Source organism: Gigantopelta aegis, chromosome 15 (genome assembly GCF_016097555.1).
Source record: "Gigantopelta aegis isolate Gae_Host chromosome 15, Gae_host_genome, whole genome shotgun sequence".
In the NCBI taxonomy this organism is placed as follows: domain Eukaryota; kingdom Metazoa; phylum Mollusca; class Gastropoda; order Neomphalida; family Peltospiridae; genus Gigantopelta; species Gigantopelta aegis.
The window spans coordinates 17,319,392-17,463,570 of NC_054713.1; the positions used below are offsets into that span (position 1 = coordinate 17,319,392).

The following is a 144,179-nucleotide window of genomic DNA, read 5'->3' on the forward strand; positions in this document are numbered from 1 at the left end:
GTCTACAGGCTGGTAGGTACTGGGTTCGGATCCCATTCGAGGCATGGGATTTTTAATCCAGATGCCGACTCCAAACTCTGAGTGAGTGCTCCGCAAGGCTCAATGGGTAGGTGTAAACCACTGGCACCGACCAGTGATCCATAACTGGTTCAAATAAGGCCATGGTTTGTGCTATCCTGCCTGTGGGAAGCGCAAATAAAAGATCCCTTGCTGCCTATCGTAAAAAAGTAGCAACAGCGGGTTTCCTCTAAAAATAGTGTCAGAATGGCCATATGTTTAACGTCCAATAGCCGATGATAAGATAAAAACATCAATGTGCTCTAGTGGCGTTGTTAAATAAAACAAACTTTACTTTACTTGTTTTACCCACAGACATATAGGTAATTTGGCACATACAAAAGCCTTTGATATACTAGTTGTGAGACACTGGTTAAACCATTTAAAGACACGTGGATATTTTGAAACTGTACGTGCGTGCAAAACGCTCGATTGTAATCCGTTCGTTTAAAATTGACTACAATGTAGGATCGATCCTCTCGGTGGAGCTATTGGTTTTTCCTATTCCAACTAGCGATTCATAAATGGTATATGATAGGAAATAGAATGAACTATGCTGTATAAATATGTAGATACTTTGTAGGTGTGCGTGCGTGTATTGTGCGTGGGGTGCTACGTAGGTACGTACGTACGTATGGATGGATCTATGGGTGGTTAAAGCTTTTGTTTAACGCCACCACTAGAAGACATTGATTGATGTATTAATCATCGGTTATTGGATGCCAAACATTTAGTCATTTTTACATAGAGTTTTAGAGTGAAAAACCCGCTACATTTTTTTTTCCATTAGTAGCAAGAGATGTTTTGTATGCACCATCCCACAGACAGGATAGCACATACCACGGTTTTTGATATACCACTCCTGGCGTACTGGCTGGAACGATAACTAGTCCAATGGGTCCGCCGACGGGGATTGATCCTAGACCGACGGCGCATCAGGATAATTATTAACCATTGGGCTACGTCCTGCCTCGGATGGATTGAAGCATGCGTGCACGCGCGCGTGCGTGCGTGCTCGCGTGTGTGTGTGTGTGTGTGTGAAGTAAATGAGAGTGCACTATTATTTTACACAAAACAATATGAGATATTGTTTGTAGGCTAATATTATATTTTCAGTGAAGTATTGGAGGATTTTCAACTAGTACAAAGTCCATTCTTTGTAGTACACAAAACAATATGAGATATTGTTTGTAGGCTAATATTATATTTTCAGTGAAGTATTGGAGGATTTTCAACTAGTACAAAATCCATTCTTTGTAGTATTTATAAGAGACAGTGTTGAGTTCACTAATTAATTAGCGAAGGTACTAGTAGATAACTGAATTCATTACTTTAAGGTGGTTACCTGGCTTGTTAGATACAGTAAGCAGAATATATTGTTAGTTATATAACTCTGGATGAGTTGAGTGTTTGTTTAAGGCTATTATTAATACTGAATTAACTAAGGCAAATATAAACATATGGCGAAGTATGTATTCGGCAAGTTGTTAGCCAAAGCCTACTACTGCATGTATACTAAAAGTAATTGTCATGTCACGGTTTGTGAGATAAATTGTCTTTGTTGACAAAATGCAATGGTAAAGTATAACTCAATTTTATAGAGGAAACAAATTGGAACAATAACTCTGGAAGGTTCTGAACCTAACTATTATGGACTGCGTTCACAGAGTTCGTTAATCAATTGGTTTTCAAAATAATCCACTCCGAGGTTCACACACTTCTACCAACGATGCCGGAGTGCTTGGATCCCACTGGTGTAGAAGGCTTCCTCCTGGTAGTGTAAAACGTCCGCCAAAGCAGACATGGTGTTATCATCATTTGCACAACGCTTGCCAAACAATTCTCTCTTTCACGTTTGGGAAGGGGTGGGGATGTGCTGGTGCTAAACAGTTCTCTCTTTCACGTTTGGGAAGGGGTGGGGATGTGCTGGTGCCAAACAGTTCTCTCTTTCACGTTTAGGAAGGGGCGGGGATGTGCTGGTGTCAAACAGTTCTCTCACGTTTGGGAAGGGGCGGGGATGTGCTGGTGTCAAACAGTTCTCTCACGTTTGGGAAGGGGCGGGGATGTGCTGGTGCCAAACAGTTCTCTCTTTCACGTTTGGGAAGGGTGGGGATGTGCTGGTGCCAAACAGTTCTCTCTTTCACGTTTGGGAAGGGGTGGGGATGTGCTGGTGCCAAACAGTTCTCTCTTTCACGTTTGGGAAGGGGTGGGGATGTGCTGGTGCCAAACCTATTGTCCGAACCAAATTGTTAACAACTACAAAAAATTACTCTCCTACCTTTAATTGCTGTTAAATTTCCTCCAAAGTTTGTCCAGACACAAATCGCAAAAAAACCCACTACAAATATACAGATTCCACACAAGAAACTGCAACGATGTCGCCGATATCGTCTTTGCTGATATTGCATAGGGAAAAATACATGCAATTTTCTGCCGTCTGCCATGTTGCTTGTTTATGGAATGCTCTTTAAAAGGGGTGAAAGCCTCCAAAGTATGTGACACAGTTAATATGAAATCAATTATCTCTAGTGGTATCATTAAAAAAAAATAATAATAATTTTATAGCATAACATGTTATGACGTTGTTAGATTAAGTCCTATCCTTTCACCCCTCTTGAAGAATATTCCACAAAAAGTCAAAATGTTAGCTGGCACAAAATTACATGCTTTTTGCCCTATGCGCTCTCAGCGAAGTCGATATAGGTGACATAGTTATCATCTGGTATGTGGAATCTGTGTCATTGTAATGGTTTTTTCAAGATTTCTGTCTGGACAAACTTTGGAGGAAATATAACGGCAATTAAAGGTAGGAGAGTAATTTTTGGTAGTTGTTAACAATTTGGTTCGGACAATAGTGAATATTGAGGATGTTTAATGGGTTCAAAGCCAACGTCATGCACTGCAGCCATGACGACAACAGACGTGGGCATTGGTGCCCTGGAACCCAGGAACCCAGCCTTTGTTATACTCATCAACGTTCTGCCTAGAGTATTGGCTATGTGACGTATGGCGAGTCGTCAATCATTCGTGTATTTTGTCAACATTTCCCTCAGTGCTGGCAGTTGAAAATCTCACTGGTCTTGGATCATCTTTGAAGCTTTCTCTTTCCCACTTGGACTCGGCTGTCCACCTCTTAGCAGTAGCAAAAGAAGCCAGTGTTGTCCTTTTTCATTAATAGGGAAAACCTATTCACTTTGATGCCGCCAGAAATATGCAACCAGGTTGTGTATTTGGCTCAAATTCAGCCTACAGGCATGGGAAGTATTGTATTTAATGCATGCAAACTGTTACATAAGTACTATACATCATGCATAATTAGGTTAAGACATTTTCAGCCAAGTGGTACAGCGTTCGCCTGATGCGCGATCGATCTAGGATTGATCCCCGTCGGTGGGTCCATTTGCTATTTCTCGTTCCAGACAGTGCTCCACAAATGGTGTAACAAAGGTTGTGGTATGTACTATCCTGTCTATGGGATGGTGCATATAAAAGATCCCTTGCTGTTAATCGGAAAGAGTAGCCCATGAAGTGGCGACAGCGGGGTTTCTCTCTCAATATCTGTGTGGTCCTTAACCATATGTCCGACGCCATATAACCGTAAATAAAATGTGTTGAGTGTGTCGTTAAATGAAACATTTCCTCTTTTTACATCCACACCTCATATAAACATTGGTTGCGTGCGTGTATATGCCCATTTATGACAGCAAGACTAGCATTGTAAACTACTTAATCCAGGACATGCAACTTTACATGTAGATTGTGTGGGGTTATTTTTGGAAACGGGGGGGTGGAGAGGATTAGCTTACCCTTAACACACTGTCTTGGCAGCTGCTTTCAAAAGTATTGTTTTAGGTGATATTAAACATATAACGTGGTCACTTCTTTGTTTTTGCAACCTTTTTGGAATCTTGGATTCATGCAGTGATAAAATTCCTCTGTACTAGAAAATGAATGCCAAAAATGAAATGCTTGCCATATATAAAAAAAACCTTTATATTCGAAGTATAATTATTATTATTTTTTTTTTTTTTTTAATCATTTATTATCCCCAGCCAAGTTTGACCATGTCAAGGTTGGGGAGCCTTGATTTCATGGCCTTACAATAGAGTTGCTATATAAGTGAAAATGCATAATATTATAGTAATTTAACATATAAATATATTTCTAGTGTTCCCATATGGTTGGGGATTGGCAAAGAAAGCCAAGATGCTATGATTCATATCTTGGAAAGAGTTGAGAAAAGTAGAAGGAAAGAAAGAAAATACAATAGAATAGAAAGAAATTAATGAATGAATAGATAGATAAATAAATAAATAAATAAATAAATAAATAAATAAATAATGCGGGGGGGGGGGGGGGGGACTTAAAATATATGCTACGAAAAGAGACTTATATTTCGAAACGAAAAAACCTGCAATTACAAACGAAAAGACCTGTAATTCGAAACAAGCTATTTATAAGAAGTTTCAGTTAAAAAGATTAAGCCACTGTGTCCATTGGTTATTGAAAATTTCATGTTCACAATTTTTGTATGAAATAAACCTTTCGATTTCAAATTTGTTTCGCAATATATTTTTAACTCCATTTATATTTAATACTTTTTTCTGTATTTTCATACTATAAATATAATATTTAATATTGATAATTAACCAATTTACAAAGTTGCTGTGTTCATTATTAACCATACCAAACATAACAATATCTCGGTTAAAACAAATATCAATTCCAGTTTCAGTCTGTATCCAATGTTTTGTAGCTCCCCAAATGTGGTTAACCTTATTGCAGTCAAAAAATAGATGTGGTATCATTTCTGGAGAATTTTGACAGAAGTCACAAGCATTTGAATCAACATAATGTATCATGTGTAAAAATGTATTTGTAGTTAAGATTCTATGCAGTATTCTGTATTGAAACCATGATAAGGTTGAATCTTTTACACATCGAAAAGGAATAGCATAATACTTTCCCATTGCCTGGTATCGTACATAAATCCTTCGTTCGCATATTTTAATTGTGCTTTGGGGGTTATAGTTTGTGAAGTTATCAAATCATAAATATCTTTACAACCTTTTTTGTCTTTTAATAAACATTTTAGTTTAAACGGAAAAACCGGATTTTTTATAATTGTGAACGTGTCATCCCTTATTGTTCCAAGCTTGTTTATAAATGATTTAATAGCACTTGTAAGTGAAGCATATTCTAGGAAGTTTGTATTTATATGATATTTTGTTGCAAACTGTTCGTATGTATAAAAATCACCTTGTTCATTTAATAAATCATTTATAAATATAATACCGTTATCTATATAAATTTTGTATATAAATGGTTTGTTACCTATACATATTTTGCTATTATACCAAATATTAATGCTTAAAATATCCTCAACATTTTGTGGTTTTTGATATTTGTGTATCTCTCCAAAACGTATTTCGGACGTGTTCAATATTTCGCATTAGGAAATAATCGCCTTGTATAATCAAGTATTTTAAAGATATGTTTGTAACCGATTTAAACAAAGTTATCCACTTTGAGTTATTTAAAAACATTCTTCGAATCCACGTGCATTTTAAGGCTGTTATAAAATTTGATATGTTTATCATTTTAATACCACCTGTTTTGTAATTTTGTATTATTAGATTCAGTTTCAGTTTTTCAGTATTGCTCTGCCAGATAAATTAAAAAAATAATGTATTTACATTTTTTATCAATTTGTCATTTGGATTTGGTAGCGCTATTAACAGATGGGTTAGCTTTGGCATTATTAAAGTTTTCAGTACTGTTATTCTTCCTAAAACTGTTAATCTTCTAACAGACCATAAATTCATTAATTTTTGCATTTCTATTATTTTAGAATCATAGTTCAGTGCAATTATTTGTTCCATGTTAACTGCGAAGTTGATACCGAGCAAATTAAATTGTGTTGAGCCCCATTCTAACTTCCACCGCGTACGATGGAACACATCCTTAGAAAAACGTTTTCTTTCCGATCCATATAGCTTTTGATTTAGAAAAAATTAATTTTTAGGCCTGATATATATGCATAATAATCTAAAACCTTCAATGTATTGTACAGAGACTCGGGAGAACCATCAAGAATGAAACTTGTGTCATCTGCATATTGCGAAATTAAATATTCTTCGCCATCAATACTGATTCCCTTAATATTGCTAGAGTTTCTTATTATAATTGCAAGTACTTCAGCACACAGAATAAATATATAAGGAGACAGCAAGGATTATTTTATTTGCGCTTCCCACAGGCAGGATTGCACAAACCATGGCCTTTGTTGAACCAGTTATGGATCACTGTTCGGTGCAAGTGGTTTACACCTACCTGTTGAGTCTTGCGGAGCACCCACTCAGGGTTTGGAGTCAGTATCTGGATTAAAAATCCCATGCCTCAACTGGGATCCGATCCCAGTACGTACCAGCCTGTATACCGATGGACTAACCACGACGCCACCGAGGCCGGTATCCTTGCAAGAGTTTAGCAAAATATTCACTTTTAAAATGTTTATAGGTTCTAAGTTTGCGATTTTTCTCTGTCCTCTAAACTCTCGAGAACATTTCTGCAGTCACTGCGTAGTGCCAATGGACAAGACAATGACTAGCAACAACGTTTGTGTCATTCTAACCTCAATCTGACACATCGTTCTAAAAAGTTCATTTTATTGGAGGCGTGGCATCACCGTGACAGAGATCAAATACAAACAAAACAATGACAAGAAACATAACGTCAAACAGGAAGACGCGACCAAGACTGCTAGTAATGCAACTTGTGATCAAAAAGCATGAATAGCTCTATTGTATCCATTCTATATGTAATTATTTGGTGCACAGAAACTTTTTTCCACGAGTATATATATCCTGTAGTTCTCACCAAAGAAGTGGTCGATCAATATGATCAATATGATCAAATGTTTGGGTTTGTTTTCTTCCGAAATCAACAAAAACGGTGACCGTAGACAGTAGGCTATTTCTCGTTCCAGCCAGTGCACCACGACTAGTATATCAAAGACCGTGGTATATGCTATTGTGTCTGTCGGAAAGTTCATATAAAAGATCCCTTGCTGCATTAGACACATTGTACCGGGTTACCTATCTATGATTGAGTCCAAATGGCCATGTGTTTGGCACCCAACAACCGATAATTAATAAATCAATGTGCTCTAATGGTGTCGTTAAACAAAACAAACTTCTTAGTTTTTCCTTATTTCGTCTACGTTAGTGCATGTAGATACGTGATATATTGCAAAAAAAAACACATTCTGTTCTTCAGCAATAAGTCCAATTCCATCTTCCCAAGTAGTTAACCTTGCATAGAATATACGGTACTGCACTACCGTTTGTAAACACTTGAGGATATAGTAATGCCTCTATACGAAAGTAGGTCCCGTCGGTCCTCCATATTCGACGTTATTATTGGTTGAATTATGCCTCTTTTTTCAAGAAACCAGAATCATTCCTGATTGGAAACACATATTAACTTGTTTTTAGAAGAAAACCACATAAAATATAATTCCGCAAACCTTCAACTAATTCGTCACATCTTGCGTCAACTTTAAATCGTCAACTTAGCATACGAAATCATGTGATTAAAAGAATGTGCGGTGTTATCACTTGTGCCATCGTTTGAACTAGTGATTTTGTTATTGTTTAGGAGACTTTCGAAGTCTTCTCTCCCCATGTTTCAAGAACTATAGACGTATCACTCGAGATAGAACGGCCATTCAGAATAACTTCCTTTGGTATACTAGAAGTACGTTCACAACTTATTCCCGTTTGTCCCATTAGTTAAACAAATAGAACTAGATTGTTCAACCTTAGGAATTTCACGCTGTGACCAAATTATTTTCATAACCCCCCCCCCCCCCAACATAAAAACACAACAAAAAAACAAAACAAAAAACAAAACAAAACAAAACAACAACAACAAAAACAAAACAAAAACGACAAACCCAACCCCCCCCCCCCCCAAAAAAAAAAAAAAAAAAAAAAAAAAACAAAGAAGAAAAACAAAAATAAAACACCTGGTAATTATTGGTTTTGTAAGAGAACTGATCTGATCCGTTTTAATTCACATCACACATTTCATTCCATAGATTTTCGTTCAACCAAGGTTTTTGAAAACAAACAACCCCAAAACGTTTATTACAGTTATCGATACGAACACTAACCAAGATAATCGGTAGCTTGTTAATCATTTCTGTTTTAACTATGTTACAGAAGTCATTGTAACAACTACTGCCAGTTTGTTCTGTTAAGCAACTCGATTGTAACTCACCAATGAGCGAGGACAGTGAAAGCTGTATATTGTCATCGGTGGTGAAACTTTCTGGGATATCTTGCAAAGAAAACTTCTGATATTGACAACTGATATTTGTGTTAACCGTATCTGATAATACTATTCCTACGCTATGCTATGTATTCTGCATCCATGGTAAAAGAGAATGGTCCGGAACTGATATCGGATCAACACCATTCGAAGAGCAGACGCGTGCAATGACATTGCTAGCCCGATACAAACAGAAGCTGCAAATGGTGTATACTACCAAATCAAATCCCACAGACAACAATAGTAACAACATAAACACCACATATATGAATACTACCATCTCTCACCATTAAAGTGAATCAGAAAAAAAATTGGGGGTGAAGCTGCTCATTTCAGAGATAACGGGTAGCGCCTATGACTACCATCGTTCTGCACAGCATTTGAGTTCGTTATTTTTGTTTGCAGGTACACCATACATGTTTCAAGTACAAGGCTACTTAACACAGTGGTAATAGATGAAATAAAATTGCATACATTTTAGCCCAGATTTTTATTTTATTTTTTAGAACCAACACACTCAAATTCTATCACCAATTACAGTACTTGTGGTGTTAACTTCTCTGTCAAATTGCTGCCAACTCATTTGACCGCATCGTGCGAGCGTGATGTGTTTTCAGGTCGCAAATAACAAACACAAGAAACACATATTGCTGACGTAATTTTATCTTTGAAAGAACATTTCATATACTGTTATGTTATATGCTGCATACAGGTTTGATTTAATAAAAGGAAAAACAAAACTCCCCTGGAATATTTCTTAGCGTTATGGTGGATTTTCTATTTTGACCTAACCTCGAGTAATCAGGAACACAAAGCATGTTAAAAAGTTACGTGTTCTAGCCAGACATTCAGTGATGTTGAATGTCGAGCTTAGTTACAAGCAATCGTCTGGGTTAACGTACTTATATCCAGTTAAGGAAATAACCAGAGGTAGTAGTAGTAGTAGTAGTAGTAGTAGTAGTAGTTGTTGTAGTTGTTGTTGTTGTTGTTGTTGGGGGGGGGGTGGATGGGGGGTATGTTGATGAAATAGAAACACGGTGTTGTATTGTTTATATTCCTGGACAGACATTCCAAACAGTTGGCTTGATTGCCCAGGAGATCGTGTATGAACCGTAATTTGATATAAGCAGGCCAACATAACATTCATCATCATGATTATCATCATCATCTACGATAAAGTTTTATGTGCTAAATTAACCGTTCCTATTACTTTATTTATAATGTGCATATTATATTCTTGTTTATGATCTTTGCCGTCTATTGGTGATTTATCATTACGCAATTCCAAGTAATAACCACCCACATAAAAACACACACACACACACACAGACAGAGAGAGAGAGAGAGAGAGAGAGAGAGAGAGAGAGAGAGAGAGAGAGAGAGAGAGAGAGAGAGAGAGAGAGAGAGAGAGAGAGAGAGAGAGAGAGAGAGAGAGAGAGAGAGAGAGAGAGACACACACACACACATACAACCACACACATAGAGAGACACACACACACACACACACATACACACACACTGGAGAGAGAGAGAGAGCGAACCACACACGCACAACAACAATAACACTGTTATACTTCGTTTAATGTATACTATATGTTTTACCTTTAGTTGGAACTGAATAAATCGGTTTTTATTCCTTTGTTTGCAGGCTTTTGTTTGTAAACGTTTATTGGTGTGATGTCAGATATACAACAGTTTATAAAATTAATATTCCATTTTACGAATGTACAAATATCTGAAAGTGAAATAACAAAAATTATCAAAGATGATAGTGTTAACCGTCCAGAAATAATCATAATATATATGATAGGTTTTTAGGTTTTTAATTCAAATGCAATATGTTTTCAGAGTACCCAAAATGCACCTGGACGGGCGGAAACACTAACCGACATACTGCCGTATTTAAAGGATTCTGTTACATGTTTTCTGAAAATAAACTGTCATGGCCGAACGCCAAGGATGAGTGTTATAAAAATGGCGGCCGACTTGCAGACATCTTGAACCAACAAACAACAGATTTTATTAATCAGTACAGAGAACACACGGGAATAGCCGGACATGACGCATGGATTGGAATGTCTTGGGACGGATCACAATTTGTATGGAACTCAGGTTTGCTTTATAATTTGTGTTTTGCATAAATTATTATTTCATATATATGGCAATAAAAAAAATTGCTAATAAAGAATCATTAATGATATGAATAAAAGTGGTGATAAATTAAAGATTAGAGATGACTGAAGACACTATATGGAAACTTGGATATATAGAGATAAACAGATAATTTCTAAACTTTATTTGTCAATATTTATTACCCATATGGGCTCAAATATACGGGGTAATATTTGTTCGATCTGTGCACAGTGTGCAGATTGCTTGTACAGTCACTGATTGGCTGGCTTTGTAAAGACAAGATTTGATTGGCAATTACATACTGCCGGGACTACTTTTTGTTCATTCATGCTTTCATTCATCTGTCAAACTATTACTACAAACAATACATCTCTTTTGTTACGTTACGAACATTCACGGGGGGGGGGGGGGGGGGGGGGGGGCGATGAATATACTGTTATGGCTGGTAAATTTGTTACAGCAACGGGAACGTAAATATAATTTTAAAATCGTTAAAGATTGACAATGGGTAATAAAGAGAATAACCAACTCACTGCGAGGAATTACGGATTATCTGTCCCTCGCCAGAGGCTCGGGTTTACAACATTAATTCACTCGGGACAGATAATCCGTAATTCACCAAAGCTCGTTAGTTATTCTCTAAATCCCGTCCCAGTCAGTGCATAACGACTGGTACAGCAAAGATCTTGACATGTGCTATCCTGTCTGTGGGATGGTTCATATAAAAGATCCCAAGCTACTAATGGAATAATGTATCGGGTTTCCTCTCTGAAACTATGATGTAAAAATTACCAAATGTTTTACATCCAATAACCGATGATTAATACATTAATTAATTTGGTGTCGTTAAACAAAACCAAGTAACTTTATATATAGCTTTATATACGCGTTGTTGCATGTCTCTCTCTCTCTCTCTCTCTCTCTCTCTCTCTCTCTCTCTCTCTCTCTCTCTCTCTCTCTCTCTCTCTCTCTCTCTCTCTCTCTCTCTCTCTGGCTCTACCTCTCGCCTTTGAAGATTGCATTGTCAAATGTCATTTATTCTTAAACCACGAACTACAGACAAAAGCAATAGTGTTCAGCATTCAATTATTTAAAGCCTACGGGTTTTATTTTTCTAATATTACATTTAATTCCTATTCAGTATTACATTTCTTTATATACCCATGAAAATAAACACAAACCCCAACAAATTTCATACATACTCCTTCGTCTAAAATATGAGTAACTTAATTATTTCAGTTTCAAACACGCCTCTGCTTGTTTTATATGCAGTTTCTTTCTGCTGTCAAAACAAGGGTATTCCCATATCAAAAGATTAGGATCTGGGGCTGTGTGAAGGACATTAGACATTGTTTCATTAAATCAAACCCGTACCCGTTTTGTCTGTATGACAAGTTAAATGTATTTCAGGTTTGTTGAACATCTTCTTAAAACATAACGAGCGATCGCGAGTGTTCGTTTTCCTGAACTCGCCTCTGGAATTTGATATTCTATTTTCCGTGAAGTTAAAGTTTGTTTTGTTTAACGATACTACTAGATTACATTGATTTATTAATCATCGGCTATTGAATGTCAAACATTTGGTCATTTTGACATATAGTCTTAGAGAGGAAACCCGCTACATTTTTCTAATAGTAGCAATGGATCTTTTATATGCACCATCCCAGAGACAGAATAGCACATACCACGTCTTTTGATATACCAGTCCTGGTGCACTGGCTGTAACGATACATAGACCAATAGGCCCACCGACGGGTATCGATCCCAGACCGACTACGCATCAGGCGAGCGCTTTTCCACTGGGCTACGTCCCGCCCCTCCATACCAGTGAAATGCCAGTCGTGAAGCACTGATAACGTAAAGATAATAGGGCTGAGATAATAAGGCTGAGATAATAGGGCTGAGATAATAAGGCTGAGATAATAGGGCTGAGATAATAAGTCTGAAATAATAGGGCTGAGATAATAAGGCTGAGATAATAAGGCTGAGATAATAGGGCTGAGATAATAGAGCTGAGATAATAGGGCTGAGATAATAAGGCTGAGATAATAGGGCTGAGATAATAGAGCTGAGATAATAGGGCTGAGATAATAAGGCTGAGATAATAGGGCTGAGATAATAAGGCTGAGATAATAGGGCTGAGATAATAGAGCTGAGGTAATAGGGCTGAGATAATAAGGCTGAGATAATAGGGCTGAGATAATAGGGCTGAAATAATAGGGCTGAGATAATAGAGCTGAGATAATAGGGCTGAGATAATAGGGCTGAGATAATAGGGCTGAAATAATAGGGCTGAGATAATAGAGCTGAGATAATAAGTCTGAGATAATAGGGCTGAGATAATAGTGCTGAGATAATAAGGCTGAGATAATAGGGCTGAGGACACTTGAGCCAGAAGCTAACTCTGTATATCTAATCGGCCTCGGCGGTGTCGTGGTTAAGCCATCGGACATAAGGCTGGTAGGTACTGGGTTCGCAGCCCGATACCGGCTCACATTCAGAGCGAGTTGTAACGATTCAATGTGTAGGTGTAAGACTATTACACCATCTTTTCTCTCACTAACCACTAACAATCCTAGACAGACAGCCCAGATAGCTGAGGTGTGTGCCAAGGACAGCGTGCTTTAACCTTAAATGAATATAAGCACGAAAATAAGTTGAAATGAAATGAAATGTATATCTAGTTACTAACACATCCATGCAAAACGATAAATTTTAACTTATTCTTAGTACTAATGGAAACTTATATTTTAACTTGGTACATACTCAACTCCAAAGATTTCTTCATACCTATATTTATTTTAGGCTCAGGTACCGTGGCAGTACCTAGTCAAAAACAAGTAAGGGGTAGGAAAGAAAGAAATAATTCCACTCCTTTGTATTTTATTTATTTATTTATTTATAATTTATTTATTTATTTATTTATTTATTTATTTTGTAGGGGCGGGACGTAGCCCAGTGGTAAAGCGTTCGCTTGATGCGCTGTCGGTTTAGGATCGATCCTCGTCGGTGGGCCCATTGGGCTATTTCTCGTTCCAGCCAGTGCACCACGACTGGTATATCAAAGGCCGTGGTATGTGATATCCTGTCTGAGGGATAAAAGATCATTTGCTACTAATGGAAACAAATGTAGCGGGTTTCCTCTCTAAGACTATATGTCGCAATTACTGAACGTTTGACATCTAATAGCCGATGATTAATAAACCAATGTGCTCTAGTGGTGTTGTTAAACAAAACAAACTTCCTCTTTTTTATTTTGTTTTATTTTATTTTATCACAGGCGCGTACATGAACTACAAAGACTGGGCATACAGAGAACCGTCTTCTGCTGGCATCTACGTGGTCGTGTCTGCCTATCATGGCAAATGGAGAAATGTGGCATCAATTCTAAATCGTGGATTGAAGGAACGGTATATTTGCAAAGCTAGTATTGGTAAGCAAAGAAAAAGATTATGTTGAAAGAAGGAAGGAAATGGTTTATTTAACCACGCACTCAACACATTTTATTTACGGTTATATGGCGTCGGACACATAGTTAAGGACCATACAGATATTAAGGGAGGAAACCCGCTGTCGCCACCTCATGAGATACTATTTTTAATTAGCAACAAGGGATCTTTTATAAGCATCATCCCATAGACAGGATAGCACATACCACCGCCTTTGATGTACCAATTGTGGTGAAATGGCTGGAGCGAGAAACTGCCCCATAGTGTTGGATCAAAACCTCAAATTTAAGCAAACATGATACAGATATTCGGGCAAAATGTGTTAACCTGTGACCTTTTTACCGTGTATTTCCATCATTCTACCCTCACAATTAGTTGTAATTCATGTAAAAATGCATAGATATTAATTTGCAACTCTAAATAGCCGTTTAGTAGTAATGATAATATGAATAAATGTTGTTATCCACATTCGGGCATTTCCGTTTACGGTACTTCGGGCAAAAGCCAGCCTGCCACACAACAAAAATGTTTCCGGCTCATAGACATACACTTCATATAGAATTCAATAACATTTGACAAGTCAGGCACAGAAGCAAGTAGACATTGACAAGATTTGGAGGGGCTGATTGAGATTGAGAGCGCAAAGCAACGTTCCTAGGGGGTTCGGGGTATGCGCCCCCGTAAAAGTTTGAAAACTAGATATCCTGAAGTGCAATTTCTTGCATTCTACAAAAAAATCAATTATTTTATATTCCTCTATACCGAAAGGCATGACATAGCCTGATGTTTGGTCAATCTAGGATCGATCCCCGTCAGTGGGCCAATTGGGCTATTTCTCGTTCCAGCCAGCGCTTCACAAAACTTGTGAAACAAAACTAAGAAAATTTACGCTGTGTTAAGTGGTGGAGATCCGATGGCAAAATCTACCTTATTCTACGGCCAAGTGAGTACATCAAAATCTACCTTATTCTACGGCCAAGTGAGTACATCAAAATCTACCTTATTCTACAGAAAAGCGAGTACATCAAAATCTACCTTATTCTACAGAAAAGCGAGTCATCAAAATCTACCTGACTACAGCAAAGCGACTACAACACAATCTACGTGACTCTGCAACCAGGTACAGCCAAGTACAACTGAACCAAGTATAATAGAACGAGCACAGTTTAGCGAAAAAGAACTTTTTCTAATCAATATTTGACAGAAGTAGAACTTACAGAGCTGTTGGACCAACAGAAATGCATCAATATTCCTGTCAACGAAAACACAAAATCCGGACGACTAAGTGGTTATTTGGCAAAAGAAATGTGAATGTCATGCTTAACACGGAATTCTACACAACGGAACTTCCCTAAATACTCCAAACATGATACCCAAGTCAACAACATTTCTAAACCTAAACACAAATCGGATAAACAAAGAGAAAGGGACAATATTAGAAAATCTCAGTACGAATTTCGAAAATGTTGTGCTAGGCAACTACCATTTTCTAACTTAAGTGCTAAGGCTTTCACTAGCGTTGTCAGCTTAAATAACCCACTAAAACAAGAACTCGATGCTCTTAAGGCCAAACAAAAGTGCAGTAGGGAAATAAATCAAGCCAGAAATAATTTTATCAAAACAACCAACGATTTGACAGAAGCACAACTAACCATCCAGAACCAATCTCAGAAAATCAGTTCACTAAAAACACAGCTAGAACAAACCTGTACAAATACAAAAGAACTCCAAGAGTCTAAAAAAGATGTAGCGTTGTTACAAAGTATAATAAATAAATTGAAAGAAGACTTAAAAGATTCTCGTAACAGTAATGCAAATAATGAAGAGTTTAACAAAATTGTGTGTCATAAAATGCAAACAGACATTGATGCTTTACATCAACAATCAACCAGTTATTACGATAAGCTTGTTCAACAAAACACTGAGTTAGAAAATCTTAGACGGGAAAATTATGAACTAGTTCAAAGACTAAATACATTGAGTAATACAACTTATCAACAACAGTATTCAAGACGAGAAAAATATCACCGCCGGTAAATAACGACTCATTTGATTATTAAATGTTTTTCGGAATAAATAATATAAACAGTAAACGTATTAATTTTCAATAAATTCATAATTTTGAGATACCTAAACTGATATTAGAAAGTAAGCTTGACATTCGCATAGCCAAAACCATGTATACGTTTATACAGACGACAGCACCATCAGCATCAGTGCCTGGATTCGAACTCGAGATAAACAGCCTGTCAACTACAACTGCTTCAGACGACGTCAATGTTAACCAACTGACTCAACGAGATTACGATACAAGCGAAAGACTTGTCTAATAGATAAAACAGTTTATTTGTGATACCAGATTTCGGACGCGGGAGAATTATTTCAAGCACTGTATACAAACTACCTTAACACGTTTATTCGCTAGACACGAGGACGTGTCATTTCTTCGGATGGTGGATAACTGTCACAGTGCTAAACTTCAACTTTATAACAATACGGATTATATCTTTATTTTTACAAGTGCATTACTTACAATTAGTTAATTGATAATCTGACGTCTGACATGGTATCCACTTAGTGACATGCCAATCAAACCAATTAGTGTCAAGCACTAATTAAATATGTAACGAGCAATATAATACAATGCAATTTAATTGTTGCCACGGGTATTGCAGGCGTCTGAACGAGTACACCTTGCCAACTTTATATTACATAGATACGTGTTTAGTATGCATCTTATAAATAAGGATAATTTACCCATGAAAGACAGACTCGGGGAGAACAGATACTGTTCACACGCCTTGAAGTTTCCGAGAGACAGTTTTGTAACATAAGCAATTTAAACTCTATCGGGAGACCTGTGTGCCATTCACCCAAGAGCTCTGACTTGTGTATTATCTGTATCACCATGTTGTTAACTTATTAATCACGTTTCATGTTTGGAAAGTACAATACAAGAAACTACATCACCAACTTGAGACTTCTCTTCCTTCATTTACTTTCTGGTAAAACAAAACTAAGAAAATTTACGCTGTGTTACTACCAATGGAAAAATGTAGCGGGTTTCAGACTGTATGTTAGAATTACCAAATGTTTGACATCCAATACCCGATGATTAATAAATCAATGTGCTCTTGTGGTGTCGTTAAACAAAACAAACTTTTAATTTTAATAATATTACAATTTTAATGTCTTATTATATGATTTCTAGCATTTACGTCGTCGACAACTGTAATGACAGGAACGACTGGGACATCACTGACACACCCCAGTACAAGTCACGTGACGAATACCATCGGAAACAGCCGATCTGTCGAGACCTCCCACACGACACAACTTACGACATTAGTCGACCATTCGACAGGTAATAAATGTAACCGACCCTAGTTTTTACACTCTCCGGTGTATTTTTCACTATTAGAAGAAGAAGAAATTTGTTTTGTTTAACGACACCACTAGAACACATTGATTTGTTAATCATCGGCTATTGGAAGGAAGGAAATGTTTTATTTAACGACGCACTCAACACATTTTATTTACGGTTATATGGCGTCAGACATATGGTTAAGGACCACACATATATTTAGAGAGGAAACCCGCTGTCGCCACTTCATGGGCTACTCTTTTCGATTAGCAGCAAGGGATTTTTTTATATGCACCATCTCACAAACAGGGTAGTACATACTACGGCCTCTGATATACCAGTCGTGGTGCACTGGCTGGAACGAGATATAGCCCAATGAGTCCACCGATGGGGATCGGCTGTTGTATGCCAAATATTTGGTAATTCTAACTCGCATTCATCAGAGGAAACCCGCTACATTTTTTTCTAATGCAGCAAGGGATCTTTTATACGCACTTTCACACAGACAGGAAAGAACCATACCACAGCATTTGTCCATCTGTGGTGCACTGATTGAAACGAGAAAAAAAAGCCAATCAGCTGAATGGATCCACCGAGGTGGTTCGATCCAGCGACACAAACACCTCAAGCGAGCACTCAACTGACTGCGCTAACTCCCGCCCCACACGTAATGGACGTGACACACTCTAGTTGTTACACACTCCGGTGTATTTTTCTCTATTAGAATCGTTTTTGATAATTAAAATGAGATATTACTTAGATGTTATTGTTTACATTGTCCATTTTGGAACATCCGATTTGTTTCCGATCATCCAGTTTTCCTAATACCACGAATGCATTTTTCGTGTTTTCCCCATTGGGCTATTTCTCGCTCCAGCCAGTGCACCACGACTGGTATATCAAAGGCCGTGGTATGTGGTATCCTGTCTATGGGATGGTGCATATAAAAGATCCCTTGCTGTTAATCGAAAAGAGTAGCCCATGAGGTGCCGACAGCGGGTTTCCTCTCTCTATATCTGTGTGGTCCTTAACCATATGCCCGACGCCATATATCCGTAATTAAAATGTGTTGAGTGCGTCGTAAAATGAAACATTTTGCTTCCTTCCTTTTCGTACCTCTGAGAAGTAACTGTTGTGGACACGATCTGTTTCAACGTCACAGACTCTTCTTACACTCTATTGTAACTTTATCTAAGAGTGTTACAGGTTTGTAGGTTAACTAAACTTAGTGTCATTTCTGACTGGTTGAAACTATCTAAGAGTGTTACGGGTTTGTAGGTTAACTAAACTTAGTGTCAACTCTGACTGGTTGAAACTATCTAAGAGTGTTACGGGTTTGTAGATTAACTAAACTTAGTGTCAACTCTGACTGGTTGAAACTATCTAAGAGTGTTACGGGTTTGTAGGTTAACTAAACTTAGTGTCAACTCTGACTGGTTGAAACTATCTAAGAGTGTTACGGGTTTGTAGGTTAACTAAACTTAGTGTCACCTCTGACTGGTTGAAACTGTCTAAGAGTGTTACGGGTTTGTAGGTTAACTAAACTTAGTGTCAACTCTGACTGGTTGAAACTATCTAAGAGTGTTACAGGTTTGTAGGTTAACTAAACTTAGTGTCAACTCTGACTGGTGTTACGGGTTTGTAGGTTAACTAAACTTAGTGTCAACTCTGACTGGTTGAAACTATCTAAGAGTGTTACAGGTTTGTAGGTTAACTAAACTTAGTGTCAACTCTGACTGGTTGAAACTATCTAAGAGTGTTACAGGTTTGTAGATTAACTAAACTTAGTGTCAACTCTGACTGGTTGAAACTATCTAAGAGTGTTAAAGGTTTGTAGATTAACTAAACTTAGTGTCAACTCTGACTGGTTGAAACTATCTAAGAGTGTTAAAGGTTTGTAGATTAACTAAACTTAGTGTCAACTCTGACTGGATGAAACTATCTAAGAGTGTTACGGGTTTGTAGGTTAACTAAACTTAGTGTCAACTCTGACTGGATGAAACTATCTAAGAGTGTTACGGGTTTAAACTTAGTAGACTGGTTTATCTAAGAGTGTTACGGGTTTGTAGATTAACTAAACTTAGTGTCAACTCTGACTGGTTGAAACTATCTAAGAGTGTTAAAGGTTTGTAGATTAACTAAACTTAGTGTCAACTCTGACTGGATGAAACTATCTAAGAGTGTTACGGGTTTGTAGGTTAACTAAACTTAGTGTCAACTCTGACTGGTTGAGACTATCTAAGAGTGTTAAAGGTTTGTAGATTAACTAAACTTAGTGTCAACTCTGACTGGATGAAACTATCTAAGAGTGTTACGGGTTTGTAGATTAACTAAACTTAGTGTCAACTCTGACTGGTTGAGACTATCTAAGAGTGTTACGGGTTTGTAGATTAACTAAACTTAGTGTCAACTCTGACTGGTTAAAACTATCTAAGAGTGTTACGGGTTTGTAGATTAACTAAACTTAGTGTCGACTCTGACTGGTTGAGACTAGGGTCTGCACCTATAACACCTGCAACACATTAGGGAATGCTTCTCGGTAGTAGCCGATGATTAATTAATCAATGTGCTCTAGTGGTGTCGTTAAACAAAACACAAACTTCTTCTTCTCAGTAGCAGAGCGCTCACCTAGGGTCTCAGGATCGATCGGCCTCGGTGAATTTGTGTTTTCCCCGTCCCAACCAGTGCCCCACATCAAGGGAAGTGGTATGTACTGTCTTGTGTATAGAAAAGTGTTTATAAAAGATACACTGTTGCTTTATCAGCAGGGTCAGTTTATATGACGGCAGCTGGTTCCCCCCCCCCCCCCCCCCCCCCCCCCCCCCCCTACTCGTAAATGCATGGAGGTTGTTTTTTTGTCATACTTAATATGAATAAAGATAAAGATCTGGCTTGTGCACCCCCTCCCCCACCACCACCACCCCCCCTCCCCCTACTCACACACATATACACTAGATACTGTTCGCCCCTCTACTAGAGATTATGCCCCTCTCCAATTCGAAAGGTCATTCCTACTGGCCAACCATTGACTAAATATCTAAATAACTACCGGGTATACTCCAAATAGCCGTCGAAACCTCTTCTTGTTCAGGCAAATTTTCTTCTTCTTTTTTTGAATCCGTTTTCCGATGTAGCACCACCCCTATAATCGTAACACGCTCGTCTACCCCCCCCCCCCCCCCCCCCCCCACCCCCCCACACACACACACTGCCAAAATTTGTGGGCACGCGCCTTTAGAGTAATAGGCACATATTATAAACTACGGCCCTTAATGTACCTGTTCTGTTGCACTGGTTGGGACGGTTAAAAAAAACTAAAATTTGTTTAACGACACCACTAGAAAACATTGATTTATTAATCATCGGCTATTGGATGTCAAACATTTGAGAATGTCTTAGTTTTTGAGGAAACCCGCTGCATGTTTCAATTAGCAGCAAGGGATCTCTTATATGCACTTTCCCACAGACAGAACAGCACATACCACAACATTTGATACATCAGTCCTGATGCACTAGTTGAAACGGGGAAAACTCTACCAGAGAATGGACCACTGAGGTGATTCGATTTTACGACACAAGCATCTCAGACGAGCGCTCTACCGACTAAGCTACACCCTGTCCTTGGTTGGGACAGAACAAATTCCCGAGACCACCGAGAGCGATCGATCCTCCGACTCACGGCATCTCAGACGAGCGCTCTACCGACTGAGCTACATCCTGTCCTTGGTTGGGACAGAACAAATCCCCGAGACCACCGAGAGCGATCGATCCTCCGACTCACGGCACCTCACCTTCACTAAGCCAGGTCCCGCAGCCATCTATATATGTTAGATAACAAGGAAGGAAATGTTTTATTTAACGACGCACACTACACAGTTTATTTACGGTTATATGACGTCAGACATGAGATAAGGACCACACAAATATTGAGAGAGGAAACCCGCTGTCACCACTTCATGGGCTACTCTTTTCGATTAGCAGCAAGGGATATTTTATATGCACCATCCCACAGACAGGATAGTACATACCACGGCCTTTGTTACACCAGATGTGGAGCACTGGCTGGAACGAGAAATAATCCAATGGGCCCACCGACGGGAATCGATCCTAGATCGATCGCACATCTTACGTCCCGCCCCTGATAGATACGAAACAGTCTTATATTATATTGAGTCATCGTTAATTAACTAACATGTTGAGATTCATAAGACGTGGACCAAGGATAGTTGGGTTGTTTTTGGTGTGTGGGTGTGGGTGTTCTTTTAATATTAGGCTCAAACTATCAACTGTCACGACGAAGTTGGCCAACTCGACAGTTGCGTTGTAAGTTATCCAACTCCCGACTTAGACGGGTGTGCTCATATTAACAACTAATGGGTTATACGACGAGAATCGAGTTGTAAGAACGCTCAGACTAGCAACTGGATAGTCGTAGAAATCATGAGAGCAGAAAGTTGGTTAATTTCGTCGTGACAGCTGGTAGTTTGTGCCTCGGCCTCGCTTAACTCTTTTCAAATAAAAAATCTGTATTCGTCTTTTTGCACTTTAATTTACAGCACCATTATAAATAATAGTACATAGATATTTGTTGATTATTTCTTCTTTCTTTGTTTAAAGGTTTCCCAACAACGGATAACTTGACTCCAGAGAAACAAACAACTCCATGTAAGTTACGATATATTGTGTGTATGTGTGTGTAGGGGGCGGGGTTAACGGAATATAACTGGTCACAGTCTGCACTTATTTGTGATACCGAAACAACAGGAACGAAGGAAGGAAATGTTGTATTTGACGACACACTCAACACATTTTATTTACAGTTATATGGCGTCGAACATATGGTTAAGAACCACACATATATTGAAAGAGGAGACCCGCTGTCGCTACTTCATGGGCTACTCTTTTCGATTAGCAGCAAGGGATCTTTTTTATATGCACCATTCCACAGACAGGATAGTACATACCACGGCCTTTGTGATACCAGTTGTGGAGCACTGACTGGAACGAAAAATAGCCTAATGGGACCACCGACGGAAATCGATCCTAGATCGATCACCCATCAGGCGAGCGCTGTACCACTGAGCTACGTCCCGCCCCACTGAACAACAGTTTTATGGCCCGCCGTCTTCTTTCATCACAGCCCATTGTCTTTTTCTCCAGTATGGAAGGAAATGTTTTATTTAACGACGCACTCAACATATTTTATTTACGGTTACATGGCGTTGGACATATGGTTAAAGACCACACAGTTATTGAGAAAGAAAACCCGCTGTCGCCACTTCATGGGCTACTCTTTTCGATTAGCAGCAAGGGATCTTTTATATGCACCATCCCACAGACAGGATAACACATACCATGGCCATTGACATGCCAGTCGTGGTGCACTGGCTGGAGCGAGAAATGGCCCAATGGGCCCACCGACAGGGATCGATCCCAGGCCGACCGTGCATCAAGCGAACGCTTTACCACTGGGCTAAGTCCCCCCCCCCCCCCTCCAGTATGGTATGCACTTTATTGCAATTGACGTAGGCCAGTGGTAGAACGATCACCTGATGCGCGGTCTGTCTAGGATCGATCGCCGTCTGTCTAGGATCGATCGCCGTCTGTCTAGGATCGATCCCCGTCGGTCTAGGATCGATCCCCGTCGGTCTAGGATCGATCGCCGTCTGTCTAGGATCGATCGCCGTCGGTCTAGGATCGATCCCTGTCGGTCTAGGATCGATCGCCGTCGGTCTAGGATCGATCGCCGTCGGTGGGCCCATTGAGCTATTTCTCGTTTCGGTTTGTGTTCCATAACTGGTGCAACAAAAGCTGTGGTATTCCTTTGCATGTAAAATATCCATTGCTGCCAATCGAAAGGAGTAGCCAATGGAGTGGCAGCTGCGGGTTTCCTCTTTAATTATCTCCATGATCTTTGCAACCATATGTTCGACGTCATATAACTGTAATCAGGGATGTGATAAACATTTTTAAAATACAAGCTGAACTGATCTCCAAAGAGCTAAAAACTCTTACACAATATATACTCTTCAAAAGAAGAAACGCAAAACCACATTGTCGTAACATTTGGAGAATTGATTTAATTATTGAATGGTGAGTCCGATAATTACCAAATGTTGCAGGATTATTCACAATTCACTCTAGTCCATTGTGAGTAAGTGATAGGACACACCACCAAGGTCAAGGTCATCTGGAGTCAATACCGGGTGTGGCCTCCGCGTGTGTTGACAACTGCCTGGCACCGCCTGCCCATTGAAGCAACCAGAGTACGGATGACGTCCCGGGGGATGGTGGCCCACTCGGCCTGCAAGGCTGCTGCCAGCTCGGGCAGGGTCTGGGGCTGTGGTTGTCGCTGTCGGAGGCGTCGGTCCAACTCGTCCCATAGATGCTCAATTGGGTTCAAATCCGGTGATATCGATGGCCAAGGAAGGACATTAATGTTGTTGTTCTGTAGGAAAGCCGTTGTGAGACGTGCTGTGTGAGGCCTGGCGTTGTCATGTTGGAACACTGCGTTGGCGTTGGCCATAACTGGAACGATGTGTGGCCGGAGGATCTGGTCAATGTAGCCCTGTGCATTCAGGTTGCCCTGCACGTGGACCAGGTCAGTTCTGCCAGTGTGTGAGATGGCTGCCCACACCACGACACTACCCCCGCCGAATCTGTCCACTTCCTGCACGCAGTTTGCCGCATAACGTTCACCACGACGCCTATACACGCGACATCTTCCATCATGACGTCGGAGCAGAAATCGGGACTCGTCACTGAACCACACCTGTCTCCATCGCAGTTGAGGCCATTGTCGATGAATCTGGCACCACTGCAGTCGGAGTCGACGGTGTTGTGGTGTTAAGATGACACCTCGAACTGGACGTCTGGCACGAATTCCTACCTCACGTAGGCGGTTCCGTACGGTCTGGTCGGATATCCTGCGCAAACCTGGTATTGCTGCGGCTGTGGAGGTGGCAGTAGTCAATCGTTCCCGAAGGTGGCGTACCCGGATGTAGCGGTCCTGCCCGGGGGTAGTGACCCGTGGTCGACCGGATCTAGGGAGGTCACGTGTTGATCCATGTTGCTGGTAACGGTCCCACAGTCTGGAGATGGTGCTTGGGGACACATGGAATGCCCTGGCAACGGCCGTTCTGGATTCGCCTGCGTCTAGTCGGCCGATGGCATTGTTTCTCTGCGGTTCACTGAGACGTGGCATGTCCTGGATTGTCAACTGTCGGCCAGATACAGAGGCCAGGCAAGCGAACACCCTGCACTTTTATACTGTCGGTGTTCATGTTGCACGTGCAGACAACGCACGTGCAGTGGTGACATGGTTTGCACGTGGCTGCGTTTTTGCGAATATTCACATTTTGGAACTTTATTGTACAGTAGCTGCGTTTTATCGAATGTAACCGTGGGAATGTGTTTTGGGACATGCAATGACCTTATATTCACAAAGCATGAACCGGTTGGAAACATAAAATCGGAGTTATAACCCATTTGTACCCTTTTGCGTTTCTTTTTTTGAAGAGTATATAAATAAAAGTAATTTTTATCCATTTCAAATCAAATCTACTCTACTTGTGAAAATCATTTTAAAATAAAAGAAAGCTGAAATCAGATAAAAAGCTGGGGAAAAGACATACATCCCTGTGTACTAGTAATTAAAATGTGGTGAGTGCGTCATTAAATAAAACATTTGTGGGGTTTTTCTATATAATAAATAATGCTTAAACGCGTACATTATATATATATATATATATATATATATATATATATATATATATATATATATATATATCTTTATAAATTACTATCAAATCGCGTAGATTAAATTAACAGTTACATTCTAAAGCTAGGCTCAGGCCACAAACTGTTACGACGGAGTTGGCCAATCTCACGACTTCTATGACTGTCCTGTTGCTAATCTGAACTCTCTTACATCTCGTCGTATACAACTCTACGACCGATTGGTTGTTAATCTGAGCGCACCCGCCATAAGTGTTGTGTGTGTGTGTGTGGGGGGGGGGGGGGGGGATTACAACGCAACTGTTGAGTTCGTCAACTCCGTCGTAACAGTTGATAGTCTAACATATTAAAAATATGTTTTATTTAAAAACGAAAACATATCACATCAACCTGTCGTGTAGGAGACTATAATATCGTCGTTGTTTTATTGACTTTCAGTTTTACCATTCACAGAGGGCGACTTGGAACCAAAGAAACATAAACCAACGTGTAAGTTGGACAGAATTGACTGAAGTCAGTTTGCGTCAAAAAGGACGTATGTAGTACGTAGGCTGGTAATAGGTATGTAGGACGTAGGCTGGTAATATATATGCAGTACGTAGGCTGGTAATAGGTATGTAGGACGTAGGCTGGTAATATATATGCAGTATGTAGGCTGGTGATAGGAATGTAGTACGTAGGCTGCTAATAGGTATGTAGTACGTAGGTTGGTAATGGGTGTGCAGTACGTAGACGGGTAATAGATATGTATTACGCAGATTAAAGGTAGTTCTGCGCGTGCAATTGTTTTACCATCGCTTCTTCAGCTGTTACCGTCACTTCTGTATATTAAGTGTTTATTTCTTTGTAAAGAAACGTTTTTCTATTTACAATGACTAGGGGTTTTTTGTTTTGATTTTTTGTGTATGTGTTTTTGTTGTTGTTGTTGTTTGTTTCGGGGGGTGCGGGTGGGGGCGTTAAAAGTTAGCAATGTTTTTCATGTTTAAATTTTGATTTGTTTAACGACACCACTATTGGATGTCAAACATTTGGTAATTTGGACATTATAGTCGAGAAAACCCGCTACATGTGTCCCATTAGTAGCAGGGGATGTTTTATATGCACCACCTCACAGACAGGATAGTACATACCACGGCCTTTAATATACCAGTCGTGGTGTATTAGCTGGGACGAGAAATAGCCCAATGGGCCTACCAACGGGGATCGATCCTAAACCGACCGCGCATCAAGCGAACTCTTTACCATTGGTCTACGTCCCGCCCCTATAAAATAAATCGCTTGGTGCGCGGTCGGTCTGGGCTGTTTCTCGCCATGGTATGTGCTATCCTGTCTATGGGATGGTGCATATAAAAGATCCCATGCTACTAATCGAAAAGAGTAGCCCATGAAGTGGTGACAGCGGGTTTCCTCTCTTAATATCTATGTGGTCCTTTACCATATGTTCGACGCCATATAACCGTAAATAAAATGTGTTGAGTGCTTTAACATGCGTTTATCGGTAAATATGTTCATTACAAATTAACTGAACACGAGACTTCATGAAATTACAAACATTTAGCATTTTTTTCCAAAACATTGTCTAAAATATATTCATGTTTGCATAGCATTATAAATGGGGCGGGTCGTAGCCCCGTGGAAAAGCGCGGTCTGTCTAGGATCGATCCCCGTCGGTGGGCCCATTGGGCTATTTCTCGCTCCAGCCAGTGCACCACGACTGGTATATCAAAGACAGTGGTATGTGCTATCCTGTCCGTGGGATGGTGTATAGTAAAGCTGCCTTGCTACCAACTGAAAAATAAGAATATCTGTCAAAAGTATCAAATGTTTGACATCTAATAGCCGATGATTAATACATCAAGGTGCTCTAGTGGTGTCGTTAAACAAAACAAACTTTAACATCAATGAAATACAGTATTCGGTGTTATTTATACATGTATATAGATTTATGTTTGTTTTTCCTTACTAGCACACGTTCCAGTGATTGTTGGTATTGGTGTCGTTGTCGTGGTTGTTGTTGTGGCATACATCATCACAGCAGTCGTACTTATCAAAAGAAGGTAAATATGAACGTTGGCAGGACCTTTCATTTTAGTACTTGCACGTGCCACGCATAAGCGTACGAGATAGGGGGGCAGCTATTTTTTAGTTCTGGAAACAAACCTCAATTTCGTGGGGAAAAACTGAGCTGGCCTGAACACTTTGCACCATGTATTTTGATTATTCTAACCACAATATTAGTAATGCTAATATGAATAAAAGTTGTAATCCACATTCGGGCATTTTTTTTTAATTCTGGCACAAATCAGGCCCCCCCCCCCCCCCCCCCCCCCACTAAAGAAATGGGAGCCCATACACCTATGTTTTCACGTGTGTTTAATAATTCCAACTTATCCGTGTCTAGTAATATAGATTATTTATTTTATTATTTGTGTGTTTAGTACAATAGCTATTCATTCTCCTACTTTTCCGTGCATTTAGTACTATAGCTATTTATTATTTAGCTTGTTCTTGTATATAGTATTATATATAGATTATTGCATGATAACGAGTGGTATAAAACAATTTCCAAACGAACGTCTTTTTTTCATACTATGAAATTTATTTCTGAGCCTATTATTTTTTAAATTGCAAAAAAATTTAAAAATAATAATAACAGTTTGTTTTTTTTTTGTGGGGGTTTTCAAAAACACTTTTCTTCTTACGTCAAATCAAACTGAAATTATTTTTAAAATCATTTTTGTAAGAGGATGGGACGGCTATAAATGTGTATTTATGTGTATATGTATATATATACATTGTAGTGTATTTATGAGTGCAACACACTGTGAAATGATCGGTAATTCTAATAAACATATTCGTAACTATTACAGGAGAAACTCAACCCGCAATGGCGTCGTCCTAGAAAGATCTCCAGTTGAGAACAGTGTTTACTACACGGCTGCCGGAGATGATGTCGCCGTTAACAGACCTCGCCAACCGGATCCGGTAACCAACGATCAACAGGCACCTGGAGGCAGTCAGACCTGTGTGAACGGCGCACAACAAATAAAAATCGTCAACCCGTTTCGTTCTGGTGTGAACTCGCACAACCAGCTTGATGCAAAGTCTCGAGGACATGACTGCGGTTCGAAACTCCACAGTTCTGGTCGTGAAGACGACCCATATGAAATCCCTGTGGTGAAATCTCCCAATATTAACAGTGCTGGTTTGGAAACCTATGATCACCTTCAAGATACTTCTGGTAAAAGCAGTGATCTCTGGACTGGCGAGGAAACTTATAACCACCTTCAAGATACTTCTGGTAAAAGCAGTGTTCCCTGGACTGGAGAGGAAACTTATAACCACCTTCAAGATGCTTCTGGTAAAAGCAGTGTTCCCTGGACTGGCGAGGGAAATTACAACCACCTCCAAGATGCTTCTGGTAAAAGCAGTGTTCCCTGGACTGAAGAGGGAAATTACAACCACCTTCAAGATGCTTCTGGTAAAAGCAGTGTTCCCTGGACTGGCGAGGGAAATTACAACCACCTCCAAGATGCTTCTGGTAAAAGCAGTGTTCCCTGGACTGAAGAGGGAAATTACAACCACTTTCAAGATACTTCTGGTAAAAGCAATGTTCCCTGGACTGGCGAGGGAACTTATAACCAGCTCAAAGATGCTGTGGATAGAGCCAGTGGTTCACGATGTGTCGAGGAAACATATAATCACCTTCAGGATGCTACAGATAACAACAGTGGTTTGCAGACTGATATAGGAACCTATAGTAACCTCCAAGATGTTACCACTAATATCAGCTTCAGCGACACTCCAAAGAACACCGGGGCAGAAGAAACGGAAGATGACGTATACGTCAATACAGCTCCAACTTAAACATAGTGTTCCAAGTTTGCTTCTATTGTTTCCTAGTGATATGAATGGATTTAAATACATGTACATTTATTTAAATATTAAACACATTTTATTTTTAATGTCAGTCTGGTTACTGGTTGTCCTAATGTTAGGAAAACCAGAAACACGCAGACAACTGAAACAAAAAATATATTTTAATCCGTAATTTTTGTCGTCAGAAGGATTTTAGGAGTAAAAAAAAAATCTTACAATGGCAGCAAACTCAGGAGTCTCTTTTTAAAATGAACCATTCAGTTCCTTAAAAGGCCAATATCGGCATTTCTTCACTATTTAAGATATCCCGTGATCAGTCATTCTTCTGTGCCATCATGTGCAATTTAGACGATGTACAACAGCGATTTTCGTCATAAAGACCGACTTACTTAGCCGTACTTTAAAACACTTTTTTTTTCGTTATATTATATTATATATGTACAGAGAGAGAGAGAGAGAGAGAGAGAGAGAGAGAGAGAGAGAGAGAGAGAGAGAGATAGATTGAGATTGAGATTGAGATTCAAATTGCTTCAAAAGTTGACAATATAGGTTTATGACAAATTGTTTACATTGTAAAACTAATAATGTGAATGAATTAATGTAAGAATGTTTAAAGCCGCACACCCTAGTTCCATCCAGCGAAAATAAATTATCATTTGGTTAATCTACAAACCTGTAACACACTTAGATCACGTTTTTATCAAATGGAGTGAAAAAGCAGGTTTTATATCGATAAATACCATGGAAATCCCCATGCCCCAATTGTTTGAAATAATTTTGAAAGTTAGTATTCTGATGTCACCGGTAAATGTCGCTCGAAGCACAACACTGCCTACGTCACGACAAATTTCACAGAGTGCGCACAGACTTGGGGTGCGTTCTTTTCACCTCTCCTGGACATGTTCCAACTGTTCTGTCCTGGTTGTATCCCCTCTCCAGATATCGTAAGACTTAGCAAAATTATTGGTTTTAAGGGTTTGTAACGTTTTGTATTGAGACACTTACTTGTCTGAACTTTATTGTTACTGAAAATGTTCCCGAATTGTGAAGAAAAATCTCACAAATGAACAACAAATCGGATGTTGATTGCGCGAACCGTGCACGAGAAAACAAACCGAACCAAAATGATAACGGTCACGTGGTATACCAACGTCTGTGACATTGAAATGGAAATATCCCTTCTAAAAATAGATTAGACCTTGTCTGCTCAACGGTTTTTTCTCAAACGTGCGTCCGTTTTTAAGAAATACGAAAAATGCATTTTGTGGTATTACAAAAACCAGGATTACCAGGATTACCAAAAAACACTTCAGGTGAATGGAAATGTATATTCTAAATAATAAACGGTAAGTAAAGTGCAATTTTAGCACTAAGATCAACTTAAGTGCATAGGGTAGCTATGCGCATACGGTAATCTTAGGGCTAAGATCACTTCGTGGAACAGGGCCCTGGTGCTTATAAAACTTTTGGTCTAGACTCGAAGAAAATCCAAGTAGTTGAATGGATCCACCGAGGTGGTTTGATCCTGTGACGCAAGTACTCAACCGACTGAGTTAAATCTAACCCCACGACTTAAAGATTCAACAAAAATTACTTATTTTAAAAACATTTATTACATAAATTAACTATATATATATATATATATATAAAAGAAAAATGGCTAGAAGAATGTTTGTAAAAACTTGACAAGTATGAATCCGATTTAGAATTACATGTATATACTTCTTTAAAACATTGACATGATTATCCGACCGCTTGTTATAGAAAAACCTGTTTTATCATTTTTATTTTATCCATTTTCCAGATTAAACGTACGACACATTTTGCATGTTCTCATTTTTAATTAAAATATTGCTCGTCAATACTGTATGCATGATATCGCTATTTATGCCATGTCCTCCGATGCTTGATAATACAATACATGTGATACCAAAGGTCACATCATGACATTACAACTGACCAGCAGGGCGGCTGCCCAGGACTCGGTAACACACGTCAGACGTACACCATACATAATGTGTGGTGTACGTGTGACCAAGTGTTACGAGTGCTTTGTGTTACCGGGCCCTGGGCCCTTAATGTGATCTTAGCATTAGGATCGCCTAGTGGAACTGAGCCCAGGCTATCTAATGCCAAATTTGGATCCAATGGCTAGTGCATGTAAAAAGCATGTCTATTTCATTAATGAGGTGGGTGCAATAGTTATTGTGAAGCACATTTAGTTATGTCACATCGGAAGTTTGGTCCATACCTGCGTTTCCAAATAAAATGATTACATCAGTGTAAACTGTGTTCTTGTCCGTCAACTTCAAGGTTCGTGAAAACCATTGTAAGAGACAATATTTCAAAGTGTTGGGCAACCAGAAGTCTGTTCAAATCATTATAAAAAAAATAAAAATAAAAACACACCACCACCTATTTCAGCCTAAAGATCTGACGTTATTGGTGTCATATTGTGATACATTGAAATAAGTTCTAATACATCTCAAATGTTGCAAAAGGTACATTGATGCAGACGTCTTAACGATTTGGGCCATTAAGTTATGAAGCATTATCCGTCCCAAGGCCACACCACTGACCTTGAGAGAGTTGTGACCTGTGAAGGACGTGTCGAAACCATAAGGGTAAAAGGGCACGTTAATAAGAGTTCAGGATTCTGTTATGAAGCAGGCTGAAAATTATTAGCTCTACTTTGAGGGATGATGGATCATTGTTAAAAACATCAATGGATCCTGTGAGTGTATATTAATGTACTGGACAGTTCTCAAGTATTACATGTATTTACTTGTTTACACATGGCGAGAAATTTTTTTTTTATGATTTACACAAAATTCATCTAAATCAGATATCCACCAGCATACGTTTCTGCAAACATTCTCCTAACGGTCATTTTACACTAAAATAGCAAACTCAACCTTCCTTCTGTTATGAGGTGGCAAACCCAACCTTTCCAACAATAGCCAGAAAAGCTAATAACCTTGACATATCATATGGACTAGCAAACCCACCCACCCTACCCTCAATACATGGCAGAAAACTCGATACTCTTGAAAAGGAAAATTTGTTTAACTAGCAGTAGGAAAGTTGATGAAGCAATTTAGTAAGACTAGATGCAGGGTAATCCAACCAGCAATGTTGCTGGTGACCACCAATAAAACGTACACGTACATATATGGACACATTTGCACTTTCATAAAAGATAAAACAAGACTCATCCTGATGTATGATCACACACATCTATATCGTTTCAGGCCCCATAAGAGTTGTTCCTAAATTTCTGGTAGTACTTCCAAATGGCAGTGTCCAGCTTTCTGGTAATATTTCCAAATGCCGGTGTCCAGGTTTCTGTAGTATTTCCAAATGGCAGTGTCCAGGTTCTTGTTAGTATTTCCTAATGGCAGTGTTCAGGTTTCTGGAAGTCATTTCCTAATGGCAGTGTTCAGGTTTCTGGAAGTCATTTCCAAATGCCGGTGTCCAGGTTTCTGTAGTATTTCCAAATGGCAGTGTCGAGGTTCTTGAGTAGTATTTCCAAATGGCAGCGTTCAGCTTTCTGGTAGTAGTTCCAAATGGCAATGCCCAGGTTTCTGGTAATATTTCTAACTGGCAGTGCCCAGGTTTCTGATAGTATTTCTAACTGACAGTGCCTAGGTTTCTGGTAGTATTTCTGACCGACAGTGTCCAGCTTTCTGGTAGTATTTCTAACTGCCAGTGTCCAGGTTTCTGGTAGTATTTATAACTGGCAGTGCCCAGGTTTCTGGTAGTACTTCCAAATGGCATTACATGTAGTCACCAGTAATGGCAGCTGTTTATAGGAAGAGTTACATGTACGTCAAACGGACGAAAATAAATACACGTACACAGCTAGACTAGCATTGATTAATATGCTGGCCCCCAAAACACACCCGATCACAACTGGAGTCCACGAAAACCCTGCAAAATACAAGAAAACAAATCAGTTATGAGACATCATATAAAAACTGTTTTTCTAACTGAACGTTTTTAATATATTTGCATCACAGTCAGTTGACATCATGATAACAACTTAACACAAACCCTCCACTCAACCCATGCTGTGGTATTATAGCCCATATTTTTTTCTTAGCAGGATTTTTTTTTTTGGGGGGGGACTGCCATGTTAAAAAATAATAGCACGCTATATGGGACTACACATGTAGGTTATGTTTCTGTCCTGTCTGTCTATCCCTGCCAAGTCTTGTTGACAACATAACTGTATATTTAGGTGTTGATAAAGTCTAGTATAATTACTGCCAGCGCTGCGACAAACAAGTACCCAGATCCTGTGTTTTGATTTATTTGATTTAAAGTCATGGGGATATGAGACAATATGTCCAAAGTTATGGTTTTTACAGTAACAGGTTTTTAAATAATACACAAAGATTCAAAATGAATCATTTTTGTTGCTGTATGTAATCTTGTAGTATTACACTTATTATCCAGCAATCACTGTATACATTAGCAAGATATGATGACTAGATAAATCTCTATATTTTCGGTTACTGACCAAAAATATAGTTCAGGTGACATAAGCCCGACTCGACTAGACTCGATTATATCAGAGAAGATTTTCAATAAACATACTCTTTAAATCATTTGTTGAAGTGCAGTAAATACAAATAACTTCTATATTTGCGATAACAATACAAAACTTGTATATATATTTATTTATGAATTACAGGCCTTTCCCCAGGATTTTTTTAAGGCGCTTACATATTTAGCATCATTATAACACAAAAACCAAGCCAAACGAAGTGGGGTAGTGAGTTGAAAAGTTAAGTGTTTGCCTTCAATCCATCAAATCATGTTGGGGTTGTTTTTGTGTGTGTGTGTGTGGGGGGGGGGGGGGGGGGGGGACTTTTTTCTAAAAACCCCATCAATTCCCCACCCCCAACAACTTCATAATTTGCGTCATGTTGTTGTTGTTGATTTCAGCGTCGTGTTAAATGCTTGTTGTGATTTCTGCTTGTAAAATATCTAAGCTAAGAATGCTGACTTCACAGTATATTCCATTTATATAAAAAAAACTACAAAAAAAACGTTAATAAAATAAAATTTTACTTTTTTTTTTAAATCCAGCTAACTTATTAAATGTCATCTCACAGTTTAACAAATATATATCTAGCATTATCTAACAAATGATACCCAGAAACTAATTCAGTGTACGTTTAACTGCAATTTGTATAAATTGTACATTTCCCGCGATCGCGATCTCAGTGCGTGCTGTCGACCATAGGTACAAAATTAACAAAGACAAAGGAAATAACGAAACTGCAGTTAGGTATTCATTGATGCAAACAACTATTGTTTTCTACACATTTACATCAAGATTTACTCCTGTGTAATCGTATTGTTCATGTCCGCAACGGTATCTCTTGACACGTGGGTGTCAGCTGACTCTGAAGCGTGACGTATAATACGCCGAGAGCTTTCCTCAATTCAGCCAACGAACGTTCTTCCTAACGTTCGCGAACTACTTGATTGGTGTCCATCGTGTCCATTTGGTTTAATAACGTGAAGCGCACAAAACAGTGTAGCGAACGTTTTGTTTCCGCTCGGTCTGGCTGAACTCAGACCTTGGGATAGCCGACATGTCTTCGGCCCTGAACTGGCATGTGTATTCAAATTGACATGCATTGTCGGTTTGTTTTTATTACTCAAAGACTTTACAAAATTAAAATAGCAAGTTACATATCTTCCAGACATTGAATCGCCGTCACGTTGCTGTCATACATGTCGAATGCATGCCGTTAAAATTAATAACCTTGATTATTAAAATTAGCAAACATCATAAGGCATACGCTGTATTCTGGATAACACTGTTTCTTGTTACCGGTCGCGAGATTGCTATTATGCTAATTGAATATTTGGTATTATTATGTTTGAGGTGTCGAATAGATTATGTAACCGTTTGTTCAAATCAGAAGATAGAAAATTTTAGCCACTTGCAAATTTTATTAGCCATTTTTTTGGTCGATCCGTGACCGTTCATTTTAGCAAATAACGGGGCAACGGGCAACTCATTTTACGTGCCCCTAAACTCTGAGTTTAGAAACGTTTTTTAATGTGACAGAATGTAGCTAGCGTCTTACAAATAATGACGTCATGCATCTTGTATGATGTCATACGGCAAAAGCCTTGCTATGTTGACAATACTCGATTTGCATACACAAAACTGGAATAAATAACGATTTTCCGAATATTCCCGTAGGATTGCAGGATAAAAGAAATAACTGGTTACTGTCTTAAGATATCGGCTTTATCCTGCTCAGGTCGAATGGTGAATGTACATGTAGCTCGGCAGAGCCTCGCTGCATTCGCCATTCTAACCTTCGCAGGATAAAGCCGATATCTTAAGACAATAACCAGTTATTCCCTATTTATATCTTAACCAAAAAACTACATTAAAACTAAAAAGAAGAAACAGCAAGGTAGCGGACTACTGTCATTTTCATACAGAGTGGACATAACCAGATCGGTTTGTCAGTGTGAAAACCAATGCAACACAATCAGAATCTCAGTTTATGACAAAAGGTCTACTGCACACAAAACGACAATGCTCATGTCAGACCTACTAATAAGACAAATACAGGTCTAAACCGGCCTCGATGGTGTCATGGTTAAGCCATTGTACACATGCAAGGCTGATACTGTCATAAGAACTAGGCTCGGAGCCCGGTAACGACTCAGTGGGTAGGTGTAAGACTACTATAGTAAATCCTCTTCTCACTAATCACTTATAACCTACTGTCCTGGACAGACAGCAGAGGTGGATGCCCAGGACAGCGTGCTTGAATCTTAATACGATAGAAGAAAAAAAATAAGTTGAAATGAATGACCTTAGGATCCAAGGCATGTACACAAAAAACCAGAACCACATTTGATTTACCAATAACAAAGCAAACAGCTATACGTAATGTGTAATTTAATGGTATACAAACAAAAAGAGTTAAAGGTTGGTTTTTTGACAACACCACTAGAGCACACCGATTTATTAATTATCGGCTATAGGATGTCGTAATTTTGATATAGTCTTAGCAGTGTTTCTGCCAGAAAGAAATTTTTGGGTATGGCGCTATGGAATTGAATGCAACTACAGTCAACAGTGGGTATGGGAGAGGGGAGCCTTCCCTAGAAAGAAAATGGGTTAAGGTTTGGGTTGGGCCATTCCGTGGTATTTGGTTCATGCATTTGGACATTTTAAAATGATCTGTTAAACTAAGTTTTTAGTATAGCTTAAAGTTAACACTCTTAAGCACATACAAATATACTTTTATTGCCAATTTACTTATGTTTTATGGGTTTTAATGACAGTTTTATTTTAAAACGTGACATTTGTTTCTTGGTAATATTTCATTAGTTATGTCATATTTAAAAATTAGGTATCAGGACATCATATTATCTAAAATACACTACATATGAAAATGCTACTTTCCCTTCTTTCATATCATAATTAGTATATTAAATTATTTTTTAAAATATATAATGTCACATCCTGGCTGATTTGACATATAAAAGTTAGTTTTATTTAAAACTATTTTTCAGAAATAAAAATCTTTTAAATCTCCTTCTTCTCAATGTTCCAAGTATAAATAAAAGGTATAATGATTACTGGTTGTATTAAATTATTAAAATAACCACCTCAAACTTTGAGCCAGGACGTGACATTGGGCCAGGACGTGACATTCAAGATGGCATATATTAAACTGAGTAAAGATTAAAAATGTATTATATCTCTCTATATAGAGAAATTGGCAAAACTGACTAGATAATGCACATGTACCTAAAAGAAATTGCTTTTATTTTCAATATTTTTGCTCTCACCATCAAGAATAGGAAACGGAAAAATTGGACGTTCGTGGGAATATGTTCAAATATTTAACACAGATTTATGTAGATACAAAAATACTATTATCAATTAATTCTATGCTTCGACCAAACAATGAATTATTGATAATCCACCAATTTAAAGAATATTGTATTTATACCAAATGTTCCATTTTGTGAATTCAAACTGGTGTACAAATAAAATAAATATTGTGTCAAAGAATTGTTCAAATACAATGTGCTGCTAAAATCTTAAGTTTATTCCTTGGCAGATACAGGTATCCAAACATGAATTGGCATATATAAACCAACATTTCTCCAGTGAAGCAGACCTTGCTTTTTAAGGTGCGTGGGTGCGATCTCTCTCGTAAAGCGCACATAATTTCAGTTTGACGAGAATAAAAAAATAGCGCACGTTACACTGAACAAACGACGCACATAAAATAGATGAGTATATTTATTTCCACTGTTTTCATAGCTTATTTAGCTGAGAGGAAAGCCATTTTATTAAAAAATAATAATAATAAAAACATGGCAGTGGCTTCCATGCAGTCGTTAAACTAGTATTTCTCTTTGTTGAACAAATCGGGAAATACTGGTTTAATAGACAATTTTGTAAACGTATCAGTCAAAATCCAAACGGTGCTATACTGCCTATTTTATTTATTTTAGAGAGTGATTTTTCACTCGCCTTAGCATATTGAGGTGTGTGATTTCCCACTCACCTATAATTTTCAAAAACCAAGGACTGGTGAAGGATGTAATTGATAAAGATATATGTGGAAGATAAAACTTGGGTTGGGGGGAATTCAAATCAATTGTGTTGTTGAGATTTTTGCTATTGTCATTTATCAACAGTCTATATTAATATACACATGTACATTGTTGATAGTTTGGCCTATCAGATAATGATGAACAGAAAGAAGAAACTGTCCAAAGACTATAATTTCTGTACTGACTTGGGTTTCTTATTTTGAATTCCAATTAAATCGATGATCATAAAAATACCAACAAAAAGCAAAATATAATAATATATTAATTGTAAAATATATGGTAAATTGCAAACAAGAATTTTACAGAATTTAATGTCTGGCCTGCTTATTCAGTGTCATTGATAGTGCATCTGTAGATATCTATCTCAATGCATGTAAAAAAAAAATTTAAAACATTAAAAAGAAATTAAACTTCAAAAAATGTAATTAAAATTTTAAAATAATAAAGTTGAAAAACAAATTTTGACATGCACCGAGGTGAACATTCATAGATAGAACTATAAATGAAGCTTTACTGATGCAGACATGTAATTTATGAGAAATGTAGCTACATTTGTACAATCAATACTGAGCTAAATGCAAACATTTATGCCACACTTGCATCTTTTTAATTTGTACATGTATTGTAATGTAAAGGTAAGACAAAAATCACCAGACTTAGCAACATCAGGATAAACAATGTTGCTGACAGTATGGTCACTGGTTATAAAAGTATATTATATGAATATTGCAGGGGTTTCCCTAGAGCGATAAGCCGACACGGCCCGTGCTCCCTTAGCCAGCCAAGTAAGCGCCTTCATGTCTGGTAAGCGCCTTAACTGCAGGACCGTGTCGACTTAATTTGTAACATGTATACAAAACAATGGAGCTGTGATCCGTAACTTCATTTTCTATCTTCTGATGTGAACAAACGGTTACATAATCTATTCGACACCTCAAACATAATAATACCACATATTCAATTAGCATAATAGCGATCTCGCGACCGGTAACGAGAAACTGTGTTAACCAGAATACAGCGTATGCCTTATGATGTTTGCTAATTTTAATAATCAAGGTTATTAATTTTAACGCATGCATTCGACATGTATGACAGCAATGTGACAGCGATTCAATGTCTGGAAGATATGTAACTTGCTATTTTAATTTTGTAAAGTCTTTGAACCGAAGTAATAAAAACAAACCGACAATGCATGTCAATTTGAATACACATGCCAGTTCAGGGCCGAACGACATGTCGGCTATCCCAAGGGCTGAGTTCAGCCAGACCGAGCGGAAACAAAACGTTCGCTACACTGTTTTGTGCGCTTCACGTTAAACCAAATGGACACGACGGACACCAATCAAGTAGTTCGCGAACGTTAGGAATAACGTTCGTTGGCTGAACTGAGGAAAGCTCTCGGCGTAATATACGTCACGCTTCAGAGTCAACTGACACCCACGTGTCAAGAGATATCGTTGCGGACATGAACAATACGATTACACAGAAGTAAATCTTGATGTAAATGTGTAGAAAAACAATAGTTGTTTGCATCAATGAATACCTAACTGCAGTTTCGTTATTTCCTTTGTCTTTGTTAATTTTGTACCTATGGTCGAGAGCACGCACTGAGATCGCGATCGCAGGAAATGTGCGTGCAGTATTTATACAAATTGCAGTTAAACGTACACTGAATTAGTTTACAATAATCATATTTGTTAGATAATGCTAGATATATATTTGTTAAACTGTGAGATGACATTTAATAAGTTAGCTGGATTTTTTTTTAAAAGTAAAATTTAATTTTATTAACATTTTGGGGGTTTTTTGGTAGTTTTTTTTTATAAATGGAATATACTGTGAAGTCAGCATTCTTAGCTTAGGTATTTTACAAGCAGAAATCACAACAAGCATTTAACACGACGCTGAAATCAACAACAACAACATGAGGCAAATTATGAAGTTGTTGGGGGTGGGGAATTGATGGTTTTTTTTAGAAAAAAGTCCCCCCCTCCTCCCACACAAAAACCCCAACATGATTTGATGGATTGAAGACAAACACTTAACTGTTTTCAACTCACTACCCCACTTCTTTTGGCTTGATTTTTGTGTTATAATGATGCTAAATATGTAAGCGCCTTAAAAAAATCCTGGGGAAAGGCCTGTATTGTATGAGAACATTTATTTTGCACAATGACAGTTCAATTAATTAGGATTTTATTAACTTATTTTGATGATAAAAACACTTAAAACAAGTAAATATCATTGATTTCATAAATTAACAGTGTTTCATTAGTGGTATTTGATATATATGCCATTTATTAGTTGTATAAGTGAACTGGACAAAAAGTCACGTCCTAGCTCGTCACGTCTTGGCTAGTACTGAAATTTTTAAAAGTAAATGTTACATCATAAAGAATATTTTTTTTGTAAATTGATATACGGCATTTAGAAATAGAATGGATATTGTTTTAAACATGTATTTCAATAAGCAAACATTCTATCAGGAGAGCAGAGTTTTGGAATTTACTGCAGTGTTAAAAAAGTGATGTCCATTTTCGTCACGTCCTGGCACATTTTACTTTTCACTTTATAAGTCTTCTTTTTTTTTTTACAAAAACAAAATTAGGCCTGACATGCTTATACTACTATATGTAACGAGTCTATAAATGATAAAACTGCATTTCCATTTAAAAAGGATTTTTAGTGAAGGACATCATAAGAGTCAGAATGTCATGTCCTGGCTTAAATCATTACCATGCCAATGGAATGGCCCGGTTATGAAAATCATACAGTAATGATAAGAGTAATTAATTTTGTCAAACGCTTAACTTAAAAGAAAAAAAATCTGCCAAAACATTTGGGTATGGTGCCATACCTGTTTTACCCTCTGGCAGAAACCCTGCTTATAGAGGATGTTTCCATTAGTAGCAAGGGATCTTATACACATTACAAAGACATGATAGCACATACCGTGGCCTTTGATATACCAGTCGTGGTACACTGGCTAGAACAAGAAATGGCCCAATGTTTAAGGGCCATAATTCTTTCAAACATGAATACATTCAGTTTTTGACAGTTATGGCCCTTAAAAGATTTCCTGTTAAAAGTCAAACTTGATCTGACCATAACTATTTGAAAAGTGTGTAAATCCCCTTGAGTATCAAACTCGATCTGTAACTCTACATAATAAACCTACACCCAAACTTTTAGCTCATTATCTTGAGGCATTGAGAAAAATAAATAAATCCAGAAAACAAAATATGTGGGACGTATTTACGGACAGACAGACAGCAGGACAGAGACAACATCAATTGTCCCATCCAGTTGGACTGGCAGGGGACTATAAAGCTGTAACAGGAAGAAATGTTATACACTCCTTAATAACTAGCCCCAAGTTCAGCTAATCGACTGATTCCCGACGTGGCCATTTGGTTTATCAGGAAGCACATAAACCAGTCTAGCGGACGTTGTTGTGTTTTTCTCAGTCTGGCTGAACATACCCCAGGTCAGGAATCAGACTGTATTACCATTAAAGGCCGTGGTATGTGCTATCCTGTCTGTGGGATGGTGCATATAAAAGATCCCTTGTTACTAATGGAAAAATGTAGCAGGTTTCCTCTCTAAGACTAAACATCAAAATTACCAAATGTTTGACATCCAATAACCGATGATGATTAAATCAATGTGCTCTAGTGGTGTCGTTTTAAACAAAACAAACAAAGTACCTTTCTTATCAGTTTGATCTTAACAGTACACAGCTATTACCTTTCTTACAAGTTTGATCTGAACAGTACACAGCTATTACCTTTCTTACGAGTTTGATCTAAACAGTACACAGCTATTACCTTTCTTATGAGTGCTCTGAACAGTATACAGCTATTACCTTTCTTACGAGTTTGATCTGAACAGTACACAGCTATTACCTTTCTTATGAGTTTGATTTGAACAGTATACGGCTATTACCTTTCTTACGAGTTTGATTGTACACGGCTATTGCCTTTCTTACGAGTTCGATTTGAACAGTACATGGCTATTGCCTTTCTTACGAGTTCGATCTGAACAGTACACGGCTATTGCCTTTCTTACGAGTTCGATCTGAACAGTACACAGCTATTGCCTTTCTTACGAGTTCGATCTGAACAGTACACAGCTATTACCTTTCTTCTGAGTTCGATCTGAACAGTACACAGCTATTACCTTTCTTATGAGTTTGATCTGAACAGTACACAGCTATTACCGTTCTTATGAGTGTGATTTGACCAGTACACAGCTATTACCTTTCTTATGAGTTTGATCTGAACAGTACACAGCTATTACCGTTCTTATGAGTGTGATTTGACCAGTACACAGCTATTACCTTTCTTATGAGTTTGATCTGAACAATACACACTATTACTTTTCTTATGAGTTTGATCTGAACAGTACACAGCCATTACCTTTCTTATGAGTTCGATCTGAACAGTACACAGCTATTACCTTTCTTACAAGTTTGATCCAAACAGTACACAGCTATTACCGTTCTTACGAGTTTGATCTGAACAGTACGAGTTTGATCTGAACAGTACACAGCTATTACCTTTCTTACGAGTTTGATCTGAACAGTACACAGCTATTACCTTTCTTATGAGTTTGATCTGAACAGTAGTTATTACCTTTCTTACGAGTTTGATCTGAACAGTACACAGCTATAACCTTTCTTACACTTTCAAGTTTGACCTGAACAGTACACAGTTATTACCTTTCTTATGAGTTTGATCTGAACAGTACACAGCCATTACCTTTCTTATGAGTTCGATCTGAACAGTACACAGCTATTACCTTTCTTACAAGTTTGATCCAAACAGTACACAGCTATTACCGTTCTTACGAGTTTGATCTGAACAGTACGAGTTTGATCTGAACAGTACACAGCTATTACCTTTCTTACGAGTTTGATCTGAACAGTACACAGCTATTACCTTTCTTATGAGTTTGATCTGAACAGTAGTTATTACCTTTTTTACGAGTTTGATCTGAACAGTACACAGCTATAACCTTTCTTACACTTTCAAGTTTGACCTGAACAGTACACAGCTATTACCTTTCTTACGAGTTTGATCTGAACAGTACGAGTTTGATCTGAACAGTACACAGCTATTACCTTTCTTACGAGTTTGATCGGAACAGTACACAGCTATTACCTTTCTTACGAGTTTGACCTGAACACTACACAGCTATTACCTTTCTTACGAGTTTGACCTGAACACTACACAGCTATTACCTTTCTTACGAGTTTGACCTGAACACTACACAGCTATTACCTTTCTTACGAGTTTGACCTGAACAGTACACAGCTGTTACCTTTCTTACGAGTTTGACCTAAACAGTACACAGCTGTTACCTTTCTTACGAGTTTGATCTGAACACTACACAGCTGTTACCTTTCTTACGAGTTTGACCTGAACAGTACATGACTATTACCTTTTTTACGAGTTTGACCTGAACAGTACACAGTTATTACCTTTCTTATAAATTTGATCCACACAGTTAGTACTGACACTGGTGAAACTGTCATCATCGAACAACATTCTCTCACGTCCGACTGGATAACCACTAGCTCTGAACTTCCTGTTTCTGGGAGAAGTCCTGCTTTCCTGGACACGACAAAATGGATTGTCTGCATACATGTTGGAATTAAACACTTTTTGATGACCAGCACTATTTGTACTGAAGTTCAAATTCTCTGGGAACTGTGATCTGCTACTTGTTCTACAGGCACTGTCGAAGAGTCTGGGTGCCTGTAATATTCCATTTGGCGATCTACAATGCTGACTGCCTGGCTTGTGATAAGGATTCTGTGTAAACATCTGACCATCCATAGTCGACTTTTGAGAGAACAGGCTGCCAGTAAAAAGAGAGTTTGTGCTTTCCCCAAAACTGGTCTTGTGGGTAAAGTTTGTCTTTTGTCCAAAACTGGTCTTGTTAGGAACGTTTGCGTTCTGTCCAAAACTGGTATTGTGGGGAACGTTTGTGTTTTGTCCAAAACTGGTCTTGTTAGGAATGTTTGCGTTCTGTCCACAACTGGTCTTGTGAGTAAAGTTTATGCTGTCAAACAGTGATGGCTTCAACGCTGGGACTGTGTGCTTGTCTTCCTCACTGAAGAGATGAAGGCTGTCATTTGTGCGTGAAGACAGCTGGAAAAGATTACCTTGTGAATCACTGTTCCTAGTTTTCGACAGCTGGAAGAGATTTTCCTGGGAATCACTGTTCCTAGGTTTCGACAGCTGGAAGAGATTTTCCTGGGAATCACTGTTCCAAGGCTTCGTCATCTGCTGTTGTCCAGCATGTCCTATAGAGTTGGTTTCACCTGCAATGGGATGAGTGTAAGAGTGTAAATTCAGACCTCTGAATATTTACTAAAACAATCATTTTGTTGTTGTGTCATTTATGCTAGTCTAATTCTTCTCAATCTAATTTTTGTTCACACAATAAATTTAAGACATCACGAAGGGTTATAAAACACCGAAATAGCTGCTTAATTTTGTATTTCTGCATAACCCATACATACTTTAGACAAATTTTCATTTCTCCGACACTTTTCCAACCAAAACAAAACAGAAAACCCCCCCCAAAAAAAAATAACCAATGAAATGGTGGGAAAGTTCTAGCAAAGAAAGACATGTTTATTTAACGACGCACTCAACACATTTTATTGACGGTTATATGGCACCAGACATATGGTGAAAGGACCACACAGCTAGTGAGAGAGGAAACACGCTGTCGCCACTTCATGGGCTACTCTTTTTCGATTAGCAGCAAGGGATCTTTTATATGCACCATCCCAAAGACAGAGTAGTACATACCACGGCCTTTGTCGTGGTGCACTGGCTGGAACGAGAAAGAGCCCAATGGGCCCACCGACGGGGATCAATCCCAGACCAACCGCCCATCAAGCGAGCGCTTTACCACTGGGATACGACCCGTCCTAGTTCTAGCAAAAGCAATGGTGTTAAATACTTACTAAAGACAGATGGCCTAATGATGTTCAGTCTAGAAGGTGTGAGGATTGGTCTTGGCTTGCCGCCAGTAGGTAGCCTGGACATGGACGCCATGCTGCTGAGAGAACCAGTACATGAGAAGATACCTGAAATAACAATGAATTAATAAAATTAATGAAAAAAATTTAAATAATAATAATAATAATAATAATAATAAAATAAAATAAAATTAATGAAATGAATGAAGAAGCAGAAGAAAAAAAAGAGCACAGGCAACACGTGTGGAACGGAAATAGGTTGTATTTCCTGTGACACATAGTGCTGTTGTAGCCAATCAGAATACAGGCAAAAGTTCATGCTCACTAAATGAATATAATGGCAGTTGGCTAAACGATCGACACAAAGAATGTGAGTCACATATTTTATATTTATACAGCTATTTTTAAATTGTTAAGAAAGAAAACAAAATAAAATCAAAACTATAGTTTGTGACAGGCCATTGTGACATTATTTTCGACTTTTTACACAACAAATAAGAAATATTTCATTTTTCTTTTATTGCCGTTTCCAAATTAAAATGCTTTATTGTTAGAAATGCGAGGCAGTTATTCTTCATATGTGGGACTGGGGATTAAAGTTTTTTTGCACAGTGGAAGCCCTGTTGCTTGTGTGCACGACAGAACTGTGGCAAGCCACAGCAACAGTTGTCATGATGTCATTGCTGTGGCGTGTTGCCTGTGTTTGCAACAGCCTTTAGAATCTAGACCTGGGGCCTAATTCACAACGGTCTCTTAGGCTCTGCAAGACAACAAAGCATCCTCTTTGCAAGTCTTTCAGCAATGCACTGTGAGATCGCAAAGTTGCGACAGTTTAGTGAATTAGGCCCCAGGGCCTATGCTTATAAAAGGAGAGACTCAATGTCAAATGGCATCACACACATGCAATTTGTATGGCGTTGTCATGATGTTACAAGTCTCAGACTCTATTAGAGTCTCGAGTCTAGACTTTAAAAGTTTTATAAGCACCAGGCCAGGTGTTGAAATAATCACATTAGACACCAAACGGCTGTAGCTTAAAATATACCGAGGTGTTGCTAAAAAAACATTCCTTTCCTTTACAGAATCAAGACTGAGAAGCCGTGTTTACAGTTTAGAGCTACTGAACGACTTCGACTTCTGCTCCGTTAGAAAGGAAAACGAACCAGAATCACTTCTTTTCAACTGGACACCCAGTGGGTCAACTGACATGGTGCTGAACTCGAGGTCAAGGTCATCTGCGACGATCTGACGACTGGTACTGTATGACTGCTCATTAGTAGTGGCACTGTCGGGTGACACATGTGTTACGTTTGAATCTGGGTCTGGTGGTGTCTCACTTTGGCCAAGAGATACTCTGAAAACAACAAACAAACACAAAATAACCATAAAATCTGGTAAAAGTAACATAAAGAAATGCTGATAGCACTAGTTCTGAAATATAGATGTATGGAGAGTAAATTCAGAATGGGATGTCTGTGTATGAAAGAGTTTCTGTGCAAAACAAGCATTTGAAGCAATATATGTCATCTACCGGCACAAACAAAATTTCTGATCTGCCAAGTTCAAGGGCCATAACTCAGTGAAACATGGGTAAATCACCAGGAAAGTTAAACTTAATCTGTAAATGATACAAAAATCTTCAGGCATTGCACACACACAAAAAAAGTATGGATAAAAAATGTTTTGTATCTCCCATGTTCAAAAGCCGTAAATAATAGGTAAATCACTATAAAAGTCTTAACCTGATCTGTAACAGTACAGGATACAGCTATACACAAACTTTCAGCTGGACACACTATAAAAGTCTTAACCTGATCTGTAACAGTACAGGATACAGCTATACACAAACTTTCAGCTGGACACATCAAGGCATTATTAAAAAATATATATTTGGAAAACTATGTGGACAACAGACAAACAGAAGGACGGAGATAAAACCTACGGTTGGACCAGAAGGGGACTAAAATGGGGTGTAATGTTATATTATGTTTCTAGATTATGGTAGCCCCACTCCCATGGCTAGTGATATTCAATGTTGGGCTAGTAAAAAACATTTGTCAAATGTTGCCGTTAAGTCTATTTTGTAAATATGAATATCCTTCCCCCGCTCCAAACCCCCAATGTTAGTGTTTTTAAGCTCTATCTCCCTCTTTAGGTGACATATCTGATTACTACTATTATTTAGTAAAATTGTATTAACTTAAAGTAAAGTAGGGCTAGTGAATTTTTAATCATGGCTAGTAAATTTTTAAAATCACTGATCCCATAGCTAGTGGATTTTATAACAATTCTAAAGAAACCCTGCATTACAGGAATAGTGCACATTTCTGGAGTGAAAAATTAAATACCACAATGACACTATTAGCAGAAAGAGATGTCACTGATAAAACTACCATAATAGGGTGAGGTCTGGATATATATAGGGGCGACTATTGCAGTCTGTTTTACTATTGCAATGGCATTGCTAGTTAAAATACTATTGTGATAGTATTGCAATAGTGATAGTACTATTAGCACAATAGATTTGTGAATTCTTAAATTATTTGATAACAGTAATATGAATAGATATGTGTGTATGTATGTGTGTATGTATTTATCTGTTTGTCTGGGTGAGTGTGCACGCATATTATTATGTATGTATTTTTTTGTTTGTATGTTATGTATGTGTTTGTACTTAGTTACATTGTATTTGTAATAATGTCACTAGGTAGGGAAATCATATTTAATACATTTATAACATAAGGCCAAAACAAAGAAGAAGTTTGTTTCAGGTAACATGGCCCAAAAAAGTAGGGTAGGTAGGTAGGATTTTTTTTTTTTTTTTTTTTTTATTAGTTCAAGAAAGGTTACCCTACATTAAATGTGTTTGCCAGAGAAAAACTCAGTCTCAAGATGAAAGACATGAAGGCAAGCTGTCTGAAAAATCTTAGTTTACTCTTTGCAGCCAGAGAGAAATAAAAACAATCTCACTGTCAATGTCAGTTTTAAGTTTCACATGCCATTTTCAAAAGACAGGAAAACAAAAAAAGTTCAAACTATTCCTTTCACCTATAAAAGTCAGTAGATGACTGCACAGAAACTTCACAGCTTTGTCCAGTTTTGTCAGAGGATGACTGCACAAATTTGTCCAAGTTGGTCAATACATGTTTGCACAAAAAGTTCACAGATTTGTCCAACTTGTATTGGAAATAACAAAACAATACTAATTGTGTGTGAAATTTACAAATCAATCGGCTTAGAAATGAATAACTTGTAGTAAATTTCATAGTAATAAAAAAGGCGTTCCTAGCCCGAGTACTCTGACTGTAAGAGAGCTAGATGGACATTTGGACATAAATAATGAGAGCGTGTTTATGTTCAAATGTCCGTCTAGCTCTCTTACAGTCAGAGTACTCGGGCTAAGGCGTTCTCTGTGGGACGGACTTATAGTTTTAATGTTTATTAGCCTATTGAATGGACCCATGCTAAAATCACCCAAATTAATTTATTCCCAATTAACTGAAACACTGAAATAAATGTGAACTGTTTAATGTTTGTGGTCATTCTTGAATATTCCGTTTATTTAATTATTACCCATGCTCAGCAGTTGATAGGCCTATCTACATCACTGGTGTAGGAAGCGGGTACTTTGTAGCAGCATAGATGGTTTATATATTAATTTTATACGTGTGTGTGCCCACCCAACCCACTTTTTGGTATCTTCCTACAGGCTACACCCGTGTATATTAACAAATTCTGGGTACTAGGCATAAACAGTAGCCAACAACGAAAATTGTACCACGTCTTCTTCAAATGACCTTCACTTTTGCATGCGAAAAAAACCCCGCGAAGACTTGTAGTCTGTGCATGTGGTATCGAGAAATCCTTGATTGTTTTGTTGAGATCGCATGTTGTTGTTTTGGGAAAATAAACCTACAATGTATGAGATGACTGGAGTTACGATAATACGATATATTTTCCTCTATAGGCCTACAGTATTTAGCAGTTTGTAATAAAAGCCGTTTAATCGTCACACACGTTACCGTACTGTCATGCAATCTCGTGTCTCACCAATTACCGTGGTACCTAATAAGAGCACGTGTTAATGATTCCAATTTCAAACAAATTAGTTATGCTCATATCCATTCAACGTCCAGGCATGTCCAGTCTGGGTCCAGTCTCTAACGCCAGTGAATGGGTCCAGGGCACGGCGTAAGAAGGTGCCGAAAAGTGGGGTGGGGGTGTATAAAAACCATCGCTGCTGCCCCCCCCCCCACGCACACACACTAACGTGTAAGAGTTATTCTACTTGAGTACTTCTGTCGTCTGCTTTGTCGATCTGCGACCACAACTTCTCTGTGCGTTTCCCCCCACCCCACCCCACCCCAGCAGACAAAAAAAAAAGTTCAGGGTCGGTGGCAAAGTTTAGGGTCGGTCGGGTGACCGGAAACAAACAATTTTTTTTGTTGGGCCTGAAGCCCACGTTGTTCTTGCTTTCACTATGCACACTATTGAAAATTGAGTAAACAATTGCAATAGTTATCGCTAGTTGAATTAACTGCTGATTCACTGCTATCGAGGCACCGACTATTGCAACATATTGATATTTCAATGTATTTTTACACCACTAGATATATGCACCGTGATCAACTGTAGCTACTACTCAAAACCATTCTGCCAATTTTGTGATACCAATCAAATCTCAAAATGACACCACATGACACTCATGACACAACCTGTCCATAAAGACTTTTAGTTCACCTTCTTCACCAACTGAAGTGTTCACGTTCATGTTTTATTAGTAACAAGCCTTCAGGGGAAGGAAATGGTTTATTTAAAAACGCACTCAACACATGTTACTATTGGTTACATGGTGTCAGACATATGGTTAAGGACCACACAGATATCAAGGAAGGAAACCCGCTGTCGCCACTTCATGAGCTATTCTTTTCAATTAGCAGCAAGGGATCTTTTATATGCACCATCCTATAGACAGGACAGCACATACCACGGCCTTTGATGCACCAGCCAGGGTGCACTGGCTGGAGCGAGAAATGGCTCAATGGGCCCACTGACGGGGATCGATCCGAAACCAATCACGCATCAAACAAGCATTTTACCACTGGGCTATGTCTCGCCAAAAAAAAGCCTTCAGAGAGTACGGCTAAAGCAATACATGTTCCCTACTGGGCCCAACAAATTTTCTTATCTCCTAAGTTCAAGGGCCATAACTCTCTAAAAAAAAAAAAAAAAAAAAAAAAAATTTCAAGGTATTGTCAAAAAAAAACATCTAGAAAACTATAAGTGAGACAGACGGACGGTTAGACAACTAATAACTAGGGTTTAGTATTCACCTTCTAATACACTTCTGATCTTTCTTCGTGTCTCTTGTGCACAAAATGCCGACCAAAGATGTCATAAAATTAGCTGCGATAATCATCGACAAAACAGTTGCTCCGACCCAACTTGGAGACGACACACTGCCCAGAATACACAGCAGCCAGGTTAGACAATCCTCGAGATCAAGAGCAGACAACCTTAAGTGAAAATGTGAAAAGGGCGTCATTTGGACATAATGCAAAAGATGGAAGGGCTTAACTCAATAATAAAAACTTGCAATATCAAACCCCAAACATGTGATTTTCTGATCCCCATTCCAAATCATCGCCTCAAATTGTGAAATATTTCTACTTATACTTGTGTAAATTTTAGTTGGTACTAGTCTGGCTGGCTAGTGAAATATTTTCCATTTAGACCACACCCCTGTTAAATGATGCTAGTCCTCCAGGCAAGTAGATGTATGCCATTGTGGGGGGGTTTTTCTTCTGTTTTTTAAACTTTACTTCATGATTTCTAAGACCGACAGATCCGTAATCCATATGTAATAAAAAAAGAACAAGGCCTACAGTGTGTCTTCTCAGGATAGTGGTTTATATCTGTCAGTTACATGGTTCAAACCAAATATAAGGAGGGGGTGTGGGTGGTCTAATAAAATTTTTTACTTTACTAGGCTACAAGTCCCCAAGGTAATTGAACTGAAATATTCCCTAATTTCTACCTTGCTTATCTGGATTCACCATTACTTCAAGCTATTTAGTTCCGTCCCTTTAATACCATAGGCCTCTAAAAATTGCGGGAACAGTCGTTTCATTCACGCATTGCTCGCGAAAATCTAATTTTTCATTCCCTTTTTTTTCACCCGGGCACAATTTCGAGCACCATTTACATAGATATAACAGGTTACGCAAAAACAAAATGAGTTATATGGATTTATTTCTGCGTAACCGATAAATGAGTCACACAGATTTTCAATTCTCATAGACCTGCATCGAAATAACACTTTTTTTTTTATGTCATTCAATTATTTTTATTTTTTTACCTTTTCCTTCCACCTATCACTTTTGAGAGGAGGCAGAGAAGAAACCCTGCGATAACAAGCATCAACTGGTATCCTGCAATCAGCTGGACAAGCTGACTGATGACGACATGTGAGCCCAGAAAGTACGACCAGCCGTCCGCAAAGAGAGGAATCGACCGCACACTGCGAGATATTGTTGAGAAGTGATCACTGGCCAGCAGTCCACTAGAGATCCAGCGCACACTGTGAGATATTGTCGAGAAGTGATCACAGGACAGCAGTCCGCTAGAGATGAGCCAAGCGACAAACGCGACCACTCGACCCGCTGCGGCCCAATAGGTCCTGTTGTCAACATTCACTTCTTCAGACTGAAATAACAAACATTTCTAGTTTTAAACTCCCACGTTAAAGAGATTGTTTACAGTTTGCTGCCACTAACCTTTTTTTTCTTAATTTATTTAACTAGAGCTTTTTCTAGCCTGAAATTAAACACATGTACACATGTATCAAACCATTTTTGTTATTTTAGAATATCAAGGCAAGGTCTATGTTTGTAAAGTATTTCTGGTTGTCCAAATGTTTGTATAAGCCCAAACTAGATTTTATCCCCCAATAATTCTGTACATATTAAAAAATATATATATTAGGGAATAAAAAGTTTGTTTTATTATAACGACACCACTAGAGCAAATTGATTTATTAATCATCGGCTATTCATTTGATGTCAAACATTGGTAATTTTCACATATACATGTAGTCTCAGAGACGAAACCTGTAACATTTTTCTATTAGAAAGGATCTTTTATACGTACTATTCAACAGACAGGATAGCACATACCACGTACAACCTTTGATATACCAGTTGTGATGCACTGGAACAAAGTTTGTAATGTTTAACGAAACCACATGAGTTGATTAATCAATCATCAACTATTGGATGTCAAACTTTTGGTAATTCTAACTCGTAGTCATCAAAAGAAACCAGCTGTATTTTTCCTAACGCAGAAAGGGATCTTTTATATGAACTTTCCCACAGACAGGAAAGAACATACTGTGGCTTTTGACCAGTTGTGATACACTGGTTGGAACGAGATCAACTGAGGTGGTTCAATCCTGCTACGCAAGCACCTCAAGCAAGCACCCAGCAGACTGTGCTAAATGCTACCCCTGGTTGGAACGAGAAATAGCCATATGGGCATTGTGATGAAAATCTATAGGTGCAGACATAAACCAAGTTTCTCTGATTTAGCACTTGTAATTTGTAAGAAACTGATCTAAAAGCTAAATTATAACATAAAAAAATTGAAGCCATTGCCACTGCCAGAAAAATAACACTTATGTTTTGCATTTTTATTTCATATAACCGGCCTCTGTGGCGTCGTGGCAGGCCATCGGTCTACAGGCTGGTAGGTACTGGGTTCGGATCCCAGTCGAGGCATGGAATTTTTAATCCAGATACCGACTCCAAACTCTGAGTGAGTGCTCCGCAAGGCTCAATGGGTAGGTGTAAACCACTTGCACCAACCAGTGATCCATAACTGGTTCAACAAAGGCCATGGTCTGTGCTATCCTGCCTGTGGGAAGAGCAAATAAAAGATCCCTTGCTGCCTGTCGTAAAAGAGTAGCCTATGTGGCGACAGCGGGTTTCCTCTAAAAAAATCTGTGTGGTCCTTAACCATATGTCTGACGCCATATAACCGTAAATAAAGTGTGTTGAGTGCGTCGTTAAATAAAACACTTCTTTCTTCTTCTTTTTTTTTCATAAAGCATGTTTGACAAATCATCTAACACCCGGTCCCAGCTAGTTAATTTTTAGTCTGTGCTAGTGGGAATAACCAGCAGTTTTACTATAATACACAGAGCACTAGCCAAAGTTTTTATGAGGGCTAGTAACATTTTTAAATACTGTGCAAAGGCGAGACAAAAAACAACAACCTGGATATTCATTAGCTGTTATGTTATTTATGCTACTTATTATTAAATTCAGATTATAGTAAAACATTCTAACAATAAATCTGTGTAAACAGAACCACGGTACGAATTTAAACACAGCTAAGACGATTTGATGATCTTACATGACGTGACAATGAGTTATGAAACTGTTGAGTCACACTTGATAAACAGAACCACGGTATGAATTTAAACAGCTGACACCATGCATGATCATCTTACATGTGACAGTGAGTCACACTTGATAAACAGAACCACGGTATGACTTTAAACACAGCTGACACCATGCATGATGATCTTACATGTGACAATGAGTCACACTTGATAAACAGATCCACGGTATGACTTTCACACAGCTGCCATGATCATCTTACCTGTGACAGTGAGTCACACTTGATAAACAGAACCACGGTATGACTTTAAACACAGCTGACACCATGCATGATCATCTTACATGTGACAATGAGTCACACTTGATAAACAGAACCACGGTATGACTTTCAACACAGCTGACACTATGCATGATCATCTTACATGTGACAATGAGTCACACTTGATAAACAGAACCACGGTATGAATTTAAACACAGCTGACACCATGCATGATCATCTTACATGTGACAATGAGTCACACTTGATAAACAGAACCACGGTATGAATTTAAACACAGCTGACACCATGCATGATCATCTTACCTGTGACAGTGAGTCACACTTGATAAACAGAACCACGGTATGAATTTAAACACAGCTGACACCATGCATGATGATCTTACATGTGACAATGAGTCACACTTGATAAACAGAACCACGGTATGAATTTAAACACAGCTGACACCATGCATGATCATCTTACATGTGACAATGAGTCACACTTGATAAACAGAACCACGGTATGACTTTAAACACAGCTGACACCATGCATGATGATCTTACCTGTGACAGTGAGTTATTAAAGTCGGCCGAGTCTGACGTATCAAACTTGGTTCCCTGCAGCCCCACCCGTAAGATATCGTCTTGTTTGTGGAGCTCGCGGTTGACGCCCAGCCTGCAGTGGGAGCACAGCTGATACTCTTTCTCCAGATATCTTTCGTACACTTCGATCTCAGACTCAAACGTGTCCTGAAAACAGCATGCACTAACATATCAACTTTAATGTAGCAACACAGTGTTAGTCAGTGTTTCTGCCAGATAGAAATTTTTGGGTATGGCTCCATGGAATCGAAGGAAATGTTTTTATTTAACGACATGCTCAACACATTTTATTTACAGTTATATGGCGTCATACATATGATTAAGGACCACACAAATATTGAGAGGAAACCCGCTGCCGCCACTTCATGTGCTACTCTTTTCGATTAACAGCAAGGGATCTTTTATATGCACCATCCCACAGACAGGGTAGTACATACCATGGCCTTTGTTACACCAGTTGTGGAGCATTGGCTGGAACGAAAAACAGCCCACCAACAGGGATCGATCCTAGACCGACCGCTCATCAAGCAAATGCTTTACCACTGGGCTACGTCCCGTCCCGCCCCGCTGGAATCGAATGCAACCACAGTCAACAAGGGGCATGGGGGGGGCTTCCCCCAGAAAGAAAATGGGCTACGTTTAGGGTTTGGGTGAAGAAAATCATACAGTAATTAATTTTGTCAAAAGGTTAACTTAAAAAATGGTGTCGCACCCAATTTACCCTCTAGCAGAAACCCTGTCGTACATGTATGTAGGTGTATAGTATAGAGGATAATAAACGAGTTACCAGTTATTATCAAATTTATGCCCTGAGTGAAATAATTTTCAATCGTTACGAGCTTTAGCAAGTGACAAATGAAAATTATTTCACAAAGGACATAAAATTGATAACTGGTGCCGAGTTTGTTATTCTATTTATTATCTGAGCTATTTTTTCTCTAAAAGCCTTTATTTTCGACACACATAGCAAGTACGCACTGTTCTGAGTTTTGCTACAACTTTGTAATTTAATCATGTCCAAAGATAATTTTCAAAAACAAAAGTTCTCTTTATTCTGGTACAAAATCTATAATGAATTGCATTAAAATGACATATTGTTATAAATTTAACACCAAAAACAGACAGCCGTAAATGCAAACGCTTTAAACTACATGTACATGATGTCACTTTGTGTGTTTGCCAAATCATGATGACGTCATATTTAGTACTGACAAGGTCATTAGTTTGTAAGCGTCAAATCATCCAATAGTATTGTTCGTTAGACCAATGATGATATTTATTTTCCCCCGTTATGAGTGCCTGCTGGGGTAATAAAACTTTTTAGCTATTTTTTTTTTTTGTTAGGGGTGGGGTGGTTACAAGTTTACATAAATATAAATGTAATGACTACCTTGAAACTGTCAAATATGTTAATGAACCTTCAAAGTGTTTCTCACCTCGCTAATTGGAGTAAACATTGCTAGCTGTTTGATCTTAAGTATCTGGTTCTGTTCACACTGCCGACAGATGGACGTCTGGCACGCGAGGTAGGCATCAGGCTTGCACTTCACGGGATAATTCAAATCTTCCACATGCTGGGCTGGAATGGGTTTATTGTAGTCACCATCCTGTAAAAGATACACAACATTTTAATAGTAACATTATGAAATCATGAGTTACACAATCTGTAAAACATGCAAATTATGAAGACTGCAAGAAAAAGGAAGGAAGGAAATTTAAAAAAAAAAAAAAAAAAAAAGGTTTTATTTAACAATACACTCAACACATTTTATTTACGGTTATATGGCGTCGGACAATGGAATCTTTTATATGCTCCATCCCATAGACAGGATAGTACATACCATGACCTTTGATATACCAGTTGTGGAGCACTGGTTGGAATGAGAAATAACCCAATAGGTTCACCAACGAGGATTGATCTCAGACCGACCATGCATCAAGCAAACGCTTTACCACTGGGCTACGTCCTGACCCTTCACTAGGAAAGGAGAGCAATCACTCCCACTACCCTCTTCTACACGACCTCTGAAATTGTTTAGGAGAGTGATAAATTTTAAACCACCTTGCGATAACTTTTTAAAATGAATTTCATTTGAAACTTCATGTGACTGCTCGCCTGGCATCATTTAAGGAAAGTGACTTTCAGCTTGCCTCGACTTTTGCTCATGACGAAGACGTATACATATGGGCTTTTGTGAACCTAGCATTAGACAGAAACACGAGGAGAGGAATAATTTTTAAAAAAACACATTTAAAAGACGATATTTGCCAAATATGTTTTTTTTAAAATCATAGTGACATTTGTACAGTTTTATCTTGAATCATGAATGCCAAACGATAAACATGAAATCATTAAACTTTTTTTTATCACATCAGTGAAAACCCCCTACAAATTGTATATATTTTACATAATGGAATAAATAATTTTAAAAAAAAGGAATAAGTTATGAATTGTAATTCCCATATTATATGTATAAAAAAGTACGAGTATTCAGTACTGTGTCCTGAAAATTAATAAAAGATTGCACCATTGAAGCATTTGATAGCCTGAGCTAGCACATGTTTAGACAGTAATAACGTCATCACTGATTGGATGAAATTTGACTTCTACTGGCTCTTGAGATAACAGTACATGTAGCTGTTCTGCTTACTCCCACTTGTAAAAAAAAAAAGAAAAGGGGGAAAACTTTTTGTTAATTTCAAAATCCTTTATAATTATTGGATACACTACATTGAACAGTCAACAATAAATACATTTATAGATTATTTCAGTATATTTTATGCTATTTTAAGCAGTTTGTATTGCACAAAAACCTCTTGCTTCGGACTAGGACACTCGACCCGACAGAGCTCCGTACATAGGTGTTGACAGGTGTGGATTGTAACCAGTCGCAAATTCTGGGTCCTTTGTTTTAATTGGAGTGTAATAACCTTGATGGCTCTCTAAACCAAGAATGGTGCTATCGTTAACGTCTGTTTCATCTCTTGACCCGGCTCAGCGACTTTGACAAATGTGTAGCCTAGTGGCAGTCGATTAACACTACTGTAGGTCAGACTTAGTGACTGGTGATATACTTAGGCAGACTTTAAAATCACAAACGTCATAAACACCAGCCATATTAACCACTATTTATTTATTATTTTAAATCATGCACGAGATACCGATGTCTGGGCAGGCCGGTCCACTTGACGATAGGAATATGTTCCAATAATAGAAATGGACAGGTGCTTCGGACCGACTAGAATGACAAAAGTGGGACCGGCAAACGCACGTTTAAAAAAAAAAATTTCGGTCTCAGAGATCGAGAATCGGTCCCATGCAGAACGGGAAAAAAGGGCTTTTCCCCACCCCTGCCACAGAGTACTGCACATCAAATCATATTCCAGTCACATGGTCTGCGACTTTCTAACAAATGTATTGAAACAAACAAAAATTAAATAGTCGGCTATGATCATTGATTATTGTTACTATATTGTGTACATATATAGATATACAAACAACAGATGTACATTCATTACCCTCTGGTTGAAATGCAAATATTTAAATAAGTTTTATTTGATTTTTTTTTTAAAGATAAAAAAGAAAAATAATAGATGTAAACAGAGCTGCCAAACCCTAGCCACAAGTGAGAGTAGCATTCATGACAAGATGAGCGTAGCAAATGAAATTTGAGTGTAGCATGGCCAAATCTCATACAAACAAAAGCAAAAGAAAACACCAAATAACTAGATTATAGTAACCGCAAAAGACTGGGTCGTGCTATTTTTAGCATAGATAGCGCTTGTCGTCGGTTGAGGGATAGGGACATACCCGAAATGTAATGAATGTTGTCAAAGAAGTCGGGCGATTTGAACAGGATTTTGAATGACCAGAATTTTGTTTTTAAAACAGCATCAAAATGCAATAAACCCAAAAATAACTGTTGTGTGATGATATAATCAATACCATATTTGAATGCTCATATTCTTATTTCAAGTTAAAATTAAAATTACTCTATTCCTAACTGGCATACGTTCACATGCAATTTTCTATATTCACGGCATGAAAGCGTAACACAACTAAAGAACAGTTCTTTGAAGGTTTTATAATATGCGACATTGATGGGGCCGGCCTATAGTAAAACTACATGTCTGTTATTGAATACATCTTACTATAACTGTTTTAAAATGGTTCTTAATCCGCAAATTAAGAAAAAGCCACAGAAATGAGGAATTCAGCTTTTAGTTACTGTATTCCAAGATTACGTCCAGTTTTTAGTATAATTGCCAGAAATCGCCCGCTTTTCAACTGTACTCTGTAGGCCTATAATTTGTGATAAAGATGAAACATATACTAGTGTTTTCCCTAGACTGTTTTAGCATGGTGCAGCACCATGCCTCAATAGTCTAGCACCATCTTGCCTTAATCAGCACCATGCTGCCCTGAGATTAACCAAGCCCTTTTCACTAATTAATTCTAAAATTGCCTTTATAAAACACCCAAAAAGGTATTACTAATTAATAAAATATGCCTTTTATATCTTTTGCCATTCATTTATTAAAGCAAGCACATAAATTACATTAATGTTTATTTCAATTAATTTTTTTGTATTTTTAATGAAAAACAAGTGCCCCGAAAATGGATGAAAATGCCCCACAAGTGTTTGTTCTACCATGCCTTGCCAAATTTCTAGGGAAATCACTATATACACTTGATAAATAAAACATAATTTGTTAGTAAAAACTTTAACCAAATAGACTAATCATCCAGTTAAGTGTTTATCCGTTGCAAAAGTTATTACTGGTTTTCATTAGCGTATCATACTGGATTTTTTTGTTCAACTGATCGTAGCAATTTGGGCATGAGCGTAGCAAACGTCCACTAAGCGTTGCAAACTACATGTACGCCCAAAGCACTCAGTTGGTAGCTCTGCGTAAACCGTGGCCCATTCCTACATACATGTACAGTACCTATTACAGTGTTCGAGATTAACGGTATCCTGATATCCCGGGGATGCCAGAATTTAATTTTGGATACCAGACTTCAAGAACCCAGTATCCCACCGGGATACCATATAATAATAAATTCTCAGGTGGGATACCAGATTTTGAAATGTTAGTATCCAACTGGGATACTGCCCCCAAATTTTAATCTTTAACACTGTATTATCATTTATTTTTCTTCTTTTTATTATTCCGTCTAAGAAGCATTGTACTGTGCATGTGCGGGTACGTCATTTTCCATGTTTAAGGCCTCTACATGGGAAAAACAATTTCCTAACTATGCATAATTAACGAACACTGTTTAATTATTTTTTTAAAGGAAAAATTCTGTATATCAAGCGTTCTGATCCGGTCTGCATTTTACCAACACCCATCGCTAATAGTAACACTTGATGGCAATACGGATTTAAATAAGCATTACGTTCATACCAATGAATAGTTTGTAAAATACCAACAATTTTTTTTAGTAAAAATTAATGATTTGTCCTTGTTAATCTGGCATGTGTGAGGTCATGTGACATGCAACAAACGTTAATTCATCTTCCTCCATTTTAAGTCAATGGGTTATGTGGACCCGACAGCAGTAATTTTAAAGAATAAACAAAAACAACTTAGTAAAATTAATGGTTTTAGGGATTTCAAAAGTTTTATATTTAGATACTTACATACGTGTACTTGATGAACTTTACTTTTAATGAAAATGTTCTAGAACTCTGAAGAAAAACCTCACAAATGAACAAGAAGCAGACAACAACAAATTGATGCTGATTGCGCAAACCGTGCATGAGAAAACAAAGTAATGGAATTGGAAGCATAACACAGTTTGGAACATTGACAATATTTAAAATATAATTTCAAAGTAACTTTGAGGTAACCAGTCAGTTAACCCACATGTTATGCAAATATAATTCACTATGTGAACCAACTTCCGGTTACCTAAGATTTCAAAATATTGTCCCCTGCCATAGTACTATTAAATTGACTCCAGAAAGCCCATGTTCCAACAATGATTAATTTATCATATATATCATACCTCAGTGAAGCCATTATATTGTTCACATTGTGGACAGTCCCAGCAGTTCCGGTTGCCATAGGGAACAACGGTCTCAAACATACAAAACCAGCAACTCACACGTACAGGACACTTTCGTCTGAAACAGAACAGTATACATGTTGAGAATGATTACAGTAACACCAGCAGTCTGCTACAAGGTCATTCTATGTAGGGTCTTCACTAGCCCGAGTACTCTGACTGTAAGAGAGCTAGACGGACATTTGGACATAAACACGCTCTCATTACAGTCAGAGACCAACCTATGTCTTTTTTTGGCAATTCCTGACTACCAAACGGTAGGCAACGAGTCCCGCTCTAATACCACAACAATCCTATGTTTGACGTCAAATACCTTTACATCAATCATTTTCGAGTTAAGTGATACAAAAAAATCCACATATTAATCACTAATACACTTACTACAGAAAGCAACCCGACAGCACCCACATTCAGCTACGCTTCGTGACACTCCGTCGCAACAATTGCAAAGCTCGGCGATCTATTTCGAGACGTAGACCACGTGATCGCGCACTGGGCGATTCCGCCTTGTGCAGCCGTCTCATATCAAGCGAAGTTACAACATGGAAGAGTTGGCTAATGCCGTTTTGGATGAATTTGGATTTCATTATGTCATTAAACCAAAACAATTACACATTATTGATTCCATTTTGAATTTGAAGGATACATTTGGGGTGTTATCGACAGGATACGGCAAAAGTATGTGCTACGTGCTGCCTCCTCTTATGAGATGACCCCTGTAACTGCTGCACAAGGCGGAATCGCCCAGTCTCGAAATAGATCGCCGAGCTTTGTAATTGTTGCGACGGAGTGTCACAAAGCGTAGCTGAATGTGGGTGCTGTCGGGTTTCTTTCTGTAGTATGTGTATTAGTGATTAATATGTGGATTTTTTTGTATCACTTAACTCGAAAATGATTGATGTAAAGGTATTTGACGTCAAACATAGGATTGTTGTGGTATTAGATAGGGGACTCGTTGCCTACCGTTTGGTAGTCAGGAATTGCCAAAAAAAGACATAGGTTGGTCTCTGACTGTAATGAGAGCGTGTTTATGTCCAAATGTCCGTCTAGCTCTCTTACAGTCAGAGTACTCGGGCTAGCTAGGTCTTCACGAGTACTCAGGTACAGGTCGAGTCTAGGAAGACTTGAGTCCATTAAAAGGACTCGAGTACCTGTACAAGTGAGACAATGTAGAGCATTAATTTCAGTAGTAACTAATCAGTAATACAAGTTACAGAATAATTGTATGATCATGTGCTAGTGTCTCTTTTTAATTTGTCCGTCTGTCACAATACTGAACGTATCAACCACTTTCTAAATGCAATTCAATGGCATGATTTGGCATCCATGTTCAGCACCTGAATTAAGATGCATGATCATGCTATTTTACTTTATTCTCATTATCATCTAGTAGGCCTAAGTGTTGGGTATTCGGGTCTGGGTCGAGTTTGACCCTCACTACTCCAGTCCAATATTCTGAACTTGTGGATGTCCTACTTCTATGTGGCAAGAGTTCCAACCGTTCCCCCATTAGTTATCGGCAACTCGTAATTATATCTGGTGGTGCGAATTGGCAGAACTCTTCTCATAAATTCAACCTTGGTTGGGTTTTTTGCTCATTTTCACCTAATTTTTAAGAATATTTTTGGACCTATTTTTTAATGAATGTGACGGACTTTCAAAGTCAAAGACGTCAAAAATCTTCAAATGTGCGAACTCGCGCGTGATCAACGGATTCATGATCGAAACGGGTCCCTCACTGAAACAAGTTAACGGGCGATAAAATTGTGGAATTGTTACTTACCTCATTAATTTGTAGACTAATAGTATTAGGAACATGGCAGCTAATGCTAAAACAACATAACCTGGACTAACAACAGCTTCGTCTAACCAACTGAATGTCATTCTAATGTTTTCAAACATTTTTGCACAGAAACTATATTGTTCTTCACGTGCGAACCGTTTTTCAAACTGTTTCCGGTATTAACAAGGCTGGAGTTGGTCATAAGAATGAGTCCTTGATTCATATTACACGTTCTAACTTTGGGCCATTCGTAATTAACGCTAAGTAATGCATAAATTGTTTATACCGAGCCAGAATTGACACGGCTTGTTTTGTTGCGTTTTGAAAAATGTCTATGAATTCTAGTGATACACTTTCTGGAAGGCGTTAATGCTGTTTCATTTTATTAAATAATGTTTAACCGATATTAAACGACTTCGGAGTTTTGACCTGCGAATGCGTGAAAATGGCTTATTTTTGTTGAAAGTACATGGACGGTATCTTTTGAATAGATTGCTCTATAAATAAGACTTGCGGGATGTCATTGGAATTTAGTAAACCTATATTATTATGAATGAAATATGAAAAATGTTTGTCTCTACCAGAATAGTTCTAAAGTTATTGATTTGTGAAACAAAGTTTACGGTTTGATTTCGTTTGCTATTGTGGAGCCAGGATTTTATATTCCTGGCTCCCTCATTGGGTGGTTCATCGCAGGGGTGGGGGTGGGCGGCACCCACCTTGTAAGTCGTCTTATGGGGTGACTGGCCAATATAAATGGCAAACCCTTAACCAATGTGTGAAGTGGCGCGGGGGGGGGGGGGGGGGGGCGGTCGGCTTTGAATCAGACGGAACTCCTTTGCAGGGCGCTGTCAGACGATACGAGCACAGAAGGCGTAAAGCCCGTAAAGGATGGTATGGGGGGTTCTCCCCCAGATATTTTTGGAATATTGACACCTCTTTAGCGCTGTCTTGGTGTGTTTTCTACTGCTATCGAAGGATTTATTTTTAAAATCACACTTTTGGATTTGCAGACATCGTAACATTTTAGGGTCAGTCCATTTCAGATCAACTAATGAACCACGCACTTTCAGATTCACTTAATTGTTTTTTTTTACCAAATATTCCTGTTATCTACATGAATAATACTGAAATATGGGCTTTGTATTCCAAGTATTTTTTTTTAGAAATGGTCATTTTGCAAACCATGATAGGTTACATGTAGGTGTAAAATTTAGCTCAACGATTGTCATCATTTTTATTCTATGTTTCAAGTTGCATTATCGCAGCATATAAAGTACAAAGAAATCTCACATTTTTTATGGGAATTAAAAAGCTTACAAAGGTATTATATCTACGTATAGTAGAATGGTAGTTTTCTGTTGTCATACAGAATGCTTAGAGACAACTAAACAATAAGGATTCCATTTTATCTTACAAAAATATTGTCTTATATTCATTAGGTCTTCAATTGCTGTATAAATCTTAAAGGGACATTCCTGAGTTTGCTGCACTTTCTAAGATGTTATCGACTAACAGAGACTTTGTAACGATTGTAATTACATATCAAATATATTTTTCTGCATACAATATTAGTGGCTGTATATTAAACGTTTTCCTGATCGTTCTAATATTTGTACTAGGTTAAATTTCATCTTATTTCTTAAAATATTGTTTTTTCGTACGTACGAAGTTATTTGAAGATAAAATCCAGTTTGGGCTTCTTACAAATATTAAGACGACCAGAAACATATTGAATATATAGGCACTGATATTTTAAACAAGAAAATATATTTAATATGCAAGATTAATCGTAGAACTATTTTATTAGTCGGAAACATCTTACAATGCAGCAAACTCAGGAATGTCCCTTTAAATATTACAACAATGCGATTATTAATTATGGATCAACATCCTTCTAAATTCGAAAAATTAGTTTTGTGGGCTTTTTTCAATTAAAAAAAAGGTGGGTATACTGTCAAAATCCCGAATTTTGTCTCATTTTATAGCTAATGGTATGTAGTTTATGTGTACCAAATGCAGTTATCCATATGGAAGTCTTTTGTTGGGAAACTTATTTTTAATTATGCATGATTTTAGCATTGAATTGAACTTGACAAAGAATAAATGTATGTAATATTGAATGTAAGACTGTTTTTGGTGTCTCAAAAATGGCTGCTCGTAAGATAAAATGGCATTATAAAGATTCTTCAGTTGTCTCTAAGTATTCAGCGTAACTACTGAAGACTACCAGTCTGCTATATAAAATATTTTTATAATCTTCCTAGTACTCGTCCAAAATTCCATGTTTCTATGTAGCCTACGTTATTTCCAGATATAACAGGACTTGAAATATAGCACGGAAAGAATGATGGCCATTTTCGAGCTACATTTAACACCTACCATGTTTAGCAAAATGACCATTACAGAGTCCAAATTTCGGCTTTGTTCATGTGGATGACTGAGGAATAGTTGGTACACATGTCAAGTGAATCTGAGACCGACATGCGTTGCCGACACTAAATAATTTCTGATTTGAGATGGATTGATCAGATAAATGTTATTTTGACATATTTACTAGATGTCATAAAAGAACAATGCTATTCTTTATAGTTTTGTCTTTACAAGAGACTAGGGCCCCGTTCCACGAAGCGATCTTAGCACTAAGATCAACTTAAGTGCATAGGGTAGCTACTAGTATGCGCCTAAGGTGATCTTAGGACTAAGATCACTTCGTGGAACGGGGCCCTGGCCTTATATATATATATTCCGGGTTTGTTTTCCATGGAGCGGAACTCTCTTTTCCGCGGGGGGTGGGGGGGGGGGGGATCATCCGATCTCCCCTGGTCATGGGTCTGTTTCTTCCTGACCAACGTACGCCATAAGCATTGGTGATCGTCGCCTTTCTTCTTTATGTAGCACGAACATCCTGCATCATTTTAACTATAGTCCTCACAGGGAACGCCCTTTTTATACTGTGGAATTTACAAATTATTTATTTCTGAGCCGATTGTTTTCTACATTGCACACAAAAAGAGTAATAATTTGTTATTTCCAAAATACTTTTCTTCTTACGTCAAATCGAACTGAAATTATTTGAAAAAAAACACACACACACAAAAAACAACAATTGTAGGTGGAAGGACTAAAATGTCTTCATTACACCTTCCCTCGGTGGTGGGGGGGGGGGGGGGGGGGTCAGTGTGACGCTGCGTAACGTGAACTATACCTCGCATAGTCTGACTACTCTGCCGTTCGATAAGCCAGACGAACACGTGGACGGTTATTTCATTTCATTTGAACTTATTTTCGTGCTTATATCCAATTAAAGGAGAGGACAATTAAGGCATTTGGCCTGGTATGCATATTCAACGCTATATAATGCACATTATTGCTTAATATCAACGTATAATCGTATAGTTAATTAATAAAACGGTTAAATGTGATGGTTATTATATATAACGGGCGCAGCCATTTTGTACCATCTCAGTGAGTACGCCCTCTGGCGAGCTGGTGGTTACGTAATACTTTACGCGTAACGTCAGGAATGAGCCTTAAACCTAGAGAAACCCAATCTACCTGGTTTTTGCGGGATGATAAATAGTCATACATTGCAATGTTCTGTAATAATACACATCCCAGTAAGCTAGCAATAAGTATATCCAGCACTATATATATTATTTTTCAATACAAAATAAAATACCACAACAAGTCGAAACAATTAACAATGTTTTGCCCATGCATTAACCTACGTACTGAAATGATACACGGAGTGTTTGCTAAGTTAATTGGTCTGTGCTGTTAGTTGCTTCTACCTGTGATTCCTGATTGGCAGGTGTGTATTTGATTGGTAGCCAGACGAGCCAATTAATTGACGCTGTCTAGACACAAAAATACATACCGGTATTGTGGAATATTACCTGTCGCCCCTAAAATTGTAATGGACATGGTTTATTACTGTAAATAGTTCTGTAAAACTATTGATTAAGTAGACTTTTCCATCTAAAACCACGGAACTGACCAATTACGTAGTCCCAAAGAAAAGGAAATTATCACTTGGGTATCGTGGGTTGTCGTTTTTCCTCCAACTTAGCATATCAATAGGCCTAATAGTGTACAGTTTTCCTTTGGATTATTTAACAGAGAAAAATACTATAACCCATTTTGTTCCGTTAATGCAACTTGAAATATATTTAGTTAAATAGTTTACTATATTATTACGTCATTGTGACGGAACATGCTCTTAATTTCTTTTCGCCTGTGGCTATATTAATTGTTTTAGAGGGCCGTGTGCAGTCCCAATATGCACTTAGACTAGGTGGGCACTTTGTTACGTAATACCTCCGCGCGACGGTGGTCGAGCTGTTCCCAATACACACCCAGACCAGTTGCGGGGGCCATGTGGCCAGTAGTTACGTAATACCTCCGCGAGTTCTGTTTTACGACCAGGGGATTGTCAGTGAACTGGCGACAGTAAGTCTGACCATCTAAGAAAAATATGCCGTCTTGGTCGCTGTGGAAAATTCACATGATAGGGGGAGAACCGCGATGTGCCCCCAGGCGATATTCTGATTTTTGTAATAAATAAATAGGATTTAGAGGTATCGGGGAGAAACATATTGGATTATTCCGGGGAACGTCAGTCCGACTGGACTTGGTAATTATATATTTTCTGCTCTGTTGTATAACCTTGATGTGATTGATGTGACTTTAAATATTTTAATACTGTATTATACCAATATTATTTAGACAGTGTTTTCGGTAATGTGACGAAGTAAATTGTAGGCTTCACTGTCTAAAAATTATTAAAGCTTAACCAGTCATCCTAGAGGACCTAGGTAAACTGTAGGTTATTGTCTTTATGGTGATATGTACCAGTATTAATTCTGTATTACAAGGTTACTGAATGAGTAGTTACGGGTTAATTAAAAATTAACCAGTTAGGAATAGAGTTGTAATTCCTTTATTAATTAAGTTCCCCTGGAAGCGTTTCTCAATTATAACACGTGTGCGTGTTGTATCACGGTGAAGTGATTAGAATATTGTGTAAACTAGACACCTAGTGATTAACTAATTAAGTGATTAGTTCTGGGTTGTTATTATTATTGTTGTTGTTAATTAATTAACTGCGGCAAATATATTTGTCAGCTTAAGGTTAATACAGATTCTAAAGTGTATTGTGTTTTGTTGTGTTTTCTAGTGAACTAAACGTGCTATATTACATATACTTTATATAAGATCTTATCTCTGATATACCTAGAGCCGAGCCACTCGGGTATACACTGCCCGATACAGAGAGATCTAATAGATATACAGTTAGGAGAGATATTTGGATAATCGTGTTTCATTCAGTTACGGGTATTATAGGATCCCCGTGACAGGAGTGAAAATTGGGGCGCTCGTCTCGGATCTGAAACGGGACATGCATATTTAAAAAAGTGTTGTTTCTAAATGGGGGCTTTATAAATTATTTTTACAAATTACCAGAAGTAGCACGTTGTTCACTAGAAAATTAATTAATAATACGTGCGTCATATCTAAACATGGATAAGAATTTGCTGGATAGGCCTACGCTCAGTGTAGTGGAGATTAAGCGAGCACGTAAGGCCGAGTTAGTTGAAATCGCGGGTGAGCGAGAAATTGATTTAACATCAGCTAAAACATTAGGAGATATAAGGACAATTATTATCCAGGAAGTTTTTGGTGATAGTCATGTTATGGAAGACAGTGCGATTGTTCCAGAGATAGAGATAAATGAGTTAAGTGTGGAACAACAATTAGCTTTTAAAAAGCTTTAGTACGAAAGAGAAGAACGTGCATTAGAGAGAGAGAGAGAGAGAGAGAGAGAGAGAGAGAGAGAGAGAGAGAGAGAGAGAGAGAGAGAGAGAGAGAGAGAGAGAGAGAGAGAGAGAGAGAGAGAGAGAGAGAGGAGAGAGAGAGAGAGAGGAGAGGGATAGAGAGAAAGAAGAGAGAGAGAGAGAAAGGGAGAGAGAGAGAGAAAGAGAGAGGGATAGAGAAAAAGAAGAGAGAGATAGAGAAGATAGAGATAGAGAAGATAGAGAGAGGGAGAGAGAGAGAGAGAGGGAGAGAGAGGGGGAGAGAGAGAAAGATAGGGATAGAGAATTCCAGTTAGCAAAATTAAAAGTGGAACATGAGTTAAAATTGAATACTGAAGAAGTTAGACGAGAAGCAGGAAATGGGTTTAACATGTCGGAGGCTTATAGATCAGTGCCTGTATTTGACGACCAGGAGGTAGACATGTTCTTCCAACTTTTTGAACGGGCCGCTAAGCAGCTAAATTGGCCGCAGTCTAAGTGGACATTGTTAGCCGTGTCTAAGTTTAAGGGGAAGGCTAGCGTAGCTTATAATTCAATGAGTGATGAGCGAGCAAGTCAGTACGACCTAGTTAAGGCTGCAGTGTTGGGGGCTTATGAATTACGACCTAAGGATTATCGTTTACGGTATAGCGAGTTGAGAAAAACGCAGGGTCAGTCTTATAGTGAGTTTTTGGCTAAGAAGGCAGGGATGTTTGATAAATGGGTGGTGTCTCATCAGGTAGAGTCATATACCGAGTTACGGGAGTTGTTGATCTTACAGGACATTAAAAATGGATTACCAGTTAGTTTACGTATTCATTTAGAGGATCGTGATATCAAAAAAATAGAGGAGGCTGGCATAGTGGCAGATGATTACGTGTTAATACACAAAGCTCAGGCAGTACAGGGTAGCTCTTTACAACAGGGTGATAAGAAGAAATTTCAGCCAGGTTTTTCCGGGAAAGTAACTATCGGGAAGAGTCTTCTAGTTGGTCAGCTAGTCAGGCAAGGAATGCACCTGGTGGGCAAAGTAAGGATAAACCTGCATTATCAGCCAATGCACGAACTTTTCGTCCACATTGCAGTTACTGTAAAAAGGATAACCACCTTGTCGGTGACTGTTTTAAAAGGAAACGCGATAATGCGCAAGTGGTCGGTTTAGTGAGGTCAGCTCCGTTAGCGAGAGAGTTAATGGTTAGTCCCATGGCAGATAAAGTAAACCCGTATGTGTCCACTGGTATGGTTTGTGATGTGAAACAAGAATTGAGTCCTAAGGCAATATCAGTCTATCGAGATACTGGGTGTAACCTGTCGCTTATAACGTCAAAGTCTTTAGCTGATATTGAAAATTCAGATACAGGACGTAGTTTGGCCTTAACCTCAGTTACTGGAGAAAAGATGGTTGTCCGGTTACATAACGTCTTCTTGTGTTCGAAGTTTGTGACGAGACCAGTCATTATGGGTGATGTGATTGACTTGCCTGTTGAAAACATAGGAGTTTTGTTGGGTAATGATTTGACTAGTCAGTGTTGTGAGCCGAAATGTGACCAATTGTTAATTAAAGACAGCCCTTTACCAATAGAAGAGAGTGAGGTTGATGAGATTAGATATCCTGCGTGTGTAAAGACTAGGTCTATGGCCAGTAGGGTAACACGAGACCCAGAGGATATTTTTGATTTGTCTGATACGTGTGTGAGCCATGAAATTGGAGTGGATGAGGTTATCAGTAAAATGGTAGATAAGTCAACTGACGAACTAAATGTGGTGGAACCTGTTGACCTTCCATAGAGGGTAAATGAACCAGTTGTGTTTGATAGAGGGGCCTTACCTTGTAATAGACAAGAGTTAATTCTAGAGCAGGGGGCTGATCCAAATTTGTTGGCAGCTCGCACTACATTGTTAACTGAGGGTGAGATGGAAGACCAGATGTCGGGTTATAATATAGACAAGGGAGTATTAATGAATAAGAGAGTTAGAGATAGGAGGTGGCAGGCGACCGAACTAGCTAGGAAGCAACTGAGCCATGCTCAGAACAAAATAAAATCAGTGTTTGATAGGAAGGCTAGGAGTCGGGAATTTAAACCAGGGGATAAAGTGCTGCTGTACCTTCCCATTAAATGGGGTTCATTGCAGAACAGGTATTTCGGGCCCTATGTTGTGCACAAACGGGTTAATGAGACAGGGTATGTGATAAACACTCCTGACAGGGTTAGGAGAAGTAGGTATTGTCACATCAATTTGCTAAAAGGTTATTTTGACAGACTGCCGATAGTTCCAGTATTACTGGTCCAGATTGAGAGTCACTTAATTTCCTGTGATGACGTCAAGACTGCAAAAAGCCAGATTCTAGCAGACTTGAGCCCCCAGCGAGCAAAGTTGATTACGTTGATACAAGACAATGTTTCCATTTGTCAGGACCTTCCAACGGTTACCAATACCTTAAGCCAGGATGTGCGCTTGGAACCCAACGCTACACCGATTCGACAGCATGCCTATCGGAGAAAACCTGGAAAACGTGCGACACTGAAAAAGAAGGAAACGAAGTTCCAGTGGTCAGATGAATGCGAGAAGTCATTCAACCGTCTCAAGCAGATGCGCTCCTCGTCTCCCGTGATGGCATCACCAGACTACTGAATGCCTTTCAAGCTGGCTGTGGATGCCAGTAACGTAGGAGCTGGAGCTGTGCTGTTCCAAGAAGACGAAAATGGACTGGACCATCCTGTAAGTTTCTTCTCCAAAAGGTTTGACAAACACCAGGTGAACTATTCCACTATAGAGAAGGAAGCTTTGGCCATGGTACAAGCTCTGAAGCATTTTCAGATCTACGTGAAATCGGCATTGCATCAAGTGGTGGTCTTTACTGATCATAATCCGCTCATTTTCATTCACAGAATGAAAGCCACCAACCTGAGAGTTTTGAGATGGAGTCTTCTTCTGCAGGAATTCCCAATTACCATTGAACACATCAAGGGCACTTCCAATGTAATCGCTGATTCCCTGTCCCGAAGTTGAACGTATGATAATGTGTTGACATTCTTGATTTCTGTTTTGTTTTTATTTTATTGTATACCAGGGACTCAGAGACTCAGTGTGATTACTGGTAGTCACTTTATTACTATGTTTTATAAATGCCCGGATGCGTCGGTTAACGCACATTTGTTTTGTTTAAATGTAGTATATTTCCCTGTTCCTAGAGTAGAGGAAATATCCTTTTTGAGGTGGGTGTGTGTGACGGTACATGCTCTTAATTTCTTTTCGCCTGTGACGATATTAATTGTTTTAGAGGGCCGTGTGCAGTCCCAATATGCACTTAGACTAGGTGGGCACTTTGTTACGTAATACCTCCGCGCGACGGTGGTCGAGCTGTTCCCAATACACACCCAGACAAGGTGCGGAGGCCATGTGGACAGTAGTTACGTAATACCTCCGCGAGTTCTGTTTTAGGACCAGGGGATTGTCAGCGAACTGGTGACAGTAAGTCTGACCATCTAAGAAAAATATGCCGTCTTGGTCGCTGTGGAAAATTCACATGATAGGGGGAGAACCGCGATGTGCCCCCAGGCGATATTCTGATTTTGTAATAAATAGATAGGATTTAGAGGTATCGGGGAGAAACATATTGGATGATTCCGGGGAACGTCAGTCCGACTGGACTTGGTAATTATATATTTTCTGCTCTGTTGTATAACCTTGATGTGATTGATGTGACTTTAAATATTTTAATACTGTATTATACCAATATTATTTAGACAGTGTTTTCGGTAATGTGACGAAGTAAATTGTAGGCTTCACTGTCTAAAAATTATTAAAGCTTAACCAGTCATCCTAGAGGACCTAGGTAAACTGTAGGTTATTGTCTTTATGGTGATATGTACCAGTATTAATTCTGTATTACAAGGTTACTGAATGAGTAGTTACGGGTTAATTAAAAATTAACCAGTTAGGAATAGAGTTGTAATTCCTTTATTAATTAAGTTCCCCTGGAAGCGTTTCTCAATTATCACGTGTGTGTGTTGTATCACGGTGAAGTGATTAGAATATTGTGTAAACTAGACACCTAGTGATTAACAAATTAAGTGATTAGTTCTGGGTTGTTATTATTATTGTTGTTGTTAATTAATTAACTGCGGCAAATATATTTGTCAGCTTAAGGTTAATACAGATTCCAAAGTGTATTGTGTTTTGTTGTGTTTTCTAGTGAACTAAACGTGCTATATTACATATACTTTATATAAGATCTTATCTCCGATATACCTAGAGCCGAGCCACTCGGGTATACACTGCCCGATACAGAGAGATCTAATAGATATACAGTTAGGAGAGATATTTGGATAATCGTGTTTCATTCAGTTACGGGTATTATAGGATCCCCATGACAGTCATTTATGCTGTTTTTAAAGTCAGGTTGATCAAAGAGAAGCGCCTTGTCGAAAATTACTGCTTTTGTTTACACTGTGCATACAGGAGATGGTCAGGAGCTAACGTCATTTCGCCCCAAGCTATCCCACCGGACTTCACGAAAACGAAACAAAATGGCTGCCCCCAGTTAGCAGGAATAATCATGTTTTTTTATTAACTCTAAAATTACTCTTTTTTCATTTGCTAAAGTGTCAGTATGTGTTGGTGGTCCGGGTATGCATCTTTCTAAAACATAAGGCTCTTGTTTGAGTTGACCCTACCTTTAAGGGTCAAACACGCTGTCCTGGGCACACACCTCAGCTATCTGGGTTGTCTGTCCAGGAAAATGGTTTGGACGGTTATGATCGCTCTCTACCGTTTAGAGATAACTCTATTGCGAAAACACGGAATTGGTGCCTACTACTGAAAAAAATCCAACAGCACCCTCTTTCAGTAATCTTCAGGTTAAATACACAGGTGCTGACGGGTTTCTTCCTGTAGTGTATGTATTAATGCATGGTTACTATGTGAAATACTTGTTATGGGCGAACTCGGAAATGATCAATGTAAAGGTATTTAGCGTTAAACATAGGCTTATTGTTGTATTAAGTGCCGGAATCGTTGCCAACCCTTAAGTGTTAAATTTTTATATTGTTGTTGATCATCATTTTGTTTTTCTCATTACCATATTTTGACACCCAATAGCCGATGTATTTTTCGTGCTGGGGTGTCGTTAAACATTCATTATTTCATTCGTTGCCAACCCGATGGTGGGCATCAATATCGTGTTTTCGCTATAGAGTTATATCTGACTGAGGTCTCACTACACAGATCACATCCACTATAGTTCATAATTGTGACACAAGTTATGGCTCACATATTGACTTCTAGGAAATGGTCAAGAATTAAAACAATATGTATGTTTAATGGTAAGCTTTCTGGCTGTATTTTGCCCATGCTATTTTGTAATATTGTGCATTGACCTTTTGGGACATAGACAGCTCGAGTGAATCGGTTAATGAACCACCTGTTCGGACCGGTATTACAGCCTGATGCGATCATATAGCAAAAAAACTGAGACGGAAATGTTCTCAATTTTGGAGTGAAAATAAATGCTTATATAGGCTAATGTATGTTTCGCAATGGTGTATGTTGTTAGTGCCAACGAGAACCCGTTCTAGTTGCAATCTTCATTTGAAGTTGGGCAATTTAACATGGGTTTCAATGGCAGATGACATCTGTGTAGTGAAACCTGAGATAGCGATCATCACCGTCCAAATGGCCGTCTCGAACGGCAAAGTACTCGCAGAACTCTTGTGAGGGAGGCCGGTTTAGGCATCTATAGTCCTTCCCACAGGGAACGCCTTTTTTCATACTATGGAATGTACTACAAACTATTTATTTTTGAGTAGACTGATTTCTAAATTGCACACAAAACCTTTTACTTTTCTTGTTACGTCAAACCACAGGCCCGTAGCCAGGATTTTGAGAGGGGTCGTTTAGGCTTATGGTGAGGTATGAAGTGCCTCACACGAGGGCGCTAAGCGCCCAAGTTGCTTAATGGGGTCCGGGGGCATATTGAAACAAAGACACACACACACACACACACACACCATTGGCTCCGGGCCTGAACCAAACTGAAATTATTAACAAAGAAGCATTTTTGTAGGAGGATGGGACGGACTATCTATGTCTTTCAAACAAGTTATTTCCCTTTTTACATATTCTTTAAAATATTAATAGTGTTTGCCACGTTGCCCATTCGGTTTTACATTTTCTATTTCAAATTTCTGTTGCATTATGCCATGCAGTGTATCAATACGAAAACATTTCTTAAATTTTCTTTTACATTTTTGTATTATAAATATAATATCTTATATTAATGATTAACTAACTTATAAAATTGCTTCTGTTTTTCTTTACCAACCCAAACATTACGGATTCCTCTATTTAAATGAATAGTAAATACCAAATCTGTTATCTACTCAAGGTGAATTTCTTTTTTTAGGAACCATAGAAATGTCGCTGGCCACATTTACAGGGGCGTTGGCTGGGTGGTTCGGACGAACCCCCCACCCCTCACTCGCCACTGCTGAGACTAAAGCAATTGTTTACATATAGAATATCAGGTTACTACGTTTTGATATCGTGGTTATTTGCTAAGGTTTAGATAATGTTGTAAGGCGAGCTTCAGCGAGTTCGTTACACCGTTATTGAACCGAGCTAAATAACCACGATATTAAAACGTAGTAACCTGATATTTTATTTTCATGCAAACCCCTTACAAGTCATATTTTACTAATGTTCCAATGGTACGAATGTAAACATTCTTTGTAGGAAGCTACTTGTTTTTTTCAAAATGTTTAATTAAAAACGCTGGCTAGTTCCGAATGGGAGCGAATAATGGAGAATTGACAAATAAGAGGTAATTTGATGTTATGTGAAGTGTAAATGCTATATATTTGTTTATGCATTTCTACAATTATTACTGTAAATGGATATTTGAAAAATGAGGAAAATACCTATCTAAAAATTGAGCAAACATCCGTCATGCGCAAAACTCATTTCCTAGTGACACGATAACACATAGAAATGACAAGGTTATCATGCTACCAACAGAGGAGTTATCAGGCAGTGACCTAATACATTTCGAGGTGCAGAACGTAGCCCAGTGGTAAAGCGCTTGCTTGATGCGATGTCGGTTTAGGATCGATTCCCGTCGGTGGGCCCATTGGGCTATTTATCGTTCCAGCCAGTGCACCTGTTCTCACCCATAAGACAGACGTCCCATAAGGCAGACATGCCATTTGATAGACAAAACTCTTTATTGGGTTATGTAATGTATCCTGTACACCCCTGAAAATTGTTATATCTACCAATTCCACACAGGCAACTAGGAGAAGTTAATTGTAATCTGCTAAACAGAATTAACAAATGTAAAGATATTGTGTTTTATGATGTCCGTGTTTTTAGAGTTTAGCAACATCCGTATACAATTCATTTCACTTCAGATAGACATTGTTTGTATATCAATGAGTATTATGTCTCTGACGACCAATGTCTTGTATTTCATTGACCATACATTTAAACCATAGCTAAGCACAGAGATAACATAAAAGTTCTTATATATTAACTGCATGTAGCTACCAAAAACAGTCATTCAATTTTTTAGTCATGGCTGGTCTTAGAAGGATAGAATTTGTTCAATCACAAAAAGGTTCACCACAAGTAATATTGGATGGATTTTTATTTGCAAAGAATCGCACCAGAGGGGAAAGTGTTCACTGGAGATGCGTGACAAAAACGTGTACCGGGAAATGCACCACTGTCGGCGAATTTGTACGGAACACATCGGAACACAACCATCTTCCAAGTGATTCGAATGTTGCTCGGTTTATCAGCATACTACGGAAGCGAGCAAGAGAAGAAACAACACCTATGCAGCAAATATACAATGATGAGGTTGCAAAGCAAGCATTAGAAACTGTTCCTCATTTGCCTTCCTTTCCCAGTATGAGCAGTGCACTGTACAGACAGAGACGAGTTCTGATACCTGCCCTACCACAGACTAGAGCCGATGTCATCCTAGAAGAACCATGGACACAGACAAATGACGGAAGACGCTACCTGTTATTTAGCGATGGAAATGAAGATAACATGCTTGTGTTCTCTACAGATGAGCAAATCGTAGCTCTACAGGCTGCAGAATCCATTTTTATGGACGGAACTTTCTCTTCTTGTCCAGCATTGTGGAACCAATTATACATCATCCATGCTATGGACGGAACCACTATGTATCCCCTTGTGTTTGCTCTTCTTCCCGATAAACAGAGGATAACATACATTAGACTGTTCAGTTTGTTGAAAAATGAAGTTCAACAATTATTAAACCAACCCCTTGCTCCAAGTAAAGTTCAGACTGATTTTGAGATGGCTGCAATCCAGGCAGTTGAGACGGAGTTTCCGCAAGCTGAAGTAAAAGGGTGCTTTTTTCACTTTACACAGGCCATTTGGAGGAAAACTCAAGAACTGGGTCTTGCTGTTTTGTACAAAGAAGATCCAGCTGTACAGACATGGATTCGAAGGGCTGCTGGACTACCACTTTTGTCCATTGCACAAGTACAGGATGCATGGTTAGAAGCCATGAATGACGGACCTGATGTTCCACAGGCGGAGGCATTTAATGATTATGTTGTTTTAACATGGGTAGACGATGACTCCAGATTCCCTTTGATTGTATGGAACCATCATCTGACCACTAGCCCAAGAACAAATAATAATCTGGAGGGATTTCATTCCAGAATGAATCGTTCAATCCAAGTTCATCATCCAAACATATACCGATTTGTAGAATTAATCAAAGGAATAGAGACCTCCGAACGTGCTAAATTGAGACAGATAAACTTTGGAGCTGCCCCACCACCAAGAAAGAGAGTGTATAAGCAGAATGAAAATAGAATCGTGAGATTGAAGGCGCAACTAACCCTTGAACAGAAAACGCCCATTCAGTTCTTGGATGCCGTTGGACATCTGTTAAAATTAGTATAAATTGTGGAACAGACAGAAAATTGAATCGTGAGACATGTTAAAATGTGTCTCCCGGGTATATGTATGTGTATAAATAAATCTAATTTTATATAATTTTGTTATGTGTTTTGTATTTAATTGTATCCGACTATTCCATTATTTACTACATGTATTTTTCAAGGTAAACGGCAGGTAATTAGTTTTAACGCGTCTGCGTTATGGGACGTCTGTCTTATGGGAGGACACCAGTGCACCACGACTGGTATATCAAAGGCCGTGGTATGTGCTATCCTGCCGGTGGAATGGTGCATATAAAAAATTATTGTTGCTAATCGAAAAGAGTAGCCCATGAAGTGGCGACAGTGGGTTTTCTCTCTCAATATCTGTGTGGTCCTTAACCATATGTCCGACGCCATATAACCGTAAATAAAATGTGTTGAGTGCGTCGTTAAATAAACCATTTCCTTCCTTAATACACTTTCGAATTATCATGTAGGTGTTATCAGGTCATGGTGCATGATAGAGTGTAATATCCTTAATACATTTTCGAATTATCATGTAGGGGTTATCAGGTCATGGTTTCATGATAGAGTGTAATATTAGACTATTCATGTAGGTGTCCAGGAACATTTTTTAAAGTTTGTTTTGTTTAACGAAACCATTAGATCACATTGAATAATTAATCATCGGCTATTGGATATCAAACATTTGATTATTTTGACTCGGTAGTCAACAGAGGAATCCCGCTACAGATTCATTGTGGTGGTTCGAACCTGTGACATAAGCACCTCAAGCGAGCACTCAACCGACTGAGATAATGTAGACAAAACGGTCCGCTAGGTTCACATTCGACCCCCACCCCTAGGTCCAAGACCAGTAGCGGATCGAGGGGTCTGGACCCCCCCCCCCCTTTTTGAAAATCGACCGTAACGTGATTATATCTTTTCTGTGTAAAAGGAAAGATTAGTATGTATGTATATGTGTATATATGTCTGTATGTCTGTCTGTCTGTCTGTCTGTCTGTCTCTCTCTCTCTCTCTCTCTCTCCCTCTCTCTCTCTCTCTCTCTCTCTCTCTCTCTCTCTCTCACACACACACACACACACACACACACACACACATATATATATATATATATATATATATATATAGATATAGATATAGATATAGATATATAGATATATATATATATATATATATATATATATATGCATGTATATTGTAATCAGCAGCCGCCATTGTATTGTATATAATAATGTTTGTTGTTCTGAGTGAATAAAGTTCTGTTCTACTGTCATCACGTTTGGACACACACACACACACACACACACACACACACACACACACACACACACACACACACACACACACACACCCCACCCCACCTTCAGAAATCCTGCATACGCGCCTGAAGACCACGCCCTGCCCATTGTTTAGATCTACCTGCATATTTTCAAAACACACGCCTGGTTACAGCTCGAGTGTCTACGTTACCACATTAGAAAAATAAATGTATTGTTTCAGGAAAGTTATTCCGGAACGTGTGTGTAAAACACTCGCCTGTATATCGAAACCCGTGGCATGCACTATCCTGTCTGTGGGATGGTGCATACACAAAATCACTTTGCTACTAAAGGAAAAATGTAGCGGGTTTTCCCTCTAAGACTATGTGTCAGAATTACCTAATGTTTGACATTCAATAGCCGATATTTGATATATCAATGTGTTCTAGCTGTGTCGTTAAACAAAACAAAACAAACTTAATCTTGTGCAGAAAAGTAACGGTGCGGTTACGAACAAGCTCCACTCTGTCAAGCCGGTCTTGTGACTGGCAGTCCTCCTATAGGCGGCGCAGAAAGGATGAAGTAGCCTTGTGTCGTGCTCGCATCGGTCATATATATTGGACGCATTCATTTATTTTAAAGGACTCTGTTCCTTAGTGTGAACATTTTCAGTGTACACTGACTATGCGTAACATTTTGGTGGAGTGTGATCATCTGAAGCCGACAAGATATATTTATGAATTATTGACCGTCATTGAGGGCAATATCATGTTTTATGGACCGAAGAAATTGATATTAACCGAGGTCATATTTTGTATTTTTTCAAGCGTTTACTGCAGCTGTGTATAATATGTTTGTAAACCACCTCAATGCATTACCGTTTGGTGATCTGAGTTGAATAAAGTTCTGTCTAGAAAGAAAGAAATGGTTTTTATTTAACGACGCACTCAACACATTTTATTTACGGTTATATGGCGTCAGACATATGGGTAAGGACCACACATATTTTGAGAGGAAACCCGCTGTTGCTACTACATGGGCTACTCTTTCCGATTAGCAGCAAGGGATCTTTTATATGCGCTTCCCACAGGCAGGATAGCACACACCATGGCCTTTGTTGAACCAGTTATGGATTATTGGTCGGTGCAAGTGGTTTACACCTACCCATTGAGCCTTGCGGAGCACTCACTCAGAGTTTGGAGTAGGTATCTGGATTAAAAATCCCATGCCTCGACTGGGATCCTAACCCAGTACCTACCAGCCTGTAGACCGATGGCCTAACCACTACGCCTCCGAGGCCGGTATAGATAAACGAATGTGGTCTAGTTGGTGTCGTTAAACAAAACAAACGTAATTTTGTTTAGCCCAGTGGTAAAGCGCTCGCCTGATGTGCGGTCTGTCTAGGATCGATCCCCGTCTGTGTGCCAACTGGGATATTTTTCGTTCCAGCCGGTGCACCACGACTGATATATCAAAGGACATGGTATGTGCTATCCTGTCTGTGGGATGGTGCATATAAACGATCCCTTGCTACTTTCTCTCTAAGACTATATGTCAAAATTACCTAATGCATGGCATCCAATAGCTGATGATTAATATACCAATGGCCTCTAGTGGTGTCTTTAACCAAACATTTTTTTTTTTTTTTTGTAGACTTTGAGTTGAACAGGCTAGGCCTTATAATTCTTACTGATTTGAAGAAGGAAAGGAATATTTCATTTAATGACGCACTCAACACATTTTATTTACGGTTATATGGCGTCGGACATATGGTTAAAGACCACACAGATATTGAGAGAGGAAACCCGCTGTCGCCACTTCACGAGCTACTCGTCATTGCTTTGAATATATACGGCTCTAATTCAGTAGGAAAATATGTAGCTTGAAGACAATAAATAATTTAATCAGCCTTTTCTCTATTCCCAGTCCCTTCATCCATGGCAGTTAATGCTAGTGTCAGACTACCAACTGTCACGACGGAGATGGCCAACTCGCCGATCTCTCGACTTCTATCACTGTCCAGTTGCTAGTGCCAGGGCTTGTACAATTCGATTCTCGCCGTATACAACTCCTACGCCCGTAAGCTGGGAGTTACAACGCAGCTGTGGAGTTGGCCAACTCCGTCGTGACAGTTGATATTCTGATACTATCATTAGTGTCATTATTTGGGAAAACAGGCCATTACCATAGCTTTATGGTTAGGCCAAGAGAATGAAAGTTATAGATTTGCGTCCGAACAATTTTTAAAAACACATGAGGCTTTTTTTCATTTTTCATTATTCATTATGTTTATTGATCTATTATTTCCATAGTAGATTCAAGACCAAATGAGGTCGACACATCAAGAGTTCGGCAATTTTTGTCAATGTTTGGAATATACTGCTTCCTGCTTGAGGATTCAATGCTCTACTGGGCTACACTTCAGAATTTATGACGGAGATGGCAGTTTTGGCGCGAAGGACCTCGTAGACATTATCACTATTGACGATTTGGAACTTGAATTTGTGTGATGATCATTAAGTGCCTTTTTTGTGCAAATAATGAATTTTTTTGTAAATAATGAACAATTTCAGCGGTACCTTTCACGGCATGCGGGCAGTGGACGCAAATCTATAACTTTCATTCTCATGGCTGTGAATAATGTACATTCCGTGTGTTATAATCTACAGAATCTATCATTCAGTATGAAATTTAGCCTATATCAAATATTTATAATAAGAAAAAGATAATGCTGTAGAAATAAATCTATTAATCTATTCAATTACTCAATTTAATAAAAAAAATAAGTCTTAAAAAAGGCCTCGGTGGCGCAGCCATCGGACTACAGGCTGGTAGGTACAGTACCGGCTCCAACACATAGCGAGTTTTTAAAGGTGTATACTATCAAATCAAATCCCATAGACGACAATAGTAACATGGTAAAACACCTGCAGCGTTTCAACCGACATAAACGCCACCGATATAAATACTACCACCCCTCATCCTTAAAGTGTATCAGAAAAAAATTGGGGTCAAGCTGCTCATATCTGACATAACGAGTAGCGTCTATGACTACCCTAGTTCCGCACAAAATTCGAGTACTCTTTTTTACAGGTAACCCATACATGTTTCAAGCACAAGGCTACTTGATACAGTGGTACTAGATGGAATAAATTTGCATACATTTTTTGCCCAGATGAAACTTTTTTCTTCTTTTTTTACAACCAACACACATTTCTCACCAATCACAGGACTTGTGGTGTTCACTTCTCTATCAAACTTTCGGTGCACCTCGAGCTTTGGTTTAGTACTACCTTAAAGGGACATTCCTGAGTTTGCTGCATTGTAACATGTTTCCGACTAATAAAATATTTCTACGATTAAACATATTAAATATATTTTCTTGTTTAGAATATCAGTGTCTGTATATTCAATGTGTTTCTGGTCGTATTAATATTTGTAAGAAGCCCAAACTGGATTTGGTCTTCAAATAATTTCGTACGTACGAAAAAACTATATTTTAGGAAATAAGATAAAATTTAACCTAGTACAAATATTAGAACAATCCGAAACACGTTTAATATACAGCCTCTGATATTTTATGCAGAAAAATATATTTGATATGTAATTACAATCGTTAGAAAGTCTTTTTAGTCGATAACGTCTTAAAAAGTGAAGCAAACTCAGGAACGTCCCTTTAAGAGTTTATTGGGTGCGTGTAAGCGCACTACGCCCTCTTTTTTTCACTAACCACTAACCAACTAACAACTAACCCACTGTCCTGGACAGACAGCCCAGATAGCTGAGGTGTGTACCCAGGACAGCGTGCTTGAACCTTAATTGGATAAAAGCACGAAAATAAGTTGAAATAAATAATTAAAGTAAAATAAAAAGAATCCAAACAAAAACAGAATAACAAAAGATAAATTGGTGAATATATAAATTTGCAGATAAATAAATAAGTAAACAGTCATAAATACCCGTATACACGCATATAGTTAAGTACATATAAACAACTATTTTAATAGTTTTTACTTATATACAAACACATAACATCTACATACGCATATTAAACACAAATACCTGTATTTATATATTTATAAATATATATTTGTAGAGAAAAATACAAATAATACAATTTGAAACAAATACATTGAATAAACAATAAAATAATAGAATACACGCGCGCGCACGCACACAAACGCTCGTACCCATGCGCACCAACACATTTAACATACTCTATATAAATTACTAAGTAAAAATTAAAAATAAATAAATAAAACAGTAATAACAAAACAACACACATCGCCATTCGTGTATTTTCATTGCATATGCACCTTCATAAACACAAATTCTCAATGAAATGATCACATGCCCGCTTTACCCCACCTACCCAACAATTACGTGCATTTGATAAATTTATATATTTTATTGCAAGATTATATTTACATTCTTCCATTAGTCTAATAATATTTAGTTATGTAAGGGGGGTGGGGGGGGGGGGGGGCAGCGAGATTTAGCTCAGTCGGTTGAGCGCTTGCTCGAGGTGCTTGCGTCGCAGGATCGAACCACCTCTGTGGATCCGTTCAACTGATTGGGCTTTTTCTTACGACAACCAGTGCACCACAACTGGTCAAAGGCTGTGGTATATGCTTTCCTGTCTGTGGGAAAGTGCATATAAAAAAATCCCATGTTGCATTAAGAAACTGTAGCGGGTTTCAATCATCTATCATCCATCACCATTTGGTGCACATGGTCAACGTTTTCCTGTTGAAGGTTTGCCAGACCTTGATTCATCTTCAACGCTATTTCATCCCCCCCCCCCCCCCCCCCACCAGAATTCCGCTGCTCATATTTTGACAGTGGCAAATTAGAGAGCGCTATCTCCTAATATACCGACCATATCTGCATGGATTTGTGTGGGAGTTAAAGGGACACGCCCTAGTAACGGCTAGTTGTTAAGCATTACGGCGTTGTTTTTCGCTATTAAACCCATTTTTTCACAAATAAAATTGCACTTTACTTATAAATTTTATTATTTAGAATACACATTTCCATTCACCTGAAGTGTTTTTTGGTAATCCTGGTAATCCTGATGTTTGTAAAACCACGAAATGCATTTTTTGTATTTCTTAAAAAGGCGCGTGCCCTCGAGAAAAAACCGTTGAGGAGACGAGGTCCAATTTAGTTTTAGAGGGGATCTTCCCGTTTCAACATCACAGATGTTGGTATACCACGTGACCGTTATCATTTTGGTTCGGTTTGTTTTCTCGTGCACGGTTCGCGCAATCAACATCCGATTTGTTGTCGTTTGCTTGTCGTTCATTTGTGAGGTTTTTCTTCACAGTTCGTGCACATTTGCATTAACAATAAAGTTCAAACAAGTAAGTATCTCAATACAAAACGTAACAAAACCTTAAAACCAACAAGTCTTACGATATCTGGAGAGGACAGAACAGTTGGAACATGCCCAGGAGAGGTGAAACGAACGCACCCCAAGTCTGTGTGCACTCTGTGCTTCGAGCGACATCTACCGGTGACATCAGAATACTAACTTTTAAAATTATTTCAAGTAATTGAGTCACGGGGATTCCCATGGTATTTATCGATATAAAACCTTTTTTACTCCATTTTATAAAAACGTGATCTAAGTGTGTTACAGGTTTGTAGATTAACCAGAATTATAATTACTTTTCGCCGGCTGAAACTAGGGTGTGCGACTTTAACCCTTTCAAATACAGATAACTGATGACGGCCCGGTACTCAGGAAAAGTTGATACCTCTCAACTTCAAAGTCCTGCTGCAGTCACCAAGGATGTTGTGAACCTGTCACAAAATAGCTAGTTAGTCAACAGAAGAGATGAATGATATGCCTACCAAGTTTCATCGCTCCAGCAGCACTTCATCATAGGCTCAAAACGTTTTATCCCACCCTCGTATATATTAAATGGCTACATAGCGTAATGTCCATCTTTACTGGTAACTGTTTAATATAATAGATATTACATGTAACCCTATTTAATATGTTAAAGGGACATTCCTGAGTTTGCTGCACTTTTTAAGATGTTATTGATTAACAGAGACCTTTTAACGATTGTAATTACATATCAAATATATTTTTCTGCATAAAATATTAGTGGCTGTATATTAAACGTGTTTCTGATCGTTCTAATATTTGTTCTAGGTTAAATTTCATTTTATTTCCTAAAAAATATTTTTTCGTACGTACGAAATTATTTAAAGAAAAAATCCAGTTTGGGCTTCTTACTAATATTAAGACGACCAGAAACACACTAAATATACAGACACTGATATTCTAAACAAGAAAATATATTTAGTATGTAAGTTTAATCGTAGAAATATTTTATTAGTCGGAAGCATCTTACAATGCAGCAAACTCAGGAATGTTCCTTTAAAGACGCAGACTCCAGTTTTCAGCCCGTTAAAATGGGCACTACGTTTAGTTCATCTACACACCTGTAACACACATTTGGATATGTGTTTTGTTTGTTTTGTTTTGATTAACGACACCACTAGAGGACATTGATTTATTAATTATCTGCTATTGGATGTCAAACATATGGTCATTTTGACAGTCATAGAGAGAAAACCAGCTGTATTTTTCCATTAGTAGCAAGGGATCTTTTATATGCACCATCCCACAGACAGAAAGAAAGAAATGCTTTATTTAACGACGTACTCAACACATTTTATTTACGGGTATATGGCGTCAGACATATGGTTAAGGACCACACAGATTTTGAGAGGAAACCCGCTGTCGCCACTACATGGGCTACTCTTTCCTATTAGCAGCAAGCATCCCACATACAGGATAGCACATACCACGGCCTTTGATATACCAGTCGTGCACTGGCTGGAACGAGAAATAGCCCAATGGGAATCGATCCTAGACCGACCGCGCATCAGGCGTGCGCTTTACCACTGGGCTACGTCTCGCATCCACATTTTATTTGGATAATGATACAACAGAGAGAAGCTAAAGTATGTGATGTTTAAACAGAGAAACACCGTCTGAATATAACTAGAGCTTGTCTCGATAACCATTAGTTCTCAGAAGAACGTGCGTTTTTAGAATTATGAAAAATACATTTTGGGATATTACAAAAACCAGGATGACAAGAACCACGTTAGGTGTACGGGAAGTAATATTCTAAATAATAAAATTTAAGTACTTGCTTTAATAGCGAAAATACGCCGGAGTGTTTAAAGGGACATTCCTGAGTTTGCTGCGTTGTCAGATGTTTCCGACTAATAAAATATCTCTACGATTAAACTTACATATTTAATATATTTTCTTGTTTAGAATATCAATGTCTGTATATTCAATGTGTTTCTGGTCGTCTTAATATTTGTAAGAAACCCAAACTGGATTTTGTCTTCAAATAATTTCGTACGTACGAAAAAACAATATTTTAGGAAATAAAATGAAATTTATCCTAATGCAAATATTAGAACGACCAGAAACACGTTTAATATACAGCCACTAATATTTTATGCAGAAGAATATATTTGATATGTAATTACATTCGTTTGAAAGTATCTGTTACTTGACAACATCTTAAAAATTGCAGCAAACTCAGGAATGTCCCTTTAAAAACTAGGTTCTGTCACTTTAAACAGCTGTTATTAACGATTGACATAACGTAAAGAACTTCCACCTGGTCCCGTTCTACGATGCGATCTTAGCGCTAACATTACCCAACGTGCTTAATGCTAGACACAGTCTACCAACTGTCACGACGACGTTGGTCAACTCGCCGAACTCACGATTTCTACGACTGTCCAGTTGCTAGTCTCAGCGCTCTTACAACTCGATTAGTCGTATACAATACAACTCCTAAAAGCAATTAGTTGTTAGTCTGAGCGCACACACACACACACACACACACATATATATATAGATATATATATATATATATATACATATACATATACATATATATATAGATATATATATATATATATATACATATACATATACATATACATATACATATACACATATACATATATATATATATATATATATATATATATATATATATATATATATATATATATATATATATATATATATATATATATATAACCTTTTAGAATTTACAATTGCCAAAACTGGTACGGTATATTAGCTGTGGGGATTGGTTATAAACTGAACAGCATTGAAAACGCACCACCAAGAAATGTTTGGGTTTCGAAAAGAATAACTGAGCAATTAATGTTTTTGTTGTGAACAGCAATAGACGTATGATTGACAATGACAACAAACAACAAAGGATGCACAATCATTGATTAGTTTTACTTCATCTGCGTGTGAAAGACACGTGGGGTCACAATGAAAAGTCAATAGCGCGTATGACCATCATCTGCAGCAACAAAAGCCATGCAACGTCTTCTCATCGACCCAATAAGTCTGCAAATAGTGTTCTGGAGGATAGCATTCTCCTGCTGCTGTAGTGCGTTTTCCACTTCTCTAAGGCTATTCATTTGTGGACGACGTGAGATGCGTTGACCAAAGTAATTCCACAGTTCTCTATTGGCGATAAATCAGGGGACAGTGCTGGCCATTCAAGCAAAGGGACATTATTGTTCGCTAGATGCTGTGTTGTAACATGTGCTGTGTGCGCTCGGGCGTTGTCTTGCTGAAATGTGTACATATCCCGATGCTGATGAAAGAAGGGAATGACGTGATTGTGCAAGACGTTATCTCGGTAGTAAATGGCATTAATTCTGCCACGGCAAACATGGAGTGCTGTTCGGTGACGATAACTGATCCTGCTCTACACCATGACACTCCCTCCACCCCATCAATCCGTCTGGACAAGGCAGCCATTGTGGTAACGTTATCCACGCCTACGCCACACCGGCAACCGACCATCAGCATTCCTTAAATGGAAACGGGATTCGTCAGAGAATAGCACACCATGCCAACGTTGTAATCTCCAATGACGATACCTTCCTGCCAAACGTCGGCGCTCATTTCGATGTCGATCAGTCAGGATAGGTCCAACATATGGTCTTTGAGCACGCAGCCCAGAAGAGGAAGACGGCGACGCAAAGTGTCTGCGCTGATAGCCCTTCGTCGACCTTGAACAGTTGGTGCAGTCATGGCAGCTGGTAGCGTTCGATCACGAATATGGAGGCGAACAATATGGCGATATTGCCGTGGTGTCGTAACACGTTGTTGGCATGGACGTGGACGGTTCCTTGTGGTTCCTGACTGCTGGTAGCTCCTGTGGAGTCTAGTGATTGTTGAATGGTGACATCCAAATTGCTGTGCGATGACCCTACTCGAAATGCAGACTTGAAGCATGCCTAAGTGACGTTCGCGTTTCTCAGCTGTCAACCTTGCCATCACTTGTTTAACGTTCCCTCAAAGACCACTTCTTTTGTAGCCCCAATCAGCATGATTTGCACATTCAATTTACATTTTTCGTGCTATGCATGCAAGATGTTGTGTGTTGGTGTTGTGTTTCATGGAGTGTTTAGGCAATCGTTTTCGTAAGTTATTCGTCGTCATGCATGGTCTATAAGGTAGTACGGTACTTATTCATTGATATTTTTAATGCTGATATACGCCGATATATTTGTTATCATCAACTGGTGGTGCGTTTTCAATGCTGTTCAGTATATTAGGAAATAAAATAAGTTTCAGCTATCACAAATATTAAAAGATTAATATACAAACCAGACACTGATGATTTAAGCAATAAAATATATTTAATATGTACTTTTAGTCGCTAAAAAAACCTGTTAGTGAGAAACATGTTATAGAATCTGAACGAAAAAATAACCGTTATCCGTAATGGAGACCGTATCTCTGCATAATGGGCATTTGGCCAAATAGTCGTTGATTCCATAGATCTCTATTTAGCGTCTCGTCTATAGTACAGCCACTCCCATGGAGATCCTCCATTGGCAAAACACCAAATGTTTGGCATCCAGTAGCCCATGAATAATAAATCAATGTCCTCTGTTGGTGTTGTTAAACAAAACAAACTTCTTCTTTTTTTGTCATTGGCAACACACTCCTCCTGCACTACCAAAAAGAGGAACGCCAATCCCAGACTAGTTTACTATAAGCAAACTCCGGGAATGTGTCTTTAATAAAATACAAACGATCCTTCATTGGCAACACACCACATGTTTGACATCATACAGCCGATGATTAATAAATCGATGTGGATTAGTGGTGTCGTTAAACAAAATAAACTGTCTTGTTATCATTGGCAACACTCCTCCTGCACTACCAAAAAGAGGAACGCCAATCCCAGACTAGTTTACTATAAGCAAACTCCGGGAATGTGTCTTTAATAAAATACAAACGATCCTTCATTGGCAACACACCACATGTTTGACATCATACAGCCGATGATTAATAAATCGATGTGGATTAGTGGTGTCGTTAAACAAAATAAACTGTCTTGTTATCATTGGCAACACACTCCTTGTGCACTGCCAAAAAGAGGAACGCCAATCCCAGACTAGTTTACTATAAGCAAACTCCGGAAATGTGTCTTCAATCAAATACAAACAAAACATAAAGTTTACAGTATGTGTTTCAACCAATCTAATTAAAAGTAGCTCCACTGGTTAATTATTGTACCTGTGGATCTAACAGCATCCCATTGGAGCTCATGTCCAGTTGGTCTTTCATTCGACAAATCAAAACCTTACTTGCTAAATCATGCCAGTGGTTTGAACAGAATTTGAAAACATTCGGGATTATACCGAGGGTATACGAAATGATTCGGGTGAATTACGAAGTATGCCGGAAACTAATGTCAATTTAAAATTTTATATAAAATTCGTTTCAAGACGAAAATAAAAAACCGTGATGGTATAGCCATAAAATCTGTTTATACTAGTATACAATCCAGAGTTTAATACTGCACGTTTCCCTTTTTTAATGTTGAGATAGACCAACAAGTTTGCCAAATAGTCTCGCCCGATATTTCTAGAATTTGTATACTCCCGAATAACCCTATAAAAGGCAAAGTGTAATTGGTCGATATTTAAATTGTTATTTATAGATGAAATGTTACCTGGACATGGAAGTCCACGCAATGCTGTTAGATCTACTGGAAGACCAGTAGAGCTAATTTTAATCAGATTGGTCTTTCAACAAGCAGTAGAAATGGGATCAACATCCACGGAAGCTGTGCATCTTTTACAACAAGAACACATCTTCCTGAAGAACATTTTGTAACCCGCATTGAATCGCTTGTTCAAGAAGCCGTATATCACGGGGTTACAGCAGCTGTTTATGTAACCAAGCAACAGCGCGAACATGTCCGCTTCCCTGGCAACTTCGTTGGGAGAGAACACTGTGATGAACATAGCGATACAAAACGGCAACCAGCAGATAATGAAAACAAAGATCACGAGTAGCAGCGCAGCCGAGAGGACAAACTCCTCGTTTCGCCTGCGAGCCTGTCGCCTTTCAAACTGTATGTGTGAGTTGTCGTCTGACTGTGTGTTCATGGTAACCGTCATCCGTCTGCGCTGTGCCATTTGTACAGGTGGCGCCGCCGAACTGACCCGTCTCTGCTGCTTCGAATTCTCTTCATGAGAGCCAGATGACACAGTTATCTGACTTAGCTGTGTTCCTTGAATCGGGGTAAGGGGCTCGGTTTTTGTCTGTGCTGTCACGTTAACCGTTGTCGATGACTGACTTGAATGTGTCAAAAAGGCTTGTGGTTCTTGCAGAAAGGAGGACGACATCTGTTCTGTAGCTTTTACCTGTGATGTTTCTGCGTAAGCGATGCTCTTCACAGACGAATCGGGACTGACTTTCTTACCGAAACACCGCGGTTTGGCAAATATAGCTCGGCTACCGCCAAACAGACGACTGCTGCTGTTTCGGAAGGTCTTCAGAATCTTGTAGTAACAAAAGGTCATCGTGAAGCACGGTCCTCCAAAGCAGACGGTGATCATGAAAATGGTGTACGAGACCGACATCTTCCAATCACAGAAGCAAAATGATTGGTTGGGCAAGAACCTGTATCTGCCCCAGCCAATCAGCGGAGGCATTGCAAGGAGGAAGGAAATACACCACACTCCTGTATTAAAAGAACAAAAAAGAACAACAAAATTAGAAAGTACATTTTAAGGACTGCAAGGCTTTAAATTCATTGTGTAAGTTGGATACAATGCTGGCTTCTCAGATTTTAATCTGGAAGCAAGTGGTAAAAATTGACAAACGGTTTGAGAAATTATTTTCATTCGAAATTCCACAGACAGAATAGCACATACCTCGGCCTGTGATGTACCAGTCACGGTGCACTGGCTGGCATGATAAATAGCCCAATAGTCCCATCAATTGATCCTAGACCAACCGCGTATCAGGCGTGCGCTTTACCACTGGGATATAACCGGCCTCGGTGGCGTTGTGGTTAGGCCATCGGTCTACAGGCTGGTAGCTACTGGGTTCGGATCCCAGTCGAGGCATGGGATTTTTAATCCAGATATCGACTCCAAACACTCTAAAACATTTCCTTCCTTCTTAGCTTTTAAATTCTATATAATACATGTAATGCTCCGCAAGGCTCAATGAGTGGGTGTAAACCACTTGCACCGACCAGTGATCCATAACTGGTTCAACAAAGGCCATGGTTTGTGCTATCCTGCCTGTGGGAAGTGCGAATAAAAGATACTTTGTTGCTAATCGGAAAGAGTAGCCGATGTAGTGGCGACAGCGGATTTCCTCTCAAACTCTGTGTGGTCCTTAACCATATGTCTGACGCCATATAACCGTAAATAAAATGTGTTGAGTGCGTCGTTAAATAAAACATTTCTTTCTTTTTTTTACCACTGGGATACGTCCCAACCTCAACTTTATAATAAAGAAAAGTTACACCAAGACCACCCCCCATCCCCCAACCCCCCCACCCCACCCCCCTCCAAAAAAAAAGAAGAAAAAAATAAAGTTCTACTAAGTTGTAATCCAATATTGGCAGATGGCACTACGTAAGTTTTCATTCCCATAAAGGCTGATTCAGTTTTATATATACGGTAATTGGTTTGTTGTTGAAAATCATGCATTAATTTTTTTCTTATGTTTTCTTATTTTTTTATTTTTTTGGCTAAAGGCAAAAGGGACCAAGAGTTAATTCCCTTGAATAATGATTTATAATATTGCAATGGTTGTGTTAAAAAATTAAGAGCAAATAATTTTATCCTGTCAATTGTATAATAATTATTTTAAAGAAATTTTATTTAACAGCGCTGTCTTAATTAATGATACTTTTAATGATTTTAATTCATGTGATAAAATGATATTTTGATTTTCCAACAAAGATATAATCGGAGACGGATGTGTGGGGGGGGGGGAGGGGGCAGGGGCCAGCCCCCCCCTAAATTTGCAACAGTTATATATTTTATTATATATTAATTTTCATTTTTTTTACGATCCCCCTCCAAGCCTCCTCAAAGTTCCCTTGGCATTTCGCCTCATGTTATTGGGGCCCCCCATAAGTGGATTTTCTGGATCCGCCACTGATAATGAAAACGTGTGCCAAAACCTGCGCCAAGATAATTAGTTGGGGTTTTTTTAATAGTAATTTTTAGTATTGTATTGCTTACTGCTTATTTTGATGAAAGAAAGAAATGTTTTATTTAACGACAGGCAGGATAGCACAAACCATGGCCTTTGTTGAACCAGTTATGGATCACTGGTCGGTGCAAGTGGTTTACACCTACCCATTGAGCCTTGCGGAGCATTACATGTATTATATAGAATTTAAAAGCTAAGAAGGAAGGAAATGTTTTATTTAACGACGCACTCAACACATTTATTTTATTTACGGTTATATGGCGTCAGACATATGGCTAAGGACCACACAGATATTGAGAGAGGAAACCCGCTGTCGCCACTTCATGGGCTACTCTTTTCGATTGGCAGCAAGGGATCTTTTATATGCACCTTCCCACAGACAGGATAGTACATACCACGGCCTTTGTTACACCAGTTGTGGAGCAATGGCTGGAGCGAGGAATAGCCTAATGGGTCCACTGACGGGGATCGATCCTAGATCGACCACGCATCAAGCAAACGCTTTACCACTGGGCTACGTACTGCCCCGTAAAAGGTGACGTGAATAAAATATTGAATTGAATTGAAAATTGCGATATTCCCCATTTGTTGTGTAATATCACATATGAATAACGAGAAGTCATCACTGTTGTTTAATACATTTTGGAACATTTCGCGTAGGTCTTTTGTAATTCGCTTACAGGTTTTATCCAAGACGCTCCCATCTTTGAATGAAATATGACGTCATACTTAAAACGTATGTATTGTATTGTGAACTTTAAAACACGTTCAAAACCATATAAAAAGTCTATTGATTAAAACATTTTTCATGAAACCGTTTGTGGTCGTTTTAAAGGGACATTCCCGAGTTTTCTGCATTGTAAGATGTTTCCGACTAATAAAATATGTCTACGATTAAACTGACATATTAAATATATTAATCAGCTTAGAATATATCAGTGTCTGTATATTCAATGTGTTTCTGGTCTTCATAATATTTGTAAGAAGCCCAAACTGGAGTTTGTCTACAAATAATTTCGTACGTACGAAAAAATGTTTTTTTAGGAAATAAAATGAAATTTAACCCTGTACAAATATTATAACGATCAGAAACACGTTTAATATACAGCCACTATTATTATATGCAGAAAAATATATCTGATATGTAATTACAATCATTAAAAAGTATCTGTTAGTCGATAACATCTTAAACATTGCAGCAAACTCAGGAATGTCCCTTTAATGGGAGCATGTCTTAACATATATATACTGATGGAAAGAAATAAAGGATCACACAGATAGCAACAACAAATAATGTCTGCATCAAAAATCAATTCATATTGTCAAAAGGTGACTGGGAACATATAGGCAGCACATTCAACACTACTGTCATTCAATCCCACATTAGACCGGCCTCGGTGGCGTCGTGGTTAGGCCATCGGTCTACAGGCTGGTAGGTACTGGGTTCGGATCCTAGTCGAGGCATGTGATTTGTAATCCAGATATCGACTCCAAACCCTGAGTGAGTGCAATGCGTAGGTGTAAACCACTTGCACCGACCAGTGATCCATAACTGGTTCAACAAAGGCCATGGTTTGTGCTATCCTGCCTGTGGGAAGCGCAAATAAAAGATTTCTTGCTGCCTGTCGTAAAAGAGTAGCCTATGTGGCGACAGCGGGTTTCGTCTAAAAACCAGTGTCAGAATGGCCATATGTTTGACGTCCAATAGCCGATGATAAGATAAAAAAATCAATGTGCTCTAGTGGCGTCGTTAAATAAAACAAAATAAAAAACTTGGTATGAAATACAGATATTACTACGCTAGTAGTGAATTAAATTTGATGTGCTCCCTTATTTCTTTCCATCAGAATATATTATGATACATTCAGACAAATTGTCAATTCGGCGAAATAAGCGATATTCGATTTTCTCTTTCTTTTTTCACCTTCTTTTTTTTCTTATTTTGTTTTCGCTTTCGCATTTTTTAAATGGTCAACACGCAAGAACACCATTAATGTAAGCACATTACCTTTTTAGCATCGACTGGATGACGAAATGGGGCCTCAAATCAGTAAGTGTAGGGTATTCACATTTGCCCTTTACGTTGTGGAAGTTCAATTAGTCCCATGCACTCTACTTTTGGAATGAATCTATGACGAACGAAAGTGAACTACAGGTAAATCTACATTAACTTAGCTTTGAAGGAAGGAAGGAAGGAATGGATGCTTTATTTAACGACGCAAACTCAGCACAATTTAAATACGCAGGGGCGTAGGCTGGGGGGGGGGGTTCGGACGACCCCCCCCCCCCCCCCCCTTCCTGCTGAAGGAAATGGTCCGATATCAGAACTAAAAGTTAAAAACATACAGGTTTATACATAATGGAGTTTCTGGTGGTGCAAAAACAAAATAGAAAAAGGGTCCACTTGGTTCATATTCGACCCCCCACCCCCACCCCCCAGGTCCAGATCACGCTACGCCCCTAAATACGGTTATATGGCGTCGTACATATGGTTAAGGACCGCACAAATAACGAGAGAGGACACCCACTGTCGCCATGCGAAGGGTTACCTTTTCCGATTAGCAGCAAGGGATCTTTTATCAATAAAGTTTAAAAGTTTTTTTGTTTAACGACACCACTAGAACACATTGATTTATCAATCATCGGCTACTAGATGTTAAACATTTGGTAATTTTGACATACAGTCTAAGAGAGGAAACTCGCTACATTTTGTTTCCGTTAGTAGCAAGGAATCTTTTATATGCACCACCCCACGGGCAGGATAGCGCATACTACGGCTTTTGATATACCAGTCGTGGTGCACTGGATTGTGAATAAATGAATGGATGTTAATGATACAGCAGCACAAGACATACAGATTGGCTGGGGAAAGTAGAAATCCACAGACAGGATAATATATACCACGGCCTCTGTTACGTCAGTTATGGATCACAGACTGGAACGAAAAATAGACTAATGGGCCAAATGACGGGAATCGATCCTAGACCGACCGTGCATGAGGCGAGTGCTTTATCATTGGGCTATATACTTCGTCCCGCCTCCACGTTAATTCCTGATGCCATATAACTCACACCGGCCTCGGTGGCGTCGTGGTTAGGCCATCGGTCTACAGGCTGGTAGGTACTGGGTTCGGATCCCAGTCGAGGCATGGGCTTTTTAATCCAGATACCGACTCCAAACCCTGAGTGAGTGCTCCGCAAGGCTCAATGGGTAGGTGTAAACCACTTGCAGCGACCAGTGATCCATAACTGGTTCAACACAGGCCATGGTTTGTGCTATCCTGCCTGTTGGAAGCGCAAATAAAAGATCCCTTGCTGCTAATCGGAAAGAGTAGCCCATGTAGTGGCGACAGCGGGTTTCCTCTCAAAATCTGTGTGATCCTTAACCATATGTCTGACGCCATATAACCGTAAAATAATGTGTTGAGTGCGTCGTTAAATAAAACATTTCTTTCTTCTTCTTTTTTTGCATCTTGGCGGATAGCCCTATATGAGACATGCATTGCATAGGTTGATATTTTTTGCGGGGGATGTGGGGATAGGGGTGGGGCGGAGAGTGTTAAAAATACAATTTTAAACGAATGGTTTCCTCTGATGACTAAGAGTCAGAATTACCAAATGTTTGACATCCAATAGCCGATGATTAATTAATCAATGTGCTCCAGTGGTGTCGTTAAACAAAACAAACATTATTATTTACTTAATTCCAGCACTGAATATGGATGTCAAATCATGCCATTGTATTGCATTCCACATAGTCGACTTTTGTTTTCTCTCCTGGTATCCATGTCTCATAACCGTGTAATGTAACTGGCAGCAGGTTACATAATACCAAAGAAGAGAGTTCCGTGTCAAAGTTCGAGGTGCACCGTGAAATATTTACAGAGTAAAAGCAGCTGTGGGTGTGATTGGTAGTAATATGTGACAATGATTATTTGTGCAAATACTATTACCCAATGACAATAAATAAATACACTTTTATTTGTTATACAGTTGTTATGCAGTATATACCAGAGGTTGAAACTAATGCGGGGTACCCCCAAAAATGGAACTGCAATTTTCAGCCAAAATGACGGTTGCTATTATAAACATTAATTAAATCTCTTAAATGATACGCGACCCCCCATTTTCTTGCAGGCATATTAGATGTGAGGTGCCACACTTTCTATTGCTGTACTTCCTGGGTGTGTTGATACGCTGCTTATATCAGTTTTATTAGTAAACGTTAACATTATCGGCAATAGGAACTGATTTGGTCTATTAGAACCAGCAAGCATATGGCAACATGACGTCAAAAATAGAATTAAATGAGAGTGCTCTTCCTTGCACGGTTACCTGGGTCCTATGAACAGACTCGAGTCTTGCTAGACTCAGCCCGTGTCCGAGTACTCGTGGAGATCGTACTAGTGTCGTTAAACAAAACATTATTTTAATAAAAAACCTTAATTAAAGACGAAAGCTAACGCTCTGTTAAAGAGACTGCCGTCAATTTGTGTCTATTGTAAGATATTCTCAATTTGTAGAACATTTTTAACGACTACTAAGACCCCCCCACCCCCCACCCCCCCACCCCCCAAAAAAAAGGAAAAAGAGAAAGAAATCCCGTAAAAATATAGAAACTTAAAGAAAATCCTCTTTTTAACCTTTGAGGAGTTCGTTCCAAGATTTCATCTGCCCACACCCCTCCAACACCCCGCCCCCACACACAATCCTAGCTACAGCCCTGACTATTAGTATTATATATGTAATGCATTTTCTTGGTTAGAATACCAGTGTTTGTATATTCAGGATGTGCGTCTAGTCGTAGTAGCCCAAACTAGATATCCTTTCTTTCTTCAAATAATGTACGTATGACACCGGCCTCGGTGGCGCAGTGGTTAAGCCATCGGACTATAGGCTGGTAGGTACTGGGTTCTTTCTTTCTTCAAATAAAAAGAAAGAAAGAAAGAAAGAAATGTTTTATTTAACGACGCACTCAACACATTTTATTTACGGTTACATGGCGTCAGACATATGGTTAAGCACCACACAGATTTTGAGAGGAAACGCGCTGTCGCCACTACATGGGCTACTCTTCCGATTAGCAGCAAGGAATCTTTTATTTGCGCTTCCCACAGGCAGGATAGCACAAACCATGGCCTTTGTTGAACCAGTCATGGATCACTGGTCGGTGCAAGTGGTTTACACCTACCCATTGAGCCTTGCGGAGCACTCACTCAGGGTTTGGAGTCGGTATCTGGATTAAAAATCCCATGCCTCGACTGAGATCCGAACCCAGTACCTACCAGCCTGTAGACCGATGGCCTACCACGACGCCACCGAGGCCGGTTTCTTCAAATAATGTACGTATGACAAGAAAATAACAAAAAGAAGTTCAAGCTACTACAGACAATAGGACGACCAGACACGCACTGGCTATATAGACACACTGACGTTCTGAACAACAAAAACATATTTAAGGTGTAGTTTTAGTCGCCCAAAAGGCCTTATTAATTGGAAACATCTTATAATGGAACAGTGGCGGATCCAGAATTTTGCAAGGGGGTGGGGTGGCAGTGGGTCAAAATTCTAAAAATGGAACGTTTGAGTTTGTCGAAGAGAATGTTCAGATACGAGCTCTCAAATGGAGCCAGATCTATATTGAGGTGTTGGGACATGCTCACCAGTGAGGAACCCAGAAAATCCATTGGGGGGGGGGGGGGGGGGTTGTTCATTCGTAATTCACATGAAACATATCGTATACCCTTAGGATAATTCGGAATATTTTCAAATTATTTTCAAATCATTGGCATGATTCTGCAAGTAAGATTTGATTGGTGGACATGAGCTCCAACTGGCTGCTGTTAGATCCACATGTAATAGTGGAGCTAATTTTAATTAGATTGCTAATGTGGCAGCAAACTCAGGCTAGTCCCATTAATCAGCTTTTAACTTTAAGCTGTCGTTCGCCAAATTTGATTTAAAGGTGTATTTGTCGAATAAATGTGTCATTAACAATTCGCAAAAAAAGCTATATCGAAAACTTTGTGTCATTTGTGTGTAGGCCTATAATTATTTCAAACAATAATTCTGTTTACCTAAGATTTATTTGAATTTGGTTACAGATTTTCTAATAAAATTCGCCAAATTGCTAAATAATTTTTGGCGTCCAGCTTAACCTCTACTTTTGATTCCCGTCGGTGGACACAGATGGGCTATTTCTCGTTCCAGCCAGTGCAACACGACTCCTGGTATGTCAAAAGCCGTGGTATATGCTATCATGTCTGTGGGATGGTGAATGTAAACGATTCCTTGCTGCATTAAGACAACTGTAGCGGGTTTCCTCTGATGACTACGTGTCAGAATTACCAAGTGTTTGACATCGAATATCCGATGATTAATTAATCAATGTGTTCTAGTGGTGTCGTTAAATAAACCAAACTTCTTTTTTTAAATGAGCGGGGAAGGGGGGTAACGAGACCTATGTGATCCCCATCTAGATTCGCCACTGTGGCAGCAAACTCAGGACTGTCCCTTTAATAGTGGAAAGCATCTCACACAGTGGTAACAAATTGACAACCGTCCCTTAAGCCCCAGTCACATATATACGATTTTTGTCCCGAATGACCACGGATAGTCCCGATCCTAACCTGCCACGGTTGCTCCCGAATAGTAGCCAAACTCGGCATGAATCGGCTTCACTCACAACCTGTCTACGACTACTCACGACTGCTGTAAGTTAATACTGAGATTGCACTACGTTCTTAAAGCCGATTCATTACGAATTGCTACGACGTAGTACGCCTCCACTACAGTACCCCGACGAATACAGAACGACTCATCACGATTTATCCGGAATGCGCCACGAATTACTACGACTGTACTAAGACTCCTCACGTCTGCCTCCTGGTTTACTCCGACGTCCGCAAGACTCGCATAAGAAGGCCTGCCGATCAGCCAAGTCCCATGATTACCCCCCCCCCCCCCCCCGACTATCACGACTGTGTCTACGGTGCACCTACAAAAATGCACGATGCACTCACGACTGCTTTAAGAATGAGTCACGAATTGAAAAATTCTAAGAATACTTCCGACAATTTTAAAAATGATCACAACTGTCAGATGCCTATCCAGGCATTCCAAGAATACTGATTTAAGAATGACCAGGAAGCCGCTATGGTCTCACTACGCATATCTAAGAATTACCCCGATTTTTCAAGTCGTGACCATTCGGGGCAAAAATCATGTATATTATATGTGACTGTCTTAACGACTTACCAGCTGTCATATAGACGACGTTCCGGACCGAATATATTCGCTGATAGTAGTGGGAATGGCAGATCTTCACGTAGCGGTTCAGCGAAATGGTTCCCAGCGACATCACGCTGGCGATGAACGTAGACATGTTGATGAAACCGATAATTATGCACGTGACCTCAGAGAACCTCCAATCACCTTCGATGATCGTGTAGATCGTTATGGGCATGCTCACAGCCGAAACAAAGATGTCTGCCACGGACAGCACGAGGACTATGTAATAGGACGTCTCTCTGAGACTGCGAGTGTTAAAGATAACGAACCACAGAGACAGGTTTCCAAAAAATGCCAGGAGACAGACGAGCGTCAGAGTTAAGGCTTCTGCGATTCTTGCAGCCAGATATGTCATTTTAGTGGTCGTTGTTTCACGAATGTCAGATTTTAATCATCACGGAAGCATCGCAGAGATTGTCTTTTTAAATAATACGACAAGCGGCGTCTGTCTAAAAATATGTAGACGCATATGTAAAGACAACCATTCAGACGTCATGTTTTAGTGACGAATGTTTGTGATATCATAGGCTACTAAAGATGTCCATGCGCTGCCAGTTTGTATTGTGGTAGCTTACATGTAATATAGTTTTGTTGAGCTCTGCCATTTTTTTCTTCTTCTTTCCATTAGTTCTGAAATGATACAAAATATTTATATTACGAGTATCTAATTCATCCGACGCATATTTAAAGGGACATTCCTGAGTTTGCTGTATTGTAAAATGTTTCCGACTAATAAAATACTTCTACGATTAAACTTACATATTAAATTTATTTTCGTGTTTAGAATATTAGTGTCTGTATATTCAATGTGTTTCTGGTCGTCTTAATATTTGTAAGAAGCCCAAACTGGATTTTGTCTTCAAATAAAATGAAATTTAACCTAGTACAAATATTAGAACGATCAGAAACACGTTTAATATACAGCCACTCATATTTCATGCAGAACAATATATTTTATATGTAATTACAATCATTAAAAAGTCTCTGTTAGTCGATAACATCTTAAAAATTGCAGCAAACTCAGGAATGTCCCTTTAAACTCTAGCTGACTGATAATATTTAAAAAACACAATGTGTTAATTGAAAGGATTCGGACGTACTGTACCAACTCGCATGGAATTTCACACACACCGTGACCTTAACCCGTTTGACCACAGGGACAGACACATAAATGGAAGCCCAATTAAACTATAAATCGTGATTTCATCTCCTTTTTATACAAATAGCAGACATATTTTTTTTTTAAAGAAAAAGATTAATAACTGCAATTAGACTATGAATTGCGCAGGTGGTGTTTTATTTTGTGTTTTGTGAAGGTACCGTGCTGGGGTCAGGTTAGGTCGTTTCCCTCAACAGCAAAATGCTTAATTCTTAATTACTTTCATTTCTTCAATTGAAATTGTAATTTTCAATTTACTATGAAGTTCTTTTCCATTTCTCTGGGTAGGGTTATTTTTGTTCGGTGGTGAAACTTTTGGTCAGTCTAAACCAGGCGAAGGGTAGATTCGGTGTTGTAAATGCCTGGACTAGTGCCATGAGGAGCGTGCCGACATTGGCCAACATACTAATTTACAGGCGTCATCCCCAAGTAAACTGACTAGTAAAAGCAATTGGTACTACTACCAAGAGCGAGTTTTAACGACTCACTGGGTAGGTGTAAGACCACTAAACCCTCTTCTCTCTCACTAACCACCAACCACTAACCCACTGTTCTGGACAGACAGTACAGAAATGAAATATCTATACTTCTATCTATATTTATTGTACTATAAGCGCAATAAGCATTGTGCTTTAGTCGTAGATTTACGTTTACGTGCAAAACAAAACCTTTTTGTGGCTGAAGCCTAACCTCTTAGTCACCTGCCACCTCTATTTTGAGGGCTAATTAATATATTTAAAAAATTATTTTAAAATATATTTATATTTAGGACTGCCCGATCTAAATTTGCGTTACAAATTGTTAGTTGTTTGCTGTATATTAAATATTGTTTGGGAAAATAACGCACAAAATTATTTATTGTAAAGTCCTTTTTCCCTGTTTGGTTAAATATCAAAATTGCCCCAGTAATTGTTCTGTCCCAGGTTGGACTACTGGCATCCGGTGGCCGAACCTGGGATAGACATGCTCGAAACCTTCGTGGTATAGGAGCATGTAAATATTTTATTGATTGATTGATTGACGTGCAAAACAAGGCTTACGGTGTTTTGTGAAACCGGGCCCTGGGCCCTGTTCCACGAAGTCATCCTAAGCGCTAAGATCACCTTAATATGTGCACTTAAGTTGAGCTTAGTACTAAGATTACTTAATGGAACGGGGCCCTGGTCTCAGGTCTCACACCCCAATTATTTGGGATGCCTGTCGAACATAGCACCTACGTACAACTCGTGATGGATTACTGTGTACCAGGGTTCACGAATCGTCCTTCATCTATATTCCCATAATAATACTGTTGCTGTTATTTACCCCCAGGATACCCTGTGATTGCTAATTGGAGTTGTTAGAAGAAGTGTTAATTAGCGTTTTCTATCGGTCATTATGAGCAGTACTTAGCCTGATTGTAATTCTTCTCATTGTGACTACCAGAGACTTAATCACATAGAAATTACAACCAGTAATAGGTACTCGTTAAGAGGCGCTCTTTAAATACAATACTATGATCACGTTTCATATGCCTGTTTGTCATTCCAATAATTGTTTAGGATGAAGCTAGACGTGAGTCCCTGCTCTCTTGAGTTACCCCCCCACCTGGGGGGACTTATAACAACATATGGAATGTTGTTGGAGTACCGCGTCGCGTACACCGGGTCACGGGCAACCGTGACTTTGGTGTACGGCGACCCGGTCCCAACCAAGACTAGGAGGACGAGGAAGAAGAGGAGAAACCCGCCAGGAACGGTTCGGGGGGGGGGGGGCCAACCCCGGTGGCTAAACCACCGGCAGCGGCTCCTTCTGCTTCGCCGTCTCCTGGAGTTTCCACCGGAAAGAAGGAAGGGAAGCCAGTTCCGACCGGCCCAGCTCCCGCTCCGGAGGCGGTCCGAGACGAGGCTAGTATCACTAGGACTCCGGCTCGTTCCAGCACTTCGCCTCGTCATACTATGGATAGTATTGACGTGTCACCAATTTTACCGGTGTCACCAATGGCTATCCCGGACCGCCAAGGAGCTGTTGGGAAGCGCAAGGCAGAGGTGGCGACCACTATACCATCTACAAGAACCCCACCAAAACAACCTCCGCCACCACCAGAAGGTGCAGAGTCCGGTGAATCCATGGACTCCTGGACTCTGCACGGGAAACTGGATCGCCGCTATTCCAAGTGCGCTGTCGTTGATGTCCTGGACACCAAGCACCTCTTGGCAGCGCCCCGTTGCCGTAACTTTGAGGACATCCCTAACACAGACGGCGAATACGAGATGCACCCGGTGACCTTTAAGGATGGGAGGTCGGCTGTGAGTATTACTCATCATCTGGACAACCGCTACAGCCAGGCTCTACTGTTTGCTGAGATGGACAACATTTCGATTCATCGCCTGATGAAGAAGGTGTTCCACAAACAGTATTCTGTGATCACTAGACTGCTAGCGAAGCCGGATATACACCAGCTGATCCCCCATCTGGACACCAGGGTGTGGCTCTCCTCCCCCTAGTCAATCTTTCCTCCGTGAGTACCAACCTCTTTTATTGGGCTAGTTAGACTTTAAATGTTTTGGAAGCAGTTCTAAATTCTTATGTTTATTTTTTTATAAATAGTCTAACGCATTTTATTTTGGCGCCCGTTCAATTGCTCAAAATCACCTTAAAAACTTTTCGGCCGAGCAGTCTTAACTATTTTTGGCTAAAATTTTAGAGTCCAGACATGTATCGGTATGCAGTACTCTTTGTAGACTTAGGTAAAAAACAGGCTTCACCGAGGAATCGAAATTCAGCCAATCAGAACACGGCTCCCACTCGGTGTTACTTCAAGTTTATGAAGTGTCTGCTATTTGGTCCGCGCTCACTAAATGGCTTTTTTCCAAATTCCGCCCACCTCAAACTTACCCCCCCCCCCCCCCCCCCCCCCTGCTCCGGAGTCAGTCACTGGCGAAGTCAGAGGCTAATTCCGTAGTGGGCGTGCCTGAACCCTTGTGGATAGGGGCACGTAAATATAGTTGCCCATTGCCCATTGCCTGTTTGCTACCGAGACCTTGACCATATCCATGGCGGGACGTAGCCCAGTGGTAAAGCGTTTGCTTGATGTGCGGTCGGTTTGGGATCGATCCCCATCGGTGGACCCATTGGGCTAATTCTCGCTCCTGCCAGTGCACCAAGACTGGTACATCAAAGGCCGTGGTATTTGTTATCCTGTCTGTGGAATTGTGCATATAAGAGATCCCTTGCTGCTAATCGAAAAGAGTAATCCGTGAAGTGGCAACAGCGGGTTTCCTCTATCAATATCTGTGTGGTCCTTAACCATATGTCCGACGCCATATAACCGTAAACAAAATGTGTTGAGTGCCTTGTTAAATAAAACATTTCCTTCCTTGACTGCATTCCGGTAGACTGATTGCTCTTTTCTCGTTCCAGCCAGTGCACGACTACTAGTATATCAAAGTCCGTGGTATGTGTTATCCTGTCTGTGGGATGGTGCTTATTAAAGACCCCTTGCTACTAATGGAACAATGTAATCATTTCCTATCTAAGACTATATGTCAAAAATATCAAAAAGGGGGTGAGATTTAGCCTGCGTCAGAGGATCGGACCACCTCGGTGGAGCCATTTAATTGATTGGAGTTTTTCTCGTTCCAACCAATGCACCACAACTGGTCAAAGGTCGTGGTATGTGCGTCCCTGTCTGTAGGAAATTGCATGTAACAGATGCCTTGCTACATTAGGAAAAATGTAGCGGGTTTCCTCTGATGACTATAAATAACAATTACCAAATGCTTGACATCCAATAGCCGATGATGGATAAATCAGTATGCTCTAGTGGTGTCGTTAAACAAAATAAACTAGCTCAGTTGGTAGATCGCTCGCCCGAGGTTCTCGCGTCGTAAGATCGAACCACATCAGTGGATCCGTTCAGCTGATTGGACTTTCCCTCGCCCTAATCATTGACCACGACTGATATAGCAAAGGCCGTGGTATATGCTGTCATGTATGTGTTAAAGTGTATATTAAAAATCCCTTGCTGCCAATGGAATAAATCAGTGGGTTTCCTCTTTAAGACTACGAGTCAAAAATTTCTAAATGTTTGACATCCAATAGCCGATGATTAATAAATCAATGTGATCTAGTGATAACTACTAACCCCTACTAACCCACTGTCCTGGACAGACAGCCCAGATAGCTGAGGTGTGTGCGTGTGTCCAGGACAGCGTGCTTGAACCTTAATTGGATATAAGCACGAACATAAGTTGAAATGAAATAAATGTGTGTATTAAGCTATTGTGATTTTTTTTTATGTCAGCCGCTAGTAACAATTGATGGTTAACCTCTGCATTTATAGGACTTACCATAATTAAAAATCAAAGAACGTGATATGTGTTGCCCTGTCTATGGGAATGCACACTTAAAAGACCATTAATGCTAATGGGAAAACGTATCGGGTTTTCTCTGAAGACATTAGTGTGAGTTATCAAATGTTTGACTTCCATGTACTCTAGCGGCGAGTCTAGATCAAGGAAACCGACCTCGGTGGCGTCGTGGTTAGGACATCGGTCTACAGGCTGGTAGGTACTGGGTTCGGATCCCAGTCGAGGCATGGGATTTTTAATCCAGATACCGACTCCAAACCCTGAGTGAATGCTCCGCAAGGCTCAATGGGTAGGTGTAAACCACTTTCACCGACCAGTGATCCATAACTGGTTCAACAAAGGCTGTGTTTTGTGCTATCCTGCCTGTGTGAATCGCAAATAACAGATCCCTTGCTGCCTGTCGTAAAAGAGTAGCCTATGTGGCGACAGCTGGTTTCATCTAAAAAAAAAACCAGTGTCAGAATGACCATATGTTTGACGTTCAACAGCCTATGATAAGTTAAAAATCAACGTGCTCTAGTGGCGTCGTTAAATAAAACCAACTTTAGATCAACGAATGTTAGTTTCAGCACGACTTAGCCTGTGCATTTAAAAAAGTAGGGGTCGATATATAGTTCACTGGTACAGCGCTCGCCTGATGCGCGATCGATCTAGGATCGATTCCCGTCGTTGGACCCATTGGGCTGTTTTTCTACCAATGGTGTAACAAAAGCCGTGGTATTTACTGTCCTGTCTGTGGGATGGTGCATATAAAAGATCCCTTGAAAAGAGTAGCACAGGAAGTGGCGACAGTGGGTTTCCTCTCTCAATATCTGTGTGGTCCTTAACCATATGTCCGACGCCATATAACCGTAAACAAAATGTGTTGAGTGCGTCGTTAAATAAAACATTTCCTTCCTTCAAAATAACTACATAAAGGATTAAATATCAATATATGCTGAGTATGGTTAAATACATCTGGAAATTAAGCAAACCTAGCTTTTACCATGCGACGTACACTTCGCAAGTAATTGTGACAATTTCACAGATCTATACAAAACTGAAATTTATGGTTTCTGTATAATTGTGACAATTTCACAGATACAAAACTGAAATTAGTGTGTTCTGTGTACACAGCATATTGAAAAGGATTGACAGCTAGTAAGACATATATTTATATTTATATTTATATTTATATAAACAATGTGACTACCATTTGACGGGCGCGATCGCGCCCACACCCGTATAGCGCCAGTAAATCATATCTCGGAGCTGGAAAAAAAACCCCGCTCCCCTCAACAAATTTGTAAGGTGAAAATTTTATACTGTTAACTTATATAATTTTTGAGAAATTGAAACTGAAACCAAAAGCTTTCGTTCAGGAAATGAAGACAGTGGTGTCTTCCTTAATATAACATGTATCTGACTGATTGCATTATAATTTTATTTATTTATTTTGTATTGAAGCCGCGTCTCCGCATTAGCCATGCAATAATTCCCAACCATTCAAACACGCGGTTCAGAAGGATGTCATACATACACCGAATTACCAATTATATCTAATTTTAGATGACTTCGGAGTTCAGAACTGCGCAAGCGCGACATTCCGGAAACGGATTATAGTGTGTTTGCCGAATTTGTCGCGTACATTTACGTCTGACGTCAGGCAAAACTTTAAAGCTGTGGTCACATAGCCGTTACTGGACGTAGTGATCCGTAGGATAGATTACCGTGGGTCAAACGTGGTGTAAGTACGTTAAACTACGTTGAAATACGTTAAGATACGGCAGGTTTTGGTTGATGAGCCTCAGAAGGGTACGGATAAATACGTTAAAGTAAGGTACACCACGTTAAAGTAAGACAAACTACGCTAGACTACGCAAGTTAGAGTCCGGCTCGCCCACGGACAAGTACGGAGTGGTACATAAAACAACGCTCGAGTACGGTAGACTACGGTAGCATGTACGCTATACTACGCTAGAATACGCTAGACTACACTAAAGAAGGTCCAACTACGCTATATTTAGCAACTACCCACGGAGTCTAAAATTCTGCACGCGGCGTGGAACGGCCATTGTGCGCCTGTTTTTTCAAACAGAGCAGGATATCTCATATTTTTCTGTTAAATTTGTCTACATAACTGGCTGAAACATGCCTGGACCAAGGAAGTCGCTTAAGAAGTCCAAGAAGAATGCTGCTGCTGGTGCTCAACGTGAAGAAGCTGATGCCTCAATGCTGACATCTGCCGCCACTCTTGGGGTTCTGTTGGTGTCTGAATAACCTCAGCTTCCTAGACATCGAGAAGAGCCTGGCAAAAGGAGGAGACACTCCCTGAGATGGTATTGTGTGCAACACGAAAGCTGTACATCAGGGACCGGTAGAACTCTCCAGTTGCCAGGAACCTCAACGTCAAGGCGAGCTTAAGTCCAGGAGACACAGGTTGGCGCCAGTTGCTCGGGGTCGGGTTGAGATGGTGTTCAACCCTGGTGATACGGTAATGGAAGCACGCCATGTCCATCCGCAGGAAGTGGTTGAAGGCCTCGGGATTCTCTATCTTCAGCTCTTGTAGGAGTGCATCGTACTGGCCATGGATGGGTCTTCTCAGCAACCAGTCTCTGGTCCACCACCTTCTCTGGCGCCTCTCTTGTCGGTCTTCCTCCAACTGTCTGAGGTCGCGGGCATGACCCAAAAGCTCAGCATTCTGCATAGCAAAGAGGTTCACAAGCTGTTTTTTGTCACCCATGTTGACTTCTAAGAAATTCTAGGCTCGACTGACCAGGATGTGGTGGACCATCATATTTATACCCCCTGTCTGGGCCGTATGTCGGCCCTAGCAATTTGTACTTTACTGTACTTATCTTTACATCAACGTAGTTATCTGTAATTGAACATACTGTAACGTAATAATACCGTAACAATAGCGTACTGTTACGTAATTTAAGGTACTGTTAAGTACCGTAACGTAGCTATTAACGAAGTTGAACGTACTGTAACTTAGTCTACCGTGATGGGGACCCGTACTGACACCCGCAGTACAGCGTACTTTTACGTAGCATGACGTAGCACAGACCGTAATTGAACGTACTTACCTCTTCTCGGCCGTGAAACTGGTCAGATATTGGTTTTGTGCGGATCAAAGTACGCTAGAGTACGATTGAGTACGTTAAGAAGTACGTTATGCTTCGCCACAGTACGTTAGCCTCACGGATGCAAATTCAGCCTCTAACGTACCGCTCTTTTGAACATGTCCAAAAATTAAATCGGAAATCACGGCTCACCCAAGTTAATACCAAGTTAGCATCAAGGACAAATACGGTACGGTACGGATGCCGGTACGTTCAACTACGTCCACTAACGGCTATGTGACCACGGTTTGCGGTATGCTGCTAAACAAAGGAAACATGTTGCGTGATTAATAATTAACTGTTTGACAGTGATGGTTATAATATAATATAATAATAAATAATATAACCATGTCAGATTACTTCCAGTATTTTTAATGGTAATGATATACAATGTATAATATATATAATATATATATATATATATATAGATTTTAGCACCTGAAATTCAAAATATGCAACCCCCCCCCCCCCCCCATCTAACTTTCCTGACAGACCCCTTCCACATCGCTCCATTTTTCAAATTGAATACCCGGGCTCTGCCCAGAGATAGATAGAGAGAGAGGTGGGGGGGGGGGGGGGGGGGAAGAGAGATTCGTCACGAGTATTTTTTAATATGGAAAATATCAACCGAGTCTATGTTAATCGGTATTTGTCGAGGCTCTACCGAGACAAATACCGATTAACTAGACGAGGTTGATATTTTACATATTAAAAAACACGAGTAGCGAATTCTATTTATCCTATAACGCTTCTAAAATAACATTTTAATTTATTTTTAGTAACTCACAGTACAAAAGTATATATATATAATTTTATATTATATTATATTATGTACTTACAATTTCGATTTCGGTTACCACACTGAAGTTACCCTGTAAATTTCTACAGCCCATTTTGAAGACATCTGTGCTTCGTTGTGAAATTGGCCAATAAGACCGTATAAAGCCTGTTAATTTAGACATCAATACGTATCACCAGAATTCAATGGTCGTTAAGACGCCCTGTTGTAAAGCGTGGGGAGAGATCGATGGATATAACACACTGCTAATGATTCTGTTTGAACAAGACTTGTTTTCAGGTAAATAACAAATTAGGTATTTTCTTGTAGAGTTACACCTGCATATGTTGTGCACAATTGTGCTTGTTCTTTTCTGTTTTTCAATGAGGCTATTACACGGTTTTATTAATAAAATGTCACTGTCTTCATAAGCTGTGGCAGAAATGCCTGAGCGTAAATAAAGCTCAGGACCCATATTCACAAAAAAGTGTAAATTTACGTCTACGACTAGCACTTACGTGTGCCGTAGATTTACGTTTACGTGCAAGAAGCACCTTATTCTCAAAGATGGTCGTAAATATAAACGTAACTTAGTTGGACGTAAATCTACGATTTAACATTCTCACTGAAGTAATTAATAAAAACACATTAGAAACGATGGCTACCGGGTAAATAACAAATGCGCAAAACGCAATTTTGTTTGTCGGTCTGCTAACAATAACATTGCGAACAGTGAACCATGGCATTTTGGTATTGGTGGGGATCCGCGTTTTGGTACGCACTTGAGGACATTTCTTAAAAAGCAAAAGATAACTCAGGAGAAATTGGCCAAGTCGAAAACATCCGTTCGATCACGAACAAAAATATGTTCAATCCGTGGGCGTTCGCCATAGCAAACTGCTTCATTTATTGGAAATGCTGCTAGTTTCCGTAAATAATAGTAAATAACGGCGATCATGCTTGATTTATTATATGTACACAACTTACGTGCAGCTTTAGTTGCAACCTGAGGCACTCTTATATTTACGTCCAACTTTACACTTAACTTACGTTTTCGTTGTTTCGTGAATAGCTCTTCAGTCGTAGATTTACGTTTACGTGTAAAACTAGGCTTACGATATTTTGTGAATATGGGTCCTGTTCTGTTCTATTTTCAAGAGTACGGTAATGAATAAATAAGTAGAATTACACCTGGATGTGTTGTGTGTATAACTGTTTTTAAATTGAGGCAATTGCAGTGTAGTATTATTAATAATAAACTATCGATGTCCTCTTAAGCCGCTGCAGAAATGCCTGAGAGTAAATAAAGGTCTGGACCCATATTCACAAAATATCGTAAGCCTAGTTTTACACGTAAACGTAAATCTACGACTGAAGAGCTATTCACGAAACAACGAAAACTTAAGTTACGTGTAAAGTTGGACGTAAATATAAGAGTGCCTCAGGTTGCAAATAACGCTGCACGTAAGTTGTGTACATATAATAAATCAAGCACGATCGCCGTTATTTACTATTATTTACGGAAACTAGCAGTATTTCCAATAAATGAAGCAATTTGCGATGGCGAACGCCCACGGATTGAACATATTTTTGTTCGTGATCGAACGGATGTTTTCGACTCGGCCAATTTCTCCTGAGTTATCTTTTCCTTTTTAAGAAATGTCCTCAAGTTCGTACCAAAACGCGGATCCCCACCAATACCAAAATGCCATGGTTCACTGTTCGCAATGTTATTGTTAGCAGACGACAAACAAAATTTAGTTTTGCGCATTTGTTATTTACCCGGTAGCCATCGTTTCTAATGTGTTTTTATTAATTACTCCAGTGAGAATGTTAAATCGTAGATTTACGTCCAACTAAGTTACGTTTACATTTACGACCATCTTTGAGAATAAGGTGCTTCTTGCACGTAAACGTAAATCTACGGCACACGTAAGTGCTAGTCGTAGACGTAAATTTACACTTTTTTGTGAATATGGGTCCTGTTCTGTTCTATTTTCAAGAGTACGGTAATGAATAGATAAGTAGAATTACACCTGGATATGATGTGTGTATAATTGTTTTTAAATAGAGGCAATTGCAGTGTAGTATTATTAATAATAAACTATCGATGTCCTCTTAAGCCGCTGCAGAAATACCTAAGCTTAAACAAAGTTATGTTCTATTTCCTCGAGTATGATAATGACTAGGTAAGTGGCGAGCGAAATATCGAGAGAAAGAAAGAAAGAAATGTTTTATTTAGCGACGTACTCAACACATTTTATTTACGGTTATATGGCGTCAGACATATGGTTAAGGACCACACAGAGTTTGAGAGGAAACCCGCTGTCGCCACTACATGGCCTACTCTTTCTGATTAGCAGCAAGGGATCTTTTATTTGCGCTTCTCACAGGAAGGATAGCACAAACCATGGCCTTTGTTGAACCAGTTATGGATCATTGGTCGGTGCAAGTGGTTTACACCTACCCACTGAGCCTTGCGGAGCACTCATGGTTTGGAGTCGATATCTGGATTAAAAATCCCATGCCTCGACTGGGATCCGAACCCAGTACCTACCAGCCTGTAGACCGATGGTCTAACCACGACGCCACCGAGGCCGGTAAATATCGAGAGAGGTTTATAATAAACATTTAGGATGTCTAACCACTTCACGTTTTCTTTTAAGGAGCGGTAGAACCAGCGGTTCATTGGTAGAACCAGCTTGCCTGTCTTCCGATGGGTCGTGGGTTCGTCTGCACGTGCAGGGTTAGGAAGGAAGGAAGGAAGGAAGGAAGGAAATGTTTTATTTAACGACGCACTCAACACATTTTATTTACGGCTATATGACGTCGGACATATGGTTAATGACCACACAGATATTGAGAGAGGAAACCCGCTGTCACCACTTCATGGGCTACTCTTTTTCGATTAGCAGCAAGGGATATTTTATATGCACCATCCCACAGACAGGATAACAGATACCACCGCCTCGTAGTGCACTGGCTGGAGCGAGAAATAGCCCAGTGGGCTCACCGACGGGGATCGATCCCAGACCGACCGCGCAGTATTAGAGTTTCGAGGGTGAAATTAAAGTTGCAGACCTTAGTTTCAACCCTCGAAAATGTACACTACGTAATCTACAAACCTGTAACACATCTGGATTAAAAAAGGTTTGTTTTGTTTAACGACACCACTAGAGCACATTGATTTATTAATCATCGGTTATTGAATGGCAAACATATAGTCATTTTGACAGAGTCATAGAGAGGAAACCCGCTACACTTTTCCATTATTAGCAAGGGATCTTTTATATGCACCATCCCACAGACATGATGGCACATACCACGGCCTTTGGTATACCAGTCGTGGTGCACTGGATGGAACGAGAAATAGCCCAATGGGCTCAACGACGGGGATCGATCCTAGACCGATAGCGCATCAGGCTACGAACCACCACCCCTTCCCCCCCCCCCCCCCCCACACACACACACATCTGGATAAAGTTACAATACAGCGAAACAAGAGTCTGAGAGATTGAAACGGGGAAAAACCCTTAAGAATAGACTAGAGCTCCTCTCCATAACCGTTACTTCTCATAGGAACATGCGTTGTTGTTGTTTTTAAATATGAAAAACAAAGATTTTGTGGTTTTAGGAAAACCGGGATGACCACAAATATTTTGGATGTACGAATAATTTAGAGAATAAAGCCTATTGTAAGTAATATTTGATTTCAATTACGAACTCTTAATAGTGAAACGTCGGTGGGCCCATTGGGCTATTTCTCTTTCCAGCCAGTGCACCACGACTGATATATCAAAGGCCGTGGTATGTACTACCCTGTCTGTGGGATGGTGCATATAAAAGATCCCTTGCTGCTAATCGAAAAGAGTAGCCCATGAAGTGGCGACAGCGGGTTTTCTTTCTTAATATCTGTGTGGTCCATAACCATATGTCTGACGCCATATAACCGTAAATAAAATGTGTTGAGTGCGTCGTTAAATAAAATATTTCTTTCTTTTTTCTAATAGTGAAACATACGCCGTGGTGTCCAAAACCTAAAGTATTAACGGTCAAACAATTATTTTTCTAATTAGAATCAGCCGTTTGAAAATAAAATGGCCTGACACTTTGTGGTACTCACAGACAGTTCACTGACACGTCTGAAGTCAACGTAAAATCAATTACATATTATATTATATATGGTTGATATAATATGTTAAACACTATGATATTAACTTTGCCATATTGATTTCTAAAGTCAAAGAACTGCCAGCCCATCGATCCATTGCTTCGTTCGTCAGTGTTTTAGGAATAATTGTACGTGTAAAATGCTGACTTTGGTGCTTTGTGCTCAATAGAAGAGTGGCAGGTCATACATAAAGTCAGTCACTCCTAAGAACATTGACTCAAGAGGGCTTTCCCGTTTAACATTTATACCTCGTGACCTCTATATCAAAGGCTGGGCAGAGCCCGGGTATTCAATTTGAAAAATGGAGCGATGTGGGAGGGGTCTATCAGGAAAGTTAGGAGAGGGTTTGCATGTTTTGAATTTCAGGTGCTAAAATACGGTATTTCCAGTTTAAAATGCCCCCCCCCCCCCCTTCCATTCGAATTCCGAGACATGCTGCTAAACAAAGGAAACATGTTGCGTGTCTTTCCTACATTTCTCTCTCTCTCTCTCTCTCTCTCTCTCTCTCTCTCTCTCTCTCTCTCTCTCTCTCTCTCTGTCTGTCTGTCTGTCTGTCTGTTTCTCTCTCTCTCTCTCTCTCTCTCTCTCTCTCTCTCTCTCTCTCTCTCTCTCTCTCTCTCTCTGGCTCTCTCTCTCTCTCTCTCTCTCTCTCTCTCTCTCTCTCTCTCTCTCTCTCTCTCTCTCTCTCTCTCTCTCTCTCTCTCTCTCTCTCTCTCTCTCTCTCTCTCTCTCTCGCACACAATTATTTCGATTCGAAACAGATACAGGTACGTGTGTGAATGAATCGTCGCTGGGGACAGGCATCAATAATGTATAACAAAACACAATTCACAAGTAGCATGTCACTTTAGGTGATGTCTCAATATATATATATATATATATATATATATATATATATATTGTAATGAACCCTACTAGTGTGACCATTAATCATTATGAGTATTTATAGTAATGTACGAAATCACGTGATTAACACGATAATGGCAAACAGCTGGTTTTGACACTTTAGCTGAAAGTAAATTTATTTTACTTAATAAGACGATATTTCGATGAACTTGGTACTCTGAACATGTTGGTACTCTGAACATGTTGGTACTCATTTCTCTGTACTCTAAATAGCCTAGAATTATGTTATTTCCCTTAGAATATTATTTTAGAGTTTAAAATATTCCTATTTATGTGCGTATTCGCAGACGAATTCATCGATGTCCGCCATATTAACTTCACCGGTGTTGTTGCCACAGGGGTCGAAAATACAACACGTGTTAAAACTAATTTGATCTGTTAACTTTAAAACGTTGTAAAATGATGTTAAATGGCATAGCTATTGGTTTATAATTTGTACAGAATTACTCCGATAAGCTGTACGAGTTTACTGGTGATTTTTATGGGACTTGGTAGTCTATTTTTATAGCACGGCTTTTGGATACATTATCACAAAATAATGGGTATGGTTTTACGTCGACTTATATCGTAAAATTAATTGTTGTATAATATTAAGTATTGCTGTGCCCCACTAATTCCGTTTGGGGCAGAGTTTGCCCCTTCGTATTTACTGTATAAAAACTAAGAAAACAAGTAGCAATAAACGTAAATTTTTGACATCCAATAGCCGATGATTAATAAATCAGGGTGCTCTAGTAGTGTCGTTAAACAAAGCAAATCTCTCTCTCTCTCTCTCTCTGTCTCTCTCTCTCTCTCTCTCTCTCTCTCTCTCTCTCTCTCTCTCTCTCTCTCTCTCTCTCTCTCTCTCTCTCTCTCTCTCTCTCTCTCTCTCTCTCCGTCTCTCTCTCTCTCTCTCTCTCTCTCTCTCTCTCTCTCTCTCTCTCTCTCTCTCTCTCTCTCTCTCTCTCTTATATCTTATATCTTATTTATATCGTATTCCGTAGTCTAAATTTGATTCAATCAATACCATCTGTCTTAAAATGTCTAATTCTGCGTCTATATCCTCATTTGTTTTTCCTGTTGTTTTTTTTGCCTGACAAATGTAAAACAAATCATTGATTAAAATCATTGCGCATATCACACACGACAAGAAAATCTTTAGGGAAAATATTGTACTTTTAGTATACGTCGAGCGCTGAATTAAGAGAGTGCAAACCTTGGGAAGAAAATCGTTGGAACTTGATAGGCTTACCACACTATTATATTAATTTTCCCTTTGACAAATACGTCGTAATAATTCAAACACCAGCCTACTCCAGCTAGTTTCAATAATTAACACGGTGTCTCTGGGTACAACTTCAAAAACGTATTTGTGGCTTTTTTTTTCTTTTCTTTCGTTCATTTTTTTTTTCTTCCCATTTCCCATTTATTATTTTTTATTTCTTTTTATTGTTTGCTTCTTTTTTTTTACAAATAATTTACTTTTCTTCAATTAACTCAATAATGTTTGCTTGTTTGTTTTGTTTCACGACAAAACTAGAGCACATTGATTTATTAATCATCGGCTGTTGGATGTCAAACATTTAAAAAATATATATATTTATTGCCCCAGATATTTTTATATTGATAATGCCAGGTTGGGGCCCTGAAATCATTATCTTACAATAGATACATATAAAGTGCATTCATTAAAATTACTAGTTAATTAAAACAGTCAAATATGTAGCACAAAATTACTTACAGAATAACTATACAATAAAAGAGAAATTAAACAGCTAGACAGAGAGAAAAGAAGAAAAGAAAAATCCATATTTCCAAATATAGAAAACAAACGTTATTGGCTTTTAGGTTACAAAAAAAAAAAAAAAAAAAAAAAAAAAAAACCCACCAGTATTTCGAATTTCTTTTAGTTCATTTCTTTTTGCTTCTAGTAAGTCAGAATTTGTATTATTTTCATCTTTTTCTAACACCTGTATTTCTTCACTAAGTTTTAATTCTAACACATTTTCCGATTTTTTATTAAATGTTGAATACGAAATTGTTTTTTCGCTTATTTCCATTAATAATACTTCTAAAAATAATTTATCGTTAATTGTGAATTGCATACTTTCATTCAAAATTGATTCAATGTTTTATGCGTGGAATGGCATATTGATATTTAATCTGTTTAATAGTCTCTTTGACATAATCAACATATATTTTATCATTAAGTAGTGAGTTATTGAATTTCCATAGTCCTTTACCTTTTTCAAAATGACTTACATTTAAATGTAAGACTACACCTGAATGGTCAGACCTGTAGCGACTTTCAAACGAGACTTTATTTATGAGTGGCATCAAATTTTCAGATAAATTTAAAAAGTCTAATCTAGCTTATTTGACTGGATTTTTTTTTGGGTCCAAGTATATTTCTTTAAGTTAGGATAAAGTTCACAAAATGGATCAACAAGGCTATATTTTTCAAAAAAATTAGATTTTCGGTTTTCGCCTTCGGGTTATTTATGTGTATGTAACTTTTGGTATCCAAGTTGTCACACATTTGGTAATTCTGACATATAGTCTTAGAGAGGAAAGCCGCTTCATTTTTCCATTAGTAGCAAGGGATCTTTTATATGCACTATCTCACAGGATAGCACATACCACGGCATTTGGTAAACCAATAGAGAGATAATATGGCTGGGGGTCAAATATGGAAAGAAGGAATATTAAGACGACCAGAAACACATTGAAGATACAGACACTGATATTCTAAACAAGAAAATATATTGAATATGTAAGTTTAATCGTAGAAATATTTTATTAGTCGGAAACATCTTACAATACAGCAAACTCAGGAATGTCTCTTTAAAAAGTCTCTATTAGTCGATAACATCTTAATAATTGCAGCAAACTCAGGAATGTCCCTTTAAAATAACTCAATGCACGTTAATGAGCAGAAAACCAACAACAAAAAACAACAACAACCCAGTTTAACGATCGCCAACACGGACTTGAAACGCCCGTGTCAAACTTGAAAGTGTGTAAACAAAATCAATTAATTTGTGTTCCAACATGACAAGCAGCAAATACGGTGAAGGTTCCACACCATCATTAATTATTCCATCCATTAATTATTCCATCCATTAATTATTCAATACAATTTCTATGTCAGAATATATTCTGTGGCAAATACAATACTATTGAGACGGTCATGTGACTACTAATTTTAGGGAGTGTTCTCAACTGACAAGTACTGTGTACAAAATATGAGCATAGGTCGATCACGGCATTTTTCAGTCAGCCACCCTCAGTTCAGAACACCGCCTTGTGTTGCTGTTATACAAGTGGCACTATACCACTTGTTATCAGTTAGTACTACACACATAAAAATAACAAGTAACTTCAAACCAATGGGTTAGTTAAACACTACAAAGGTCAACCTACGTGTAATCATGAAAGAAAGATTTCGAAAAGCATATCAGAACTTTGTAGTATTTTGTTTATGAGGAAACTATTTCCTGAAGCGGAGTATATTAAGCTGCTACATCAAGTGATCAGGCATCAGAAGCTATTTTGCGATGAACTAAGTCAACCAATTAGCACTATTTTCAATCTTGATGAACCATTCTAAATTATGCGACAAAATTACCTTCAAGAAAGTACGCAATATTTTCTATTTAGCTTTAATCCTACGGGGCATTTGCAAATTCAATAGCACCAAAACCAACCCCCCTCTCGCTACAGACCCTGGTCGGGCTGGTTTTGCTCCGTTGTACATGCCAGCGTGGGCGACCCCTTCTCCCACCCACCCCAAACCTTTTCCTGTCCTGGGCCCATATTATTATTATTATTATTATTAATATTATTATTATTAGGCATATTATCATTATTATTAGTTAGGACGGGACGTAGCCAAGTGGTAAAGCGCTCGCCTGATGCTTCGTCAGTTTGGGATCGATTCCCGTCGGTGGGCCTATTGGGCTATTTCTCGTTCCAGCCAGTGTACCACGACTGGTATATCAAAGGCCTTGGTATGTACTATCCTGTCTGTGGGATGGTGCATAATAAAAGAATTTTTTTTCGTACGTACGAAATTATTTGAAGACAAAATCCAGTTTAGGCTTCTTACAAATATTAAGACGACCAGGAACGCATCGAATATACACACACTGATATTCTAAACAAGAAACAATATTTAATATGCAAGTTTAATCGTAGACATATTTTATTAGTCGGAAACATCATACAATGCAGCAAATTCAGGAATGTCCCTTTAATAATCACTTTACTACTCATAGGGATAACACCTACCTCACCTAATAACTCCACATCTCTGTAAATGAGCCATTTCAAAGAAAAGGAGAACATTTCGACAGTAGTGACCCACGCACTACTTCCAACAGCAATAAAAACAATTAAATCTATTAGTTTTATTTGCAGCACTGAATTCAATATATAGTTCTTCATAGGAAATGATGGTCTGACACGCTAAGAACCATTCTGATTTTGTATGTGTGTTTTAGTTGGGGGTTTTTTAAAACTGTCACCGGTAAGAAATAATGTCCACTAATGTATTGACAACAGCAATAACATGCACTTCACTAAACAGACATAAAGGACATTTTGTATGATACATGTACGACAATTTAGGCAAACTGCTACTTTGTATGAATTAATGTCATTTTGTTACAAGCTAAGGGAATAGGGTGGCGTCTGTTACTAAAACATGTGAACAGAGACAGAAATATATAGCTATCGTCAATGGATCTAGACAGTGTGTTAAGACCGAAAGTAAATCAAGACAAAAACATACCGAGACTGACATATGTGAAATGCTGGACTTCTTCATTGACAGCATATGATTTGGGTATATGACATATAGACAGGAAGTAGGTACAAAACTGTATGATAAAAGGGATGACTTCAGATTTCCAATAGTCAATTTTCCCTTCATATCGAGCTATATTCCTTCTGCTCCAGCTTTTGGTGTCTATATTTCGCAACTTCGGAGATACGTTAGGGCATTCTCATCATATGCTGATCTGAAAGGCCGACATATCGTTTGATGAGGGTTATAACATCCAAGAACTCCTGAAATCCTTCAAACACGTTTATGGCAAACAACCAAAGGCCATTTCACGATGTGACGCATCACTAATTGAAATGAGGTCTGATTCAATTCCCTATTTTGATCTTGTAGATGCCTTTTCATCTTCTTTGTCAAAATCTTGTACATTTCAGCTACATGGACTTGGTGACTGTAGGTTGTACAGGGCAGGATATGCTCACTTTCGCGAACACCTGATATCATCATTGTTTTTACTGTGATTCGCGAGAACCTGCTGTCACCGCCATATATATATATATATATATATATATATATATATATGTGTGTGTGTGTGTGTGTGTGTGTGTGTGTGTGTGTGTATATATATCTTAATTACTTACTTATCCTCTTAGTGCCTTATGGCACATAGGCCCGTACAAGATCTCTCCCGTACCCCATGTCAGTCCAGCATTCTTTAGTTATTCCTCCATTGCAGGGGCGTAGGCTAGGGGGGGGGGGGGGGGGGGGTCGGACGGACACACACACACACACACACACACACACACCACACACACACACACACACACCGCTGAAGCAAATGGTCCGCTTTCAGAACTAAAACATACAGGTTTATACATATGGAGTTTCTGGAGGTGCAAAAACAAAATAGAAAAAGGTCCACTTGGTTCATATTCGTAGCTTTGCAAAAGCTGACCTGGCCTTTCCTATTTGTGTTTTGATATCTTGTTCTGTACCTCCTTCTAGACTGATGATACGACCAAGATAAATAAACATGTCCACACATTCGAGTTGGTGGTTGTTGTGTCAGGTCGCTGTTTGTCAGCACTTTTGTTTTGTTTTCTTTACATTAATGGATAAACCAATTGATCTGGGCCTAATTCACAAAGGTCTCTTAGGTTCTGCTAGACAACAAAGCATCCTCTTTACAAGTATTTTAGCATTGCACTGCGAGATCGCAAAGCTGCGAGAGTTTAGTGAATTAGGTCCCTGGGCTCATATTTCCGAAGCTCTCTTAGCACTACGAAATAGTAAAACCGTCGTAGGGTGTGACGTCACTACAGCACACGCCATAGTGACGTCATAGCTTACGATAATTTTACGATTTCGTAGGCTAAGATTGCTTCGAAAATATGGGCCCTGGCTCGTTGCTCTTGGCTGTTTGTTTTCCTCTGTACCTGCTCTCGTGTGTGAGATGTTAAGGCAAGATCATCTGCATAAATGAGGTCTTCGAGCGAAGAGCAAAGAGTCCATCTGATCCCATTGTTTTGCTGGTTGATCATGCTTTTTTCTTTTGTAATCCAGTCGATGACTAGTGTGAAGAGAAATGATGTCATGACACATCCTTGTATATATATATATATATATATATATATATATATATATATATATATATATTTTGTTTTGTTTTTTTGTTGTTTTTTTTCATTGAACTCTATACGGTGCAAGGTTTGATTTTCTAAACTTGTCTTGAGAATGGCAGTCCTCTTACATGTTATGCAGGTGGGATAAAACATCCTTTCGACTGTGCCTTGTGAAAAGATACGATTTTGATCACGGAATACGTTTTTGTAATTCAGATTTATGTAATCACCTAAATTAAATGTTCGCTGATATCTAAAAGTTATATAACTTTTTTAAATATTATATAATTCGGAAATTATTCCCTGTACGTTGCAATACGAATAAGAAGTTTGTTTTGTTTAACGACACCACTAGAGCACATTGATTGATTAATCACCGACTATGGAATGTCAAACATTTGGTAATTCTGACTCGTAGTCAACAGAGGAAACCCGCTACATTTTTCCTAATGCAGCAAGGGATCTTTTATATGCACTTTCCCATAGACAGGAAAGCACATACCACGGCCTTTGATTTGCCATTGACGAGCGATTTACCACTGGGCTACGATTTACCAAACGTCACAAGCCATATTTTATTTCTATTTTTATTTTTTACCACTTTAGTAGTTTACATAAAAATGCATGCATGCTAATAACATGCATATATAGGACTTAACGCCATAACTGGGTGACAGTGTTGATGCCAGCTACCACAAGCAGTTAGTTTGGGGAGGATACCAGCCAACGACCTTCTTCATAATTATACGCTTAAATGTCTTTAGCATATTGTACAACTTTATAAATGATGGCTAGTTCAAAACAGAATTGTTAACAAAAAAGGTCAATTTACATGTAAGGCATAACGACAAATATCTTTCATCACTAGTAGTGTTGAGGTACAGGAATGATGGTATCCTCGCATTTGTCACACGATCCATTTCTTACACACCTTATAACAACATAGGTCATGCTTGAGGGAACTGCTAACCTTATACCTTCTACCTAGTATGCAATAATGGACTCACCTTCTATTAACAGTTAAGACACAAGAACAGAACATATATATTCACATTTATTTATTACAAATTGTCTATTTACTAGGTGATGATAGAGAATCTATGCTTGTAGCTGATGTACTGTAAACTGGAATAATATTGCTCACGGCTTCAGTTGTTAACAATTAAGACCGTTTTAAAAATAAAACCGTTTATGAAGTAAAATTTACATAGAGAATAATTAGTTAATGACGTCGTATATCTGCTTTATCCTGTGAAGGTAAGAATGGGAAATTACGTGAGGCTCTGCGTAGCGGAATTTCTCATTCGACCTGAACAGGATAAAGCAGATATCCGACGTCAGTAACTAGTTATTATTTTTATCTTGCAGACCATAACAATTAAGGTAGTGTTGGAGATTTAAAATTTGGGGCAGTATCCCAGTTGGATACTAACATTTCAAAATCTTGTATCCCACCTGAGAATTTAGTATTCCACTTAAATGAAATTCATAAATAATATCGTCACAAACTTGGATGACACTTTTTTCGTCCCTAGTCTATTGCAGTGCCGCAATCGCGGAATTCGTGAAATTTGCAATCAAACGGAATCTATTTTTGAATAATACTAACAAAAATTAATATTTAGCAGTAATTTATAAGCGATTCTGACATTATTAATGATAAACCTACCTGTATCAATTTTCTGCATATGTGGAATCAATATCTCAAATAAAATTTGAAGGGAGGAAATATCCAACAAAAACAATAGCGAATTATTGTTTAGCGAAAAAAACACAAAAAAAAACCACCAACATTATATGGTATCCCGGTGGGATACTGGGTTCTTGAAGTCTGGTATCAAAAAATTAACTTCTGGTATCCCCGGGATGTCGGGATACCGTTAATGTCGAACACTGTGAGGGGCAAGCTGTTATTTCTGTTATTTCAGCCACATTGTACGATAACCTAGAGGTCAAATGAGCAATTTTGTAATGTAGCTATGCGTGTGACGTCATATGAGTGACCTCAAAAGTCATAATCTGCTGGTATACATTTAAGACTTTGCTTTAATCGGTCATCATAATCTGTCAATAGAAACAGTGGTTGTAGGATAAAAAGGCATACATATATTATGTACCAATGTGATTGGTTTGATGGAATAAAGTTGAATTGAATTGAACAGTTGAATTGGACTAGACTGTTCCACTATGGTTATAGGGGTTTGCTTAATTAGTCCCTAAGCTGACTGTCTTAGAAATGGGAATATGCACGTGTGTAACAAATGGGATGTGTAACAAATGGGAGACACCCGAGACCCTAATGTTCAGGATGAAACAAATTAAATGGGATCCGTGGACAAACAGAGCATAATTACCCTTATTAGGTGGATATGAGTTATGAACTTTAAAGGGTCATACCCTAGTTTTTATACATTAAAGCATATTTGTTATTATTAGAGCCGTTTTTGATAACTGAAATCATACTTTACTTAGATTTTATTGTTTAAATTATTAATTTCCGTACATTCGAAGTGTTTTTGGTCAACCTCGTGTTTTTAATGTCACAAAATGCATTTTTCGTATTTTTAAAAAAACACGCGTGTCTGAGTTATGGAGTCGAGTTTTAGTCTATTTTTAGAGGGTATTTCACTATTTCAAAATCACAGACTCATGTTTCACTCAATTGTAACTTTATCCAAATGTGTTACAGGTTTGTAGATTAACTAAACTTAGTGTGCATGTTCATGAGCAGAAACTAGAGTATGTCCCTTTAACAAATGTCAAACAGCAGTTCTCTTACTATAATGTTTCTAAAACTTATAAAAATGTGTCCATTAATTTACAAGACTTTAGGGTATGTAATTCCTCTAGCAAAAACGCTGATGGAGTTATATACCAACAAGCTCCACCAGCAGACACGTCGGCGTTGGTTGGGTTATTTAAAAGTAAAGTTTGTTTTATTTAACGACGCCACTAGAGCACATTGATTTTTTTTATCTTATCATCGGCTATTGGACGTCAAACATATGGTTATTCTGACACTGGTTTTTTTTAGAAGAAACCCGGTGTCGTCACATAGACTACTCTTTTACGACGGGCAGCAAGGGTCTTTTATTTGCGCTTCCCACAGGCAGGATAGCACAAACCATGGCCTTAGTTGAACCAGTTAAGGATCACTGGTCGGTGCAAGTTGTTTACACCTACCCAATGAGCCATGCGGAGCATTCACTCAGGGTTTGGAGTCGGTATCTGGATTAAAAATCCCATGCCTCGACTGGGATCCGAACCTAGTACCTACCAGCCTGTAGACCGGTGGCCTAACCACAACGCCACCGAGGCCGATGTTGGGTTATTTATGCTGTAGTTCGAGTGATTAATATTTCATGATCAACTTGTCTCTTCAAAAGTCAGGACATACAAACTCCGCAGAAGTAATGTATTTGCATTTGTATAGGTCAGCTTTTGAACAAACATAACTGGCATCCCTGATCAAACATTTGGGGCTTAGTCTGTTTGGTATAAATATCGTTTTGTGAATCTTTTATATGAATGTTAGAGAACACAATTCAAAGATATTATTATTATTCCAGTTTATGTGTCGTATTGGTTTTACGAAACGAGTGTCAGGATTATTGTATTACCCGATCGAGAGCGAGGGTAATACATGAATCCTGATACGAGTTTCGTAAAATCAGTACGATTCACACGCGAGTGTAATAATTTCTTTATTGCCCACATTATCCAGAATGTGAATAATATGAATAACAAGCTAGGACGATGTCAAAACGAGATGACGAAACGACGGCAGCCACATTAAGTTATGACGTCGCTTCACAAAATTACGTCTTTCGTGATGAACGTGAAATCATTATGACACACGTGGGTCACGTTGATTATATTTCCGTGAATATTTTGAACTATGTGGATAATAATTATCGAGCTTCCATTTCGTATCATGTTTATGCCCAGAGTGAAATAATTTTCAGTTGTCACGAGCTTTAGCGAGTGACAATAAAAATTATTTCATGAGAGACATAAACATAATACGAAATGGTAGCGAGTTTAATATCCTATTTATTACCCATAATCTATCTTAATTTATATCACTCAACTCGTTTGTTGACGTTCCTGTAAGGTTGTAGTGCGCCAATCGATGACGTCACGAAGTGTTATGTTCCACTTGGCATTCTAGTGGGACGTATAACTTTGATATGTACCAAAATATTTTTAACCATATGAGTAATAAATTAAATACATGGAATAAGTAATATACATAACTGTGCATACAATACAGCCGCTATATGTTTATCCATTCTTTTAATCAGCATACGACCACAGATAAAAAAAAAATGCAATGTATCATAAGGCCTGGACCTTACAATACTTTATATTACAGGACACAATTCTGACTATCCTAATTTCGCATTAAAAATATTTCATTCTGATTTTAATGGGACTCTGCAAGTGCTACAAAAAACAGTACATAGTAATTAGCTGGTACATTGATACTAGTAAAAATCAAAGTGGATGAAAGTTAAAGTTTTGTTTAACGATACCACTAAAGCACATTTATTTATTAATCAGCTTACTACAAACCTTTGTGTTCGGAGGCTTTACGTGTTAACAGACCTCTCACCCTCGAGGCACAGGAAACCTGAACACTGAAGCCCAAAAACCTGGAGATTTCAGTAAAAACCTGGAGATTGACCTATTCATACATATGTAATTAAGTGCTAAGCAAAAATAAAATGGTCATTCGTTTGTGTAGAAAACAATATTTGACAGGTGACGTCTGGGAATTTTCACTTCTACGTCACGCGTGCAAACTCTCAACGACAATGCGAGAGACTCGTTGCGATAGCCTTATTTGGCATTGATCTTCTAAATATGGATTGTTGTGTCCAGTTCTCTCACTTTGTTTGTTATTTCTGGCCGGATTGGCCAAGAACTCGACTGAGCAAGAACAGAAATTGTTTTAACTACAATGGATTTTTATTGCAAGAGAAAAACCGTGAGATTTTCGAAAACAAATTTGAGATTTTTTTTAAAACCGTGAGATTTTCGCGGCTTACCGTGAGCTCGTAAGACTTTGCGGAAAACCGTGAGACTTGAGAGGTTTGTATTAACATCGATTTATTGAATGCTTGTTTACCTGTAGATATCGAGAATTCACAACACTTCGTTGGATGACATTATTGAGAGTTTTACTGGTACTTTAAAAGATATAACACAGCAATTCGTTGTTGTGAAACACAAAAGTAGAGAGAAATCCTACGTTGATAGCAGTAATAGTGGCCAAAACGAACACAATTTATTCTCGCATAACTAAATGCGACAAACCGTGGTTCAAGTGTCGTATAACCGATATATGGAATCCTTGCGTGCATTCGACAAGCATGAGTGTGATGAAAATTATAAATCACTGCATGAATGTAAACATGATCAATAAGAAAATGGAATTAAAACTGAAAAGACAACACAAGTTATTAAAGGAAAACCAATTAGATTTCTTACGTAAATATAACCCTAGACAATTTTATAAATATTTTTTCAAAATGTAAACAGAATTGAGCTGATATAAAACTAAACTGAATTTTTCTATTATATATTTTAAGGACAGTAGTTCCGTTGATATTAATTTTAGATACGACTTGTGGTAATGGAAACCAATGACAATAGCGATATTGTGTTTGACGAATTAGACAAGCCAATTAACCAAAGCGAGGTCTTAGCAGTAATTAGATAATTAAAACACAACAAAAGCCATGGGCTGGATGGTATTTTGAATGAGTTCTTTATCAAATTTGAAAATATATTATTGCCAGTGATTTGTAAGTTATTTAATGTAATACTGAACATTGGATTTTACCCGACTGTATGGTCAATTGCTGTCATTGTGCCAGTCCATAAAAAAGGTAATATAAATGATCCGAACAATTACAGAGGTATAAGTTTGGTAAGCTGTTTAGCCAAGTTGTTTACCGGTGTGCTAAACAAGAGGTTATGTCAGTGGTCAGAAGAATACAACATTATAACAGATGCACAGTTTGGTTTTCGAAAAGGAGTTAGCACTGTTGATGGTATATTTTCGCTATATTCTATAATAATGAAATCTCTGGAACATAATGGTAAATTATATTGCTGTTTTGTGGATTATAAGAAAGCGTTTGACTCTGTGAATCGATATAATCTGTGCACTAATCTATTTAAGTACGGAATTAATGGCAAAATGTTAAAAGTATTAAATGACTGTGTTGGATCCTGCATAAGTGTAAATGGCTTTAGATCTGATTTCTTTAAAAGTAACATTGGCCTAATGCAAGGTGAAGTTTATCACCGATACGTTTTTCACTCTTTCTAAATGACCTAGAAAATGAATTTATTGTTAAAGGCTGCCCTGATACTGAGATCTCAGTGGGATTTTTTTTGTTGCTGTTTGCATATGATATGGGGGGGGGGGGGGGGGGTTCTGAAAATATATATGGATTACAGCTGTTTGCAGATGATATGGTTATTGTTTCTGAAAGTATATACGGATTACAGCTGTTTGCAGATGATATGGTTATTTTTTTCTGAAAGTATATACGGATTACAGCTGTTTGCAGATGATATGGGGGGGGGGGTTCTGAAAGTATATATGGATTACAGCTGTTTGCAGATGATATGGTTATTTTTTTCTGAAAGTATATATGGATTACAGCTGTTTGCAGATGATATGGTTATTTTTTCTGAAAGTATATACGGATTACAGCTGTTTGCAAATGATATGGTTATTTTTTCTGAAAGTATATACGGATTACAGCTGTTTGCAGATGATATGGTTATTTTTTCTGAAAGTATATATGGATTACAGCTGTTTGTAGATGATATGGTTATTTTTTTCTGAAAGTATATACGGATTACAGCTGTTTGCAGATGATATGGTTATTTTTTCTGAAAGTATATATGGATTACAACTGTTTGCAGATGATATGGTTATTTTTTCTGAAAGTATATACGGATTACAGCATATGCTTGACACATTGTTCCTATGATTTTCAGATAAAGTGGTAAGTGACTAGATGATGAAAAATGGTCTTATGATGGTGACTCGGTCGAAATAGTTGACCAATTTAACTATCTTGGTATCGTCCTACATTTACCTGCAAATTCTCACCTGCTATGAAATGTATATCTGAACAGAGAAGAAAAGCATGTTTTGCAAAGAAGAAAAGTTCCAAGCCCTTCTTTTTAAATCAAAGTTCATTGCTGGCGTTATTTGATACGTATGTAGCTAGCGTACTGTTCTATGGTTGTGACATTTGGGGTTTTCAAAAAGCAGATTTAATTGAAAAAATTCAACTTGATTTTTGTAAAAAAATTCTTAAAGTTAAAGGATGTACAACCAATATTATGATTTATTTTGAATTAGGTAGATATCCATTGGTACATGAACGTACCTATCGTATGATCAAATATTGGTTCAAACTGATCAAAACAGATAATTGGATTTTGAGTACAATGTATAGTGAGATGAAATCTAGCTGCGTCTTTAAACATAACTGGGTATTTTTAATTAAGAAAACATTTCCAGAGTTGGGGCTTTGTTATATTTGGGACAATCAGGACCATCTGGTTGAAAGTACAATGTATTATTTATCACTAATTAAGCAAAGGATATTTGACCAAGCATTGCAGAATCTTTACCATTAGCTAAATGCATCTGTGAAATGCGGCATATTGTATAGAAAGAAAGAAATGTTTTATTTAACGACGCACTCAACACATTTTATTTACGGTTATATGGCGTCAGACATATGGTTAAGGACCACACAGATTTTTGAGAGGAAACCCGCTGTCGTCACATAGGCTACTCTTTTACGACAGGCAGCAAGGGATCTTTTATTTGCGCTTCCCACAGGCAGGATAGCACAAACCATGGCCTTTGTTGAACCAGTTATGGATCACTGGTCGGTGCAAGTGGTTTACACCTACCCATTGAGCCTTGCGGAGCACTCACTGAGGGTTTGGAGTCGGTATCTGGATTAAAAATCCCACGCTTCGACTGGGATCCGAACCCAGTACCTACCAGCCTGTAGACCGATGGCTAACCACGACGCCACCGAGGCCGGTACATATTGTATAGATACTTGGTCGCAGACTTACATACTCAACAGTACTTCGTCAAATCTATTATACCAGATATTCATGAAGCATGCATTACGAAATTATGGCTGTCTTCACATATGTTGGCAATAGAAACTGGTAGATATAAGAAGATAAGTCGTTCCAATAGAGTATGTATTCATTGTAATAGCAGAGATGTCAAAGATGAGTATTAATCTGTATATTGTACAGAGATTTAACAGAAAAGTATATAAAGAAATACTGCTGGAATAGGCCATCTATGCTAAAATGTATACAGTTGCTGACCAGTAAAAACAAAAACATATTGTGTAACTTGGGAAAAAATCTATTTAAAACATTTAAAATTCGAACTTCCTTAATCTAAAAATACTGTAATTATCAAGATGTATAATGTGTTGCATTTAAATGTCAATTTGTCTATAATACGTTACCTATATAACTATAATTTACATTCTCCTTATTGATATGGATGTACATGTATATTGTAATATATCATATTATTATGACATATATGTCAAACTTCGATCACTCCACCTTCGATCTCTCGAAAACGCTGATCTTTCGATCAGAAGCGACGGTCCCGGCCGAGTTGCTATACAAACTAGTAATAACGACCTTCGAAAACTCAAATTACGAAAACTCGATAACGTCGATCTCTCAACCTAATTCTTTGGGTGGGTGGCCAGATTGGAGAAAGAAAGTAGAGGTGGGCGAAGCGTAAATAATTTTGTGCAAAACAAATGTATTTATAGTGTTATTCGGCATTCAGTGTTTTATTTGTTAGTAACGTTCCGCCATGTTTTGACATCTGTAAAATACGTTAACGTTACTTTTTGTTATTTATATATGTATGTAAATGCCTTCTTTTTTCTGTCAATAAATACATGTAGCCTATATGCCCAAGCATATATTTCAAATTCATCTGGGTGATCCTTTTTGTTTTATTTACTTACTTTTACAATAATATGCGCAAAATGAATGTACGACAGGCGTCCAAAATACCAACAGCTGGGGTGGGGTGGGATGAGATGGGGCGGCAGGGTTTGAGGTGACAGATATATTAATTCGTCTTTCAACTGGGGATGCATAGTTTTAGAGTTCAGAGGTAGGCAGCGAAGCGTACGCTTCTTACAATATTAAGCGAAATAAACCAGCTGCAATGCAGTTTCAAATTTGAACTCATATATTAATTTCGAAAACTCGAACTCTCTGAAACTCGAACTATTTCCTCGTCCCTTTCAATATCTAGTTATCGAAGTTTGACTATATATATATATATAGTGATATTGACTATATATATATATATATATATATATATATATATATATATATATATATGTGTGTGTGTGTGTGTGTGTGTGTGTGTGTGTGTGTGTGTGTGTGTGATATTCTATGTTTATGACTATTGTTGTTTGTTTATACCAATAAGCCGCAATAAAGAATTGAATCATCGGCTGTTGGATGTCAAACATTTGGCATTTTTGATATATAGTCTTAGAGATGAAACCTGTTAAATGTTTTTCATTAGTAGCAAGGGATCTTTTATATGCACTAAACCCACAGACAAGACAGCAAATACCACGGCCTTTGATAGATCAGTTGTGATGCGATGGCTAGAGCGTGAACAAAGTGGATGCATGTACTGGCTAAAAGAATTACAACAAAACACAAATCATATATTTATGTGTGTGTTTATATATATATATATATATATATATATATATATATATATATATACAATATACATACGCACGCACGCACGCACGCACGCACGCACGCACGCGCGCGTGCGCGAATAGAAAATCCTTCTGTGTTGCTGGCACCTCTCCTTTAAAGTAAGGTTTCCCTGATGAAGCCTGAACAGGCGAAAATTTGAATTAAAGAGGGATATATGACTTTTAAAGGAGGCTTCTGGCTTCAGTGCTCTGTTTGACGTTTTTGGCATTTTAAACTTTGACCCTGTGAATTGCTATTTGGTATAGTACTATCTGTAAGTTGCCTTTGTGCTTGATACTGGGGGCGGGACGTAGCTCAATGGTAAAACGCTCTTCTGATACGCGATCGGTCTGGGATCGATCCCCGTCGGTGTATCCATTGGGCTATTTCTCGTTCCACCCAGTGCACCACGACTGGTATATTAAAGGCCGTGGTATGTGCCATCCTGTCTGTGGAATAGTGCATAGATAAGATCCCTTGCTACTAATGGAAAACAATGTAGTGGGTTTCCTCTCTAAAATATATGTCAATATTACCAAAAATATTTCAGATCCAATAGCCGATGATTAATAAATCGATGTCCTCTAGTGGTGTCGTTAAACAAAACAAACTATTAAAAAACCCCAATAGTATTCCAAAAGTCATATACAGTGAACCTCCTCTAAACCGGACACGTTCGGAACCAAGTAAAAAAGTCCGGTTTTAAGAGGTATCCGGTTTACAGAGGTTCTCATCTTCACAGATATTTAAAAAGGGATCATGAAAAACATCCGGTTTTGAGGGAATTCCGCTTTACAGAGGGTCCGGTTTTGAGAGGTTTCACTGTATATTGTTGTGCTTGATATTGTTCACAGATAAATGCTTTATTAATAATGGCTGATGTTTTAATATTTTACTTCTAGAATGCCATTAGATTTGCAACCACCTTGTTAGTTCCACCTTGTTTTTTTTAAGTTCCACCTACAGACACTAAAATACATATTATTACTTCGAAGCCACCTGGACCCCTTCACAGGGTTTATTATAATGATTGTAAACAAGTAAAGTTCCATCAGTACCAATCAGTATAAATCAATGTGAAGACACAGGCGCGGATTCAGGCGGGGCCCAAGTGTTTTATACTCGTAGTTGATATATTGACAGTCAGTCCATTAAGTAACCATGCTGTTATTAAAGTGTAAAAAAAAATGCATTAAGACTAATATTTCACCGGCCTCAATAGTGTCAGGGTTAAAGGGACAGACCTAATTTCAGCCCATGAAAATTAACACTAAATTTAAAGGGACATTCCTGAGTTTGCTGCATTGTAAGATGCTTCTGACTCGTAAAATATTTCTACAATTAAACTTACGTATTAAATACATTTTCTTGTTTAGAATATCAGTGTCTGCATATATAATATGTGTTTGGTCGTCATAATATTTGTAAGAAGCCCAAACTGGATTTTGTCTTCAAATAATTTCGTACGTACGAAAAATTATATTTTAGTAAATATAATGAAATGTGACCTAGTACAAATATTAGAATGATCAGAAACACGTTTAATATACAGCCATTAATATGTTATAAAGTAAAAAAATATATTTGATATGTAATTACAATCGCTTAGAAATATTTGTTAGTCGATAACATCTTACAAATTTACCGGCCTCGGTGGCGTCCTGGTTAGGCCATAGGTCTACAGGCTGGTAGGTACTGCGTTCGGATCCCAGTCCAGGCATGGGATTTTTAATCCAGATACCAACACCAAACCCTGAATGAGTGTTCCGCAAGGCTCATAGGGTAGGTGTAAACCACTTGCACCGACCAGTGAACCATAACTGGTTCAACAAAGGCCATGGTTTGTGCTATCCTGCCTGTGGGAAGCGCAAATAAAAGATCCCTTGCTGCTAATCGGAAAGAGTAGCCCATGTAGTGGCGACAGTGGGACAGTGAGGTCCTTAACCATATGTCTGACGCCATATAACCGTAAATAAAATGTGTTGAGTGCGTCGTTAAATAAAACGTTTCTTTCTTTCTTTTTTTTACAAATTTCGACAAACTCAGGAATGTCCCTTTAATTAATTTACAAACCTGTAACACATTTGGATAAAGTTACAACTGAGTGAAACATGAGTCTGTGACTTTGAAATGGTGAAATACCCTCTAAAAATAGACTAAAACTGTTACATTTCAGACGCACATATTCGAAAACACCAGGATGACCAGAAACAAATTGATAATCTAAACCATAAGTACTTTTTGATCTCAGTGATCATAAACGGCTCTAATAGTGTTTAAAAACTAGAGTGTGTCCCTTTAAGACCAATATTCCACCGGCCTCCATGGTATCTTGGTTAAGCCATCGGATATAAGGCTGGTATGTACAGTATGTAATAATAGTAGAAGTAGGTGTAATAGTAGTAGTAATGGTGGTAGTAGTAATAGTAGTAGTAGTAATAGTAGAAGTAGTAGCATTTGTAATAGTAATGGTAGTAGTAGTAGTAATGGTAGAGGTAATGGTAGTAGTAATGGTAGTAGTAGTAGTAGTAGTAGTAATGGTCGTGGTAGTCGTCGTAGTAGTAGTAGTAGCAGCAGCAGTAGTAGTAGTGGTAGTAATAGTAATGGTTGTGGTAGTAGTCATAGTAGTAGTAGTAGTAGTAGTAGTAGTAGTAGTAGTAGTAGTAGAGAGGTCGCAACAGCAGTAATAGTATTAGCTTAGGGAAAATAGGTCTCATCTATAAAATCTTAAAGACGCGTGTTAAAAAGTTAATGAAAAAATAGAATAAAATATTGATCGCAGATATTAGATAGGCCGAGCAAAATGTCAATGGCCTTTTAGTGATTTGAGATTGATGGCAGGTTTTCAAGATCAAACAAAATGTTAAGTAACCTTAAAGAGACAGAACCTAGTTTTTAAACACTACAGCATATATTTTCACTATTAGAGCCGTTTATGATCACTGAAATTAAACACTACTTATAGTTTATTCTTTTGATTATCCCTTTCCGTAGAACTGAAGTGTGTTTGGTAATCCTGATGTTTCTAATACCAAAATTTTGCATTTTTCATATTTCTAAAAACGCATGTGCGTCTGAGAAGTAGTGGTTTATTGATTCAAGTTCTAGTCTATTTATAAGGATATTTCCAGTTTTAAAGGAACATACCCTAGTTTTAACTCGTGAAAATCAACACTAAGTTTAGTTAGTCTACAAACCTGTAACACATTTGGATAAAGTTACAATTGAGTGCAACATGAGTCTGTGACTCTTTTGTAGCTTTATCCAAATGAGTTACAGGTTTGTAAATTAACTAAACTTAGTGTCCATTTTTTACGGATTAAAACTAGGGCGTGCGCCTTTAATGCAGACAAAAAATAACGCTTTTACGCAATATGATTTAAGTGGGCAAAATCGATAGTAGTTACTTAAAAATACGTGAGACGAATTATCCATCTATGCACTTGTCAGCAGTCAAGACCTAATAATGACACTCCTTCCCCCGTCGACGGGAATGGGGGATGCATTAATTAATTAATGTGAAACATACTTTCAACAGGTTGTCTGTTTGATGTAACTAGTAGTGAAGTTATGTCATATTGTGTTTTGAACGGGCTGTGGTTTCTATCTAAATCCATTCATTCGATTACGGTTCAGCCACGCTTTTCTGGACTTCCTTAGTTATCTTGACTTCTATTACCTTAGTTATCTGTCTGTCTGTTTGTCTGCCAGGTGTTAGTGTTTAATGGTTAGTGTGACACACACACACACACACACACACACACACACACAGAGAGAGAGAGAGAGAGAGAGAGAGAGAGAGAGAGAGAGAGAGAGAGAGAGAGAGAGAGAGAGAGAGGAGAGAGAGAGAGAGAGAGAGAGAGAGAGATCTAGACAGACAGACAAAGATAGACAGACATACAGACAGTCGGTCAGAGACAGACAGACAAATACACACACTCACACACAGATAGAGACAAACAGAGAAAGAGAAATAATGAGAGAGAGAGAGAGAGAGAGAGAGAGAGAGAGAGAGAGAGAGAGAGAGAGAGAGAGAGAGAGAGAGAGAGAGAGAGAGAGAGAGAGAGACGCATACATACATGGAGAATGTCTCGGTGACCTAGTGATTACGGCGGTGGTCTGGGAACAGCGGGCGATTCGGTGCCTACGGTTCAAGTCCCAGCAACGGCATGCGAGACAATACATTTTTAATCTAAAAATTTTTTTTTACTTGTGCCTGTGCGTTTATATCTTTGTATATACTAGTCAAACCTGACATACATACAATATATAGATATGCATACATTGTATATAAATAGAGACAGAACGTGAGACAGAGATAGTTACATAGAGAAAGAAAGAAAAATGTCTGGTCACAGGAAGAAACTAAATGTTGATGATGTATTCTGAATGCGGGGACGTAGCCGAGTGGTACAGCGTTCGCTTGATGCGCGGTCGGTGTGGGATCGATCCCCGTCAGTGGGCCCAATGGGCTATTTCTCGTTTCAGCCAGTGCACAACGACTGGTATATCAAAGGCCGTGGTATGTACTACCCTCTCTGTGTGATGGTGCATATAAAAGATCCCTTGCTGCTAATCGGAAAGAGTAGCCCATGAAGTGTCGACAGCGGGTTTCCTCTCTCAATATCTGTGTGGTCCTGTCTGACGCTATATGACCGTAAATAAAATGTGTTGAGTGCATCGTTAAATAAAACATGTGTTTCTTTCTATTCTTAATGCTTGACGACAGTGTTGGATGTAGACCCATCTTCTGATGTCGGCCACGTACACTGGGTGAGTTCAGCCAGACCGATCATCAAAACGTCCGCTAGACTGGTTTATGCGCTTCATGGTAAACCAAACGACCACGTCGAGAACCAATCAAATAATCCACGAGCGTTTGTGAGAAACGTTAGCTGGCTGAACTCGTGGTTGCTAGCTGCATATATACTGGCAGGGTATTTTAACTACTAAAGTATATTTATTTCTTAAATCTCTCAAGTATGCTGGGGGGGGGGGGGGGGGGGCGGCAGGGACGTAGTCCAGTGGTAAAGCGCTCTTTCAATGTGCGGTCGGTCTAGGCTCGATCCCCGTCGGTGGGCTCATTGGGCTATTTTTCGTTCAGCCAGTGCACCACGACTGGTATATCAAAGGCCGTGGTATGTGCTATCTTGTCTGTGGAAAAGTGCATACAAAAATTATATCCTTTGTTACTAATGGAAACATGTAGCAGGTTTTCTCTCTCTCTCTCTAAGACTATATGTCGAATTTACCAAATGTTTGACATCTAATAGCCGATGATTAAAAAATCAATGTGCTCTAGTGGCAGGGGTGCAAAAAGTACTCGCCCGTTCGCCAAATGCGAGTAAAAATTCTCACGGACGAGATAAAATATGCAAGTACCAGTCCGATGGGTTATCTATCTTCTTTTTTCCTTCTTTTTTTGCCACGTGATGTTGATCTTAAAAGGTTTTCTTAAAAATGTTTTGTCAATATATATATATATATATATATATATATATATATAATATTTGAAGTTTAGATACTGTATATTATAATATTATAAATAACATATTATTCTATAGGCTGGCGGACTAGTAGAAATTTTTGCGGGCTAGCAAATTTTAGTTGGTTCTGGTCCGGCGGGCTAGTGAAATATGTTCCATTTCTGCACCCCTGAGTGATGTCGTTAACAAAACAAACAAACAAAGAAACAAACTCTCAAGTATGCTGTGTCAACCATTTTCGATAAGTCGACTCAAAGCAATTTATGGGGCATGAGATAAAACAAAGATAATGTAATAGCATAAATAGATGTAATAAACAACCATAAAACACATGCAAGCAAGCGCACGCATGCGTACGCACACACACGCACACAAACCCAACTGATTAGTGAATAATGTTCAGCAGTATTGGCTATTATTATTATTATTATTACTACAATTTATTATAATTAATATTATTATTATTATTATTATTATTAGTGTTGTTGTTGTTGTTGTTATTATTGTTATTAATATCCCCAGTTTCATTGAAATCACAATTTTTGGTGTCCTTTCATTGCATTCTCGTCAATGGGTGTATACTACCAAATCAAATCCCATAGACGACAATACTCCTACCTGCAACGTATCAACCGACATAAACGCCACGGATATAAATACTACCACCCCTCACACTTAAAGTGAATCAGAAAAAAATGGGAGTCAAGCTGCTCGTTTCTGAGATAACTGGTAGCGTCTATGACTACCCTAGTTCCGCACAAAATTCGAGTACTCTTTTTTTACAGGTACCCCATACATGTTTCAAGCACAAGGCTACTTGACACATTTGTACTAGATGAAATAAAATTGCTTTTTTTTTTTAACCCAGATAAAACTATTATTTTTTACAACCAACACACTCACATTTATAACCAATCACAGGACTTGTGGTGTTCACTTCTCTATCAAAAGTTCGGTGCACCTCGAACTTTGACCCAGCCGGTAGTTATTTGGTCTAGTACTATCTAATACTAAAATCAAATTCGAAAACAACCCATGAAATAGCTCCTATAGATTTTTGGAGAAAATGCCAACAAAAAGTACGTAGGTTTTGAGAAATATTGTATGTTTTTCAGTGAATCAAGCTATACTCGCTCCTTACTCTCATCTTGGATGACATTAGTAACAGTTTTTGCAAACTCTAACATAAGAGTACGCGCCGGGGGGGGGGGGGGGGGGGGGGGGTGTTCAAGGGGGAGCAAAAAATCCAATTCAGGCAAAATTAAAGAGATTTTTGGGCAAAATGTTCTAACCTGAGACCTTTTTACCAATGTATTTCCATCATTCTCACGTCAAAATTAGTTGTAATCCCAATAAAAATACGTAGTAATTCTTTTGCAACCCTATATAGCTGTTTGGTAGTAATGTTAATATGAAAAAGTGTTGCTATCCACATTAGACATTAAGTGACGTCATTAGACTTTAGGGGGCGACATTAGACATTAGGGGTGACATCAGACATTAAGAGACGACATTAGACATTGGGGGCGACATTAGACATTAGGCGGCGACATTAGACATGGATGACATTAGACATTAGGAGACGACATTAGACATTAGAGGCGACATTAGACATTAGGTGGCGACATTAGACATTATGGACGACATTAGACATTAGGGGTGACATCAGACATTAAGAGACGACATTAGACATTGGGGGCGACATTAGACATTAGGAGACGACATTAGACATTAGGAGACGACATTAGACATTAGTGGCGACATTAGGGGGCGACATTAGACATTATGGATGACATTAGACATTAGGTGGCGACATTAGACATTAGGTGGCGACATTAGATATTAAGAGACGACATTAGACATTAGGGGACGACATTAGACATTAGTGGCGACATTAGACATTAGAAGACGACATTGGACATTAGGAGACGACATTAGACATTAGTGGCGACATTAGACATTAGGAGACGACATTAGACATTAGGAGACGACATTAGACATTAGTGGCGACATTAGACATTAGGTGGCGACATTAGACATTAGAAGACGACATTAGACATTAGGTGGCGACATTAGACATTAGGGGACGACATTGGACATTAGGAGACGACATTATACATTAGGTGGCGACATTAGACATTAGGAGACGACATTAGACATTAGGTGGCGACATTAGTCATTAGGTGGCGACATTAGACATTAGTGGCGACATTAGACATTAGGTGGCGACATTAGACATTAGGTGGCGACATTAGACATTAGGTAGCGACATTAGACATTAGGGGTTACATTAGAGGTGGTTACACTGCCCCAATTAAAGAGCTTATCAATGTTTGTGTACTCGCACAGGCCGACCAACATTTTTCCAGAATTTTATTAGAACTACCACGCACTGTACCGAATTCCGGACTTTAATATCTACTATCTCTTATTAATTAAACTCATACTACATTATCTGAGCAAGCAATGATAGCGTATTTGAACCTTAATTGGAATAATTAAAAAAATAATAATAATAAATAAATCATTATGAAATAATACATTAAATGGACATTTCTGATTTTGCTGAAATTTTTAAGATGTTATCGACTAACAGAGACTTTTTAACGATTATAATTACATATTAAATATATTTTTCTGCATAAAATATTAGTGACTGTATATTAAACGTGTTTCTGATCGTTCCAATATATGTACTAGGTTAAAGTTCATTTTATTTCCTAAAAAAAGATTTTCGTGCGTACGAAATTATTTGAAGACAAAATCCAGTTTGGGCTTCTTACAAATATTAAGACGACCGGAAACACATTGAATATACAGACACTGATATTCTAAACAAGAAAATATATTTAATATTTAAGTTTAATCGTAGAAGTATTATATTAGTCTGAAACATCTTACAATGCAGCAAACTCAGGAATGTCCCTTTAATAATACGATACAAAATATACATATATACATATATTAACAACAAATATTAAAATGTTTAGCCTACTTACATGTTTGTTCTGTTTTCCAACTAAATCTGGATAATCAAACACTGCTTCACGTCATCCTTTTATTTATACAGAAAGAAGACACCAAGTTTTAAACGAGATGGCGTCAAGGAGGCGGTGTTATTAATGATTTATCGACATCCGGGTCTGATATCAAAGATTCGTGAATTGACCAATGGCGGATGACGTTTACGCGATATGTACGTAACTATCAAAGACGAACGCCGAAGACTAGACCACCCGATAACTCAGACGTTCACAATGATACAATCAATAGAGTTTATCCGTTTTGCTGCCAGGGTCTGTTTGCATTCTGCTTCGTAATCGCGCTGTATTGTCCTTGTCAAATTGTTGGTCGTTGTGAATTGTTATTCAGTATGAAATAAGTAAATTAAAAGTAGGAAGTTAAATTACGTACGCTGCCTATTTTTGGTTGTGGATTGATTTTTCTGACGAGGCGGTCTGTTTGCGAACGTTTGTTGTGAAGGCCTGATCATGTTATTATTGTGATCAATTTGTTGCATTTACATTTTTTGGTTAAATACATAAACACAACCTCCCATCCTTCCTCCGTCCCTTATGTTCTGTCTTCTCTTTGTCTCTCATATCGGAGAGGACGAGATTTAGCCCAGTCGGTCGAGTGCTCGCTTGAGTTGCTCGCATCGCAGGATCTAACCACCTCGGTGAAGTCATTCAACTGATTCGGTTATTTCTCTTTCCAACCAGTGCACCACAACTGGACAAAGGCTGCGGTATGCGCTTACCTGTCTGTGGGAAAGTGCATATAAAAGATCCCTTGCTGTTAATGGAAAAATGTAGCGGGTTTCTTCTGATGACTACATATCAGAATTACCCAATATTTCACATCCAGTAGCCGATGATTAATTAAAACTTTAACTCTCTTTCTGTCTCTCCTCTCTTTCTTGCTGTCTCAACTCTCTTTGTCTATCTGTCTGTCTGCCTGTCTGTCTGTCTGTCTCTCTCTCTCTCTCTCTCTCTCTCTCTCTCTCTCTCTCTCTCTCTCTCTCTCTCTCTCTCTCTCTCTCTCTCTCTCTCTCTCTCTCTCTCTCTCTGTCTCCCTCTAAAATAAAGTTATAAGTATTTTTTTTGCAAATTTGTGTGCGTGCGTGCGTATGTATGTATGTATGTGTATCTATATATAATGCTCAATTATAACAAAATATCGAGAAGAAAATAAAATATGCATTCGGTGGGTTGTTTTTTTGTTGTCTTTTTTAAGTTAAAATCAAAAGTGATTTGAGATACTACAAACATCTATGACAGTTATAAAATATTTTGATAGACAAAAATACTAGCACTGACAAACACAGGAACTGAAAGTAGACTGATTTTTTGTAGGGATTTAATGATTTCCTTTCAGAGAGCTCTGAAAGACAGATTGCTTTGACAGCAATTACGGCAAACACTGGAAACTGTACTTTAATTTTAATTTTCTCTTCTCGTCCATTTTTTTCTTTCTTTCGTTCTCTATGTCTGTCTCTCTGTGTCTCTGTCTTTCTCTGTTTATCTGTCTGTCTGTCTGTCTATCTCTCTCTCTCTCTCTCTCTCTCTCTCTCTTTCTCTGAAGCGAGACACAGCCCTGTAGGGTACAGCGCTCGCTTAATGCTCAGTCTATCCAAGATCGAATCCTGTCAGGATTCCAGCCAGTCCACATGACTGATATACCAAAGGCCGTGGTATGTGATATTCTGTGTGTCGGATAAGGCATATAAAAGATCCCTTGCTACTAATGGAAAAACACGTTGCGGGTTTCTTGTCTAAGAATATATGTCAACATTACCAAATGTTTGACATCCAATAGATGATGATTAAAAAAACAATGTGCTGTAGAGGTGTCGTTAAACAAATTTTAACTCACTCACTCTCACTTACTCACTCTCTCTCTCTCTCTTACTCACTAGGTACTGGGTTCGGATCCCAGTCGAGGCATGGGATTTTTAATCCAGATACCGACTCCAAACCCTGAGTGAGTGCTCCGCAAGGCTCAATGGGTAGGTGTAAACCACTTGCACCGACCAGTGATCCATAACTGGTTCAACAAAGGCCATGGTTTGTGCTATCCTGCCTGTGGCAAGCGCAAATAAAAGATCCCTTGCTGCTAATCGGAAAGAGTGGCGACAGCGGGTTTCCTCTCTCTATCTGTGTGGTCCTTAACCATATGTCTGACGCCATATAACCGTAAATAAAATGTGTTGAGTGCTTCGTTAAATAAAAATTTCTTTCTTTCTTTCTCTCTCCTTCAGATTTATTTCTTTGCACCTTCTAAGACATATAGAAGAGGTTGTTAACTAAAGCTAAAGGTTATCGAAGGTGTGGGACGTAACCCAGTGGTAAAGCGTTCGCTTGATGCGCGGTCGGTCTGGGATCGATCCCCGTCGGTGGGCCCATTGGGCTATTTCTCGTTCCAGCCAGTGCACCAAGACTGGTATATCAAAGGCCGTAGTATGTACTACCCTGTCTGTGGGATGGTGCATATAAAAGAACCCTTACTGCTAATCGAAAAGAGTAGCCCATGAAATGGCGACAGCGGGTTTCCTCTCTATCTGTGTGGTCCTTAACCATATGTCTGACGCCATATAACCGTAAATAAAATGTGTTGAGTGCGTCGTTAACTAAAACAATTCTTTCTTGCTAAAGGTTATCGAAGAATGACGCGTAACGATAAGAAGATTAACTGGGATGTTCTTTTCTAACTGTTTAAATAACACAATATACACCCGAGAGAGCAGCTTTAAATCTTGTTTCGAAAGCTTATATACATACGTCTGTATCGGCGTTCGTTTATCAATATCAGTTAGTGACGGGATGTAGCTCCGTGCTTCGTCGCTCCAGTGACTCGAACAATCCTTCGGGCTCTTTATCATCATTAGCTCTTTAGAAATCCACCATCACTGCTTGAGGTTCTAATACACCAAATCAATTCCTATTGCCGATAATGTTAACGTCTACTAATAAAACTGATATAAGCAGCGTATCATCACACCCAGGAAGTACAGCAATAAAAAGTGTGGGACCTCACAACTAATCTACCTGTAAAAAATGGGGGGGGGGGGGGGGGGGGGGGGGGGGGGGGGATGGTCCATACTAGTTAAGAGATTTATTTAATGTTTTTAATAGCAACCGTAATTTTTGCTGAAAATTGCAGTTCCATTTTGGGGGGTACCCAGCATAAGTTTCAACCTTTTGTATATACTGCATAACAACTGTATAACAAATAAAAGTGTATTTATTTATTTATTGTCAGTGGATAACAGTATTTGCACAAATAATCAATGTCACATATTACTACCAATCACACCCACAGCAGCTTTTACTCGAACTTTGACACGGAACTCTCTTGTTTGGTACTATGCAACCTTGAACAACTGGTTAGGCGGGAACGTAGCCCAGTGGTAAAGCGTTCGCTTGATGTGCGTTCAGTCTAGGGTCGATCCTCGTCTGTGGGTCCATTGGGCTATTTCTCGTTCCAGCCGGTTCATCACGACTGGAAAATTAATGTTCGTGGTATGTGCTATTCTGTTTGTGGGACGGTGCATATAAAAGATCCCTTGCTAATAATAGAAAAGTGCAGCGGGTTTCCTCTCTAAGACTATATTATGTTAAAGTTACCAAATGATTGACATACAATAGCCGATGATTAATAAGGAAGGAAGGAACTGTTTTATTTAACCACGCACTCAACACATTTTATTTACGGTTATATGGCGTCAGACATATGGTTAAGAACCACACAGATATTGAGAGAGGAAACCCGTTGTTGCCACTTCATGGGCTGCTCTTTTCGATTAGCAGCAAGGGATCTTTTATATGCACCATCCCTCAGGCAGGATAGTACATACCACGGCCTTTGTTACACCAGTTGTGGAGCACTGGCTGGAACGGGAAATAGCCCAATAGGTCCACCGACGGGGATCGATCCTAGACCGACCGCGCATCAAGCGAACCCTTTACCACTGGGCTACATCCCGCCCCATGATTAATAAATCAATGTGCTCTAGTGGTGTCGTTAAACAAAACAAACTTTAACTTAAGATATTTGTTCTGATGCAATTTCATTTTAAAATGATGCCCTGAATATAGGTCGGTCTGATACATATTTACACATGGATATAATTAATAAAATTAATACATTTTTTTATTAACATAATGTTTCAAACTAAAAAGTAGCAAAACAGCACTAAATTGAGCATATTTATTTTAAAAACAAAAGTACAAATGTGTTTTAATTCGGGAGCTCCGCTGGTTTGCCTATGTGGAAGTTTTTTCAAACTGTTTTTGTTTACAATTTTAGGACCAGCCCCTTACAGAATCCTGAATCCGCTTCTAATAAGAACAGCTGTTGGTTTCACTATAGTGTGACCTAGACTGTTCTAATGATGCCGTGTATTAGCTAGTATCGACCAACAGTGGTCGGCAAGAGCTAATCACAATCTAGATATCTCCAGGACGTCCGTCAAATACGGATACGGATAATGGGTCCACCGACGGGGATCGATCCCAGACCGACCGCGCATCGAGCGAGCGCTCTACCACTGGACTACATCCCGCCCTCGGCACCTTAAAATCATCTGGGCCCCAATCGAGGATCGATACTCGATACAGATAAAGTTAACAAACATGTTCGTTGAAGGATAAATGTTATTGGTCGTTTTCTTTATTTATAAGTGCACGTTTTATATGGGTAGTCCATGTACATGTGTGTTAAGCGTAGGTATATGCACGTGTGTATGCGTGTGTGTATGCGTGTGTGTATGCGTGTGTGTATTATATATATATATATATATATATATATTATATATACATATATATGTGTGTGTGTGTGTGTGTGTGTGTGTGTGTGTGTGTGTGTGTGTATGAATATATATGTATGTTAAGAAATTATTACGATAGTAATAGTTCTATGATTAGTACTTGGATCGTATATTGCTGCATTGATGTTCATAATTTTATTTTATTTTATTTATTTTTTGTTTTTGTTTTTTTGGTTCTGTTTTTGTTTTTGTTCTGGTTTTGTTTGTTTTGTTTGTTTTGGGGGTTTTTTGTGGGTGGGGGTTGAGGGGGTGCAGTACCATAATATTTAGATTGGAGCTGTATAAATAATGTTATATTACATTGAAATGCAATCCCATAAGTTTCTTAGCTGAATATATATTTTGTGAGCTGTTTCGTACTTCCACCGAGGCGTTGAGAGAAACTGAATATTTTATTTGGTTTTTTCCCTTTCCTAGTGACATCTTACTCTATATTTCCAAACTGCATTTCTCATTTGTCATATATTGGTGTATATGGTTAAGATATGGTAGATATTCATTGAAATATGGCTTCTTTAAAAATTATAACAGTTAACTGTCAGGGATTGGGTGATCCAGAAAAAAGAAAGGATATTCTGAATTATTTGAAGCAAAAGAATATGAATGTATACTGTTTACAAGACACTCACTTTATAAGTGAATTAGAACTTTACATCCATTCACAGTTTGGATACAGATGTGTCTTTAGTTCCTTTTCGCGGAATTCACGCGGCGTAGCCACACTGTTAAATAATAACTCTGAGTAAAAATTGCATTAAATCAAGACTGATATTTCCGGTAACTATATTATACTCGATATAACAATAGAAGGGGAAAGAATAACACTTGTTAATTTACATGGGCCGAATGATGATAAACCACAATTTTATGAGAATATATTTGACTCTATTGAGGATTTTGAAAACGAAAAATTTGATATTTGTGGTGACTTTAATTTAGTCCTTAATCAAAACTTGGATATAAAAATTGCATACACATAAATAACCCAAAGGCGAAAACCGAAATTCTAGAAAATAAAAAAATATATATATCCTCGTCGATCCATTTTGTGAACTTGATCCTAATTTAAAGAAATATACTTGGACCAAACAAAATCCAGTCAAACAAGCCAAATTAGACTTTTTAAATTTATCTGAAAATTTGATGTCACTCTTATGAGTGGCATCAAATTTTCAGATAAATTTAAAAAGTATAAAATTTAATGTAATATAACATTATTTATACAGCTCCAATCTAAATATTATCCTTACCCCCTCAACCCCCACCCACAAAAAACCCAAAAAACAAACAAAACAAACAAAACCAGAACAAAAACAAAAACAGAACCAAAAAAACAAAAAGTCTCGTTTGAAAGTCGCTACAGGTCTGACCATTCAGGTGTAGTCTTACATTTAAATGTAAGTCATTTTTAAAAAGGGTAAAGGACTATGGAAATTCAATAACTCACTACTTAAGGATAAAATAAATGTTGGTTATGCCAAAGAAACTATTAAAAAGATTAAATGTCAATATGTCATTCCAGTATATAACGCAGAAAACATTGAATCAATTTTGAATGAAAGTATACAATTCACAATTAACGATCAATTATTTTTAGAAGTATTATGAATGCATATAAAATATCCATTGCTGCTAATCTAAAAGAGTAGCCCATG

At 38.5% G+C, this 144,179-nt stretch overlaps 4 protein-coding genes across 4 annotated transcripts; 2 read left to right on the forward strand and 2 right to left on the reverse strand.

Annotated features, from left to right (window-relative positions):
• Window positions 1-10,375: 10,375 nt before the first annotated feature.
• Window positions 10,376-29,660, forward strand: LOC121390516. The gene is made up of 7 exons (XM_041522346.1): window positions 10,376-10,503; window positions 13,805-13,957; window positions 17,185-17,337; window positions 21,955-22,002; window positions 25,513-25,563; window positions 27,041-27,131; window positions 27,945-29,660. Exons 1-7 carry the CDS (start codon window positions 10,467-10,469, stop codon window positions 28,939-28,941), a joined length of 1,530 nt encoding a protein of 509 aa, XP_041378280.1. The 5' UTR covers window positions 10,376-10,466; the 3' UTR covers window positions 28,942-29,660.
• An 887-nt stretch (window positions 29,661-30,547) lies between these two features.
• Window positions 30,548-61,847, reverse strand: LOC121390192 (transmembrane protein 201-like). The gene is made up of 10 exons (XM_041521950.1): window positions 61,686-61,847; window positions 59,843-59,960; window positions 55,263-55,433; window positions 53,788-53,973; window positions 50,925-51,271; window positions 49,900-50,082; window positions 45,730-45,920; window positions 44,552-44,674; window positions 43,052-43,897; window positions 30,548-32,883 (listed from the first exon to the last, which is right to left on the reverse strand). Exons 1-10 carry the CDS (start codon window positions 61,802-61,804, stop codon window positions 32,783-32,785), a joined length of 2,385 nt encoding a protein of 794 aa, XP_041377884.1. The 5' UTR covers window positions 61,805-61,847; the 3' UTR covers window positions 30,548-32,782.
• A 13,205-nt stretch (window positions 61,848-75,052) lies between these two features.
• Window positions 75,053-76,426, forward strand: LOC121389688. The gene has a single exon (XM_041521337.1). The coding sequence runs from the start codon at window positions 75,053-75,055 to the stop codon at window positions 76,424-76,426; it is 1,374 nt and encodes a 457-aa protein (XP_041377271.1).
• Window positions 76,427-88,808: 12,382 nt separating this feature from the next.
• LOC121389689 (melatonin-related receptor-like) lies at window positions 88,809-98,886 on the reverse strand. Its single transcript, XM_041521339.1, has 2 exons — window positions 98,499-98,886; window positions 88,809-89,749 (listed from the first exon to the last, which is right to left on the reverse strand). Exons 1-2 carry the CDS (start codon window positions 98,884-98,886, stop codon window positions 88,809-88,811), a joined length of 1,329 nt encoding a protein of 442 aa, XP_041377273.1.
• Between the last annotated feature and the right edge of the window lie 45,293 nt (window positions 98,887-144,179).

Bases quoted from the DNA above. Each gene is read 5' to 3' on its own strand.
- LOC121390516 (XM_041522346.1), top strand. From the start codon at position 10,467: ATGTCTTGGGACGGATCACAATTTGTATGGAACTCAG. The intron at 10,504-13,804 runs GTTTGCTTTATA...ATTTTATCACAG, and splicing joins ACAATTTGTATGGAACTCAG to GCGCGTACATGAACTACAAA. The intron at 25,564-27,040 runs GTAAGTTGGACA...TTTCCTTACTAG, and splicing joins AAAGAAACATAAACCAACGT to CACACGTTCCAGTGATTGTT.
- LOC121390192 (XM_041521950.1), bottom strand. From the start codon at position 61,804: ATGTTTGAAAACATTAGAATGACATTCAGTTGGTTAGACGAAGCTGTT. The intron at 50,083-50,924 runs GTAAAAAAATAA...TTTTCACTTAAG, and splicing joins GTGATAGGTGGAAGGAAAAG to GTTGTCTGCTCTTGATCTCG. The intron at 45,921-49,899 runs GTGAATACTAAA...TGTTGTTTTCAG, and splicing joins GATCAGAAGTGTATTAGAAG to AGTATCTCTTGGCCAAAGTG.
- LOC121389688 (XM_041521337.1), top strand. From the start codon at position 75,053: ATGGCTGGTCTTAGAAGGATAGAATTTGTTCAATCACAAAAAGGTTCA.
- LOC121389689 (XM_041521339.1), bottom strand. From the start codon at position 98,886: ATGACATATCTGGCTGCAAGAATCGCAGAAGCCTTAACTCTGACGCTC. The intron at 89,750-98,498 runs GTAAGTCGTTAA...CTTTTAATACAG, and splicing joins CGTCGTCTATATGACAGCTG to GAGTGTGGTGTATTTCCTTC.